We start from the raw sequence: 144,179 nt of genomic DNA, 5'->3' as shown, positions 1-144,179 counted from the left end.
CGTGTCGGGTGGACGTCTATCAAACTACTTCAGCACTTTATGGGTCAGTATGGTTATTACTCTCTCTTCAGTATTATCCTTCTATACAGACTATTGCTGAACATATATTTATACACTATTTTTTCACTGTTCTCTGTCTGTATTTGGTCTGTTCATGTACGCTATACTTTATTCTCTGACTTATGTATACATTGTTAATTACTATTCAGCAGGGGTCTATTTGATGGTCGTCTTTCTGTTAGTGGGTCTGTGGACCTTTTTATATGCTCTATTTTTAGTAGTCTCAATAAAATTTATTTTATATTTGATACAACACCATTGCGTTTTGCATCTCTTTTTCGTTTTTTTGGTCTACAGATCATAAACGATGTTGTAAATTTATTGTAGATTGCTGCATTATCAAATATATATATTTTCATCTTTTGTGACATATATTGATTAAAGTTTATTGTAAAAACAAAATGTGTTTGTGTACTATTACTTTTTTACAAATTTTTTTAACATTATTTTTTTTATTTTACTTTTGCATTCTTTATCCCATAGGGGGATTTTCAATTTTGATTTACATTTTTTAACTATAATGTACTGGCATAAATCGATATGTACTTATAATAACGATACGTATTTATTAGGGCAAACCTATGTACTGTATGTTTGAACAACAGATAATATGGTCAGATAGCCCTGAGGTCTATCAATGGACCCTGTGCTGTCTTTTCATTAAAGTTATGGGCCATAGTCGTGAGTCGTGTCACTGGAATCCCCCTGGATTGGCAATCTGTAAAATGTGTCATTTTGCTGAAGGGTTGATCTGTTACAATCTAGGAGGGCTGCTGTGTCTGCATAATGGGCATCGATTGTTTCTAAGACTGTAGGACAACCATATATGTTACTATGGCTATCCTGCACAGATACAATAGAAACAGAAACAGTAAATTAGCAGTAACATTACCCATGAAGAAGGATCCCCACATAGGTCGGGTCCCAAAGCCTCATATAATAAAGTGCAAATTGTGCATATGAGAACTGGTACGTATGTCACAAAGTGGAAAATGGACATAAAAAACATCCAAGAAAAAGGAGATTATATTTTATGATGAGAGCCAGATCACAAAAAAGATATACGGAGGTATACAGACCAAAGCTATGAGGGGATCCAAACCCCAACACGTGTTTCGCATGTGGCTTCTTCCGGGGGCTATACCAAAGGTCAAAAATGTATGGGTATATAAAGCACAACCCACCAATGAACGACAAAACATACAGCTGGTAATGTAGGTAATAAATTACCTCAAAGTCCTACAAGATTTAATCCCACTGGCAGACTCCTCATAGGTAGCACTATGTAAGGTTAAGAGGGCGTGAGTCTGTGAAGCTGCGTGGCAAGCATCTACGAGGTGCAGCTAGCCATAATCACACAGGTCCCTCCCTCAATGGCGGAGGGGCGGGCGAGTGGGAGCACGGTCAGCTGCCCGGAATGAGCCAATCATAACAGCTGCGTAAGCGCTAGCTGGTGAGACGCGCTGGAACGCAGACGAGATAGCTGCCATCCCCAGACATCCGCCCCATCACGAAGGTGGAGCGAAGGGCAAATGGGGGAGTAGCCAAGACGCTGCGCAAGCGTGCTAGTGTAGAAGGGAAAGGGGATGCAAAATAGATGATAAAATGAACACAAGACCTGAGAACATAAAAAGTCATGTGACAACTAATGAAAAGAACGGAGATGCAAAAAGCATCCCAACACTTAAATATAAAACCTACAAAGTTTAGTGCGGTCAATATTATTCATAAAAGCACATGTACTAATATAAAAAAAAACATCATCATTACAGTATAATTCAACATACTTTATATATAGGAACAAATATAGACATAGTGTATAAACAAGGACATACAATACAATGCAATGTTATATAACATGTCCATTCAGTGCAAAGTACAAGTGTTATAGAAAGCATATTCATAAAGAAAGTGTATAATAAAGTATTAAAAGCAACAATACAGTCAAATATTAGTGTATATTACATCATAAAAATTATATACTGTATTTCCTAATGTCTAATGTCACTTTTGGGACTCTATTTATGAGGTTTTTAAAAATCTATTTATGAGACTCTAGTCCTGCTTTACTAGTTTGTGGAAGTCACTTTGTCAGGGATCATTACTATGTATATTATCTGAAAAATATTATCCTCACACATATGTATATACATTTCAGTTCTTTGTGTAATATACTGATATATATATAACAAGTTCTTTGTTCATGTCGGACACACCTATAAAAGACACCGCCCCCTGGAATGCAAAGAGGAGTGTGCAGAAAAATGTATAGGAAAAGTTACAGCTGGGGGAGCGAATAGAATTTAAGCAAGTCACACATCTATAGGGAGGGGCATGTGTCTTCTCTGTGTGTGTGTGTTTCTTTGTTCTGAATAAAGTTCAGTCCCTCCTGGCTGACATTGAAGCTGTACCTCAGACAATTGTGTGGTGTACTTCTCTCCAGGCATGCCTTCAGCTTTCAATTTACAGAGGTGGTTATTCGGTGTGAAATACGGACCTCACAACTTGAGAGAATGAAATGTCAGACTGCTTATAAGAAATGTTACGTTTCTCACCAGAGAAGTTGTGCCTCTAACCCACAATCGGTTTGGTACTGACTAGACTGGGGTCCAGAGTCTAAGGAAATTTGCCGTTTTTAACCTGTAAACCCAGCATGGGCATATGGATTTCCCTGGTCAGATTCCCAGGTCGCGGTACGCAGAGAGTCAGAAACTTAGCCAGTGGTCGTTAACAGATTAGTAGTCAGAAAATAGCAAGGTTGAGAGAGGACTGTAATCAGGAGTAATGCCAAGAATTGATACCAAGAGTAGAACCACAGGAACTAAGCGACAAATCCAAAGGGCGAGACAAGAGTATAATTCAATAACAAGGCAGAGGTTAAGGTCAAGATCAGAGTCAACTAGAAATAAGAACAATACTCAAAGAAAGGATGTACCTTGATCTGCATGAAAGGCATGGCAGGCTGAAAGCTGTCAAGCCTGTAGTCATTAGCAAGGTGCTGGTTGCCTCGGCAACCTGACGCTGGTGGTATTGGTGAAGAGGAGAACCGTGGTGAAAACAAGCAGGGTCGTGGCTGAAAACGGGACCAAAGGCAAAAGGTGTCTAGTAAAAATGTAAGAAGAAATTGGAGAGAGACACACAAAATGTAGTGCTTGTTTTGTACAATGGTCCAGACATATTTTGTATAAAATTGGGCAAGACACAGAGGTTTATGAGCCAGACACCAGCCAGTATCTGTGCAGACACAGCTATAAAGCGCATTAGAGCAGAGGCGCTGCTAGGTTCTCCTGCAACTGAGGAAAAGATTCTGGTTGGCGCCCACCCCCCGCCCCCCCAACTTTCCCACATCTTCTTCTCTTTCACCATGTTTGCTTTATTTACAAATCAATGAGGTGCAATTTAGACAGTAGCGATGGTTTAGGCTTGGATGGAACTCTGGCAGCAGGCAGACAACAGGTGTGGAGAAACACAGCGGGTGTAGTAGGCGACACAACACGACTCCAACTCAGTGTAGCACAGGAACACGGTAGCACGGGAAACAGGATACAGGTAGCGGGAACTGGACCGCTGGAACTGGAAAACACTCAAGGAACCATTTGCAAGACAGACACAGGTAGATACAAACACGCTCAGGCAATGCAGGGTGATCTGAGAGCAATCAGCTCAATCTCACACATGTGTGAACTCTGGCTCCTTGAGGCTGGACTGAGCTAGTGAGCGCACCCTAGTGGTCACGGCGGAACAGGACGGCCGCATGTGCAGACATCTCTGCAGAGAAGGGCTTCGACAGGATGGGAGGAAAAGTCCAACTTTATATCGAGGAGTTTACAGAGGGCCCTCCAGAACTTTGAGGTGAACTGAAACCCCCGATCAGACACGATATGCGGAGGTAGGCCGTGCAGGCATAATATGTGTTGGATGAAGAGGTTGGCCAGTCAAGAAGCAGAAGGTAGGCTGGTCAGTGGAACAAAATGAGCCATCTTTGAGAATCAGTCCACCACCACCCAGACCATACTGCATCCAGCAGAGGGGGTTGGCTCCGTAACAAAGTCCATTGCAATATGCTGCCAGGGAGAATTGGGCACAGGCAGCAGCATGAGCAGGCCAGCCGGTTTGGAGAGAGCAACTTTGTTTGCTGCGCACACCGTGCAGGAAGAGACAAAGTCCATAATGTCTTTGGGCAGCGTGGGCCACAAGAACTGACGGGCAGTCAGGTCTTGGGTTTTACGGACACCCGCATGACCTGCCAGTTTAGAGCTATGTGCCCAGCGGAGGATTGTTTTCTGTCTGCCAGACGCACAAAAGTCCTCCCTTGAGGGATGTCTCTAACTTGCAGAGGGTTGACAGAGATGATGCAGGATGGGTCAATGATATTTTGTGGAGGCTCAATGGTGTCCTCTGTTTCAAACAACCTGGAAAAGTCATCGGCCTTCACATTCTTGTCAGCAGGGCGATAGTGGAGCTCAAACTGTAACCGGGCAAAGAACAGCGACCACCTGGCTTGACGGGGGTTCAGCCATTGGGCTGTCTGGAGATAGGTGAGGTTCTTGTGGTCAGTGAAAATCAAGATGGGATGAGCAGCGCCCTCTAGTAGGGGTCTCCACTCCTCCAGAGCCAGTTTAATGGCCAGTAACTGACGATCCCCAATTGAGTAATTGCGCTCTGCGGAAGAGAAAAGCTTGGAGTAATAGCCACATACCATTGTCTTGCTGTTGGGACCTCTCTGAAGCAGAAGTGCGTCAGCACCAACAGAGCAGGCATCCACCTCCAACATTAACTGCAGAGAGACATCAGGATAATGGAGGGTTGAGGCTGACGTGAAGGCAATCTTCAAGCTATTGAATGCGGCCTCTGCCTCTGGAGTCCAAACCTTGGCGTTCATGCCTTTCTTGGTGAGGGTAGAGATGCGAGCGGTCAGTGAGAAGTTTCGATAAATGTTGGCGAATCCCAAGAAATGCTTTATGGCCCTTAAGCCTTGCGGGCATGGCCATTCCAGGACAGCTTTTACCTTCTCAGGATCCATCTTGAGACCCTGATCAGAGATAATGTAGCCCAAGAAGGGTAGAGACTTTCTCTAGAACACGCACTTCTCCAGCTTGGCATACAGGCGATTCTCCCTTAATCGCAGCAAAACTTGATGGACATGTCTCTGATGAGTCACTGCATCTGGGGAAAAAAATCAGAATGTCATCGAGATAGACCACAACACAGACATAAAGGAGATCTCGGGAGACGTCATTGACGAACTTTTGGAAGACCGCGGGAGCGTTACACAGACCGAAGGGCATTACCAGGTATTAATAGTGCCTGCTAAACAGGATAAATGGTTATACACCATACCTAATAGAAATCCCAAAATATGCAATCCATATATAGCACGGTGCCGTTTCGGAGAGCAATAATTCAAAAAGAAAAAGAAAAAAATATATTTTCCAAAACATACTAGGCACTCTTTGGGATAAGAATAATTTTGTACAAATTTTTATTAAATTCCATATAAAAATATATTTTTTAAAGATTTTTCATGTATAAATATATCTCTTTCCTCTATTATCCATGATACAAAGAAAATTTATATAGGAAAAGGAAAGGGTTTGAACAAACACATTTGTTTCAAACTAGATGTACATAATTTAAAAATGTCTCCTGGCCAGGATACCAACACAGACTTTTATAACGTTACTTCCATTAATTTATCCCCCTCTAAGCATAATAACATATAATGATAAGATGTCTAAGTAGTGTCAATTCTATGCACAAGCCATAATCAGACCCATATAGGAAATTAGCTATAAGAACCGGTTCTGAAGATTTTTTATTCAGACACCGTTGATCTCAGTTCACACTTGCGTTTTTTTCTTTTTCCTCCTTCTTTTAGAATTATGGTCCGAAACCAACAGGAACAGTTCCACTTATGTGGTAGCAATGCAGATATAAATAAAGAGTTGAATACTCATCTTTATGTTGATCTCGCAACTCAAGGTGGACTCGAAGTTCATTCTTTTCCACTGTGTTACTCTTCCTGGGACAATTGTAGGTTTAAGGCAAATTTTAGAGATATATCAATCGGGTGTTTCACCCCTTCGATCTCTTCAATGGCAGACCACAGTTCCCACATCGGAAAATCTCCTTATATCCGCTACATCCACGGTCAGTGCTTATGTTAAATAGCTTGGATTTTCCTATACTCGGGGGCAGCCGAGATTTCACCCAAAGGTGAACAAATTTTAGCAATGGAGCACACTCCTACAATGGAGAGTCGGTATCGTGCTATGCTGGTATCAACGTTGGATTTTCTGTTCAGACACCAGGTAAGCAAATTTTAGCAATGAAACACACTCCTCATTGGAGAGTCGGTATCCTGTTATGCTGGTATCCACATTCATTACGTGGATACCAGCATAACAGGATACCGACTCTCCAATGAGGAGTGTGTTTCATTGCTAAAATTTGCTTACCTGTTGTCTGAACGGAAAATCCAACGTTGATACCGGCATAGCACGATACCGACTCTCCATTGTAGGAGTGTGCTCCATTGCTAAAATTTGTTCACCTTTGGATGAAATCTCGGCTGCCCCCGAGTATAGGAAGATCCAAGCTATTTAACATAAGCACTGACCGTGGATGTAGCGGATATAAGGAGATTTTCCGATGTGGGAACTGTGGTCTGCCATTGAAGAGATCGAAGGGGTGAAACACCCGATTGATATATCTCTAAAATTTGCCTTAAACCTACAATTGTCCCAGGAAGAGTAACACAGTGGAAAAGAGTGAACTTCGAGTCCACCTTGAGTTGCGAGATCAACATAAAGATGAGTATTCAACTCTTTATTTATATCTGCATTGCTACCACATAAGTGGAACTGTTCCTGTTGGTTTCGGACCATAATTCTAAAAGAAGGAGGAAAAAGAAAAAAACGCACGTGTGAACTGAGATCAACGGTGCCTGAATAAAAAATCTTCAGAACCGGTTCTTATAGCTAATTTCCTATATGGGTCTGATTATGGCTTGTGCATAGAATTGACACTACTTAGACATCTTATCATTATATGTTATTATGCTTAGAGGGGGATAAATTAATGGAAGTAACGTTATAAAAGTCTGTGTTGGTATCCTGGCCAGGAGACATTTTTAAATTATGTACATCTAGTTTGAAACAAATGTGTTTGTTCAAACCCTTTCCTTTTCCTATATAAATTTTCTTTGTATCATGGATAATAGAGGAAAGAGATATATTTATACATGAAAAATCTTTAAAAAATATATTTTTATATGGAATTTAATAAAAATTTGTACAAAATTATTCTTATCCCAAAGAGTGCCTGGTATGTTTTGGAAAATATTTTTTTTTATTTTTCTTTTTGAATTAATAGTGCCTGTCTCGAGTGTTAAATGCCGTCTTCCATTCGTCACCATGGCGAATCCGGATTAGGTTGTAAGCCCCACGCAGGTCTTGTTTAGAGAAAAATTTGACTCCTCGTATGCGATCAAACAGTTCTGAAATTAAAGGCAATCTGTTTTTTACCGTAATCTGGTTGAGACCCCGGTAGTTGATGCAGGGTCGACAAGATCCATCCATCTTCTTGACGAAGAAGAACCCAGCCCCGGCTGGGGAGGAGGTTTTCCGTATGAAACCCCTCTACAAATTCTCCTTAATATAGGTAAACATAGACTGTCTCTGGCAAGGAGAGAGGGTATACCCTTCCACGGGGAAGGGATGTGTCAGGAACCAGTTCAATAGGGCAGTCATATGCCCGGTGTGGGGGCAGCGTCTCCGCCTACCTCTTGCTAAAGACACCCGCAAACTGAGAGTAGTGAGAAGGCAATACTGCCAATGACCGAGAATGGGCCGGATGGATCTGACCCAGGCAACGGTTGAGGAACTCAGAACCCCACTGGAGAACCTCCCCAGAATTCCAGTCCAGAACTGGGGCACAGTAGTCGGAGTCAGAGCTGACCCAGCAGCACCGGATTGACAGCCCTGGGCATGACAAAAAATGAGATGAGCTCGGAATGAAGGGCTCCCACTTGGAGCTTCAGTGGTTCGGTCATGGCTACAATCGGGTCTGGCAGAGGCAGTCCATTCACTGAGGCAACATTCAAAGGCCTCTCCAGAGAGGTTGGGGGCAACTGGACAAGATCCACCAAGTCTCTCCGAATGAAGTTAGCTGTGGATCCAGAGTCCAGATAGGCAGAGACCTGGTGCATTCTCTCGCCGGACACTATGATCACTGGGATGGACAACTTGGAAGAAAGTCCCTCCTCACCCAGAGTTGTCTCTCCAAACAACCCTAGGTTCCGGGGCTTTTGGGGGCACAGGCGCACAAGATGGCCTTCGAAGCAATAATACAGACAGAGTCCCATGGTGCATCTGCGTTGTTTCTCCTGGATAGAGAGTTTGAGATGGTCCATCTTCAAAGACTTCTTAGGTGGAACAGCAGATGAGGGCAGTCGGGGTTGCTGAAATGTGAGAGCCGGACTAGGGAGTCCTCTCTCCCGACGAGCCTCTCGGAACCATTCTCGGATCCTTATGTCAATCCAGGCGGCCAGAAGAATGAGATCGCCCGGGGTAGATGGCAGATCTCGGGCGGAAAGCTCGTCCTTAATCATGGGGGACAGTCCCTGACAAGATGTTGCCACCAAGGCCTCTTTGTTCTATAACAACTCTCCCGCTAGGATGCGGAAGTGAATAGCGTACTCTCCCACAGAAGTGTCTTCCTGGCGAAGGTTCAGCAAGGAGGCGGCTGCTGACGAGACTCGTCCAGGTTCCTCAAATACCATACGAAATGTCCATAGGAACCCCTGGAAATCACGGGTCTCTGGTCCTTGTCATTCCCAGATGGGGTTTCGCCCATGCTAGGGCTCTGCCAGTGGGGAAGGAGACGATGAAAGCGACCCTTGCGCAGTCAGTGGAAAATACTTTGCCATACAGGCTGAAGTGGATCTGGCACTGGTTGAGAAATCCCCTGCTGGTCCTCGCGTCTCCATCATAGTGATATGGAAGTGGCAGAGAAAATCGGGGGTCAGCACTGCCATGAAGTGTAGTTGGAGGATCCGTACTGCGAGGAGGTGTAGTAGGAGGAACAGCAGAGGCAATAGGAGCAGGTGCCGGGAGAACTGCAGCTTGCACATCCAGTTGCTCTGTAATGGAGTTTACTACCTGGAGGGGTTCGTCCTGTCGTAATTGGGAGACTAGCATATCCGACTGCATGGCTTGTGACGTCGTCATGGTCTTGAGTTGGCCAGCGTGGTCCATGGCCTGAGCGTACTGTCACGATCTGTGGGTATGTGGACCCACTGGGCCGTACCACTGTAGTGGTATAGAAGCTAGCCAAACAGTATACAAAGTCAATTCAGACAGTAGCGAAGGTTTAGGCTCGGATGGAACTCTGGCAGATGGTAGACAACAGGTGCGGAGAAACACAGCGGGTGTAGTAGGCGACACAACACCACCCCAACTCAGTATAGCACAGGAACGCGGTAGCACGGGAAACAGGATACAGGTAGCAGGAACGGGTACACTGGAACTGGAAAACACTCAAGGAACCATTTTCAAGACAGACACGGGTAGATACAAACACGCTCAGGCAATGCAGGGAGGGGCACAGCCTTTCTTATAGTCCAGGGTGATCTGGGAGCAATCAGCTCAATCTCACACATGTGTGCGCTCTGGCGCCTTAAGGCTCGACTGATCTCGCGAGCGCACCTTAGTAGTGACTGCGGAACAGGACGGCCGCATGTGCAGACATATCTGGAGAGAAGGGCGCCAACAGGATCGGAGGAGTTCGTGGTCATCGACCACAGACATTACAGATATATTGAGGAATTTCCTCAGAGTCATCAGTTTCAAATGACCGAGACATCACACTTTTGTCTGCAGGATGGAAGTGGAGAAGGAATTGAAACCGGGCTAAAAACAGCGACCATGTGGCTTGGCAAGGATTTAATCGATGTGCTAGACTGTAGGTATGGGTGGTTCTTGTGATCCGTATAAATGATTATAGGATGAATAGTGCCCTGAAGCAAATGTCTCCACTCCTCCATGGCCAACTTGACGGCCAGTAACTTCCAATCCCCGATGGAGTAGTTGCGCTCCGCAGGAGAAAATAGTTTGGAGAAGAAGCCACAAGCCACTGTCTTACCCTTGGAGATTCTTTGAAACAGCAGTGCTCCAGCACCAACAAAAGACGCATCAACCACTAGATAGAACTGTCGAGACGCATCAGGATGGTGAAGGACTGAAGCGGACGTGAAGGCGCTCTTGAGGCTGGTAAATGCTGACTTTGCCTCGGGAGGCCAAATCTTGGCGTCCACCCCCTTCTTAGTGGAAGCAAAGATTGGAGCAATCAGAGACGAGAAGTTTGGGATAAATTTCCGGTAGAGGTTTGTGAATCCCAGAAATTTTTGTATAGCCTGAAGGCCCTGTGGACGTGGCCACCCTAAAACGGACTTCACCTTCTCCGGATCCATCTTGAGTCCACAATCGGAAACAATGTAGCCCAGGAAAGGCTCGAACACTCACTAAACGAGTTTAGCATATAGGGGATTCCCCCTTAACCGCAACAGGACTTGGCGAACATGCCTCCGACGCGTCATCAGATCTGGTGAGAAGATCAGGATGTCGTCCAGCTACACCACCACACAGACATACAGCAGATCATGGAAGATTTCGTTTACGAATCCCTGAAACACAGTAGGAGCGTTACACAGTCCAACGGGCATCACGAGATATTCGTAGTGACTGTCAAGGGTGTTGAATGTGGTCATCCACTCGTCACCTTTGCAGATGCGGATCAAGTTATAAGCTCCGCATAGATCCAGCTTTCTGAAAATCTTGGCCCCACAACTCCTGTCAAAGAGCTCTGAGATTAGCGGCAAGGGGTACTTGTTTTTGACTGTGATTTGGTTCAAACCTCGGTAATCGATATATATGGTCGAAGACATCCATCTTTCTTCTTTACGAAGAAGAATCCAGCTCCCCGCAGAGGAAGAGGATTTCCAGATAAACCCTCTCTAAAGGTTCTCCTTGACATAAGCCGACATGGACTGGGTCTCTGGCAAGGAGAGAGGATAGACTCATCCACGAGGGGGTGAGAAGTCAGGGAGCAGTTCAATAGGACAATCGTAGAAATGATGGAGAGGAAAAGCCTCTGCCTCCTTCTTTCTAAAGATGTCTGCAAAGCTGGCATAATGTGTGGGTAGATCGGATAGTGACTGAGGCAGTGGAGGCAAAACAGGATGAACCTGTGGCAGGCAGCAGTGAAGACACTTGGATCCCCATTGGAGGACCTCTCCGGAAGTCCAGTCGAGAACCGGAGCATGTAGACAAAGCCAAGTCAGGCCCAGTAAAATAGGATTGATTGCTTTGGGCAAGACTAGAAAGGCCTGTTCCAAGTGGAGGTTCCCGACTTTTAGTGTCAGCGGTTCAGTGATGGACAAACGAGGATCCGGCAGTGGTAGTCCATTCACAGCGGTAACAGCCAGTGGTCTATCCAGAGGAACCGTGGCCAAATGGAGACGATCTACTAGATCCGGCTAAATAAAATTTGCAGCCACTCTGGAATACAGATAGACAGAGACGGTGTATGAATTCTCTCCAGAGACAATGGTTACTGGAATGGATAATTTGGGAGAGGATTTGGAATTTGGCATCGTTCCACATAGGGTTGTCACTCCAACCAACCCTAGGTGCTGCAGTTTTCCAGCTTTTGTGGATATTGACGCACAAAATGGCCTTTGTGGCCACATTACAGACACAGCCCTGAAGAGCATCTGCGCTGTTTCTCCTGATCGGACAGCTTGATTCTGTCCACCTGCATAGGCTCTGCAGGTGGAACTGAAGTGGGCTGCAGGGGTCTCTGGAACGTGGGGGGCAGTCTATTGAACCGTCCCTCCCGGCAAACCTCCTGAGCACGTTCCTGGATCCTCATGTCGATCCAGGTCACCAACAGGATAAGGGAATCCAGGTGGAAGGAAGGTCGTGAGCTGCAAGCTCGACCTTTATGTGTGGAGACAGTCCTTGCCAGAAAGTCACCACCAAGACCCCATTATTCCACACCAGCTCTGCCACCAGTGTACGGAAGGAGATGGCTTACTCTCCAACAGTCAATTCCCCTTGCTTGAGGGTCAGCAGTGAGGCAGCGGCAGAAGATGTTCGACCTGGTTCCTCGAACACCATAGGAAAAGTCTCTAGGAACAGCGAACACTTGCAATATGGAACCATTTGCAATATGAACATGGGTAGACGACAACAACAACGCTCAGTCAAGGAGTGGAAAGCTAGAGCCCTTTTTATAGTCCGTGGGTATCTGGGGATAATTAGGTAACTTTTTGCATGTGCGCATACTGGCCCTTTAAGGGTGGGAACGAATGCATGCACGCACCCTAGAGGACACTGCAGAGCAGTACGGCCACGTGTGCTGGCTTCTCCGGGGAGGGAGATGCTGGCAAGAAGTCAGGGGTCTGCGGTCACGGCCATGTAAGGGAAGGAGGCCGTCCGCGACCGCGGCCATTACAGCATGTCAATTGTGGTATCTTATCCAGAAAAAAAAAAGGTATATACGATTATTACGCTCTATGTTGGTATAATGGGAGCCTATGAGAATATTTGACGTATGTGCCGAGAGCTTTCCCGAAGCATGCGTCAAATGTGCAGGGGAAGACGCAGTGTGAAAGGGGCCTTACTGAACACAAAACTGAAGGCTGAAAGAGACACAAACAAGCTTCCTTTACTTCATTGACTGCAAAGGATATGTATTAAAAATAATCCTTATATTTATAATGATGTTAGTTTGTTAAATTACTTTTGAGAATATAACTGGACGGAGTCTAAAAAAAATGGCTGTAATTCCTAAACAGTTAATGCAATATTTTTGTTAAACCACTTAATTAAACCTGAAAGTCTACATTTCATTCACATCTTTAATGCTTTCTTAGAAATCTAGTGTGGTGGTGTACAAAGGCTAAAGTATGAAAATTGTGTCACTGTCCAAATACTTCTGAAGTTCTGGGCCTGTCTACCTATATATATGTTGTGACAATTTAGGGAGCAAGTTTGCTCATGGGATCGCCATCCGCAGGGTAAGATGGTTGGCACACTAGAAAATCTCACTTCAACACAGTGGATTATGTTAGAATCTGTCCGCAACCTGCTTCTTCATACACGGCAAAGCAGTTTTACAACACACTGGGAAATAAACCCCAGGCCGTCCAGTCTCTCTAAATATATAGCTTCTCTAGCTATCAGGGTGAAAAGCCTACTTTGCAACACCTAAAAATAAACCTTTGTTCTTCCCAGACCTACATGCTGGTAATTCCTGCCTTCCCTAGGCTAGGAGTCCTATGTGAGTAGATCACACTTTTCTTAAAGGAACCTCACAACTGGCAGCTATTGAGACTCATCCCTGGAGGCTGGGCTGGACACAGGAGCAGAGTGTTATGGGTAAGTATGAAATTATTTTTTTCCAAGTTGCGATCTTTGCGACGGAATCACAGCTTTTCCGCCACAAAAATCGCAACATCTGCTATTGTAGCGGGTATTACCCTTCCATTGAATTCATTTTGGAAAACCCGCCACAGAAAAGCAGCTACTTTGCAGCAAAAATTGACATGCTGTGGATTAAAAAACCACACCGCAGGTCAATTTATGAATGTTTTTTCATCTGTTTTTTTACACGTGTGGATGAGATTTGTTCAAATCTCATCCACTTAACTGCTACTGTAATGCGCTGCGGATTTTCCGCAATGAAATACGTTTTGGAAAATCCGCAGTAGTCAAGCTACGTGTGAACCTGGCCTAAAACCGCAGATAAACGCAGGTAATTCCACAGGTAAAACCCATTTTATTCTGCATTTTTAGGTGCAGTTTTTACATTTTGATGCGGAAATAGGTGCTGTTTACTGCTGCGGATTTTGGTGCGTTTTTTTTAATAAACTTGGCAGATACAGTGCTGAGGTGGAAACACAATATAAATTGACATGCTGCAGATTTTAAAATACGCACCATTGGTCAATTTAAGTGCGAAAATATTCTGCAATTTCTTGAAATCTCATTTACTTTGCTGGTACTGTATTACGCTGCGGATTTTCCGCAGGAATATGCGCGTGGCAAATCAGCACGTAATACACATACGCGTTTGGCCTCACTCCAGCAAACAAGCCCTTTTTCAGGGTTTTCACATACTAAAGGACACTTTCTCTAACAAAATACCTTCTGCCTATCACTCTGTGACCAAATCCTTCCAAACAGAATTTTTTGCTTGTCAAAGTTATACTAAAACTAAGAGGAACTGTAGGAAAAGCAAATCTGACCAGTTCTTCTTTCTTCTTCCATTTTATAACGTACTATTGTGGGAAGTCCCTGGATGTGATTAATAGCGATTGGTGTTGTATACTGTGTACTTCCTAGAAATATTAACTATGTTACAGAAAGTGAATAATGACACAGACTACAGTGAAATGAATGGCCAAAAGTTGTAGGTGAGTTGGATTGTATGATATCGGTGATATGTGGGTTTTGCCTCTTGTTCTACTTAAGATCTGTGACCATTACCTTAGGAATGCACATATGTTGCTACATTACGGATACAGCTTTCAATTTAGGAATGCTAAGCATACAAGCCCTTCTCATACCCAGATGCTACACAAATAATTACTTGACATAATGTGGTAACTACAGCTTTATTTTAGCATTATCTTAGGGCCTGTTCACATCAGCGTTGTGTTTCCATTGAGGGGTTCCGTCTGAGCTTTCCGTCTGGGAAACCCTCAACAGAAAGCCAAACGGAAACCATAATTTCCGTTTGCATCGTCATTGATCTCAATGGTGACTGATACTTTGCTAATGGTTTCCGTTTGTTTCCATGTTGTACGTTTTCCGTTTTTTCGACGGAATCAATAGCGCAGTATGAACAGGCCTTTAGTAAATTTAAAGGACCATAAAACCTAAAGTATAAAACAATTTTAAGTAAAAATTTTTTACATTGTATGTAAATATTTGATAACAGGGAACACTAGGTGATATATTTATTGCACGGCTAATGTAGATAACATAGACATTATGTTTAGTTTCCTTTTAAACCTTGAATGCTACATGTCTGATATGTCACGTACTGTATCTGGAATATACATGGGTGTAATTGTTAAATGAGGAATAAAAAGTATGTCATGTTTTTTGTAACTAAAGGTGCCTCATATGTTAGAATCAGGAAGGTAGGCACTAAGCAGCTTTCTAATATACACCCCACAATGATTCTTAAAGGGAAGAAAGAAGAAATGCTCTGTAAGAACATATCATGGAGATCTCACCTCAAATGTGTTCTCCAGTGAGCCAAAACTTTTATGATATAGAATAGATTCTGAAATAGGATGTACCCCAAAAAGTTGCACCCCTTCCCAATTCCATCACCATTTCATCATAGTACAAAAGTTAGTATGGTGATTAAATTATAGACAGTTTTACAAGTAAAAAAGAGTAATAGTTTATTTTCAGCTAAGTTTTCATGTGAGAAGTAGCAGGATATTATATAGATCCCGAAACTAGTCATACAGATAGCAATATGTTTATCAATTGTATCTGTATGATATATGTCTAGCTCCAAATAGCAATGTACCTGGTAACACTGATCTCTATATTGTTATACAGGGTGGGCCATTTATATGGATACACCTAAATAAAATAGGAATGATTGGTGATATTAACTTCCTGTTTGTGGCACATTAGTATATGGGAGGGGGGAAACTTTTCAAGCTGGGTGTTGACCATTAGTTTTTTCAATGGGAAGAGGGTCATGTGACACATCAAACTTATCGAGAATTTCACAAGAAAAACAATGGTGTGCTTGGTTTTAACGTTACTTTATTCTTTCATTAGTTATTTACAAGTTTCTGACCACTTATAAAATGTGTTCAAAGTGCTGCCCATTGTGTTGGATTGTCAATGCAACCCTCTTCTCCCACTCTTCACACACTGATAGCAACACCGCAGAAGAAATACTAGCACAGGCTTCCGGTATCCGTAGTTTCAGTTGCTGCACATCTCGTATCTTCACAGCATAGACAATTGCCTGCAGATGACCCCAAAGATAAAAGTCTATGGGGGTCAGATCGGGAGACCTAGGGGGCCATTCAACTGGCCCACGACAACTAATCCACTTTCCAGGAAATTGTTCATCTAGGAATGCGACATATCAATGGCTGTAAACAAAGAGAAGCTTGTAAATAACTCATGAAAGAATAAAGTAACGTTAAAACCAAACACACCATTGTTTTTCTTGTGAAATTCTCGATAAGTTTGATGTGTCACATGACCCTCTTCCCATTGAAAAAACTAAAGTTGGATACAAAATGGCCAACTTCAAAATGGCCGCCATGGTCAACACCCAGCTTGAAAAGTTTCCCCCCTCCCATATACTAATGTGACACAAACAGGAAGTTAATATCACCAACCATTCCCATTTTATTTAGGTGCATCCATATAAATGGCCCACCCTGTACAATGATCTACTGATACCAATGGCATTATTATCAAACACTTTATAAGGACTTCCAGTGTCTCACATGGGCTGTAAGAATTATGCACACACAGGAAGCATTAGGCCTTGCCCACATGTAACGGAATTGCTGCGGAAAAACCTCACCCTTTCCTGCGTTTTTTACTGCAGAAAATGGTGCAACTTTTGCTGGATTTCTCTCAATGCTGGGAGATGGTGACATCTCCTCTGAAAAACACAGCAATTCAGTCCACTTTCCGCAGCAGAAATTGACATGCTGCGGTACGAAAAATACGCGCCGCAGGTCAATTTCGGGTCGGAATTTTTACTCAGTGTGTGGATGAGATTTGTTAAATCTCACCCACTATGCTGCTACTGTATTCTGCTGTGTATTTTCCGTCCGCAGCAATTCAGCTACGTGTGGAAAAGCCCTTACAGTATATTATGTCATCACCTGATAGACAGTGATTACAGAGCATATATATTATTATATACCAGGGAATAGACATTTACATTATCTGCAATGTAAACCCAGGATGTAAGCGCTACAACAACGTTCTGATATAGTCATCGTTGACCTTACCATTCATTTATATTGGAGCTAGAAATGTCAGTGGAACTATAATGCCCTATCATCACCACTCACTAAAGTCCATAGAAGACAACGTGCCGTGGCACCTGATCGATTTTAAGAGACTGTAATGAGACAGATGGGACATAGCGCTCAGTAGAGGGCTGTAGCCCTTTTGTTCTGGCGACCTCTCTGGGTTTCGGCTAATGGACTCATCAATAACATTATCTGACATGTTTTACTGACATGTCTGAAGATGGTTTAAGGGTCCTATATAATTTTTCAATCTCATCAAACATGTCCACAGACACACAGACAATCTTCTAAACTAAACATCCTAATTTGGACCAAGAAGAGATCAGTACCTTGTAACTACATGCTAATACAGGGGTGGACATACCATAGATGCAACCTGTGCAGCTGCACAGGGTCCCTGTAGTTAATGGGGCCCACTGTCACCTTAAAACAGCCTTCTTTTTATTAGATCACATGTAAATGTCTGAGATGATGACGTTTATGGCTAAAAATGTAATGGATTGTTAGAGAGACTTAAGGGGATGATTAACCCCTTGACGCACCATGATGCACCGGTACGTCATGCTGCGGGGGGGGGGGTGAGGTTTGGAGCGCACTCCATATGCCGCGGGAGTCGGCTGTCTTTTATAGCCGACACCCGGGACTAACAGCTGGGAGCAGCGATCGTGCTGTTCCTGGCTGTTTAACCGCTCAAATGCTGCAGTCAATCGCGACCGCAGCATCTGAGACGTTGAAAAGAGGGGGGAGGCCCCCTCCGACTGCTCATCGTCCACCCGCAATGAGATCTGGGGGTAACGATGGTTGTTATGGCAGCCCAGGGGCCTAATGAAGGCCCCACAGGGCTGCCTTCACTCTTCCTCTGTTAAGCCCTGCCTGTGGCAGGGCTTAACAGATGCCTGTAAAAATGACGATATACTGCAATACATTAGTATTGGTATATTGTACCAGGGATCTAACGATCGGTGGTTGAAGTCTCCTGGGGGGGGCTAATAAAATGTGTAAAAAGAAATTATACAAAGTTTTTAGTAGTGCAAAAAAAACAAAAAAAAAACCTTTTCCCATTTTTCCTCTAAAGTAATGTAAAAAATAAAAAAAAGTAAACAAAATTGGTATTGCTGCGTCCGTAGAAGTCTGAACTATTGCAACATAGCATTATTTAACACACACAGTGAACGTCGTAAAAAAAAAATGTAAACCGACAAAATCGCAGTTTTTTGGTCACCTTAGCTCCCAAAATTTGTTTTATAAAAAGTGATCAAAAGTGATCAAAAGTACCAACAAATGGTGCCAATAAAAACTACAGCTCGTCCCACAAAGAAAAAAGCCTCACACCGCTCAATGCACGGAAAAATAAAAAAAAGTTATGGCTCTCAGAATGTGGTGAAACAAAGCAATTTTTTTTTAACAATAAGTTTTTCTTTTTTTTAAAGTAGTAAAATATAAAAAAATCTATATAGATTTGATATCAAATACCGTAATCGTATTGAGCCACAGAATAAAGTTAAGTTGTTGTTTTTACCACACGGTGAAAGACCTAAAAACGTAACAAAATATAATGGAGGAATCGCAGTTTTTTCAAATTTCAGCCCGCAAATAATTTTTTTGCAGCTTCCAAGTACATTATATGGTACTTTAAGTGCTACCAATACAAACTACAACTCCTCCCGCAAAATATAAGCCCACAAAGCACTCTATTGATGGGAAAAAAAAGACGTTATGGCTCTTGGAAGGCGGGAAGCGAAAAACGAAAATCAAAAATCAAAAAATGGCTCGGACCTTAAGGGGTTAATGATGAGATATTGAAGAGCAATGATCCCATATACTCTTCTTGCACAGGGTCCCTCAACTCTATTCAAATTGATCAGGTATCAGACATTTACACCATCTTTAATTTCCATGTATACTTAACATGTAAGTTCTAAACTTGTCTAATAAAGCCATAACTGACCATTTATACTGAAGCTTAAAATGCATTAGAACAATTAAGAAAAACCTCATCATAACCGAATTTATATCAATCACTACTGTATATTCTTAGTCATCAACCACTACATTCCAAACAGTTTCTTTTTCACAAGTCTAGCATGGAAATCACATGATGCTAAAAGGATAACCACAGTACGTCCTTATGACGAAGGAAAGAGAAGAATAGAACTAAGACAAAATACTGCAGAGTTAACATTGGTGGTTGACTTTGTGTCAGTATTTTCATATTTTCTTTGTTGAAAAAATACAGTTTCCGTGATACATCAATTCCCCATTTCGATAATTATACAATATACTGGAAGATGGAAAGTGCCTCACTGGTAATAGAAGAACTTCAGAATGCCATATTAAAATCGGCCAGTAGTCCTATGAAGATCCAGGTCATTCCTAAATTTAGAAGACACTTCATTAACTTTTTCTTAGGAACAGATTATAAATAATTTTCATCAAAATGCAAATAGTTCGTATTCACAGTGTTATTATTCCAATGTAGTGTGCTCATATTAATGACTTTTAAATTGGAATGATCATGACCTATTGAAAAAAAAAAACAATTGTTATGAAATGGCAGAAGAGTTTTGGTCAAGCTCCTTTATATGTGTAACACACTTGTAAATTCCCTACTTGGGTTGATTTATTAAATTTGAAGAATCTTAAAGGGAACCTGTCACCAGCATTTCACTTATTAAACCAGCAATACCTGTTAGTAGTGCGTGAACAATTATTTTTACGTAACCTATAAATATCAATTATTATTAGAAGTAGGCTCTGTACCTGTAATATTCCATTTTTTTAGTGTTCCTGTGCCGTATGTTAATGAGCATAAAAGAGTCATATCTTCCTTCCTCAAACTTTTCTGAGCTTACCCCGCCTCTTTGCTTTTGATTGACAGCTCCTCGTCTCTCCCCAGCACACACAAAATCCCGCGCTTGTGCATCGATGTCCTGTTCTGGTGTGTGCGCACAACGGGACACTATAGCGGCGCATGCGCAGTAACTAGATTTGAGGCCCGGACGAAGCAGGGAAGGGTCTATACATGACGGACGTATGCGCCCTATCTTAGATGAGATTTTGGCATACAGAGCGTGCTAGTTTTCGGCGGTGGGCGGGCATAAGAGGTGGAACGAATGAGAATGCTGGATTATTACCATAAAAGGAGCTAAATGTTTGCAGACCGTTATTTAGGGTCGCAGGAGGAGTTTAGGAGGGGGGATAATGGCAAAAAACCTTTGACAGAAGTGGCCAGCGAGGTTAGGGGACAGTTCAATAGGTGAAATGCTGGTGACAGGTTCCCTTTAAAGGGGTTCTTCGGTGAATTGGTTTACTGGCCAATTATAAGTCAGAGGTCCCCAACCCTTTGTGGCTTATGCACCATTTTTAGATATGACAGATGGTGTTGAGCCACACTAGATATTAAAAGGGAAACCAACCATCTATTAAAGATATGACAAATGTCTCTTACCTCGGTGTTAACTGTCGTTGATATTCTATCGTTTTGACCCAAGTGCCAAGTTTCAGTAATATTATGACGTCCCTTTTTCACTAAGGCACTATAGTATTTAAAGCTGCCATCAACTGGGGAGCCACATGCAAGAGGCCCGAGAGCCACTGGTTCGGGAACACCGTTCTAAGTTAATAGTAGGGTTTAGATTGAGATTCTTCATTTATTAACCAAAGAAGAGAGCAGCTCCTAAGATAGTCTCTTGCTCCGGAGCATTACATGGGGAGTCTGTGCATTACAAAGACAGCTATTGAATTTAATGGGAACTGTATATCGCTTGTTTTTCCATGCAGTGGCGTTGCAAGGGAATTGGACACTCAGTATTTGGTTCCTCCACAATTTACAGCTAAACGGTGGGTGTCTCAGAAGCAAGGTGCTGTGCGATTATCTTATCCCCAAGGGACTTTTCTAACAAATAGGGATGTTGCAAGGTGGGCCCCCATAAATTTATTCTACCTCAGATATCTTAAAATAATATTGACAAAAAACCAAACACAAATATAGTATTATCAATATTTCATTGGAAAAAAATATTTCTTATTAGGGTAAGTTCACATGTTCAGGATTTGCACTAGGAAAATTCACTGGGGATATTAAAGCTAATCCGCTGCAGAAATCTATAGCTAAAACTGAAAATTTCTCAAGTGAATTGACATTGGGATATGCACGCAGATCGGCTCCATTGACGTACAATGGAGCTAATTCACGGCTTTTTAGTCCACAACGTGATCATTATTCTGTGCAGATTTTTTCCCCAAATCATGTGATTGGGGCATAAAATACCAGCGAAATGCTTGTGGAACATGTCAGGATTTAGGTGAGGAATTCACGTCTATATACTACCGACAGAATCCACAACATGTTGACTATTAAAAAATCCACTACAGAAATTAGGATGGAATAATAGATTGAAAAATGTAAATTGAGGATCTGCGTATAGTGGTTTCAAAGTAAGTTGCGGCAAAACTCTCCGGTCATGCAAAAATTGCAGCATTGCCACAACAAAACCCTAAGTCTGGTGTTTTGGGCTGTATTTTTTTGCAGCCAAATGTTAGATAGTTAGATGATAGTAAGGTATATATATATATATATATATATATATATATATATATATATATATATATATACCAAAAAAGACAAAAGAGCAAGTAACAGCACCAGGACTTCAGCGTTGGGGAGATGTTGGTTTATTCACCACCAGGTGGAAGAATGAGCAACGTTTCGGTTCACACCTGAACCTTTCTCAAGCTAATTCAAACAGTGTGCAATACCACATATATATAGGAGGATACACAAAGTATACAGTATACAGTGCAATTATATAATATGCATAAAAAAGTAAATCCATATATAGAATATGTTCATATAATTAGTGAAAACATATATTAAAGTGACCAGTGCATTGATTTCAATACAACATCTCTCAATATAAAATACAGACATGTATATAACACAGGTAATACTATAATTACCCTATCTAATGATATCATATCCTAATGAAGGGGCAGAGGAATCATATCGGAATTTAGTAAAGTACAAGAGGATTTTAAACTTGTAATTGAGAAACTTACATTATCAGCTCTCGGTGAAGCATGGAGCAAGTAATGGCGTCCCCCACTCCGTAATGCGCATGCGCAAGATGGCGGACTGGCGGAAGTGCGTCACATGGAACGCATCCCCGGAACGCAATGCAGCCGCGCATGCGCAGATATCTAATATCGTCACAACGCATATTATAGCAGGACAGAGTAATAATCAACTCCAGGAATAATCCGGCAATGAGTATTTTAATGTAGATATCCTACCACCAATGTATATGTGTAGTTTTATGCCTATATATAATTCTAAGACTCAATATGGAGTCTAGAAAAAGAGGGGGCCACGGACTGTAACATAGGAAGGAGAAGTAGCTGTGTCACAATAGGACGAACAGCAATATATCCTAAACCAAAGGTTAAAGTGGTGAAACACACCCGTCTATGTATTTACATAGGACCTTGTTGATATGAATAATAGAACAAGACATATATAAAGGTGGGGGAGTCATATATAAGGTCAAAATGCCATATAAATTTTTATTCCAAATCTTTCACAGAGAGCATAAATTTATACAAATGTGTAAATAATGAATAATCAATAAACCATAACTAGCCGAAAAAAACGTAGCCTCTGCTCCAATGTTGTACATCCCTTCATATGGATCAGTATCTGTAATAGAAAGAAAAATAGTCAGTGAAAAAATAGATATACATAAAAAAGAAAAGAAAATTATATTACGATTCAAATCTAAAGTTACGTGAATTTTTTTATATTAAAAAAAATAGAATACTGGATAAATTATCCTAAGTATACTAAAGAACAGACTACCTATACTGAGAAAAATGCAGCAGACTCATGGACTATCAAATATGTGGAAAATATGTATAATCCACATTAAGCCCCTTTGGGGCCATAGTTTCAAGAGTGAATATCCACTCAAGTTCTTTTCTTTTGAGTGCCAGTTCTCTATCACCTCCTCGTCTATGTTGGGGAACAGAATCAATAATTTTAAAACGCATTTGGGATACATTATGTTTACAGTCTAAAAAGTGTCTAGATACTGGTAGATCTCTTCTCTTGGTCTTAATATTCGATTTATGATTCCTCATTCTTAGAGTTACTTCAGTTGTAGTCTCCCCCACATAATTTAAACCGCAAGGGCAACTAAGAAGATAGATTGCAAAAGTAGTTTTACAAGTATAGAAACCCTGAATTTTGAACATTTTTCCAGTTTGTGGATGACAGAAACTATCTCCTTTGATCATGTGATTACACATGTTACATCCCAAACAGGGAAAACATCCACGTTTTGAAGGGGCTAGAGTGCTTTGTGTCATTTTAGTTTTTGGTCCAATATCTGCCTTTACCAACCTATGTCTAATGGTTTTACCTTTACGATAAGCTAACAAGGGTGGTTCTTGAAACTCTTTAATAAAGGGAAAGGCCCTGGTCAATAAACGCCATTCTCTTTTCAGAATATTCCCAATTTCAGAACTGGAAGTCGAAAAAGTAGAGACAAATGGTATGCGAATATTATTTTTATGTCTCACTGACTCTCTATGTAATAGTTGTTGTCTATCCATTGAAAATACTTGTTCTTTGTGGATATTAAGCATGTCCACCGGATATCCTCTGCTAATAAATTTATTGCACATTTCGTCAACTCTGTTGGATAGCTGATCCTCATTACTCACAATTCTTCTAACCCTGAGAAGTTGACTAAAAGGCAATGATTTCACCATAGCCCTAGGGTGTCCACTATTATAGTGCAACAGACTATTCCTATCTGTTTTTTTAGAGAATATATCTGTAGATAAAATTCCATCATGTAGATGGATTTTAGTATCCAAAAATTCCACCGAAGAGTGAGAATAGGTCATGGTAAATTTAATCCCCTGGCATATATCATTCAAAAAAATATGAAAATGATGTAATTCCTCCTCTGAGCCGGTCCATGAATGAATTGAAATCCTTTGTTGATGAGGCTTTTTTATTAAGGACCATTGACAAGGACCTCTGTGAATTTTTGAAGGTAAGGCATCCGGTCACTCCGGTGCTTTACCTTCTTCCAAAAATTCATAAGGATCCATTAAAGCCCCCAGGTCGCCCTATTGTTTCGGGGAGTAATTCATTATTTGTTCCAGCAGCGATTTTTATAGACAAAATTTTGAGGCAATTTGCTATGGGGGCTGACTCCTACATCAAGGACACCACTGATTTTCTGGTTCGGATTGGCTCTCTTAGAGTCCCCGATCAGTCTATCCTTGCTACCCTTGATGTGGGAAGTCTCTATACCTCCATAGACCATGCTCTAGGTATTAAAGCTGCTCTACACTATCTGACACGTCTGAAATTTTCAGACAAAAAAATCGAATTTGTTATCAAATTACTTGAATTCATACTCACTAAAAATTACTTTATGGTTGGTGATAAATTTTACCTTCAGAAAAGGGGTACGGCCATGGGGTCAAATATGGCCCCAACTTATGCTAATATTTTTATGCGGCGGATTGAGGAGGACCTCGTCTATGTGTCCCCCCACTTTGGACATGTGTTACGGTGGTGGAGATACATAGACGATGTCTTCCTCATCTGGACCGGCTCAGAGGAGGAATTACATCATTTTCATATTTTTTTGAATGATATATGCCAGGGGATTAAATTTACCATGACCTATTCTCACTCTTCGGTGGAATTTTTGGATACTAAAATCCATCTACATGATGGAATTTTATCTACAGATATATTCTCTAAAAAAACAGATAGGAATAGTCTGTTGCACTATAATAGTGGACACCCTAGGGCTATGGTGAAATCATTGCCTTTTAGTCAACTTCTCAGGGTTAGAAGAATTGTGAGTAATGAGGATCAGCTATCCAACAGAGTTGACGAAATGTGCAATAAATTTATTAGCAGAGGATATCCGGTGGACATGCTTAATATCCACAAAGAACAAGTATTTTCAATGGATAGACAACAACTATTACATAGAGAGTCAGTGAGACATAAAAATAATATTCGCATACCATTTGTCTCTACTTTTTCGACTTCCAGTTCTGAAATTGGGAATATTCTGAAAAGAGAATGGCGTTTATTGACCAGGGCCTTTCCCTTTATTAAAGAGTTTCAAGAACCACCCTTGTTAGCTTATCGTAAAGGTAAAACCATTAGACATAGGTTGGTAAAGGCAGATATTGGACCAAAAACTAAAATGACACAAAGCACTCTAGCCCCTTCAAAACGTGGATGTTTTCCCTGTTTGGGATGTAACATGTGTAATCACATGATCAAAGGAGATAGTTTCTGTCATCCACAAACTGGAAAAATGTTCAAAATTCAGGGTTTCTATACTTGTAAAACTACTTTTGCAATCTATCTTCTTAGTTGCCCTTGCGGTTTAAATTATGTGGGGGAGACTACAACTGAAGTAACTCTAAGAATGAGGAATCATAAATCGAATATTAAGACCAAGAGAAGAGATCTACCAGTATCTAGACACTTTTTAGACTGTAAACATAATGTATCCCAAATGCGTTTTAAAATTATTGATTCTGTTCCCCAACATAGACGAGGAGGTGATAGAGAACTGGCACTCAAAAGAAAAGAACTTGAGTGGATATTCACTCTTGAAACTATGGCCCCAAAGGGGCTTAATGTGGATTATACATATTTTCCACATATTTGATAGTCCATGAGTCTGCTGCATTTTTCTCAGTATAGGTAGTCTGTTCTTTAGTATACTTAGGATAATTTATCCAGTATTCTATTTTTTTTTTAATATAAAAAAATTCACGTAACTTTAGATTTGAATCGTAATATAATTTTCTTTTCTTTTTTATGTATATCTATTTTTTCACTGACTATTTTTCTTTCTATTACAGATACTGATCCATATGAAGGGATGTACAACATTGGAGCAGAGGCTACGTTTTTTTCGGCTAGTTATGGTTTATTGATTATTCATTATTTACACATTTGTATAAATTTATGCTCTCTGTGAAAGATTTGGAATAAAAATTTATATGGCATTTTGACCTTATATATGACTCCCCCACCTTTATATATGTCTTGTTCTATTATTCATATCAACAAGGTCCTATGTAAATACATAGACGGGTGTGTTTCACCACTTTAACCTTTGGTTTAGGATATATTGCTGTTCGTCCTATTGTGACACAGCTACTTCTCCTTCCTATGTTACAGTCCGTGGCCCCCTCTTTTTCTAGACTCCATATTGAGTCTTAGAATTATATATAGGCATAAAACTACACATATACATTGGTGGTAGGATATCTACATTAAAATACTCATTGCCGGATTATTCCTGGAGTTGATTATTACTCTGTCCTGCTATAATATGCGTTGTGACGATATTAGATATCTGCGCATGCGCGGCTGCATTGCGTTCCGGGGATGCGTTCCATGTGACGCACTTCCGCCAGTCCGCCATCTTGCGCATGCGCATTACGGAGTGGGGGACGCCATTACTTGCTCCATGCTTCACCGAGAGCTGATAATGTAAGTTTCTCAATTACAAGTTTAAAATCCTCTTGTACTTTACTAAATTCCGATATGATTCCTCTGCTCCGCCCCTTCATTAGGATATGATATCATTAGATAGGGTAATTATAGTATTACCTGTGTTATATACATGTCTGTATTTTATATTGAGAGATGTTGTATTGAAATCAATGCACTGGTCACTTTAATATATGTTTTCACTAATTATATGAACATATTCTATATATGGATTTACTTTTTTATGCATATTATATAATTGCACTGTATACTGTATACTTTGTGTATCCTCCTATATATATGTGGTATTGCACACTGTTTGAATTAGCTTGAGAAAGGTTCAGGTGTGAACCGAAACGTTGCTCATTCTTCCACCTGGTGGTGAATAAACCAACATCTCCCCAACGCTGAAGTCCTGGTGCTGTTACTTGCTCTTGTAAAGGATCTGCCAGGCACTGCGGGGTTAACTCCCAGAACTAATCAGTCAGCACCTGAGAATACATCCCTGAGACTGACTCCTGCTTCCACCATTCAGGCTGGCAGGCTTAGGAGTGGGAGAGCCTATCGTAACCTGGCCAGACTCAGCTAGCTCCCGCCCTCGGTCTATTTAAGCCTGCACTTCCTGTCCCTCGGTGCTTGTTATTGCTTTTGTTTCCTTCCTTGTGGTTCCTGGCCCAGCTACAGCTCCTGCTATTTTTGATCCTGCTCCATACCGACCCTGGCTTACCGACTACTCTTCTGCTTTTCGTTTTGTACCTCGCACACTCCTGGCTTGACTCGGCTCGTTCACCACTCTGGTTGCTCACGGTGTTGCCGTGGGCAACGGCCCCTTTTCCTTGCTTGTGTTCCTTGTATGTTTGTCGTGTTTGTCGTGCACTTACTGAGCGCAGGGACCGCCGCCCAGTTGTACCCCGTCGCCTAGGGCGGGTTGTTGCAAGTAGGCAGGGACAGAGTGGCGGGTAGATTAGGGCTCACTTGTCCGTCTCCCTACCCCCTGCCGTTACAGAATAACAAGCCCATACCTAGTCTACCCCTGGTCCCTGACACCACTATGGATCCCCGTGAGACCCTAGCTCAGCAAATGCAGGGTCTCTCCCTACAGGTCCAGGCCCTGGCTCAGAGGGTCAACCAGCCTGATGCTACCCTGGTAGTTCCCCGCACCGCACCTCTTGAACCCCACCTCAAGTTGCCCGACCGGTTCTCAGGGGACCGGAGGACTTTTCTCTCCTTTCGGGAGAGTTGTAGGCTTTACTTTCGTTTAAAGCCTCATTCCTCAGGTTCTGAGAGCCAGCGGGTGGGTATAATTATGTCCCGGCTCCAGGAAGGGCCCCAAGAGTGGGCCTTCTCCTTGGCTCCTGACGCCCCTGAACTTTCCTCCGTTGATTGTTTCTTTTCTGCTCTCGGACTTATTTATGACGAGACTGACAGGACTGCCTTTGCCGAGAGTCAGCTGGTGACCTTAAGTCAGGGTAAGAGACCTGTTGAGGAGTATTGCTCTGACTTTCGGAAGTGGTGCGTAGCTTCTCGGTGGAATGACCCTGCCTTAAGGTGCCAGTTTAGGTTGGGTCTGTCGAATGCCCTGAAAGACCTGCTAGTTAGCTATCCCTCTTCTGACTCCCTAGACCAGGTTATGGCTTTAGCGATACGACTTGACCGACGTCTCAGGGAACGACAACGTGAACGTTTATGTGTTTTCTCCTCCGACTCCCCCATGATGCCTCCCGAAGCTCCGTTGCTTCGTTCCTCCCCGAAAGATTCAGAGATACCTATGCAACTCGGGGCCTCCGTGTCCCCCCAACAACGTAGAGAATTCCGCAGGAAGAATGGTCTCTGCTTCTACTGTGGGGACGACAAGCATCAAGTGAACAACTGTCCTAAGCGTAAGGTTGCAGCCAGAGAACTTCCGCGTCTAAGTGATCATCGGGGAGGTCACTTGGGCGCACAGGTATTTCCCGTAAATATGAAACGTACTAAGATCTTGCTTCCCTTTCAGGTCTCTTTTGGTGGTAGGTCTGCTACCGGCAGTGCTTTCGTGGATTCAGGGTCCTCTACTAATATCATGTCTGTGGAATTTGCTATGTCCCTTGCTATGCCTCTTATTGATTTGCCTAAACCTGTCCCGGTAGTGGGTATCGACGCCACTCCTCTTGCTAATTGTAATTTTGGGTTTAATCCACGGTTCTCCTCCGTTTCACCTGGTAGTTCCAACAATCCTGAGGTAGAGGTCGTTCATCGGGAACTGTGCACAGTCTGGGCCCAGGTTCAGAAAAACCTAGAGGTGTCCCAGAGCGTACAAAAAACTCAGGCTGATAAAAAACGTTCTGCTAACCCCCTGTTTATGGTCGGGGATCTGGTGTGGTTGTCGTCTAGGAACTTGCGTCTCAAGGTTCCGTCCAAGAAGTTTGCTCCCCGGTTTATTGGGCCGTATAAGGTCATTGAGGTCCTCAATCCTGTCTCCTTCCGGCTGGAGTTACCCCCGTCTTTTCGGATACACGACGTGTTTCATGCCTCCCTCCTCAAACGCTGCTCCCCGTCCTTGGCTCCCTCGAGGAGACCTCCTGTTCCCATCCTCACCCCGGAGGGGGTGGAATTCGAGGTGGCCAGGATTGTGGACAGCAAGATGGTCCAAGGCTCCCTCCAGTACCTGGTCCATTGGAGAGGATACGGGCCCGAGGAGAGGACTTGGGTACCCGCCCGGGATGTTCACGCTGGGGTATTGGTCAGGAGGTTCCACCTGCGTTTCCCCAGTAAGCCAGGTCCACTTAGAAAGGGTCCGGTGGCCCCTCATAAAAGGGGGGGTACTGTAAAGGATCTGCCAGGCACTGCGGGGTTAACTCCCAGAACTAATCAGTCAGCACCTGAGAATACATCCCTGAGACTGACTCCTGCTTCCACCATTCAGGCTGGCAGGCTTAGGAGTGGGAGAGCCTATCGTAACCTGGCCAGACTCAGCTAGCTCCCGCCCTCGGTCTATTTAAGCCTGCACTTCCTGTCCCTCGGTGCTTGTTATTGCTTTTGTTTCCTTCCTTGTGGTTCCTGGCCCAGCTACAGCTCCTGCTATTTTTGATCCTGCTCCATACCGACCCTGGCTTACCGACTACTCTTCTGCTTTTCGTTTTGTACCTCGCACACTCCTGGCTTGACTCGGCTCGTTCACCACTCTGGTTGCTCACGGTGTTGCCGTGGGCAACGGCCCCTTTTCCTTGCTTGTGTTCCTTGTATGTTTGTCGTGTTTGTCGTGCACTTACTGAGCGCAGGGACCGCCGCCCAGTTGTACCCCGTCGCCGAGGGCGGGTCATTGCAAGTAGGCAGGGACAGAGTGGCGGGTAGATTAGGGCTCACTTGTCCGTCTCCCTACCCCCTGCCGTTACAGCTCTTTTGTCTTTTTTGGTATTCTAATCTAAGGAATTGATTCGTCCTTCCACTGGTAACGTGCACATGGCCTGATGTTCAGTTTGCATTGAGTGCTGTGTTTTCCTCTACTTTATATATATATATATATATATATATATATATATATATATATATATATATAGTAAAATACGAGAAAGCCTTCATTTATAGCGTGTTGGCTTGTAGCGTTTTTTCTAGCATTTTTGGGGTCAGTGGTGTTTTTTTTAAAAAGCAGCATGCTCTAGGTATGGAGTTTTTTCTATAGTTTTTTAAAAACACTATAAAACTCATGTACAAAATATCCCTAAATAAGAAAAGGCGACAACAAAAATCAGTTAAAGCCACTAGAAACATTGGTGTTTTTTACATGCGTTTTAAAATGCTGAAAAAAAAGTGTTTGTGAAGGAGACCTTAATGAGATCTCGGTATACTTCTGGTATTTGCACCTTTTAACATTTAACTTGTCTGACATTCTGCAGAGTACAGTTGCGTAAACGCTGCAAAATCTACACAATAGAATTCTGTGCAGAAATTCCGCAGCATTTTCAGTAGCAGCAAAGTGAAAGAGATTCAGCAAATCTCAGAAACACACTGCGGAAATAAACCGCTGTTCTGGGGTATGACTTTCAATTCTGCATCATGTCAATTAATGCTGCCGGCTGAGTGCGGCGATGCTTCGTGTTTGGTCTATAGGCTTGAAAGGGGAGCAAAAGTCTCACAACAGATTTGTTTTGTTACGTTTTTTACAGCGTTTACGGAGAGGAAACGCAGTAAAAACCCTGGAAATCTATAGGTGCGCATATACTTGGCTATAAGCAATGTTTAACACTAAATCCGCAGGTAAAACTGCTGCAGAAAAACAAAAATTTTTCAGAATTATCTAAATTTTTTGAGGCTTCAATGCAGATTTTCCGTTGCAAAAATGCTGAAATTCTACTGTGTGTGGGAACATACCCTACATGTGTTCACTCCGCTTCTATATGCATCTTTATAAGCTTATTCATTTACCAGTCTTTCAGTTAAAGCTGCAGGTCTCCTTTATTGAGGGAGTCTCTAAGCTCAGCTTCCCTTCTCACATATGGAGTCCCTGTAACCATATGTATTAGGGTGGATTCACACGTAACGTAATTATAACGGAAAAATCCTTTTGTGGATATTTACACTATGTATTCTCAGGAAAAATAACACACACATAGTTTTCCTCACCAACTAAAATGTTGTCATTTGTATTTTTAGGGTAATCCTCAGATATGAACTTAGTGTATAAACATGAATTTATTGAGTTTGAGGCTGTATATAGTAATACCACTGTAAATAAAGAGCACCGTGCAGAGCTCATAACCTAACATTATCTGCACATACATGGCCTTTGGCACCTAGAGCACATACAAATCCTTAAGGCTGGATTCACACACAGCGTTTTGCATCGTTTTTGTGCGTTTTGCGTGGCGTTTTATGCAGCGTTTTTTCGTGCGGCCAGATGTTCCATTAAAAGTCTATAGTAAAATATCAAATGCACTAGATACAAGTGTATTTTGGTTCCTGGCATTTTTGAGGCAATTTCTTGTCAGTGGCGTTATTTTCCAAACGCAGTAGGCTCTGGGTATGGTGTTTTTTCAGGCATTTACCCCATAGGCTTCTCTATAGGACTTTAAAAATGGCCAAAAAAAGTATGTACAAAACCACTTCAAATGAAACACGCCACCAAAAATGCCACTAAAACCACTTAAAAAACACGTTACATTATATTAATACCAGCGTTTTGATAAGCATTTTTTGATGCAGTTTATATTGCCTGAAAAATTGTGTGTGTGAAAGAGGCCTTAAGGAGTATTCCCATCTTAGGCATTTATAGCGCCTCTGGAACCCTCACCCATCATGGTCCTGATAACCTCCGTTTGCTGACGCCATAAATGCATTTTACGCTTGAGTTCATGAGCCGTTAAATGAGGCCATAAAATTTGGTGGCCCTATGTGTTGTGTCTCTTCAAAATGATACATCTTATGAGAATCACTTTAGGCATCATTTACACGAGCGTAATATACGCGCGTGCGACGCGCGTGCTTTTCACACGTGTCGTACGCACCTATATTACTCTATGGGGCAGTGCAGACAGTCCGTGGGTTTTGCGCAGAGTGAGTGCGCTGCGTAAAACTCACGACATGTTCTATATTTCAGCGTTTTTCGCGCATCACGCACCCATTGAAGTCAATGGGTGCGTGAAAACCACGCAGGTCGCACGGAAGCACTTCCGTGCGAACTGCGTGATTCGCGCATCAGCTGTCAAACTCTGAATGTAAACAGAAAAGCACCACGTGCTTTTCTGTTTACAAACATCCAAACGGAGTGTCATAATGATGGCGGCTGCGCGAAAATCACGCAGCCGCGCATCATACACTGATGACACACGCAGCTGTTAAGTGCATTTTGCACACGCAAAACGCCGCGTTCGTGTAAATCAGGCCTTAGTACCAGTGTTCTATTCCCATCTTATATGCTTTAGATTTATATGGTAGTCATTAAAATGCTTGGGTCCCCGGAGGTGCATTTTTGGCAGCCATTTGTGCACATTATATGCGCATGAGATGAACAAAATTCCAGTATTTACATATTGTTTCTTATTTTTCAGATTTGAACAGTATAACAGAAAATGGATGTTAGAATTTCCATGATAATTATTTGGATAATATGGCAATGTTTTCAGTTACATCTGTGCTGCCACATGGACGGTAAGCCTTTAAAAAATGACAACTGATTAAAAATAACTATAAAATGTTGAGTTCCAGACAAAAGAATACAGTAAACATGGTATTACCCATTACAAATCAGAATGTAATGGACATTATGATTCCCCGCTGACCATTGCACATCTGGTAATAATAAAGCCAATCATATACAGTCCAATACTGACCCTATAAGGCCCTGTTCACACAGTGCAGATTTGCTGCAGATATTGCATGTATATTTTTTTTAAGCCAAATTCAGGAACAGAACCTAAACAGAAGAAATATATAAAGAAAGGCCTAAGATCACGGCTAGACGTGGCGGAATTGCTGTGGAATTTCGCTGTGGACAGTCCGCAGTGGAATTCTCCAGCGGCCGTTTTTTACATTTGTTTCAATACATTTTGAGGCAAGTTAGTTCAGACGTTGCAGAAAACTCTGCTGCGGACCATAGGCTGCGGTGCAGAATTTTCCCTCCGCAGCATGCACAGTCTGTTGCGGAGAAGAAGCAGAATTTTACTGCGGATTTCAGCCTTTGCAATGCAAAAACTGAAATCTGTGGCAAGCCCGCTGTGTTTTCTGCAATGTCTGAATTACCTGTCAAATATGCAAATGTTGGTACAGATTCGTTGCTGTGTAAACAAGGCCTTAGGATGCGGCAGATTTGATGATTATGTTTTCTATGACTGAATATTATCTTTATTCATCTGAATTAAAAAAAATAGAAGAAATCCATGCACCTGCTGCAAAATCAACCCCATTCAGAATAAACAGATTTTCAGTTTCAGAAAATTCCTGCAACGAAATCTGCTGCATGTGAAAGCACCCTCAGGCTTCCTTCACACATAGTTTTATTGACTTTTTTTTATTTATTTTTTGCATCAGTATTTTTAATAGTACAGGCATTTTTCATGCGTTTTCTTGAGAAGTTTTTCTGCCCCAGGTTTTTTAATGCTACAAGAAAACGCATTGTAAAGTTTTTTTCTTGTGCGTTTTTTTCTATTAGGCCCCATGCACACGAACGTGATTTTGCGGTCGCAATTCCCTAAAAAATACACGGGAGAATTGCGGCCCCATTCATTTCTATGGGCCCATGCACACGACCGGGGTTTCCACGTTCCGTGCATGGCCCAGGAGCCTTGACCGCAGAGAGAACAGACATGTCTTATTACGGCCGTGTTCTGCGGTCCAGGCTCATAGAAAATAATGGACGCGGCCATGTGCACAGCCTGCGATTTGTGAGTCCTATAGAGAAACCTATAGGTAAAACTACAGAAAAACGCCATACTTAGACCATGAAAAACACAAAAAAAAAAACCACTGAGACAAAAAGGCCAGAAAATGCCACAAATAAAGAGGCATTGTTTGTAGTGTGTTTATATTTCACTGTAGATTTCCGGCTAACATTTGCCGCAGCATTTTTGGGCGGAATAAAAATAAAAAACGCTATGTGCCATCACCCTGAGGGTATGTTCACACGGAGGGTTGTCAGGCATATTCCGGGGCATTTACGCCTCGAAAAAACACCTGAAAAAATGGAAGCAGAACACCTCCAAACATCTGCCCATTGATTTCAATGGGAATTACGGCGTTCTTTTCCGACGGGGCGTTTATTTACGCCTCGTTTTCCAAAAACGGCACGTAAAAAGACGCTTGCGAAAAAGAAGTGCATGGCACTTCTTGGAAAGTTTTTATTAACTCTATAGAAAAACAGCTCCAAAAACGGCCTTAAAAAACGGCGCGAAAATCGCGAGTGGCTAAAAAAACATCTGAAAATCATATTTTCAGAAGTTTTTGATTTTGTGTGTGTACATACCCTAGAAAGTCTAATCTGAAGACCTGATCACAATGGCATTACACAGCTTTCCCATTCCCCAACATATTTAAAAAAAAAACACATCAATCATATCTGTGTAGAAGAGGCATAACAACATAGCGACGGGCACTGTGCCCATAATCACCCCCAGATCGGATTCCCCCAAAAAAATATTTACTAATCGTTCTTGTCTGCAGGGGGCCCTCCACAACAGGCCATACCAGGTTCCGGCAAAGTTTAGCGCTGTGGCACATACAAGGTTCTAAAGCTGCCCATCTTGGCCCAAATGCAGTCACACCCCCTGCTACCATGATCATTACATCACTGCTATCTACTGCGCATGTGCCAATTCTAAACAGTCATAGATATCCAAGAGTGTACTGTGTCTGCATAAGTTGTTTTTTTTCCCTTTTTGATTTTTTTTTCCGTGGAGACCAGTGCAGATATTCAGAATTGCAGCAAAAAAAAACACAAAAGAAAAACTCTCCCTAATGTAAATACACCCTAACTATGAACGAGTCAATAAAACATATATGAATTTTATGGCCATGGATGTAGAAGTGTCTTTAATTTTAGAATGTTTTAGCTATTTCTGTATTTATTTTCTGTTGCTTATGTGCTGCTAAACACACCCAAATATGATTACAAAAGTGTCACAGTGTCTGGAATCTAGACAGTAGTCACGGAACATGGTTATAGGCAATAACTTGCGCACCCTCTTTATTAGCTAGAGTAAATCACAACTATCCGAGCCTTCCGATTTCCTGGCAGCCAATGCACAATGGGCTCTGTACATTTAAAGCTGCCCAATTTGAATATTAGGGTATGTTCACACGGCAGCGTCCGTAACGGCTGAAATTACGGGGATGTTTTCAGGAGAAAACAAACCCGTAATTTCAGCCGTAACGGCATGTGCAGGCGCTTGAACGCCGCGTCCATTACGGACGTAATTGGCGCTGCTTTTCATTGGAGTCAATGAATAACGGCTCCAATTACGCCCCAAGAAGTGACAGGTCACTTCTTTGACGCGGGCATCTATTTACGCGCCGTCTTTTTACAGCGGCGCGTAAATATATGCCTCGTGTGAACAGACAAACGTCAGCCCATTGCTTTCAATGGGCAGATGTTTGTCAACGCTATCGAGGCGCATTTTCGGATGTAATTCGGGGGTTAATACGCCCGAATTACGTCCGTAAATAGGCCGTGTGCACATACCCTCAGGGAAAAGTTATTGGAAGAGAGTGGTATTTGTTGATGAGTTGCTGGTTTCATTGTGGAGCTGCTGATCTTCCGTCTCAGGGGGCTCTAGTACAATGGTGGCATTATCTATTCTCTACTCCAAGTAATAGGTGTGCTGGCCTCCCTTCTTGATTTCTTTTATAAGTTTAGCAGTAACATTAACTAGCAACTTTTGCAAAAGGCCATTGATTTGGCTGCGGAGTCATTTGGGAATGGCAGACAAATACCTTAGGCACATTACCAGAGGTCAGGACTTGCGAGCTGCTGTAGTCCCCCATGGAGGAGTCAATAGTCAAATCAAGAGTAGGCAAGCTTGTTTTGGTGCATGAAGGAGGAATGACAGCCGGGACCTGCTGCCAGCCAATGTTTGGGGGACACAGAGCTTTAAGGGTGATTTCTAGTTCAGAAATTATCAATATGTACGAACACAACCAATTAACCTTTTGTTTGTCACGTTATGATTCATGTGGTGAGTGCCAGCAGGTTTTAGTTCTTTTGAAGCTTGGCTAACGGTTATTCTAATCTGTTACATTTCGATTGATTGTTAAATGTACGTTGTTATTGGTCCAAGTGTAGTTGTTTCTCACGTTCCCTGTTTCTGACTACGCAGCACCTACTTCGATAGTTTTATAGGCTCTATCTATAAGGCCCTGTTCACACAGAGTTTTTTTGCAGGCAGAAAAAATCTGCCTCAGAATTCCTTCAGGAATTTTAAGGCAGATTTTGACCTGCCTGCGCTTTTTTGCTGTGGTTTTCGCACCTTTTTTCGCCTGCGGCCATTGAAGCTAATGCAAGGACCACAGGCATAAAATGCAGTGGAAACCGCTCGGGAACGAGCGCCACAGGTTTTTTTCTGCCTCTCATTGAGTTCAATGCGTGGTCAGAGACAGAACCATGAGTGGAAAAGACATGTCCCCTTTTTTTACGTCTGAAAGCTGCCAGGGGAAAAAACGCCTCTGACTCCCATTGAAATCAATGGGGGGCTATTTCGGCCATTCATTGGCGCTAATTCCGATGCGGTTTCCGCGTCAAAACCAGCGCCAAAAAACTGGCTGCATCTTTTAAAAAGCACAACATTTATTACATGAGTTTGATATTTTCTAAGCACCTAAAATCCAATTGCAAGACAATTATAGTGTAAAAACAGAAAAGGTATTACTAAATCTGCAACATTCTTTCAGAGCTTGAATTTGACTTGAAGGCAAAAGATCTATCATTGAGTATTGGAAACAATGAAGCTTTTTTGACTTGGGACTGTGATGTACCCATGGAAAACTTAAGTGACGTTTCATATGATATTTACTTGAGACTTGAAGATTGGGAATTTTTACACAGTGTAAGTTATTATGCTTTTCTAGTAACTTTTTAATGTGTGACAACTGTAAAACGTTTAGACTTGTTTCTATGACCTGTTCCTATTATCTAGTATAAACTACCATTGGCTTTGTTTTGGTATTTTCTATGTATTTTTTCCCTTCACCTACTTTAGTTTGCTGTCTAAATACTCTCAAATAATTTGTTTGCCTGCTATCTAGCTCCAATATTAAAGTAACACTATGGGCAAAACTGACTGCGTTATGTCTAGTGCAGAGAATGAGGGGACGGTCATGACTCAGGGACTGTGGCAAATTTGGAATCCAGTTGCTGAAAGATTAGGAAGGAGGGTGAAAACAGCAAGAGCTATGAAGTAACAATCCAGGCTCGGAACACAGATCAAGGGCAATAGGTAGTTACATGAGGCAGGGACGTGGTCAGGAAACAGTCCAAGTTTGGTACACAGATAAATGGCAATTGGTAATAACGTGAGGCAGAAAGGAACTAGACCATAAGCAGGAAGCTCAGTTGTTTGGCAAGGGATTAGTCCAAGGGCCAGACTTTTATAGGGAACCAAAAGGGTAAGAGTAATCAGGTAATCAAGCAAGGAATCTCAAGAGGCAAGAATCAAGAGAAGCTAGATAATAGATTCCGCATTTGAGCTGTCCAGCTGCACCAGTGGCTCAACGAGAAGAGCTAGTACCTAGGACACAGGAATTCTCCCTCTTGTATTCTTTGTATCCCTAAGTCATGCACTGTCCCCTCTGGCCCTGCTAAGGATATGTCCACACACAAAATAAAAATCATCTCAAAATATGGAGCTCTTTTCAAGGGAAAACAGCTCCTGATTTTCAGTTGTTTTTTAATCATACTCGCGTTTATCTTGTTGTTTTTGATGCCCTTTTTTTAGCTGTTTTTCTAGAGAGTCTATGAAAAACGGCTCTAAAAAACGTCTCAAGAAGTGACATGCACTTTTTCGCAGGGGTCATTTTACATGCCGTTTTTGGAAAACGAGTCGTAAAAAAACGCCCTGTCGGAACAGAATGCCGTATTTCCCATAGAAATCAATGGGCAGATGTTTGGAGGCGTTCTGCTTCTGATTTTTCAGCCATTTTTCGGGGCGTTTACGGACCGAAAAATGGCTGAAAACACTCCTTGTGAACATACCCTAAGTGTGTCAGCTTTGTCCAGAAAATAACTATTATTGAAAAGTTTACCTTATACCAGAAGTGGAATACTGTGGACACTGGGTATTTTCTTCTCCTGTTACCAGCACTATCCAGTGACTGGTATAGTGCCAAGGGACTGGCGCAGGGCAAATGTGTCACTTTTTTTCAAATTGGGCTCTAGGTCTTCCCCGGATAATTATAGACCAGTAAGTTTAACATCCAAGCGACAGCCAGCAAGGTTTTACTAAGGACAGAAATTGTCAAACCAACCTGATTTGCTTTTATGAAGAGGTGAGTAGAAGTCTAGACAGAGGGTCTGCTGTGGATATAATTCCTACTTTGAATGGTCCCCGGTTACAAGTAGTGTACCCCAGGGTTCCCTGCTGGGACCACTGTTATTAATCTTATTTATTAATGATATAGAAGATGGGATTAATAGAACTGTTTCTATTTTTGCAGATGACACCAAACTATGTAATATAGTTCAGTCTATGGAAGATGTTCGTAAATTACAAGCTGATTTAGACACAGTGTTTGGGCATCCAGTTGGCAAATTAAGTTTAATGTAGAGTAATGCTTCTGGGTACTAACAATCTACATGCATCATATGTCTTAAGCCTTATTCACACGAACGTGTCCATTTTGCGCGCGCAAAAAACGCTGCGTTTTGCACGCGCAAAAGGTCAGTGTGACATCAGCATATGGTGCGTGGCTGCGTGATTTTCGCGCAGCCGGCATCATTATGACACACAGAAAAATCAGCTCCATATTTTCAGATGTTTTTTGCTAAGCGTGTGAACATAGCCTCACAGGCAGATACAGGAATAGCTAAAACTGCATGCACACTTCTGCACAAGAATTTCACTCTCCCGACTAATATGAAAAATGTGAATAAAATGCAGCTACTATATGGAGAGAAGGTAAAAATTCCTCAAAGCATACAATAGGATTTTTTCTCTTCTTCCCTGAGCTGCATTTTATTCCTAATTTTAGTACTTAAAGAGTCTCTGTCACCACATTATAATTGCCCTATATTGTACATGATGTGATTGGCGCTGTAATGTAGATTACAGCAGTGTTTTTTTTATTTAGAAAAACGATCATTTTTGACGGAGTTATGACCTACATTAGCTTTATGCTAATGACTGAGTTTCTCAATGGACAACTGGGCGTGTTTTACTATGACCAAGTGGGCGTTGTACAGAGGAGTGTATGACGCTGACCAATCAGTGACCAATCAGCGTCATACACTTCTCTCCATTCATTTATACAGCACATAGCGATATAGCTATATCGCTATGTGCAGCCACATACACACACTATAACGTTACTGCAGTGTCAGGACAATGAATATACATTACCTCAAGCCAGGACGTGACATGTATTCATTCTCCTGACCACTTCTGTAGCGTCTCTGTGATGCACAGCACAGTGAGATCTCGCTGTGAATGACAGCTTACAGCGTTATAGTGTGTTTATGTGACTGCAAATAGCGATATAGATATATCGCTATCTGCAGTGTAAATTAATGGAGAGAAGTGTATGACGCTGATTGGTCACTGATTGGTCAGCGTCATATACTCCTCTGTACAATATAGGCCACTTATGATGTGGTGACAGAGCCTCTTCAAAGTTTTTTCTGTGACTATACAAAACTACCCTAACAGTAGGAAATGTGCTAAAATAAAAACAAAAAAGCCATACTCGCCTTTTAGAATCCCCGCCACTCCAGTGCCGATGCTCTGGTGGTCCCCGCCAGTCTTTATTTATTGCACCGATGAAGTGCTGCTAAGATGTTTCCATGTATGGCACAAGACCGCAGAGGTCACGTGGATGTACGCACAATCATCACTGCAGGACAAATAGGACCGGCGCAAATGACTGGAGCTATGGCACTGAAGCCTTTTGTGAATTAAACGGTGAGTATTGGTTATTTTTTTTATTTTATCACATTTCCTATTGTCAGTCTACATTTTTTTTAAACTCCTGTAAAATCTGTTTAAAGATTGACGGGGGAAAAGAAATCCCAAAAACAAGTGTCTATGCAACCTTAAGTAGCTCTTCACTGTGTGGATCCTACCGAATAGATACTCCGATTCCTGGAGCATGATATGGAAAAGGTAACTGCAGTCCCACATGAATTATCAGGTTTTGAGTTAAAGTTAAATGCAAATTTCATGTCTTATGTTGTTTTACACATGATTAGCTACTACATGATGTAGGTCTCTCTCTAAGGGTACATTGATATACGGCAGATTCAAAGCAGAAATTTGCAAAATATGAGTGGGTTTGTTTTTAAGGCAAATTTGCTGTATCTAAACACACCCTAAACCGGATAAAGGGTTTTCCCATCTTAGACATTTATGACATTTTCACAGCATATGCAATAAATGCCTAATAGATGCGGGTCCCACCTCTGGGTCCTGGACCTATGTTGCTCAGAGGTGGGACCCATGTCTATCAGATATTTTTGGCATATCCTATATTACATCATGACCACAATGTGCATATGATTAAATATTTCATTTATTCATTCAGAGTCCCACTTGCTGTTTGTTCTGCAGGCTAATGTATGCGGGGAAGAAATAGCCCTGACTCTGCCGAGTGACGCACCCAGTCTAGTCTGTCTCCAGGTGTTGCCACATTTTAAACAAGAAAACTGTCATAATGGTTCCGACATTTGTCTTATTTCAGGTAAGAAGTTGGGACATGCTGTAACTGTATGTGAGTTGTGAAAGAAATCAGTGTATATACACATGTGACACTATGATGTATACAGTTTAAAATCTACTTGTACTGTGTATATGGACTATTCATGCTTTATTGGTAACAACAGTGTGAATGCATACCTTAGGGCTAATGCACACAACCATATTACGACCTCACGCAGTCTTTGAGTTGTATAGGGCAGTAATACAGCACAAATAGAAGCCTATGGGGCCATACTATATCTTCCTATGCCCGTACAGAGCAGTAAGCATTGTGTATGCCTTCAGTATGACCCAAAAAAAAAAAAAATGGGGGAAGGATCTTTTCAATGCCATATTACAGAGGTGCGGTATACTGCAGCACATAAAATGCTTATGGCTCACTAGTATGGAGTTGCTGGGCCTCCGAACAGGCTCTTTGCACATGGCTCTGCCATGTGCCTGGCTCCTTAGAACAAAGCCTCATGCACATAGAAATTCTGTGTGTACTGGCCTGTATTACAGTGACAGCGAATGATACGGATCATAATACAGTCCCTTAGGCACTCCATATGATGCTTGCCTCTGTAAAAAATGCTCCATAATACAGAATGTTTTGGCGAATGGCAATTTGTTTTCCCAATGAATCGCACAGATTTTGTTTGAAAAATACTTTTTTCTGCTTCTGTGTAAAATTGGAAGCACACAGTATACACTATGGGTCTGTCTATTGATGCCGTACTTGAGATTCGTGCAACATGGTTGTAAGATATGGCTATGTGCAGGAGTCCTGAGGGTATGTTCACACTGCTTATTTTCGGCCGTTTTGCGGGCCATAAACAGATGAAGAATGGCGGAAAAATCTGAAGAACGCCTCCAAACAATGTAAAAAATGGTGTTCTGTTCCGACGGGCCGTTTTTTTACGTGGCCGTTTAGAAGAAGACTCTATATCTGTTTTTGGAGCCGTTTTTCATAGACTATACAAAAACAGCTCCAAAAACGTCTGTTAAAAATGCAGCGAAAAACGCGACTTTGAATAAAAAACATGTGAAATTCAGGAGCTGTTTTCCCTTGAAAACAGCTCCGTATTTTCAGACGTTTTTTGTTTTGTGTGTGCACATACCCTAAAGCTCATACAGAACGGAAATTCTGCCAATTTTCCCCTCTGTATTTTCACATGCTGAAAAAAAAATAATTCATGCAGAAATTGACCTACGGTGCAAATTTTTCATCTGCAGCATGTCAATTCCTGCCGCGAAATGAGCACAGATTTAGTGTCGATTTTCCCCATTGATTTTAATAGGGAAGGTAAAATCCACAATCAAATCCTAGTGTTGTGGATTTTGCTGTTGATTAAGGCTATGTTCACACATACAAAAAGAAGTGGCTGAAAATTCCGAGGCTGTTTTCAAGGGAAAATAGCCTCTGATTTCAAGGTGTATTTAAGGCTGGGTTCACACGACCTATTTTCAGACGTAAACGAGGCGTATTATGCCTCGTTTTACGTCTGAAAATAGGGCTACAATACGTCGGCAAACATCTGCCCATTCATTTGAATGGGTTTGCCGACGTATTGTGCCGACGACCTGTAATTTACGCGTCGTCGTTTGACAGCTGTCAAACGACGACGCGTAAATTGACTGCCTCTGCAAAGAAGTGCAGGGCACTTCTTGGCAACGTAATTTGAGCCGTTCTTCATTGAACTCAATGAAGAGCAGCTCAAGATATACGAGCGTCACAGACGCCTCGTATATTACGAGGAGCATTTACGGCTGAAACGACGCAGCTGTTTTCTTCTGAAAACAGGCTGTCATTTCAGCCGTAAATGCCTGCTATCGTGTGAACATACCCTAAAGCTGAAAATGAAGCTATTTTTAACTTGTAGCTTATTTTAAGCCGTTTTTTGTCAATGGAAAATCGGCTCCAAAAACCCCCCAAGAAATGACATGCTACTTCTTTTTCCGAGGCTTCCCTTTACCAGGCGTTTTTTCAAATTCAGCAGTGTAAAAAGACACCTCGTGAACAGCACAGTGTATTTCCCATTGAAATCAATGGGAAACGTTTTGCAGGCATATTTGTATTTTGGAGCGTAGGGGTATGTGCACACGTAGTGACCAAAAACGTCTGAAAATACGGAGCTGTTTTCAAGGGAAAACAGCCCCTGATTTTCAGACGTTTTTTTGAGCAACTCGCGTTATTCGCTACGTTTTTCACGTCCGTTTTTGGATCTGTTTTCATTGGAGTCTATGAGAAAACGGCTCCAAAAACGTCCAAAGAAGTGTCCTGCACTTCTTTGAGGAGGCAGTCATTTTACGTGTCGACGTTTGACAGCTGTGAAACGACGACGTGTAAATTACAGGTCGTCAGCACAGTACGTCGGTAAACCCATTCAAATGAATGGGCAGATGTTTGCCGACGTATTGGAGCCGTATTTTCAGGCGTAAATCGAGGCATAATACGCCTCGTTTACGCCTGAAAATAGGTCGTGTGAACCCAGCCTTAGGGCTCGTCCACACGCAGCGGAAGTGCTGTGTTTTCTCCGTCCGGAATAGCAGATGGAAAAAAAACACAGCAGAATACAGTAGCAGCATAGTGGATGAGATTTAACAAAATCGAAATTGACCTGCGGTGCGTAATTTTCGGACCGCTGCGGAAAGTGGACTGAATTGCTGTTATTTCAGAGGAGATGTCTCCATCTCCTAAGGGGGGATTCACACGAGCGTGATTTGGCAGCGTGTAGGCCGCGTGGTTTTCGCGCGGCACGCAATGCCCTATAGAAGTCTATGGGGCAGTACACACAGTCCGTGTATTTTGCGCAGCGTTTGTTCGCTGCGCAAAATACGCGACAGGTTCAATAACTCTGCGTATTTCACGCATCACGCACCCATTGAAGTCAATGGGTGCGTGAAAACCAGGCAGGTCGCACGGAAGCACTTCCGTGCGAACAGACTGAAACAGCGCACGAGCTGTCAAAAGGATGAATGGAAACAGAAAAGCACCACGTGCTTTTCTGTTTCCAAGCATCCAAACGGAGTGTCTTTGCGAGGAGCGAACCCCGACAACCGAAGCTAACTTCACCGGGTTCGGCCAAACTCGTTTTGGCCGAACCCGGCAAAAAAATTTCCGGTCCGCAACGTCGGGAGACATTCACTGTGCATGGTGCTGAAAGAGTTAAACTGTTTCAGCACCATGGACAGTGACTTGCGATCCCAAAATACATGAACTAGTAAAAAAAAACGAAGTTCTAACTTACCGATTACTCCTGTCTCCTTCCTGCAGTCCGACCTCCAGGGATGACACTTCAGTTCAAGTGACAGCTCCAGCCAATCACAGGCCAAGCACAGGCTGCAGCCAATCACAGGCTGCAGCGGTCACTTGGACTGCCGCGTCATCCAGGGAGGTGGGGCCCGATGTCAAGAGAGGCGCGTCACCAAGGACACGTCACCAAGGCAACGGCAGGGAAGTTCTCGGTAAGTAGGAACTTTATCTTTTTTTTTACAGGTTTTTCGCTGTTGTGTTCGGCATTCACTGTCGAGGGTGCTGAAAGATTTAGCTCTTTCAGCACCTTGGACAGTGACGGGCGTCGACAAGCCTCATCTCTATGATGCCGGCTGCGCGAAAATCACGCAGCCGCGCATCAGACACGCATGACACACGCAGCTGTCAAATGGTTTTTGCGCTCGCAAAACGCCGCGTTGTTTGCGCATGCAAAAACGCAACGTTCGTGTGAATCTGCCCTTAGGGTTATGTTTTTACGGCGTTCACCGGTGCAGCATAAATGATAGGTTAACTTTATTCTGTGGGTCAGTAGGATTACGGCAATACCAAATAAAAAACACTTTAAAAATAAAAAAAACGACCCATCACATTTATTTTGTTTTACATTGACGGAGCGGTGTGAGGCTGTTTTTTTGTGGGACGATATGTGGTTTTTATTGGTACCATTTGGGGATAGATTTAGTTTTTTTATCATTTTCTCGGGAGGCAGGAAAAGCAAAATACAGCACTTTTGTTTTTAAGTTTTCTTTATACAATGTTCACCATATGGGATAAATAACGTGAATATGCTATACTTTGGGTGAATACGGATGCGGCAAACCAAAATATGTGTAATTTTTTTTTATATTTAGCCATAAAAAGGGATTATTATTAATGAGAATTTTGTTTTTACTTTTGATTTTCAAAATACCTTATTCACAATTTATCTGAAATTGTTGTTTTTTTTATCACAGTACGGGACTTTACCATGTAATAGTTTATTACAATACACTAATACTTCTGACCATCAATCTAATAGAAATTCAACGATTGCAGACCTGGGGAACTTTGTTAGGCCCCCAGTTGCCAAACTCACGATCCCTTTGCAGAGGAGGGAGCCACCTACCTTCGTCTGTCTAATTGCTTAGATGCTGCAGTTGCTAATGACCACAGCATCTAAAGGGGTTAAACAGCTAGGATCGGAACTAGCTCTGACCCCAGCCATTGCAGCAGGGATCAGCTGTATGTTACAGCTGACACCCGCTGCTGAAGTCGTGGGCTAAGCACCAGAGTCTATGACATGCGAGCGCTGTAAATGTACGGCAGCAAGAGTTAAGAGACACCCATCCACATGTGCATTTACCACACAGGACGAGAAGTTATAAAGTATATAATTAGATGTTTATTAATTGGTTGTAAGGACTACATTAAATGCTAATCACATTCGCCCACAGCATATTTAATCTTTTCATAATCCATACATTACTTTTTGCGCAAAAGGCACTTAACCGCTCCGTGTGTCATCACATAGGATGTGCGACTGCGTGATTTTCGCGCAGCCGCCATCATTATGACACTCCGTTTGGATGTTTGTAAAGCATGTGGTGCTTTTCTGTTTGCAAACATACTTTTGACTGCTGTTGCAAGAATCAAGTGCGTCCCACGGAAGTGCTTCCGTGTGGTGCGCGTAATTTTCACGCACCCATTGACTTCAATGGGTGCGTGATGCGCGAACAACGCAGAAATATAGGACCTGTCGTGAGTTTTACGCAACGGACTCACGCTGCGCAAAAATCACGGACTGTCTGCACAGCCCCATAGACTTGCATAGGTCCGTGCGAGGTGCGTGAAAATAACGCGCGTTGCACGAACGTATATCACGTTCGTGTAAATCCGCCCTCACTGTGTAATTTAGGGCTTATTCCGACAAACGTTATATACGTCCGTGCAACGCGCGTGATTTTCACGCACCTCGCACGGACCTATATTAGTCTATGGGGCAGTGCAGACTGTCAGTGATTTTTGCGCAGCGTGAGTCCGCTGCGTAAAACTCACTACATGTCTGTTCTTTGTGCGTATTTCGCGCATCACTCACCCATTGAAGTCAATGGGTGTGTGAAAATCATGCGCACCACACGGAAGCACTTCCGTGGGACGCGCGTGATTCGCGCAACACCAGTAAAACTAGCTTTTCTGTTTACAAACATCCAAACGGAGTGTCATAATGATGGCGGCTGCGCGAAAATCACGCAGCCGCGCATCATACGGGGCTGACACACAGAGCTGTTAAGTGCCTTTTGCGCACGCAGAACGCCGCATTTTTTGCGTGCGCAAAACGCACACGCTCGTGTGAATCCGGCCTTACTGTTTCATACCACATACAAGATAAACATGTTAAGGAATAAAGACCTATAGAATACAATAACATACTGTATATCATGTTTCACAGGAAGAAATGAAACAGCAGAAAATATTCAATGCATTGTTTATAACACATCCTCTATGAAATGCACATGGACCTTTGGTAACCACATACCATATAAAACGGAGTACGCACTTTCTTTAAAGTAAGTACAAGAACATTTGCATAAATACTTGTGTGATAAATGTTTCTGTTTTAGCTTATAGAATTTTCTGTTTCTGCTGCAGGCAAGATGCAATAATCCTATACTGCCAGAAATACATAAATGATCTGGAAATGAGGACCGGCAGCTGCACTTTTCAGGATTTAGCCATAGAATATTTTAAGGATGTGACTGTCATTTTAAATAGAACCGGTTCTGAAAATCGTGTGTTAAAAACTTTATTCAAACCTGCAGAGAAAGGTATAGTAAACTGTTGCTTGTCAGATACAACTATCTTTTAAACAGCTCAATCACAGTCCAGCGGGGCCACCATCAGGGCAGTACAGGTGGCTACTTCTGTCAGAGGCAAAAGCCAATAAGGGGCTCAAAACTCAGCTGTGAGCTGCCTGCCACCTACTACCCACCAGCATGGCAACTAAGATGTTACACTTAAAAATAAAAAGAAGCTGTTTAATAGGAAAAAATTGGCAAATCTGGTTCCCAACATGTTACCCTTTTTTTAACATGTGTAAATGAGTAGGCCCAAATTTATATTCTGTTCCTCAAACCATGAACCCACTAAATATATGACATGGACTTGAGAAGCTGTAAAAAGATCATATCATTCCCCTTCATTTCAAAATCAAAGTGTCTATGTGCTTGAGAAGAAACATAGTAGCCTTCCGTGGGTGCCCACCGATTGTAGCACTGTAGCATACAAGATATGGACATAATAGAGAGTTCAGGGTCTTTGACCATTTGCCCATATGGGGCCCAGATATTTCTGATGGCAGCCCTGCACTCTACTTACTGGTACCACGAAGCGTCGATCTACCTATTGACTTATTTGAAAGCCGCAATAACAATTTTTACATGTGGTACCATATAGATAGTTTTAGTAATATTTTCCTAGAACTGTTGCTTTTCTAAAACTGTGACTGTAATCATGTTACAAATTTTGCAGTAATGGTGCAACTCTGTGTAAAAATAACATTAAGGGACTGTTCACATCACCGTTGCCCTTCCATTGAGGCGTTCCGTCTGAGGTTTCTGTCGAGTTAACCCCTCAGCGGAAAGGCAAACAGAAACCTAAGTTTCCGTTTTCCTCATCATTGATATCAATGGTAACGGAAACCTAGCTAATGGTTTCCATCTGTCACCGTTGTGACAGGGTTCCATTGTTCTTGATGGAACCAAGAGCGCAGTCGAGTTCAATGGTGAGAGAAACGGAAGCTGAGGTTTCCGGTCGCCTTTCCGCTCTAGGGTTAAGCCGACGGAAACCTCTGATGGAACCCCTTAGCCGAACACAGACTGATGTGAACACAGCCTTAGGCCTTATTTACACGAGCGTATTTCAAGTCTGTGTTACGCGCGTTAAAACAACGCACGTCACACGGACCTATGCAAGTCAATGGGGCCATTCAGACATTGTGTTTTTCACACAGCGTGTGTGAAACTCACTGCATGTCCTATACTTGTGCGTTTTTTGCACTTCACGCACCCATTGAAGTCAATGGGTGCATGAAAATCACGGAAAGCACACGGACGCACATCCGTGTGCTGTGCGTGATTCACGCAACAGTTGCTCAAGAAATGATCAGAAAAAGAAAACCACCTCCTTCAGTGTATTTTGCTGATTTAAAAAACGCATGACATACGGCTGACATACGCACGCAAATAACGCTGACAAAAACCATACACCGGTCACACGGAACTGCAACGCAGGAAAAACGCTGAGTTTTTTACTCGCGCAAAACGAACACGTTCATATGAATAAGGCCTTAGATGAAAAAACAAGTTTTTGGTTCCTGATTTTTGTGTGTGAAGCTATTGATGGCACAATTAAAAGGGGTTTTCCGTTTTTACGTACATAAAGCTTAAAAACTATGTCCACCTATGCAACCAATTATTTTTTGCTCCAATGCAATTAAAATGAAAACTGCACAAAGCAATTGGAAAAGAATCATGCAGGACAAGAAAAAGTTATTCAACCAATAAAAACCAATAATATATTGTTGCCATTAAAAAGAGATTTCATAAAAAATACAAGAGTAAATAGAAAATGAGGATACATACAGACGAAAAAAGGTGAAGTATGACAACCATGTGTACATGTGGCCACACACTCAAGATGATTTATAGAGGGAGGGACAACTGATTGTCAAGAACATATAAAAATGGATGCAGAATAGCAGTATAGATCGTAATAACCCCCAATATAGGGAAGAGTAAAAAAAATTGCATCCAGGAAGTTGTACCAATAAACTTGCAGTAAGGCTGATAGTGGAAGCCAGATATAAGTCCCACATCAGGGGTCCAACACGCCTGACGCACGTTTCGCAATGAATGCTTTGTCCGGTGGCTTAGCTTAGCACAAATACGGTACCAGAACCAAGCTAGTCCTTCACCAGACAAGTGAATGATCCAAAGTACTGATCCGAAGCAGTCAGAAGCAGAATAAACAATTAAATCTAGTGACACGCAGGTGATGTCTTCTCTGATTGGAGTCATTCTCTTTCCTTTTTTCTTCTTTATCCATCCCAGACTACCATGAAGACTTCTCTCAGCCACGACTTTGTAGAGCCTGTCCCCCACGCTTCATTAGCTCCAACATGGGGGAGGGTCTTTAGGGACAGTGAGGCACCTGATGAGAGGGAGACAGCAGGAACAGGGAGACAACTGGTGGGAGGCAAAAGCAGATACATTGAAGCACCTGATGAGAAGGGGACAACAGGGACAGTGAGGCACCTGGTGGGAGGGGGCAACAGGGACAGTGAGGCACCTGGTGGGAGGGGGCAACAGGGACAGTGAAGCACCTGGTGGGGGGATAGGTGCGACAGTGATGCACCTGGTGAGATGGGATCAGCAGCTACAGGTGTTTTTTTCAAAAACAATAGCATGCTGCGCTACTGTTTCCAGTAATCTCGGCCGGATCTGCAACGGGGGCCCCTGACGGAGCCTCCAATGGAGATGTGAACATAGCCTAATATACTTTCATTTTATAATGTGTTACCAAGAATATTTGATTTGTAAAAATGCCTTTATAACCTAATCCTTATAACCTATATACATTTAATTTTTTTTTCTTTAAAGAAATTCTCAACCCACCAAGAAATTTTACAGTGACATATTCTAGAGGAAATGTTACATTAAGCTGGAAAAGTCCCTATACACAATATCCTGCTTCTGGATCATGCTTTCACTACCAAATGGAAAAGGACAAGGTATCACCCTGAATGTGACATTTGTTCATGGCAGATTTGTAATGTATACTTGCAAGTTAGATGACATCATATTTGCAAACAATATTGGCATAGACAGTGTTGATGTCTATTACAGGCATCCAGGGGCGTAGCTAAAGGCTCATGGGCCCTGATGCAAAAATTCTTACTGCCCCCCCCCCCCCGCAAACTTCTCATGGCCGACGGTCCGCAGCTTTCAGCTGCATCGCTGCAATGCAGCACTAGCAGCCGGGGGCGTCACTAAGGCGTCATTACGGACGTAATTTGGGCGTTTTAGCATTGAATTACGTCTGAAAATGCGTCTCAAAAGCGTTGGCAAACATCTGCCCATTCATTTGAATGGGTCTTACGATGTTCTGTGCCTGCGGCCCGAGTTACTATAGTAACTTTTTATTGATGTGGTGCGGCGGGGCCGTGGGCCCCCTGGCTTCGGGGCCCGGTTGCAATTGCGACCGCTGCGACCCCTATAGCTACGCCAGTGCAGGCATCAACTTATTGTAATGTCCAGCGACACACCTCCCCATGACTATCGCATGAGACCGGTAGTTGATTACAGTTACTAGCACAAATCTAGAGAAAAAAGGATTTTATAGTGCCATAGTTTGTGAGGCCGAAAAAACACATATGTCTATCCAGTTAAGCCTATTATTCTGCAATTTAGAACCAGAGGAAGGCCAATCTTAGCAATCTTAGGGAAAAATACCTTTCATTATGGCAATCAAAATCACTTAACAGGCCATACTTACTCATGAGGGAGGTACTCACACCACCTCCCAACTGGACGCAGACATAACACAATGCTACATAAAGGAGATCACACAGGTGCAATATACTGATGAACACCCACTCACACGACTACTATTCATGAGGGGGGTGGCTGCTTAGTATTATCATTGCATACAAATGTTGCTTTTATAACAATGTCAGTCACATGGGTAGAGCACCATGCTGGCTTACAGCCTATTAGTCACACCCATAATATTATACAAGGCGGGCTGCGCGCACCTTCCAATATACTAACATACCATTCTCCCCAACACTAGACCTGGCTGCATCCTGAAAAGATATCCATGATACACGATAAATATCAATGATAAACATGAGGTATTGGTAATATTTTGGCCAAAATACGTACGCTCGCAACCAGCGTCAAGGGCCCCCATCGTATTTGTGAATCCCTACACTCCTATTACAAAATAAGTCACTGAAAAATAGGCTGTAAGCCAAAATGGTGCACTACATGCACCCATGTGACTGACATTTTTATAAAAGCTACATTTGTGTGCAATGATAATACTAAGCAGCCACCCCCTCATGTATCATGTATATCTTTGTATATCTTTGCCCCCATCTAATGTATATGGGGGCATTCCAACTCTCCCCCGACAGCAGATGTCGGGGTAGAAAAGGGTCGGGCATGTTGAATTTCAACATGCCCGATTATTTTGTTTTCAAATAGATAAGCCAGAGGAGCCTGGCAGCGGCTTTCTCACTTCTCCCTGTTGAAAACACATGCACGCATGTGAATGGGGGGAGTTCGAGGGAAAAGCTGTTGGCTGAATGAGCGTTCGGCCAACAGCTATCTCAAGTGCCACCATCATTTTGAACTGTACTCCACTCATTCCATTTATTACTTCACTGGCCTTTGAACCTGCTTAAGTTCTGCTTTGTCTTTCTTGTACACTGGTGCCGGAAACTGTACATAATATTCCATGTGAGGTCTTACTAGAAATGTCAGAGCTGAATATAGCTATTTAGCAATGACATCATTAATATAACATGTCATAGCGGTGTGGCTTCAACTGTGCACATTTTTGCAGTGATCTTATTGAAAACCTCTGTTGCATTCGTTTTTTAATCCATTACATATACCTAAATAATAAAAAAAAATGGATTGTGATAGATGTTGTGAAAATATATCATTAAATAAATTATAAAGACTTGTGCAAATTGACTTCAATAAAATCTAAAAGTTTCTGTTATGGAAGCCATCATGATACTAGTAAAAAAAAAAAGTGTAGGCACATCTTAAACCTACTTAGCAGGTATTCCAGAAACCTGGTATGTAATGTTTGTCAAATTAATGTGCAATAAATCTGTGTATTTTAGGAGTTTCGCTCTGAAATAAAAAATCCACAATCCATATCAAACCTTGAAAAGGAATGTTTGATCAGAATAAGAGCAAAAGGAGACCACACTTGTGGAATGAGTACAAATTGGGGCCAGTGGAGTGGAGAGATATCATGTGGTAAGCTTACAATGTACAAAACCACACCATAAATAGATTTTCACTGTCTTGCATAGTAAAGATTAGAACGGCTTCACAGTCTAGGAGAAGCTGTAAATTGTTGCTAAAAAACATCATATGCAGTAAATGTACACAGTCTAAAGCCTGGGTGGGCAACCAGTAGATCTGTTTTTATCGAAGTAGTTTGTCACAATAGATCTTGAGAACCTTCTATATTATGACAGTAGATCTTTACTTCAATAAGGTTGGCTACCAAAAGCATAGCCATCAGTCACGTTTGCAATTAAATATTCCCTTATTTTACGGGCATTACATATAACAGGGTTGATTCTAGAGAACTTAAATAGCAGAGCGGACATGTAAAAACCAATGCCCTCCGCATGCACTTGAGCATTTTTTTTCTACTTGATACGTTTTCATGTTTGTTAACCCCTTCACGACTGCCATACGGCTATATACGTTCCAACTGCTGATACCCCGTGCACTAGTCACGTATATAAACGTGGACAGCCTGGAACTGGGTTTAATGAGTGCAGTGCTGCACTCTTATGTCTGCTGGGGCTTTGAGAACCCCGGAATACACCCCCCACTGTAGATAGCGCAAAACCCTCTGTAGATAGTGCCACCTAAGCTCCCTCTAGGATCGGAATCCCGTCCAGCACACTGGCCAAAGATTCCCCTGCTGCCTCTTCATCCCCTGCTGTAGATAGTGCCACCCCCCTGCAGATAGCAACCCCCCACTGTCGATAGCATCGCACCCCCCACTGTAGATAGCTCCACCTAAACTCCCTCTAGAAGCGGAATCCCCGTTGTCAGATCACACTGGCCAGGGATTCCGCTTCTAGAGAGTTCCTGACATTACTGTCCATTTGAACAGTGATGTTAGGGGCCCTCTCTAGCAGAGGAATCCCCGGCCGACACTATTGCCAGGAAGTCCGCTACTGGAGAAGCCCCTGGCGTCACTATCCATATATCGACGGTGACGTCAGGGGCTACTCCTGGAGCGGAATCCCCGCTCTGGCAGGGAATTCCGCTTTTAGCGTTAACCCCTGATGCCACTGTCCAGATATTTGACTAAGACATCAGAGGCTCCCTGCCGGAGCGGATTCCCCAGGCCTACAGGAAGCTACAGTGTCACTATTTACAAGAAGGGGATGCCATTTACGGGGGGGTGGGCTGGTGACACTATCTGCAGGGGCGGATGTTGCTATCTACAGGGGCATGGTGCGATTTGCAGGGGTGGCATTGTCTACATGGGCAATGTGCCATATGGACACTACCTACAGGGGACACTGTGGCGCTATCTACATGGGCACTGTGTGTGGCACTATACAGTGGAAACTGTGGCACTATTACAGTGGGCACTGGCATTATCTCTGTGAGCAATGTGGCACTATTTACAGTGGTATTGCGTCACTATCTACATGGGCAGTGTGGCGTTTTCATGGGGTTGGGACAAAAAATTCCTAAAGATTAAAATTCATCAATTTTTTTTTTAACGTCCATGAAAAACAGATGGAAAATGGCGGTAAAAAACGGTCAGACGGTCGAGAAATGGAATCAAATTTTGAGACACATTGATGCAAATCAGCCAGGAAAACTGACAGTTGATCCGTTGTGAACTGCCCATTTTTTCACTGTCGTGTGTATATAGCTTTATAGCCCTCTTATCTACTGACAGCGATCCAGGGTGACAGAGAGAGAAGGCGGCTAATTGTTACAGAGCTGCACAGTGCGTGTATATATACTACAGATAAATATATATAAAAAAATACAAAAAAGTGTTTTTTTCACATTTTTTTGTGATTTGTCTGCTCATAATAAAAATGAAAAACACGGAATTAAATTAAACTAATATAGAAAATGAAAGCCCCAGAAGTCTTGTAAAAAAAACGAAGCAAAAATAGTTGTGATATTCAAAGTGGTTGCAAAGACATTATCGTTTAAAGAAGTACATATCAGAAATTTTAAATTTTACCTGGACACGGCCATCAATGACCCTTGGTCATGAAAGGGTAAATTTCAGTGACCAAACAATAAAACAAATAATACTGCCTTATGGTTACTAAATAAGACTTATTTCATATCACATGCAAAATATCTTCTCTCCTGTACCCCTTTTTATTCGAACCAACCCCAGTACAAGATATGATCTATTTCTACGTTTGATTAAAAAAGATGCATAGAAGAATAGAAGAATGTCCTAAATTTGGTGCGGCTTTTTACTTCTATACAGTACATAAATAACAATGCCACACAGTTAAGTGAATAACAATAAAATATATCCTCTGCATCAACACTGTCGGATTATAGGTTGAACTTGATAGACTTGTGCCCTTTTTTTAACCTCAACTCTGGTGGTCTAGGGTATTGAAGGGGTCTTAAGACCAGCCGTTTGTGGACCCACTGTGCTACTCCAACGGTGTAGCACACCGAGGGTACAGGCACTGACAGACGATACTTTGGCAGATGGCTGAGGATCAGAAGGCACAGTTCGTAATAGGTATGAAGTCTTAGGGTATGTTCACACAACAACGCAAAATACGTCTGAAATTACGGAGCTGTTTTCAGGAGAATAAAAATAGCTCCTGAATTTCAGAAGTTTTTGCATGTACTCGCGTTTTTTGCGGCGTCTTTTACGGATGTAATTGGAGCGGTTCTTCATTGGAGTCAATGAAAAACTGCTCCAAAAACGTCCCAAGAAGTGTCCTGCACTTTGATGCGGGCGTAATTTTACGTGCCGTCTTTTGACAGCGACCCGTAAAATTACACCGCATCTGCACAGAACATCATAAGACCCATTGCAAGCAACGGACAGATGTTTTCAGACGTATTGGAGCCGTCTTTTCAGACGTAATTCGAGGCATAAAACACCTCCATTACGTCTGAATATAGGTCGTGTGCACATACCCTTAGGCTCTCCTCAGGTAGCTGGATACAGACTGGCAGTGCACAACACCAAGCAGACAGATGGTTGGTAACAGGATACAAGGTAGTAGGATGCAGACTGGCAGTGGGTAGCAGGACGAAAGCTGGTAGAGGATAGCTGGACACAGACTAATAACTGGACATAGGGTGGTAGCGGATAGCTGGATGCAGACTGGTAGTAGATAGCTGAACACAGGGTCGTAGTGAATAGCCAGACACAGACTGGTATTGGATAGCCGTAAACAGGCTGGTAGCGGATAGCCGGATACAGGCTGGTAGCGGATAGCCGGATACAGGCTGGTAGCGGATAGCCGGATACAGGCTGGTAGCGGATAGCCGGATACAGGCTGGTAGCGGATAGCCGGATACAGGCTGGTAGCGGATAGCCGGATACAGGCTGGTAGCGGATAGCCGGATACAGGCTGGTAGCGGATAGCCGGATACAGGCTGGTAGCGGATAGCCGGATACAGGCTGGTAGCGGATAGCCGGATACAGGCTGGTAGCGGATAGCCGGATACAGGCTGGTAGCGGATAGCCGGATACAGGCTGGTAGCGGATAGCCGGATACAGGCTGGTAGCGGATAGCTGGATACAGGCTGGTAGCGGATAGCTGGATACAGGCTGGTAGCGGATAGATAGATAGATAGATAGATAGATAGATAGATAGATAGATAGATAGATAGATAGATAGAGGCTGATAAATAGCATGTGTGGACTGGAATCAGGATGCAAACATGAACCTTTGCAGGGCACAACTAGGTTGCACCAAACTTGCTCAGGCACTAGGTGAACTGAGGAGGTGCCTTATATAGTCCAGGAAAAAATCAGGGATTGGTTTGCGGAATTGTGTATATATTGCGCGCTGGCACTTTAAGAGGCCTTAGAGAGGACACCGCTCTGAGCAAGAGAAGAGGCAGGCAGAAGTGAAGTTTCTGTCCTCAGAAGGTTTCCAGGACCTTTCTTTGGGACCAAAGCCTTTACAATCCACTAAATCAAATGTCATCTTGCAAATTATTTTACAGTCAAGAATGTCCCCAACCTCCAACTCACGTCAACAAAGTTTGTAGTTCACCGGATTTATTATCTTCTTTTAAGACTTCAAATAGACTTGGTAAACGAGGAGTAAAATTGTACGAGGGCACTTTCAGGCGGATGTTTTCTGAAGAAAGCTATACTTTATCTCCAGGTGAATACTGTGAAGGAGATCTCCTCTTATGTGCATATCGCTACATACGAGAAGCAGCTTCAATTATGGCAGATTTCGTTTGCTGCCAGACCTGCAAATAAAATCCCATAGGTGGAATTGACAGCAGGAGTCTCAGAGGAAGCAGGCACAGGAAGAGCTATCCAAGAATGCTGACTGTATACAATGAAGAATGAAGAGGAACCTGTTGATTCTCCATAATAGTTGTTATAGGGGAATTGAGCCCAAAGTAGAAGACTTACGGATTTGTCACATTGGGCAGAAACAAAATGACGAAGAAAATTCTCCAGGATCTGGTTCACCATCTCCACATGACAATATCAAATGGGAGAGACTAGACATGGACCGCACATCCACTGTATACTATGATCAATTGCGGCTAGGCAAAATATTTAAATATGAACGAGAGGTTCTTTGTAACATTTTGATCAAATTGTATTCAAGCCCACTTGCTACTTCACGGCGACCTCTAAAAGTGGGTCCCTACTCTATCGGTTGCACCACCGCGTGGCGGTCACCGCCACCGCAGCACCGCTCCTGCAGAGGGAGCAACCCAGAGGCAGGAATGACCTCATAAGTGTTCCTGCTCCTGCTTGTACTCTCAGTTGGCCACTGGGGGCGCATGGTAAGGTGAGCTCATTCCATCTGTTCACTAGTTGTGCTACTGTGTGGTGGTGTCCGTTACTGTGGTGCTGCACTTGTGGGGGGACGTGGCCCAGAGCCAGAGCCCCCCCAGAGCCCCCCCCCCCCCACTGTAGATAGCTCCACCTAAACTCCCTCTAGAAGCGGAATCCCCGTTGTCAGATCACACTGGCCAGGGATTCCGCTTCTAGAGAGTTCCTGACATTACTGTCCATTTGAACAGTGATGTTAGGGGCCCTCTCTAGCAGAGGAATCCCCGGCCGACACTATTGCCAGGAAGTCCGCTACTGGAGAAGCCCCTGGCGTCACTATCCATATATCGACGGTGACGTCAGGGGCTACTCCTGGAGCGGAATCCCCGCTCTGGCAGGGAATTCCGCTTTTAGCGTTAACCCCTGATGCCACTGTCCAGATATTTGACTAAGACATCAGAGGCTCCCTGCCGGAGCGGATTCCCCAGGCCTACAGGAAGCTACAGTGTCACTATTTACAAGAAGGGGATGCCATTTATGGGGGGGTGGGCTGGTGACACTATCTGCAGGGGCGGATGTTGCTATCTACAGGGGCATGGTGCGATTTGCAGGGGTGGCATTGTCTACATGGGCAATGTGCCATATGGACACTACCTACAGGGGACACTGTGGCGCTATCTACATGGGCACTGTGTGTGGCACTATACAGTGGAAACTGTGGCACTATTACAGTGGGCACTGGCATTATCTCTGTGGGCAATGTGGCACTATTTACAGTGGTATTGCGTCACTATCTACATGGGCAGTGTGGCGTTTTCATGGGGTTGGGACAAAAAATTCCTAAAGATTAAAATTCATCAATTTTTTTTTTAACGTCCATGAAAAACAGATGGAAAATGGCGGTAAAAAACGGTCAGACGGTCAAGAAATGGAATCAAATTTTGAGACACATTGATGCAAATCAGCCAGGAAAACTGACAGTTGATCCGTTGTGAACTGCCCATTTTTTCACTGTCGTGTGTATATAGCTTTATAGCCCTCTTATCTACTGACAGCGATCCAGGGTGACAGAGAGAGAAGGCGGCTAATTGTTACAGAGCTGCACAGTGCGTGTATATATACTACAGATAAATATATATAAAATATACAAAAAAGTGTTTTTTTCACATTTTTTTGTGATTTGTCTGCTCATAATAAAAATGAAAAACACGGAATTAAATTAAACTAATATAGAAAATGAAAGCCCCAGAAGTCTTGTAAAAAAAACGAAGCAAAAATAGTTGTGATATTCAAAGTGGTTGCAAAGACATTATCGTTTAAAGAAGTACATATCAGAAATTTAAAATTTTACCTGGACACGGCCATCAATGACCCTTGGTCATGAAAGGGTAAATTTCAGTGACCAAACAATAAAACAAATAATACTGCCTTATGGTTACTAAATAAGACTTATTTCATATCACATGCAAAATATCTTCTCTCCTGTACCCCTTTTTATTCGAACCAACCCCAGTACAAGATATGATCTATTTCTACGTTTGATTAAAAAAGATGCATAGAAGAATAGAAGAATGTCCTAAATTTGGTGCGGCTTTTTACTTCTATACAGTACATAAATAACAATGCCACACAGTTAAGTGAATAACAATAAAATATATCCTCTGCATCAACACTGTCGGATTATAGGTTGAACTTGATAGACTTGTGCCCTTTTTTTAACCTCAACTCTGGTGGTCTAGGGTATTGAAGGGGTCTTAAGACCAGCCGTTTGTGGACCCACTGTGCTACTCCAACGGTGTAGCACACCGAGGGTACAGGCACTGACAGACGATACTTTGGCAGATGGCTGAGGATCAGAAGGCACAGTTCGTAATAGGTATGAAGTCTTAGGGTATGTTCACACAAAAACGCAAAATACGTCTGAAATTACGGAGCTGTTTTCAGGAGAATAAAAACAGCTCCTGAATTTCAGAAGTTTTTGCATGTAGTTTTTCGCGGCGTCTTTTACGGATGTAATTGGAGCGGTTCTTCATTGGAGTCAATGAAAAACGGCTCCAAAAACGTCCCAAGAAGTGTCCTGCACTTTGACGCGGGCGTAATTTTACGTGCCGTCTTTTGACAGCAACCCGTAAAATTACACCGCGTCTGCACAGAACATCATAAGACCCATTGCAAGCAACGGGCAGATGGTTTCAGACGTATTGGAGCCGTCTTTTCAGACGTAATTCGAGGCGTAAAACACCTCCATTACGTCTGAATATAGGTCGTGTGCACATACCCTTAGGCTCTCCTCAGGTAGCTGGATACAGACTGGCAGTGCACAACACCAAGCAGACAGATGGTTGGTAACAGGATACAAGGTAGTAGGATGCAGACTGGCAGTGGGTAGCAGGACGAAAGCTGGTAGAGGATAGCTGGACACAGACTAATAACTGGACATAGGGTGGTAGCGGATAGCTGGATGCAGACTGGTAGTAGATAGCTGAACACAGGGTCGTAGTGAATAGCCAGACACAGACTGGTATTGGATAGCCGGAAACAGGCTGGCAGCGGATAGCTGGATACAGGCTGGTAGCGGATAGCTGGATACAGGCTGGTAGCGGATAGCTGGATACAGGCTGGTAGCGGATAGCTGGATACAGGCTGGTAGCGGATAGCTGGATACAGGCTGGTAGCGGATAGCTGGATACTGGCTGGTAGCGGATAGCTGGATACAGGCTGGTAGCGGATAGATAGATACAGGCTGATAAATAGCATGTGTGGACTGGAATCAGGATGCAAACATGAACCTTTGCAGGGCACAACTAGGTTGCACCAAACTTGCTCAGGCACTAGGTGAACTGAGGAGGTGCCTTATATAGTCCAGGAAAAAATCAGGGATTGGTTTGCGGAATTGTGTATATCGTGCGCGCTGGCCCTTTAAGAGGCCTTAGAGAGGACACCGCTGTGAGCAAGAGAAGAGGCAGGCAGAAGTGGAGTTGCTGTCCTCAGAAGGTTTCCAGGACCTTTCTTTGGGACCAAAGCCTTTACAATCCACTAAATCAAATGTCATCTTGCAAATTATTTTACAGTCAAGAATGTCCCCAACCTCCAACTCACGTCAACAAAGTTTGTAGTTCACCGGATTTATTATCTTCTTTTAAGACTTCAAATAGACTTGGTAAACGAGGAGTAAAATTGTACGAGGGCACTTTCAGGCGGATGTTTTCTGAAGAAAGCTATACTTTATCTCCAGGTGAATACTGTGAAGGAGATCTCCTCTTATGTGCATATCGCTACATACGAGAAGCAGCTTCAAATATGGCAGATTTCGTTTGCTGCCAGACCTGCAAATAAAATCCCATAGGTGGAATTGACAGCAGGAGTCTCAGAGGAAGCAGGCACAGGAAGAGCTATCCAAGAATGCTGACTGTATACAATGAAGAATGAAGAGGAACCTGTTGATTCTCCATAATAGTTGTTATAGGGGAATTCAGCCCAAAGTAGAAGACTTACGGATTTGTCACATTGGGCAGAAACAAAATGACGAAGAAAATTCTCCAGGATCTGGTTCACCATCTCCACATGACAATATCAAATGGGAGAGACTAGACATGGACCGCACATCCACTGTATACTATGATCAATTGCGGCTAGGCAAAATATTTAAATATGAACGAGAGGTTCTTTGTAACATTTTGATCAAATTGTATGCAAGCCCACTTGCCACTTCACGGCGACCTCTAAAAGTGGGTCCCTACTCTACCGGTTGCACCACCGCGTGGCGGTCACCGCCACCGCAGCACCGCTCCTGCAGAGGGAGCAACCCAGAGGCAGGAATGACCTCATAAGTGTTCCTGCTCCTGCTTGTACTCTCAGTTGGCCACTGGGGGCGCATTGTAAGGTGAGCTCATTCCATCTGTTCACTAGTTGTGCTACTGTGTGGTGGTGTCTGTTACTGTGGTGCTGCACTTGTGGGGGGACGTGGCCCAGAGCCAGAGAGGCTTGGCTTGATGGCATGGGTGCTTTTGGGCCTCTGGGTTGCTCCCTCTGCAGGAGCGGTGCTGCGGTGGCGGTGACCGCCACGCGGTGGTGCAACCGATAGAGTAGGGACCCACTTTTAGAGGTCGCCGTGAAGTGGCAAGTGGGCTTGCATACAATTTGATCAAAATGTTACAAAGAACCTCTCGTTCATATTTAAATAGTTTGCCTAGCCGCAATTGATCATAGTATACAGTGGATGTGCGGTCCATGTCTAGTCTCTCCCATTTGATCTCCACATGACCATTAGACAGGATGGTATGCATTAGAGAAGTCCAGTTTGACATCCAGAAGACCACACAGTGCTCTCCAAAATATTGAAGTGAACTGTCACCGTAGGCTGAGACAATATGGAGAGGCAGGCCATGCAGACAGAATATATGTGTCACGGCGCAGGGTGTGGACCCACTGGGCTGTACCGCATGGCGGAATAGCAGCTGGTCAAACAGGTACAATACAAAGTCTATAGTCCAGGAAGGGTACCTGAGGCAATGTAGACAGTAGCAGTGATTCAGGCTGAAGATAAGGCTCCGGCAGTAGACAGACACCCGGCAGGATGTGACGCAGTAGAGGCAGCGGAAGACACATCTCAACTTCAACTCTAGATGGCAGAGGCACGGGATACAGGGTACAGGCAGCAGGAACGGGTAACACTGGGTACTGGAAAACACTAGGAGACCATTTGCAAGACAAACTTCAGGTACACAACAACGCTCAGGCGAAGATCAAGAGGGCAGAGCCCTTTTTATAGTCCAGCAGCATTCTGGACTGATTGCAGACTTCCTGCAATTATGCGCACACTGGCCCTTTAAGGCCATGAACGCACGGGCGCGCGCGCCCTGCGGCAGACAGTCACAGAACCAGGAAGTGAGTGCCGGCGTCTCTCAGGTGGGAGATGCCGCCGAGCACTCACACGTCCATGGCCGCGGCCGTCAGAGGGTAAGTCAGAACGACGGGCCGCGGCCATAGATGTTACAATATGTTTCACAAAGAGACTGGCAAGACAAGGAGCAGAAGGAGGACTGTTGTAGTTGTTAATGGATGACGCATTCACCAAGAAGTAAAAAAGTCATTTTAACTTTATTTTGCATGTCAATACGAATACGGCAACACCAAATTACAAAATAAAAACAATATGTTAAAAAGAAAATTGTGTGGCCATTTTCAGGGACCCAGAACTTTTTTATTTATCAGTCGATGAGGCTGTGTGAGTTGCAGTTTTTATTGGTACCATTTTGGGGTACATATGATTTTTTTGATCACTATTTATAAAAATAAAAATTAAGGTAAGGTAATCAAAAAACAGCAATTTTGGCAGGTTTTCTTTTTACCGCGTTTACCATGGGGGTTAAATATTGTTATATTGTAATAGTTCAAACTTTTACAGAGGCCAATTGTGTTCCTTTTTTATTATTTACATTCCCTTAGGGGAAAAATGGCAAAAGGTTTTTGCTTTTACTTTTAATATATTTTTTTCTTATGTTCCCCCCAAAAAATTTTTAATAACATTTTTATATACCAAGATATTACACCTTGGAGCGCCCTCTTATGACTTAGATGCTGCCCTCACTAATGGCCGTGGCATCTAAGTGGAAAAACGGCTGGTATGTGAGTAATCTTCGATTCCGTTCGTTAGCGTGAGTTGTCTGCTGTAATACACAACTCACACCTGGAGTTTATGGAGCAGGCTACGACCCACCCGAAGTATGATGTACATGTACATTAAATGTCGGTAAGGGGTTAAACTTCTGCTCATCCTGGGCTTAGGCTTTCAGTGGGTGGCCCATCTCAGTGATTAACAACTATCTTTGTATGGACACTTATAAAATCACTACGGGTATAAGAGTACGACCGCCCACTGGACTCCTAAGCCCAGAATGAGCAGAGGTTTAAATGAACAAATTACAAGTTATACTGAATCTTTTGCCACAAAAATACATATCAATCTGCCCAGTTCCTCCTGCTCTATAACATGTAGCCCGCAGATTAGACTGCATTTTCAGGTTCTCTTTAATCAGATGCAGCATATTTTCGTGACAGATCTGCTTTGACAGTATGTACATATTCATACCGTGTCACTAAATTGGTACTAAACTTACATAAATGAAGCAGTGTAGTTAAAAAACACTTATTATATAGTATGAATAATTATTCCTTCGTTAATGACAATTACTTTTTTATTTTTTATTTAGATGCACCCCAAGAACCATCTGACAAATCTGAACTTGCAGTTCTGATCATCTTAGTAGGGCTTTCTTGTTTTATAAGCTTGCTTATAATCATAATAGGCGTTCAGTACAAAAGGTAAGATTTAATGTATAAAAATGGAATAAGTAAATGTTGGAGAAAATGTAAAGTTATTAAAAATAATAGAAAATAAGAAGGCAACACTTCATTAAATTAGAAGGTAATTGTAAAAGCTTGTTCAAATCCATGGGAGTAACTCCAGGCATAGTAGCTGCGACAGGGTCCTGGGTTCCCACCGAGGTGCAGGAATGGCACTACTCCAGAGAAGTGTTACACTGCCGTAAATTTAAGAAGGCACACAAATATAAGAAACTGTAAAATATCTTATTACAGAGCAATGCCTCTTTCTGGGGTGATGTATGGAGCTGGCTTAAAGATGATCTGTCACCACATTATAAGTGCCCTATCTCCTATATAAGGAGATCGGCGCTATAATGTAGGTGACAGTAATGCTTTTTATTTAAAAAAACGATCTATTTTTACCACTTTATTAGCGATTTTAGATTTATGCTAATGAGTTGCTTAAGTGGGCGTTTTTTTTTACATTAGACCAAGTGGACGTTGTACAGAGGACTGTATGACGCTGACCAATCAGCATCATGCACTCCTCTCCATTCATTTACACAGCGCATAGGGATCCTGTTAGATCGCTATCTGCGGTCTTATACTTACACTTTAACGATACTGAAGTGTTTAGACAGTGAATAGACATTCCACAGAATGTCTATTCACAATCTCTGCACTTCGTTACCCTGTCTGTGGTAGTTACAGCAGAGGACGCGTGATCTCGCTGTCAATGACAGGTTACAACGAGATCACGCCTCCTCTGCTGTAACTACCATAGAAACAGTAACGAAGTGCAGAGATTGTGAATAGACATCCCGTGGAATGTCTAAACACTTCAGTATTGTTAATGTGTATGTATAAGACAGCACATAAGGATCTAGCAGGAGTAAATGAATGGAGAGGAGTGCATGATGCTGATGGGTGGGGAACCCATCGATCAGACAATTATCACCTATCCTGTGGATAGGTGATAATTGTCGTTTCTGGGAATACCCTTTTAATAATTTACACACACAACCACATTCATGCAACTTTGCATCAAACAGTAATTATAAGAGAAAATTGTATGAGAATTCAACTTCGCGACTGTTATGCATTCTCAAGCGGACCCCTTATGCAAACAAAATGTACTCTTCAAAAAAACTGTAAGATATGAGGAGTTTATACATACTAAATATATTCACAGGCGAGTGAGTTAAAGAAACGCCAAACCCACTAAAGTTCACCAAGCTATTTTTGCATGCAAATAAAATTAGGTATATTTTCTTCCATCCCCCTATACAAACACTAAGGTCCGCGATTACAGGCACGGACGGCCGCTTACATTTTCGGCCCATGCTCCCATACAAAGTATGGGAGCACGGCCCGTAAAAAGCAAAAGAATGGACATGTTCCATAATTTGCGGTACCCTTCTACGGCCCGGACACCTTCCCGCAAGTATATGGGAAGGTATCCGTGGTCAATAGAAGTGAATGGATCCGTAAGTGCGGACCGTAACTACGGTACGCAATTACGGACGATTTTTCGTGTGCATGGGGCCTTAGGCTGCATTTCCACATAGTGGCCGAAGTGCGTTTTTTTTGTTTGCGATTTTAAAAACCGTTTGGAAAAACCACTCCATTTTGCTGCGATTCTGCAAAAATTGCTGAAAAAAAAAAACACAAATTGACTGCACAGCGTAATCCTAATCAATAATAGCAAATCCCTGAACTTGATCTAATGCGTTTTTTATTTTCTAATACCAAACGTCAATGGATGAAAAAATATTTTCTGTCTGATGGAAATCTTTTCCATTCTTCGGAGATATATTAGACATTCTTATCTAGTTATCGAGTAATAATAGTGTTTAGCAGATTTTATACTAAAGATCAAGTACGGATTTATGTTTGTGTGTGGTGCAAGTGACCTATTTGACGCTGCGATTTGGACGCTGGTAAACTCCCGGGTCGTGGAGTCAAACTGACTAATTAAGCACATACGGGTGAATAGACTATGTACGGTTGATCTTCTTACTCCTTTTCTGGAAAAAAAAAAAGACCGTGGGTGATAACATGAACAGATTATGTTACCCCCTCCCTCTGGGCCATCTACAGCCATAGAGGGACAGTAGGAGGATCAGAGATCACATTCTTCTCCTCTCCCTGTAGGTTGCCTGAAGATCCCCCACTGGTCCCACTCTCCTCCTCCTCCATGGGCTGAAGGAGAGCTGCTTTTCAATTAAACGCCAAACCTCTGGAGTATTGTTGTGTACTGCAGTCATACCATCCTAATAGCAATTATATATACAAATGTTAAAGGATAGATAGGGCCGTTAATTTTTATTTAACTTGCAGTGTAGTATAATAGTGTTTAAATATGATACAATAAAAGTTAAATCTTATAATTTCTATAGTGAGTTGGAAAACAGGCACCACCATATCTAGGAAAGTCATGTACATTTCACCATTTTTTAAATAATTCTGTCATGACTAAAATAGTGCACAAAATGGGCAGGGTAAAAAGTTGCGTCAATTTCTTAAAAATTGGTACATCACACCAGTCATGAGATGTTATAAGGGAGAAAAGTGTCCTGAGCTGGGCCAAAGTTATTATGCTGTATATGACATTTTGATAAATTCAGCGCAATTTGTGTCATGTCTGCCAAATAGTAAATGCATTTCATTATCATTCCTGCGATGCTATGGATAAATGTTCCCCAATGTTTCCTATTGGACTGCAACAGTTGCCAAATTGTAGGTTATACAAATTCTGTGTGTAGCTAAAGCCTAAATCCACAAACCTTGAGAATCAATGTAATAATAATAGTAAAAATATTTGATTTTTTTGTTCTTTTAGGATATCCAAATTATTATTTCCTCGTATTCCACAGCCAAAAAACTTTTTTGATGAAACACAAGATTACAAAACAAATACAGTAAGTAATAGTAATTATGACTAGTGCACAAATACATTTTAATAAAATGTCTTTGGTACATACACTTCTTTTCAGCGTTAGGGTATGTTCACACGCAGAGTCGTGATTTTCGCAGCATTTTTTACGGCCGTTTTTGGAGCTTTTTTCAATAGAGTCTATGGAAAACGGCCCCAAAAACGTCCACAGAAGTGTCCTGCACCTCTTTTTCGCAGCCGTTTTTTTACACGTAAATAAACGCCGCGAAAAATGCTCCATGGGAACAGAACGCCGTTTTCCCATTGAAATCAATGGGCAGATGTTTGGAGGCGATTCTGCTTCAGATTTTTCAGCCGCTTTTTGGGCGTTTGCGGCCCGAAAAACGGCCGAAAATAGGCCATGTGAACATACCCTAATGCTTTTCAGAAGCAGTGGCTTTTAAGCAGCAACTTCATATACATCGTGGCATTACTGCAACATTACTTCTTATATAGAAACTGTTGGGAGACCCAATGCCACAGTAAAGTACTTAGGCTTAGGTACAAGGAGCAAACTTTCCATTATCATCTTTCAGCCCAGATCAACCACAAGCACATACCTTCATAAATAAAGAGATCCTAACCCTTGTCCTGTGTATCAGTCTTTGGTAAATTCTCCCAGATACTATATTTTTAGATAATTGATCAATATACTCATTTTAGAGTTTCCATATGTCAGATCATATTATTTTCATTCTCTTTATGCAAAATCAACTGAAATTTAGACTTTGTGCCTCACTGGGGACCCAGGGACCGATGTGAGTGGATACATCCTATGTAAAGAATTGCATATGTTAGCGCTATATAGAAAACCAGGAAATAAATGGATGTGGTTACTTATTTCTTTCTATTAAGACCATTTGGAGTGGATTGACTGGTCCTAAAGGAACACAAAAACTAGAAATGTAAAATAAAATTAAACAGAAGATAAACTTGCCCTCACTTTGTCGGCGGAGGAGGAGGAGGGGGAAAATAGCTGTTCTCCTGGGTTCCAAATAGGGGAATTCTTTCACTATTTCTCATAGTTTTGATCGACATATGAGACAAAATAGGGAATTTCTGTTTTTTCTTTTTTTCTTGGTGTATTTACTATGTTTAGTGTTCACCAGGGAGATCTTTTCCCTCAAAGTAAACAATGTGATTTTTTCTCTATCTAGCCATTTTCACATTATTTACAGAGCGAAAATTTTGTAATGAAAATTAGATTATACGAAATAATACTAAAGTACACTTGGATTTTTTTCTTACATGACTGTTTTTTTTTTCAGACGATTCATTTACTGTAGGCAAAGGGTTAAACGAGGTTGATGCCAATTGCCTCATTAGTAGAAAAATTCCTCCCTAACAAATATGCAAATCCCTGGATCAACATCCCATTCCAAAGTAAACAATATATATTATTTTTTTTTACACGTGTGTAATCCTTAAATCCATTATAAAACTAAAACATTAAGGCCTTTTTACACTGGGCGATTATCGGGCAGACAAGCGTTCATAGAACGCTCGTTCACGATAATTGCCCTGTGTAAACAGGACAGCGATCAGCAGGTCTCGTTGATCGGCGCTCGCGGCAACGGCCGAATATCGGCCCTTTAGTCTTCAGGAGAATAATGCCTGAAAAAGGAAACAATGGAACAAGGCTAAGGGTATGTGCACACGCACTAATTACGTCCGTAATTGACGGACGTATTTCGGCCGCAGGTACCGGACCGAACACAGTGCAGGGAGCCGGGCTCCTAGCATTATACTTATGTACGATGCTAGGAGTCCCTGCCTCGCTGCAGGACAACTGTCCCGTACTGAAAACATGATTACAGTATGGGACAGTTGTCCTGCAGCGAGGCAGGGACTCCTAGCATTGTACATAACTATGATGCTAGGAGCCCGGCTCCCTGCACTGTGTTCGGTCCGAGACTTGCGGCCGAAATACGTCCGTCAATTACGGACGTAATTAGTGTGTGTGCACATACCATAATTGTTTGACTATCCCCATGTTAAAGAGCACATTCTATAAATGGATTATACGGAGTAAGAATTTAGAGTAAATATGTGTTGTTTGCGGAACGTTTGTGATTGCCCACATTTCCAAGGATATGAAATTACAATGTCAAAACCACAATTAGAAATGCAAAGTGGAGAAGAAAATGTTCATTGACGTTTACTTCTGTCATTGTATAGGAATCAAGGCATTAACGTTTTTGTTGAAAGAAAATGCAAAAATTTTTTTTAGACTAAATAGTACAGTATGCTAACATTTTTAATAGAGTAAGCATTGGTTGCTCTATTGGTTCAACAATGTTTCAATATGGCTAACACAGTATTAAGGGCAAAACTGTGGATGATACACCGTTACGGGGTCATCTGTATGTGACGCACCGTTACGGGGTCGTCTGTATGTGACGCACCGTTACGGGGTCGTCTGTATGTGACGCACGGTTACGCGGACGTCTGTGGGTGACGCACGGTTACGTCTGTGGGTGACACATGGGGACGTCTGTGGGTGACGCACGGTTACGGGGACGTCTGTGGGTGACGCACGGTTACGCGGACGTCTGTGGGTGACGCGGACGTCTGTGGGTGACGCACGGTTACGCGTACGTCTGTGGGTGACGCGCGGTTACGCGGACGTCTGTGGGTGACGCGCGGTTACGCGGACGTCTGTGGGTGACGCACGGTTACGGGGACGTCTGTGGGTGAGGCACGGTTACGGGGACGTCTGTGGGTGAGGCACGGTTACGGGGACGTCTGTGGGTGACGCACGGTTACGGGGACGTCTGTGGGTGACGCAGGTTACGGGGACGTCTGTGGGTGACGCACGGTTACGCGGACGTCTGTGGGTGACGCACGGTTACGCGGACGTCTGTGGGTGACGCACGGTTACGGGGACGTCTGTGGGTGACGCACGGTTACGGGGACGTCTGTGGGTGACGCACGGTTACGGGGACGTCTGTGGGTGACGCACGGTTACGGGGACGTCTGTGGGTGACGCACGGTTACGGGGACGTCTGTGGGTGACGCACGGTTACGGGGACGTCTGTGGGTGACGCACGGTTACGGGGACGTCTGTGGGTGACGCACGGTTACGGGGACGTCTGTGGGTGACGCACGGTTACGGGGACGTCTGTGGGTGACGCACGGTTACGGGGACGTCTGTGGGTGACGCACGGTTACGGGGACGTCTGTGGGTGACGTACGGTTACGCGGACGTCTGTGGGTGACGCACGGTTACGCGGACGTCTGTGGGTGACTATTATGGGGGACATCTACAAATGTCATTTTTGGGGAGAGGGTATTTGTACATTACTACACTGGTCAATAACAGGAAGTAGCAATATGTTGTCCTGTAATGGCTGCTCCCTATTGTTATGCAGACAATCATGCCAATGACAGACGGTTGTAGGGTACAACAGAGGATTGTGTTTTTTTTATTATATTTTTATAGACCGAGAGGAGCCCATCTCTGCCTCTATGTGGTACAATCCAAGCTCCTGTGTTGTCCTGATGACAGGAACAGGGAAGTGGCTGTCAGAAGAGACGTTAACAGACCTCAGCAGCTACTGCAGAGCGAGCTTTCTGACCGATCTCTCTCTCAGACACACACACACTAGGGCCAGTTTCACAGAATTAGGAGTACCTGAAAGAAAAACCCACACCAACATAAGGAAAACATACAAACTCTATACAGACGTTACCCTTGGTATATTCTAAACCATGACCAATGAGACGCAATACTGTGATTCATGTACCGCATTTCTCCTGTAGCCGCCCCACTCCTTGTTTGGAAGGGTGCGTGATGTAACCAATGGGCAGGGGATGTAGATGTGAGTATATTGCAAAGATCATTATTTTTAGATTTAAAGGGGTTTTCCCATCAGGGACATTTACGACATAGCCACAGGATATGTCACAAATGTCAGATAGATGCGGGTCCCACCCATCTCAAGAACGGGGTGCCCTAAACCCCGTTCTACCACTTTGTGTTGCAGCTGAAGCGTGTTTTCCAACCATGCAGAAGAAAACTGTGTAGCTCGCTGATTCTGTAAGTCCCATAAAACTGAATGGTAGTTACAGAAAGCGAGGTAGCTCAGCGAGCCGGAAATTGCACGCTTCAGCCGCAACACAGAACGGGGTTTAGGGGGCCCCGTTCTACAAATAGGTGCGAGTCCCAGAGGTGGGACCCGCATCTATCTGACATTTAGGACATATCCTGTGGATATGTCATAAGTGTCCCTGATGGGAAAACCCCTTTAATGCCCCAGAATGCCAATAAAATCACTGGAAATTTTTATCAGCATATTATGCAATGATTTTGATAATTCCCATTTTGAAAAATTTGCTGCATTTTCGGTCACTCTTGCTGTCTCACAAATGCATCCTACCAAAGTACTCATAAATCTCCCCCCTCGTGTTTAGGTCCGTCAGAATATGTATTAACGGTGTGATCATTTATTGTGACATACTTACCTTATTACATCTTATATCACTCTCATCTAAGATCTGCATTTCATGGCTGTTCAATAACATTTTCAAGAGAATTAGCTACAGGCTCAGCCTGAGAACTATATGTTGAAAGAATGTTAAGTTCTGCTCTTCATTTACTAAGAATTGTATGTTGAAAAGGACAAGATTGGGAATATAACCCCAATATTATCACTGGTCAGAAAGTAAGACACATCTATAAACATTTTCAATAAAGATTTTTTTATGTTTATGGTCCACTCCATATTTTATATTACATGTAGGGTAGGATTAACCAAAAAGCACAGTAGGCCTGTGCCTATAGGTGGACCTGGTGGAAGGGTTCATGCTGAGGGGAAAATGTGTATATGACTACACGGAGTAATGTGTATTTATATGGAAGTTTATGTATATATTGATGTCCTTACTGAAATTCAAAAGCCTCTAAGATTACTTGGCTACCATTGCTTAAAAATATATAAATGCGAGATTTAGATTTTTAATGCATACATCTAATTTAAGCCGGACTAATAAATATATATATATTTTTTTTTTATTGTAAACGGATTTCAATCTATTTTATTCCTGCTGTCAAAAACACTGGAACCCAAACAGAATTGAAATCATTGCCAATGTGAACAGAGCCTAAGGTGATCTCTGTACTACATAATGGTAATGTGCATTGTTGCTTATTGATCATAAGGAAGTTTGTATCAAATACCTTTTTGTGTCAAATACTGGAAAATTGTTTCTTTTCTGTATTTTATAATAATGTAAATAAAAGAATTTAAATGCTCAATTGTATATTCTTACAGATATAAATTGTTCTACATATTGTATATTGGACATTGAGATGTTTGGAGACTTGAGTGTTATGATCACTTGGGCACTGAGGACAATAATTGATATGGCAAACTTGTATTTTCTGCTCGGTTAAAGTAAAACTCTTCATTCTACCACCATTATGGCAGAATTTCTGCATACCATGTTATTGAGTTTCATGTACAAACAGCCTAGACTCCCCCTAGTGGTGACTATGTACACGTGGAGTAATTTGTAGGCAGGCAAAAAACCAGACACGTAATCTGTATAAAAAACACACACAGGCTATATCCAACTTTGCAAGCATTTTATTTCCCCAATGTAGCCGAAATAAAAAATGAAGGCAAAAACCCTTAATATTTTTCATTTTATTTTTTTTAACATTTTGGGTTTACAGCTCCTACGCAGACCTATGTTTCTCCATGGTTACAGATGACATACAAACCCTGTGTAGTCTGATCCTGCAGTCATACTCCCCTCCATCTGTCCTCTACTTCTTGCTCTCACAGCTAATGTACATTAGCATGAAATAGGGCACCAATGAAAGGAAAGTGTAATTGTAGGATCAGACTACACAGGGCTTGTTTGTCTGGAACCAAAAAGAGACACACACATAGGACAGCTGCATAGGAGCTGAAAAAAAACAAAACAATAGGATCTTTTTTTTTAATGAGGACTATTTGCAAAGTTTGCTTTTTATTTAAGATGCATTAAATCAATATACAAATGTATGCAAAGGTGGACATAGCCTACAAGCCATTTCTATCTAAGTTTTGGCTTAATGTTTCAGGTGGTTGTCTTACATTTTCTGAACAGTGCAGTTCTCCTGCATACTGCAGCAGGTTTTTTTGCATGTATACTTTTGAGCCCAAACCAGGAAATTGGAAAGATGCAGTCATCTTTCTTCTGAAACCATTCTAGTCTGACAAAACCCTTGTAACATGGTGTGTTTTCAGCAGACAGTATCCAATCATCATTATTCAATAGCTGAAGGGATCTGTCAGCAAATCCCACCTTTTATCAGTAAAGCCCACTATTCCATTGCAGTCATGCTTAAGTGTGTGGAGTATATAATGGCACCAGGTTAAGGAACGGACTGGCCAAATAAATATCCCAAAGGGAGCTCAAACTATGGAAAAATCCCCGGCACGTTATTCCTTCATTAAACTTAACATATGACTTTACATATTTAAACAGGAAGCGTTTAACCCAAATCCAGCTTTCAGTAAACTTGTGTAGCCACTTCATGGCCGAGTGGTTTTAGCTCCTAGTTCTTAATATCAAAACTTACAGTTGACTTAAACAGCACTAGCTGGGTGGAAATTTGATAGGTCATAATCTACTGGATTGCATTGCTGTATGCTTTATTTTTTTGCACCTTTTTGCTATGAAATAGTGGACACTCCAATCATAAAATGTCTAAACCTGCTCCTAAAGGCTGGGCCACATTCACAAGCAGGTTTTTTATTGTTCCAATGTATCTAAAATAAAAAAAGCAATCTACCGTCTTGTATCTACAGCTTCTATGCAGACCTGTGTGTCTCCACGGTAACTGACTGCAAACCCAGTGTATTCTAGTCTGGTCGTGCATTCATACTTCCTTTTATCAATTCCATAAATCGTACTAATATCTTCAATAGTAGAACAAACGTCGCAGCACTCACTGATTTTTGCAAATCATTTCTTTATTCAGCGATCATGTCAGTAAGATGTCGAAAAAGCCTACGGCCCTTTCGTGTGATCCCACGCTTTGTCAAGGTCCTGGTGTCACTTCCTCCACTGCCCCTTTTATATACAACATACATCTAGTGCAAAAATTATTTCACTGGGCATTATTTCTCGGTTACTTACCGTATTTTTCGGACTATAGTACACACCCTTAAATTGTAGCATGAGAGGAGAAAAAAAAAAAGTTTTGCCTTTAACTCTACATTTCCTGGGTAATATTGAGACAATAAGGTACCACAGTGCCCCAATACAATGCCAGCCACAGAAATACAAGATATTGGCAGCTATACTGCTCTCACCCTCCCCTGAACTCACCACACAGAAGTTTGGAGTGGCAGGGGTTAATGGTGTTGAATCTGAGGGGGCGTGGCTAGAAGGTCCTTGTAGATCAGTACCTGCACAGATTTAGGGTATGTTCACACGTGCACGTCCGTTACGGCTGAAATTACGGAGCTGTTTTCAGGAGAAAACAGCTCCTGAATTTCCGACATAATGGCATGTGCAGGCGTTTTTCGCTGCGTCCATTACGGACGTAATTGGAGCTGTTTTTCTATGGAGTCAATGGAAACCGGCTCCAATTACGTCCCAAGAAGTGACAGGCACTTCTTTGACACGGGCGTATTTTTACGCGCAGTCTTTTGACAGCGGCATGTAAAAAAAATGACCGTCGGCACAGTACATCGTAAAACCCATTCAAATGAATGGGCAGATGTTTGCCGACGCTTTCAAGCAGTATTTTTGGCCGTAATTCCAGCAAAAAACGCCTGAATTACGTCCGTAAATAGTGCGTGTGAACATACCCTTACTGTGCTGTGTGTACTAACATCTGAGCTCTTTGCTGACTGATCATTGAGATGACTTCATACACCGGCAGCTGTTTGCCTTCAGGAGATAAGACGCAGCAGAAGATTACAGCACAGATCGGAAGTCTAAAAACGGTCTTAATAGTCCAGAAAAATACGGTAAATAATTTGACAGCAAAAATAAACCCCAATTATCTTTTTACAGCTAAAATTGCATCTAGTAAATTTCCTGTTCTCTTAATTTGTACACTACTAAATCCATGAGTTTCTAGAAGCTTCTTGTACTCGGTGGCACTTCTCTGCTTTCCGTCACTCATATTTAGAGACTGTAGAAGACCTCTGGTTTCCTTTTTATCTTCATCTAGGACAATTTCTGCAATAAGCAAGGCACTCCTACCTGCAGAAAGCCAAACAGAAGTCATGTAAAATGGTCAAAAGTCATGATCCTTTTATTGTACAGCTACTGCCCGTGTGTCTTTACCTGGACAGCACGCTTCAGAGACCTTCTTCAAAAGGTGATTTAATTCTTCTTCAGGCAAATTATGCAAAATTCTTGAGAGGATGTATAGGTTCGCCTCCGGAAGCGTGTCTTCCATAAAGTTACCTATAGACACGTTACAAAAAGATTAAATGTAAGCTAGGTGGTAGGTGCAAACTCTTCTAGGCTTTAGTAACTATTACAAGCAATAGGTCATATGCGCACACAATTGTCTAAACACTTCTGGAAACATCAGGGACGGTAACATCAACCTCTCATTGATCAAAAAAAACAACCCTGTGTTTTTAAAAGACAGATGCCTTTCCAGCACCTCCAGATTTTAAGGACGGACTACAAGTTCATCAGTTTACTCGAAGGTATAATAGTGGGGTGGGTGGTCTATAAACTCCAACCAGTTACTAATCCATCACTAGAGGGAGCTTAGTGCATACGGTCTTATTATGGAGTTCAATGTATAGAACAGTATGCAATAAGTTCCCTCTAACGGCGGCTGAAGGCAGACAAAATAGATATGGAGCTAAAAGAAAGTGTTCAAGGGTGGACATTCACTGTAAGGGTATGTTCACACGGCTTATTTTCGGTCGTTTTTCGGGCCGTAAATTCGGAAGCAGAACGCCTCCAAAACATCTGCCTATTGATTTCAATGGGAAAAACGGTGCTCTGTTCCAACGGGGCATTTTTTCATAAAAACGCCGCAAAGAATCGCGAGTCTGCATAAAAAAAACGGCTGAAAATCAGGAGCTGTTCTCCCTTGAAAACAGCTCCGTATTTTCAGACGTTTTTTTAGTAAGCGTGTGCACATACCCGAATTGTTTTCATGACTAATGACTGATCACAGAAAAGGTTGTGGTCATGTAATATTCCAAGAAAACGTTTACAATATATTACAGAATCTTACCCTCTCTACCCCTGCAAGTCTTCATAGCAACCAAGTTAAATAACCCTCCCCCCGCACTGTGCAGACATTATTAAAGTTTATAGTGTGAAACAATCTCTGCTATAAATGACCAAAGATCTCTATGTTCATCAGGGATGTGTCGTACAGACCAGAGTTGCTCCTTCATTTTTGCTGGGTGGAATGGTCCAAAAGCGTGACATGAAAATGCACCTATTCTTTTGAATTGGACAGCTGAGTAGCAGTACCGGTCAGTAGCTCTCATCCAATCATTGTTGCTGAGAGCACGCTCTGGTTGGTAGGCTGCACCCACTGCCTTGACCCTTTATGGGCATCGTAAAGATAGGATCATTCTAAAAAAAGACTCTCTCATGACATTTGAGGGCACGTAGACATTGTCAGGATATGCTCAAGGCTGCAGCGGATTTCTGCCATCCGCGTGTGGATTCGCTTGATTGAAGTTCAATAGAGAGAAGCAGCAACTTTTCAGCAGAGAATCCGCGTTAATAATCAACATGCTGCGGATTTAGAAATCCGTTCAGATTTTTTTGTGGAGCATGTGAATGGGTCATAAGTTACCCCATTCACATGTTTTGCCGTCGGAATGCGTGCATATTCTGTCTGGTTTTAGGAGTGAAATTTGCATAGGTATTACAGTGTATCGTGCCAGCGATCAAACAGTCAAGTCCCTTACCAAAAAAAGGCTGTGGCGGCAAGGGCTTACAGTAAATTGAACTATATTACATATACTCAAGTGTAAAATAATTCATTGGTCCTTTAAAATGGTCATGACATGTACCCCCCCCCGCCTCCCATGTATTAATTGCATAAATAAAAAAAGTCATAACTTCCGGTACCACAATATGACATCAGACCTCCTAACCTTCTTCTGGGTAGAAGACGTGACTAACTGTATAAGCGCGCGCTGAAAAACTACAAATCCTGACATTCGCTTATTTGCTTTCCTCCCTCTAATCATCCTGATATTGTGGGATATTTGCACTAGCGGTCACATGAATTGTGACATGTTTACACAAGGGAGAGGGGCGGCAGCTCTCAGTGACGTGTGGCTAAGTCACATCACCAAATCGGAAAACACGACACGGCTTCCAGGACCATGCGACTCATCATTCAATTGGTAAACTATCATCGTAGGACACCCTAAATTCACTGGTGTCATATCCCACACTGTTCCTTTTAGATCTCCTAGTATTTTAATATTCGCAATCGTTGTTTTGTATGTCCTAATAAACTATTTGTATTTTTTCATTACTCTTGTGGCTTTTTGGTTCTAATAAGTTTGCTCAGTATATGTGAAGCTTGCCTGTCATACATAGTAGAGGTGCATAAAATACCTTATAGTGGCACCTAACCCGTTACTTAACCGGTTGAGTCTTTGTATTTAAAAATTGGAGAATGTGTTGCATTTGGAAAATAAAAAAGTATTTTAGCAAGTTAATTTTACACTTCACAAACCATGATTAAATGGCCACTCGCTTTTGGAACAACTTGAAGTCTGAAATCACAGTATATTTGATCCTGAACAAATCTGCAAATCACTTTGATTAAAACTTTTTACATTTTCCACTTGAAAAAACTGTTTGAAATCCCTACCACTAGGGGACACCCTTCTTTGCAATTTGCTGTCCACTCAATGTTGCTAAGGCAACCCCATCTTTAGCAGAAAGGATGCAGAGACGGAATGCAGGCTCGCTGTGAGAGACTGGGGCCAGAGGGAAGGGGGCTCACTTCAAATAGCCATATCTCGGGCTGTGGACCACCTAGAACAGTGGTTGCTGTGGTATATGAAAGATGAGATTCTTATCGGAGAGATCACAGTAAGGGTATGTTCACACGAGGTCATTACGTCAGTAATTGACGGACGTATTTCGGCCGCAAGTCCAGGATTGAACACAGTGCAGGGAGCCGGGCTCCTAGCATCATAGTTATGTACGACGCTAGGAGTCCCTGCCTCGCTGCAGGACAACTGTCCCATACTGTAATCGTGTTTTCAGTACGAGACAGTTGTCCGGCAGAGAGGCAGGGACTCCTAGCGTCATACATAACTATGATGCTAGGAGCCCGGCTCCCTGCAGTGTGTTCGGTCCGGTACTTGCGGCCGAAATACGTCCGTCAATTACGGACGTAATGACCTCATGTGAACATACCCTTAAAGACACAGTTGGAAATGGAAACTGTATATAGCTTTAGTATACAGCTTCCATTCCCGATTGTGTTTTGAACTGGTGATATCTCCGGTTCTGCCTCAGCTTTCATATGCCATCAGAATCGCAGTTCTAGGTGGTCCACAGCTCGTGATATTTGAAGTGCCCCCCACCAGCGATTAGTGAGGCATTAGTCTGTAGCAATGTGTTACTGACAGATTTGTAAGTTTGGTCCATGCCCCAGCCTCAAAGAGGAACACAAGTTTGTGCGCAGCAAGAACAGGGCAAAATGCGACGGAATAAACAATGATACAGCGCTCCCAAGGAGGCCTCTGTATTACTGAACTCATCAAAACTCAGGTACCCTTTAAGCAATGATTAAAGGAAAAAAATGAGGACACACACTATGACGCATATTGTTTAGTTGTTCCTCTCCATTCTTGAGAAGTAGAAAACAGAGGAATATAGAATGGCTGATTTCTGCAACTTCCTTTTTCTGAATAGTTCCTTTTTTCTTCAAACCACAGATGCTTTGTGTAGAGATACTGCACCTAACATCCCACATCCACGTGACACTACGCACGGAACAGTAGAGCTTTACTTTGTACGTGCTCAGCAGAAATACGACCATTTCAGGATTGATTTTAAATGCTTTTGGAAAACTTTAAATTCCTAAATGAACATATAAATGTCACAGTGCAGCACGCCGGTCCAAAGGAAACATCTAGGCCTTCGTGACAGAGAAATTTAGACACGGACGCACTGACTAACACCTCATAAAGAACACATACATAATGGTACGCTTACACGGCGGAATTCCCCGCAAAATTCTGCCTTCCTGTCACTTTCATAGAAGCCGGACGTTTCAGTTTCAAATTTTTCTAAAAAAAAAAAAAAAATCTGCTAAAACGAAGCGTCCTGCCCAATCTTCGTGCAGTTTCTGCCCGAACCTCCCATTGAAATGAATGGAAAAAGGGATCTTCCTGCTGAAAGCAGGAATAATTTTGCAACGGTTCTTGAAGGCGGGACCTGCCAAGCAAAATCCATCGTGTGAACGGACCCTTTATGGAAATGTAGATATGTTTCCGTGCTATTATAGGTTATGTTCACTCTTTGTTTTTAGAATTTTAGTGGTGTGTTAAAAGTGTCCATAGGATATAATTGGGCCAAGCGTATGCCAAAAGAGTCCTTTTGGAATACATTTGGGTTTTATTTATTAGCATACTCTTTTTTTCTTTCTTCCTAGTATAGAGAATGCTTGACACAGTTGTTTTTCTCTCCACAGTAACTAGACACTAATATTTTGCCCAGAACCTCTATTAAGAGCCTTAGTTCACTATTCTAAAGACCAGTTGGAAAGTAAGACAAGAGCGCTCATTGGAATGTGTGATAAAGCCTTCTTGAAAACGACTACGCCCCAGGCTTTAGGAAATGGACTTGGAAAACTACGGTTCCAAATAGATACAGACTAAAATAGTGCTATTAATGCTTTCTTTCCAAATGGGTGCAATCCAGTAAAAACACCTCAAATTTCCCGAGCATTGTTATTGCAAGTTCCGTGCCATTGTTCTACAGGTGACTGCATCACATTGTAAATACTCCAGAACTCTATCACCTTCATCAACACCAGACTTCAGGTAAAGGTCCTATTACACGGGCCAAATATAGGCCGTGAAAACTAGCACCGATCAACGAGACTGCACGTTGATTGGCGCTAGTTTGTGCCTTTCACAAGGAGCAATGATTGGTTATGTACGGGGCGAGTGATAGTTACTACGATCGTTCGTCCCCATACATTTCCATCATGTCGGCAGCACATCTCCCTGCTTACACAAGATGTGCTGGCGACAACGATAATATTTATTGCTGCATAAACTAGCAAAATCAGCCGACGAACGAGAGCTTGCTCATTCATCGGTTGATCGTTGCCCTGTTTTCACAGGGTAATGATTGGAAATGAGCATTCATTGGTCCGTGTAAAAGGGCTTAAAGTGATACGTTGGTCAGCAGTGGAGCAGCGCACGATCGTTCTATTGTGTACCAAGTAATGCTGGTATACTAAATAAGTTAGACAATGGCTCTTCGATCAGTCATGTCCGTAATAAAGATAAACTGTAAAACAACATTGTAATAACCTGCTGTGGTAAATAATACCTGACGTAAATGTCACACGACTGGAATCCAATCTCTCAGGCTGGAACTGGGAAGTATGTAGAACAACTTCAGGAAGGTCAAAAACATTGACTTTCATGTCTGGGTATGTCCAGACTAGTTCATGAGCAAGGGCACCAGTGCAACCTTAACAAATAAATAGAAAGGAACAAAAAACAGAATTAATACTTAGAAATAAACAGCACTTCTGCCATTCTGAAACTGGACAGCTGGCAGCATACCCTGAGGAGCGCCACGCTGGCAGCACACCCTGAGGAGCGCCACGTTGGCAGCATACCCTGAGGAGCGCCACGTTGGCAGCATACCCTGAGGAGCGCCACGCTGGCAGCTCCTCTTTAATCTGCATTACCGACAGTGGCCTCGAGTTGGGGGGCTGTGACTGTTGGTTTAGCTCTTTATGGTCATCTTATAAGGGACCATGTTTACAGCCTCAATGTTTCATGACAATGGACTATGGTACACTAAAGAGTACCTGAGCTTGTAGGTCACATTTCCTTTTCACTCGAACAACAATATAAGATACAAATAATGGAAGCCAGCTAGCAGGCCTATATTCATGAAATGGGAGACAACATGGAAAGAACAGATGTAGAACATATTCCATACCTCCTAAATCACAAGCGGAACTGTACTTAGAAAGGTCAAATGCCATTACGATATCTCTTGCTGTGATTTTAAGCACACAGTGCATCACCCTCATGAAGCGCTCCTTGACTTCAGGCCCCTTGAGGAAAGCAAGATTAAACGGCATATCATTAAAATAGCATTGTACTAAGTAAAACAAATAGAGCAATATGAAAACGGCAAAGGCTGTTTTCAGATCATTTACCGTGCAGGTCATTACTTTTGTGAAGGTTCTTCTTAAAAAGGTTGTCTCACAATAACCAACCAAGAGTATGGCCTCTCATAGTTAGGATATGTTCACACTGAGTTTTTGCAGGCAGTAAACTCTGCCTGGAAAAATCAGCTCCGTTTTTTTATTTAAAGTGGTTTTGCACCACACGCGTTTTTTTTAACCTATTTTTTTCAAACAGACAAAAGGGAATCATCGCGAGTGTTTTTAGCCAAATACCGCTTTAAAAAAAAAAAACGGGTTTATTTCCGTCCCCCATTGATTTCAATTGGGTTTTTGAGGCGGAAACCACCTCAAGATAGGGCATATCGCTTCTATTTCCTGTGGGGAAAAAAAAACGCCTCCACCTCCTATTGAAATCAAATGGGAAACAGAGTTTTTTGCATGCAGAAAATTCGGTCTCAAAATTCCGTCTGGAATTTTGATCTGCCTGCACGCCACTTGCAGCGTTTTTCACCCGCGGCCATTGAGCGCTGCGGGCAAAAATGCAGCGAAAAACGCTTTCTCTGCCTCCCATTGATGTTAATGGGAGGTCAGAGACATAAACGCTCAAAAGATAGGGCATGTAGCTTCTTTTTCCCACGAGCCGGTTTTACCGCTCGCGGGAAAAACGCCTCTGCCTCCAATTTAAATCAATAGGAGGCGTTTCCTGACTTTTTGTGGCACGTTTTCTACATTAAAAAAAACTGTGTGAACAGGGCCTTACTCTCCGTTTTGGCTCACAGAGGGAGGTCCCAAGTAAGGCACCTCCAATCTATCAAATCCAATAAGGCATATAGAAAAGGGTTGTCATGAGCACAGTCCATTTTTACCTTCCTGTCCAAATTCTTTATTTTGTTGGCCAGTGTGAGAAATTCACCAGTAACCACTTTGTACCCTCCTTGTCATTACAGATACATTGTAACTGCTAAAATAGCACGCCAAATCAGGATCATAGATCGCAGCTTAATGCTCCTCTAAGTAACATTGTATGGATCAAAATCACCACCCACATAAATGTACATTCTTAGTAGTTTAACGACAAGTGACGGATATATCCGGAAAGTTCCAGCATCATGACGGATATATCAGTTACTCGGGTCTCTTAGATACTGCCACTGTACCCACGAGATCAGCAGCATGAGCACGGCTGTTATAAACAGCCAGGCTCCTGCCGCAACTAGCCTCTTAGATGCCGGGGTCAATAGCAACCGCTGCATCTAATGTGTTTGACAGAGGGAGGGATCTTCCTCTGTCACCCCTGTAATGCGATCACAGGGTGCGGATAGGTTTCCATGGAAACCTGGGGCCTAACAAAGGCCTGCCATCAGTAACCGCCTATCAGGTCATGCCAAAGGCAGTTTTACACTGACAGGCAATAATGTTTGGTATACCGAAGCATTATGTCTGTGACCAGAAAATCGCAAAATGAAGTCCCCTAGTGTGGACTTAGAATTTTTTTTTTTTAAAAAACAGTTAAAGTTTATAAAATAAATAGATTAGTCAAAATAAATTGAAACCACTTTTTTTTTCCATGAAATGTGGTTTTATTTAGCAAAAGTATTAAGTTCCGTGTACCCCAAAATAGTACCAATGAAAACTACACTTTGTCCCACAAAAAACAAGTCCACATATGGCTACATCGAAGGAAAAATGAAAAAGTTATGGCTCCTGGAATGCGGCGATGCAAAAACAAGTAATTTTTAAAAAATAACTTTTAATTTGCAAACATAGGAAAAGATAAAACATTAAAAAAAAAAAAATTATATGACTCTTGGAATGAGACAGCAAAAAATAATCCTCGGTCATTAAGGCCAAAAAAGCCCTGGTCGTTAAGTAATAGTAGAGGAGTCATTCATACAACTGTCATGAAAAAGCTGATCAGCACAGCAAGCAGGAAGTGTTGTCTGTGAGACACAGAAGCAGAGATACTGCCGGCATATGGCTGTAATTCTTATACACAAATGCCGGCATGCAGAAACACTAGAGGAGTTCCTCTGAGGCCTATTCGAGCTGGGGTCAGGGTGGCTCTTCGCTTTAGATGAACACCGGCATCCATGGAAAGCAATGGATACCTATTGCTTGTGAATATGCTGTAATATACCAACATATAGGTTCACCCACACATAACTGGGCACCCGCAGTCAGCTTTGTGCTGTGGAACCTGCAAACCAAAATATGGTGGAGTTAGGGCCAGTTCACACAGTTTTCTTTACATGTTTTTTGGCGCGGAAACCGCTTTTGGAAACGCGCCAAAAAACTGCCGAAAATGCCTCCCATTTATTTCAATGGGAGGCGGAGGCGGTTTTTTACCCGCTAGCGGAAAAACCGTCTCGCGGGAAAAAGCGGCATGCCCTATCTTTGGACGTTTACGTCTCTGACCTCCCATCGACATCAATGGGAGGTAGAGAAAGCGTATTTTGCAGCGTTGTTGCCAGACAGAATTTTGAGGTAGAACTTTCTGCCTGCAAAAAAATCAGTGTGAACATACCTTAGGCTTTCATACAGATTGTTTTTTTATTTTTTATTTACTTGTGTGTCAAATCTTACAATTTTTCCAAAAATATAGAATTGCTGAAAGTTACTGCATGTCCACTATAAACAAACACAATCAGGAGAGTTTCCTGCAGCATTCATGTGCAGAAGTGAAGAAGTAGCAGCTTACTCGCATCCAAGTGTGGCTGAAAAGCCAACAACAGCTTTCAACATATTAGAATATTTAGTCATATTTAGGTTTCCTGCAAAAATGTTAATAATGGAAAATACAGCAACACATTTGTCTGTTGGCAGATTTGATTTCTAAGGTTTCCCCAATTCAAATTGAACAACGTTAAACTTGTACAACGTATCTGTCCCAAATGCTACATTTATGATGTCTTTGCACCACTTTTTCTGACACGCTTTTACATCGGGTTAACAAAAAGTGGGTGCAGTTTGCAGAGTTTGTCCTCAAGATTAGAAGTGTGCACCGCATTCCTCAAACTTTGTGAAAGTATATGTCATATTCTTCAATGAGTGACGCACCACTAGCACAATCTTAGTACTTGTCCACAGCAAAGCAACCCTTGACAAAAAGTTATTGATCCTCAAATATGGAGGTCACTGAAGTATGTAGTGAAGCAGCAATTGTAGAGAAGAATTGATCCAGCGCTGATGGTAAGTTAAAAGGGAAACCGATGTCCCAAGTTTATTGAAGGAAGAATAAAATAGAAGGGAGACGCAGTCCCAAGGTGTGAGTAGTCAGGACTTGAACCTGAGCCTACGCGTTTCGAACGCAGTCTGCGTTCTTAGTCATGGCAAATAAGTTAAAGACCGTGTGTCTGAGGTATCCTTATATGCTGATCAATCAGCTGAGAAGGCCAATATGCAAATGCTGGTAATTGGTAGATACCAAGAATTAAGGAGTGGCTAAATAGTATGAATGGATGCGAACCAAAACTAGTTCAAAACCTAACCATCATATGTATATAAAAAAATATACGATATAGATGTGATATAATAAATGTAATAAAAAAGATAACGAATATAAATGTAACAGTAACGTTAATGATAAGAGGTGGTGAACCCGTATATCATAAATGAATGCATATAAAAGAAACTGAGACACACGGCCTTGTCGGTACTTATACATACATGAAAAGCAAACATGACATGTTGACAAATCGAAACATTGAAAAGTGTGAGAAAATATAAAGAGATTAAAAAAGAAATGAAGAAAGATCAGAAATGCTGCAGTATTATAGAATATTCATGATCTGTAATAGTTCAAAACACTTGTGATAATGGTTGTTCAAGAAATCTATCAAAATACAACAAATGCACATTGTATTAGGTAAATTAATTATTGTAAATGGAAACGAGTAGCTCCAAAATATAAACCCAAAAATGCATCAGATGACCTGTCGGTATTACAGAGAAACATCTCTGTGGCCAAACAAACCGCAGCGGATAAATAGTTGATGAAAAAAAGACGCATTAACACAGCTCGGTGAGTGTGAATATGGTCTAATATAGTATGCAAAACTAGCTATATGTGCTGATGGAAAGAGCATAGAATTGAATTCATTAAGGCCCGCTGATAGTTACTAATGGTAATAGACAGAACAGCAGAGTGGGAGAATGAAAAAATATATATGAGCATGCATGGAAGAGGACATATGGTGAATTGCGATCGTATATCTTAATTGCGTTTTATAGCTAATCGATGCAAGTCACATTGTCATGAGACAATGTAAAAATAGCTAATTACATGCCTGAAAAACCAAACTAGTGAATAAACAATAATTGTATATATAACCATAACAGAAAATCCTGTGCAAATGTTAATATTATGCATAAACTAATGTTGAGACATTAATTTAGATTGAATAAAACCGACTAATGGCTGGTAATAATACTGTTATCATGAGAAAACCTGAGCTAATGTCTTAGATTATAAATCTAAGATCCCGAAAATAAACTATAAATACATTTGCAAAATATAATGTACGATCTTATAATGCCATTGAATGCATATTGAACTGGTTCAAATTTGACTGACAATTATTGTTATAAATCTGAAAAGTTAATTTAAGCTTTGAATTGTGATGGTAAATATGGTGATGGTTCAATAATAATACGTATAAATAAGATGAGTTTTCTAATGAAGAAACAAAAACAATTAAAACTAATAATAAATGGATAATAATAACAATAAATGAAAAAATAAAAAAATGTCAAAAGTAACAGTGAAGAATATGTATGAGATCTTGATCCCTATGGAAAAGCATACAATCAATATAGTGGCATAGGTACATAATGACGATGACCTGATATGGTCAGTTGATATATAGCTAATTGGATTGACCCTGGTACATATGACAAATTGCAAGTATATAATTTCCTTGTATATGGGAACTTGGTGTAAAATGGCACGATAGAAACAGGACTAAAGTGAATGCCATTCAGGACAGGTTTTTATGAGGTGTATGTACTTGTTGACATAAGCAATCAGTAGTGGATTCTATAATCTGATTTATATGAATTTCAATATTTTAATAATGAAACATGAGATCCTTCCTGAGGTTAAGTCCTTTGGGGAAGCGAGTCTCCAGGCTATAAATCCAAAAGGCCTCCCTGGTAAGTAAGCGCTGTTTTAAATCACCCCCTCTTTTTGTACCCCTTACTTTTTCAATGGCATATGTGGAGAAAGAGCTAACATTTCTATTGTGGCAAGTCACAAAATGCCTGGCTGCATTGGAAATATTGACGATAGATGCATTACGTATATAACTAAGGTGTTCCAATATGCGAATTTTAAATTTCCTGGTAGTGCAGCCGACATATTTGAGATTGCATGTTGTGCATTCAATAATATACACTACATGGTCACTATTGCAGTTCATGTATGTGTTAATTGTAAAAGTAGTGGTTTCTGAAGAATTAGAGTATTGTTTATTAACTTTGGCAAAAGTGCAAACTTTGCAGGGATTAATCCCACACCTATAGAATCCTTTATAAGTTAGCCATGTAGGTTTGGGGTTATTGGTTGGCAGTAATGATGGAGACAATATGTTGCCCAAGGTTTGTGCCCTGCGAGATACTATTCTGCATCCATTTTTTAAAAGGTTCTCTAATATTGGATCGTCATACAGTAAGGGGATGTATTTCAACACCATGTTTTTGATGGTGTTGAACTGCTTACTGTATTGCAATACAAGAGTTGGAATGTTTTGGCTTTGGGTTGGAATAATTTGAGTATTATCCTTTGATATAAGGGAATCTCTGTTTTTGGTTGCGACTATGTTTTTGGCCCTTGATAGGGTCCAGTCCTTATAGCCTCTTGCTTTCAACCTGTTGCAGATAGTAGACTCTTCTTTGATATAACTCATGTGGGAGCTACAATTACGTTTGGCACGTGTGAGTTCACCGATGGGAATGGCAGAAACCGTGTGCATGGGATGGCAGCTTAGTGCATGCAGTATGGTGTTTCCTGATATTGGTTTGCAGTAAATGTTGGACTGAATTATGTCACCAATTCTACATGAAAAACTTAGGTCTAGAAAGTTGATGCACGTGGAGTTAAAATGAAAAGTAAATTTGAGATTGGATCCATTATTGTTGATGAAGGTCATGAACAGCGGTATGACAGATACATCTCCCTCCCAAATTAGTAGGAGGTCATCAATGTATCTGCCATACCAATGTATGTGGTCAAGAAAAGGGTTGGTTGGAGAATAAATGTAATGTTCCTCCCACCATGCCATGGTGAGATTGGCAATGGAGGGGGAGAATTTGGCCCCCATAGAAACACCACATTTTTGTAAATAAAATTGATTTGTAAAACTAAAATAGTTATGCGTCATGAGATACTGTGTAATTTGTATTAGAAATGATTGCATATTAGGGTCGTATCCACTGTATTTATGTAGGTGATGCCTAAGGGCCTCTAGAGCAACATCTCTAGGGATGCTGGTATAGAGGGCAACAACGTCACAGGTAAGCCAGGTGAAATCACATTGCCAAATCTTCTTGTGGAATGCCTGTAGGACATCCTTGGTGTCTTTGAGGTATCCCGGAACTCTGATGACTAAAGGCTGGAGAAAAGTATCTAACCATTCGGAAATCTTTTCTGTAAGAGAGCCTATACCCGAGACAATGGGTCGCATGGGGGGGGGGATTTAAACCCTTGTGTGTTTTAGGAAGTGCATGAAGGATGGGTACTATCGGGTGTTCCACTGACAGATATTTAAGTTCTTTAGTTGTGAAAATGCCCAGGTTTAAACCTTTGTCTAATATCTGTTTTAAAGTGTTGTGAAACATGTCAGTTGGATTTTCTTGTAGTTTGGTGTACGTATGTTCGTCATTTAACAATAACATGATTTGGTTGATATACATATCCTTATCTAGCACGGTGACACTACCTCCCTTATCAGCCATGCGAATGACTATGTCCTGGTTGTCGTGTAAGGATTTAATAGCTTGTTTGTCAAGTAATGTGAGGTTATGTGAAGGGATGTCATATTTAACTGCTTCTTGAATCTTGAACAGCTCACGTTCTACAATTTGCTGGAAAATGTCCATAGACTCTGTACGGGAATGAATAGGGTAGAATCCCGGGTTCTTGGTTTCAAATTTGGATACAGAAAGAGGAGATGGGTTGATGTAATGTCCAGCTAAATCCTCCAGATGTAAGAGTGTGGTTTGTTCCTGAAACGATAATTTCTGATATACATTGACTGGTGAAACTGTTGTCAGTGTTTCTGATGAGGAGATAGATGAAGGCTCTTGTGAGGTTGAAAAGTGTCTCTTAACGGTAAGGTTGCGTACAAACTTATTAATATCAAGCAAAGTGTAGAATGGATCAAAATTAGAATTAGGTACAAAATTAAGTCCTAGTGAAAGAACATGAATCTGAGCTTGAGTTAATGACACTGATGAAAGATTAACAACATCAAGAGTTTTTAGTATCTCTGGTTCCTCAGTCTGCGGGGCAATATTATGTCGGCTGGATTGATGCTTTCGGCCCCCCCTCCTCCTCCGTTTTTTGAAACATCTCGAGTGCGTTTGAAGTTGGATCTAGATTGTTGGTTGTATCTAGACATATCCGTGTCTGATTCTCCTTCTGCCCCATCCGTAGTTTCAGGTTCAGTGGAGCTGAAACTGACTCTATGGGAGTTGAGGGAACGGTTGTGTGGAGACCGTCTATTCCTCAGAATTGATTTGGTCTTGAATCTGTTGTAATTGGAACGATGCCACGTATAGACTTCATTGTTATTGTAATCCTGGGTATCTCTATGGAACTTTGATTTTTTGGTTTCAGCAATTGATTTCTCCAATTGCTCCAGGTGATCTTCCGTGCGTTTTTGTAGCAGGGCGAAGTCTGGTGAGCTGGAAAATGAATTTATCTCATCCCTAATTTTGCTAATGTCCTTTTGTAGTTCCACTAGTTTGATATTCTCTTGCTTGGTAATAAGCCGCATGAGATTGAGTGAACAATCTGTCAAGATGTTGTTCCATTCCTTTGAAAAATCATCCGAATAATTATGTGTAGGCATTTTTCTTAATCTCAGACCCCGAGGGATCATGTTTTTTGTGATGTAATTCTGCAGTGTGGTAAGATCCCACCACACTTTGGTTTCAGTGACTGATAATTTTTCCAATTCCTTGAATCTATGGTGTAGAGATGAATTGGAATAGGACAAATCAGCGTGATTTGAGTCTCCAAAAACCATTGCTGCCATTTCGGCTCTTGACCGCTGAGGTGTTTGGGAAAACGACATGGTGGTATTGCTGGTATCGTAATATGATGGTAACCGATACCAATGGATTGTAGGATAGATTCTTGATATAATAGATACAGAGTGGATATGAAACTATTCTTCAAAACTTGTTTAAAAACAAAATCACATAAAAAACATGACAAGAGCAACACAATCGTGAATTGCAAAGTATGTATGCCTTGGGAGTATAAACCGTTGCACAGACTGAAATGGCGTCATGAGGCAAGAAAAAGAATTAATGATCCTCAAAACAGTTCTGAGTGCCAGATCAGAATAACGTAATGAACACTGAAGTCAATAGTAAGGGATGCCAGATATTATGCATTTGGTATTCAGCATATGTCGCAGATAAGATATGGCTCCCAGTGAAATAAACGTTGAAATGATAACTGTGCAAACTATCAGCCGGTGTGCACGGAGGCTGAGCCGTAATATAGAATATGGAAAAGGGAGAGAACCTCCAGCTCACCAGTATGCGTCTCCTGACAGCGTCAATCGGATCCCCGCGACGGCCCGCGGTGTAAAACAGCAATTGTAGAGAAGAATTGATCCAGCGCTGATGGTAAGTTAAAAGGGAAACCGAAGTCCCAAGTTTATTGAAGGAAGAATAAAATAGAAGGGAGACGCAGTCCCAAGGTGTGAGTAGTCAGGACTTGAACCTGAGCCTACGCGTTTCGAACGCAGTCTGCGTTCTTAGTCATGGCAAATAAGTTAAAGACCGTGTGTCTGAGGTATCCTTATATGCTGATCAATCAGCTGAGAAGGCCAATATGCAAATGCTGGTAATTGGTAGATACCAAGAATTAAGGAGTGGCTAAATAGTATGAATGGATGCGAACCAAAACTAGTTCAAAACCTAACCATCATATGTATATAAAAAAATATACGATATGATAAAATATACGATATAGATAATCTTTCATCAGTGTCATTAACTCAAGCTCAGATTCATGTTCTTTCACTAGGACTTAATTTTGTACCTAATTCTAATTTTGATCCATTCTACACTTTGCTTGATATTAATAAGTTTGTACGCAACCTTACCGTTAAGAGACACTTTTCAACCTCACAAGAGCCTTCATCTATCTCCTCATCAGAAACACTGACAACAGTTTCACCAGTCAATGTATATCAGAAATTATCGTTTCAGGAACAAACCACACTCTTACATCTGGAGGATTTAGCTGGACATTACATCAACCCATCTCCTCTTTCTGTATCCAAATTTGAAACCAAGAACCCGGGATTCTACCCTATTCATTCCCGTACAGAGTCTATGGACATTTTCCAGCAAATTGTAGAACGTGAGCTGTTCAAGATTCAAGAAGCAGTTAAATATGACATCCCTTCACATAACCTCACATTACTTGACAAACAAGCTATTAAATCCTTACACGACAACCAGGACATAGTCATTCGCATGGCTGATAAGGGAGGTAGTGTCACCGTGCTAGATAAGGATATGTATATCAACCAAATCATGTTATTGTTAAATGACGAACATACGTACACCAAACTACAAGAAAATCCAACTGACATGTTTCACAACACTTTAAAACAGATATTAGACAAAGGTTTAAACCTGGGCATTTTCACAACTAAAGAACTTAAATATCTGTCAGTGGAACACCCGATAGTACCCATCCTTCATGCACTTCCTAAAACACACAAGGGTTTAAATCCCCCCCCCCATGCGACCCATTGTCTCGGGTATAGGCTCTCTTACAGAAAAGATTTCCGAATGGTTAGATACTTTTCTCCAGCCTTTAGTCATCAGAGTTCCGGGATACCTCAAAGACACCAAGGATGTCCTACAGGCATTCCACAAGAAGATTTGGCAATGTGATTTCACCTGGCTTACCTGTGACGTTGTTGCCCTCTATACCAGCATCCCTAGAGATGTTGCTCTAGAGGCCCTTAGGCATCACCTACATAAATACAGTGGATACGACCCTAATATGCAATCATTTCTAATACAAATTACACAGTATCTCATGACGCATAACTATTTTAGTTTTACAAATCAATTTTATTTACAAAAATGTGGTGTTTCTATGGGGGCCAAATTCTCCCCCTCCATTGCCAATCTCACCATGGCATGGTGGGAGGAACATTACATTTATTCTCCAACCAACCCTTTTCTTGACCACATACATTGGTATGGCAGATACATTGATGACCTCCTACTAATTTGGGAGGGAGATGTATCTGTCATACCGCTGTTCATGACCTTCATCAACAATAATGGATCCAATCTCAAATTTACTTTTCATTTTAACTCCACGTGCATCAACTTTCTAGACCTAAGTTTTTCATGTAGAATTGGTGACATAATTCAGTCCAACATTTACTGCAAACCAATATCAGGAAACACCATACTGCATGCACTAAGCTGCCATCCCATGCACACGGTTTCTGCCATTCCCATCGGTGAACTCACACGTGCCAAACGTAATTGTAGCTCCCACATGAGTTATATCAAAGAAGAGTCTACTATCTGCAACAGGTTGAAAGCAAGAGGCTATAAGGACTGGACCCTATCAAGGGCCAAAAACATAGTCGCAACCAAAAACAGAGATTCCCTTATATCAAAGGATAATACTCAAATTATTCCAACCCAAAGCCAAAACATTCCAACTCTTGTATTGCAATACAGTAAGCAGTTCAACACCATCAAAAACATGGTGTTGAAATACATCCCCTTACTGTATGACGATCCAATATTAGAGAACCTTTTAAAAAATGGATGCAGAATAGTATCTCGCAGGGCACAAACCTTGGGCAACATATTGTCTCCATCATTACTGCCAACCAATAACCCCAAACCTACATGGCTAACTTATAAAGGATTCTATAGGTGTGGGATTAATCCCTGCAAAGTTTGCACTTTTGCCAAAGTTAATAAACAATACTCTAATTCTTCAGAAACCACTACTTTTACAATTAACACATACATGAACTGCAATAGTGACCATGTAGTGTATATTATTGAATGCACAACATGCAATCTCAAATATGTCGGCTGCACTACCAGGAAATTTAAAATTCGCATATTGGAACACCTTAGTTATATACGTAATGCATCTATCGTCAATATTTCCAATGCAGCCAGGCATTTTGTGACTTGCCACAATAGAAATGTTAGCTCTTTCTCCACATATGCCATTGAAAAAGTAAGGGGTACAAAAAGAGGGGGTGATTTAAAACAGCGCTTACTTACCAGGGAGGCCTTTTGGATTTATAGCCTGGAGACTCGCTTCCCCAAAGGACTTAACCTCAGGAAGGATCTCATGTTTCATTATTAAAATATTGAAATTCATATAAATCAGATTATAGAATCCACTACTGATTGCTTATGTCAACAAGTACATACACCTCATAAAAACCTGTCCTGAATGGCATTCACTTTAGTCCTGTTTCTATCGTGCCATTTTACACCAAGTTCCCATATACAAGGAAATTATATACTTGCAATTTGTCATATGTACCAGGGTCAATCCAATTAGCTATATATCAACTGACCATATCAGGTCATCGTCATTATGTACCTATGCCACTATATTGATTGTATGCTTTTCCATAGGGATCAAGATCTCATACATATTCTTCACTGTTACTTTTGACATTTTTTTATTTTTTCATTTATTGTTATTATTATCCATTTATTATTAGTTTTAATTGTTTTTGTTTCTTCATTAGAAAACTCATCTTATTTATACGTATTATTATTGAACCATCACCATATTTACCATCACAATTCAAAGCTTAAATTAACTTTTCAGATTTATAACAATAATTGTCAGTCAAATTTGAACCAGTTCAATATGCATTCAATGGCATTATAAGATCGTACATTATATTTTGCAAATGTATTTATAGTTTATTTTCGGGATCTTAGATTTATAATCTAAGACATTAGCTCAGGTTTTCTCATGATAACAGTATTATTACCAGCCATTAGTCGGTTTTATTCAATCTAAATTAATGTCTCAACATTAGTTTATGCATAATATTAACATTTGCACAGGATTTTCTGTTATGGTTATATATACAATTATTGTTTATTCACTAGTTTGGTTTTTCAGGCATGTAATTAGCTATTTTTACATTGTCTCATGACAATGTGACTTGCATCGATTAGCTATAAAACGCAATTAAGATATACGATCGCAATTCACCATATGTCCTCTTCCATGCATGCTCATATATATTTTTTCATTCTCCCACTCTGCTGTTCTGTCTATTACCATTAGTAACTATCAGCGGGCCTTAATGAATTCAATTCTATGCTCTTTCCATCAGCACATATAGCTAGTTTTGCATACTATATTAGACCATATTCACACTCACCGAGCTGTGTTAATGCGTCTTTTTTTCATCAACTATTTATCCGCTGCGGTTTGTTTGGCCACAGAGATGTTTCTCTGTAATACCGACAGGTCATCTGATGCATTTTTGGGTTTATATTTTGGAGCTACTCGTTTCCATTTACAATAATTAATTTACCTAATACAATGTGCATTTGTTGTATTTTGATAGATTTCTTGAACAACCATTATCACAAGTGTTTTGAACTATTACAGATCATGAATATTCTATAATACTGCAGCATTTCTGATCTTTCTTCATTTCTTTTTTAATCTCTTTATATTTTCTCACACTTTTCAATGTTTCGATTTGTCAACATGTCATGTTTGCTTTTCATGTATGTATAAGTACCGACAAGGCCGTGTGTCTCAGTTTCTTTTATATGCATTCATTTATGATATACGGGTTCACCACCTCTTATCATTAACGTTACTGTTACATTTATATTCGTTATCTTTTTTATTACATTTATTATATCACATCTATATCGTATATTTTTTTATATACATATGATGGTTAGGTTTTGAACTAGTTTTGGTTCGCATCCATTCATACTATTTAGCCACTCCTTAATTCTTGGTATCTACCAATTACCAGCATTTGCATATTGGCCTTCTCAGCTGATTGATCAGCATATAAGGATACCTCAGACACACGGTCTTTAACTTATTTGCCATGACTAAGAACGCAGACTGCGTTCGAAACGCGTAGGCTCAGGTTCAAGTCCTGACTACTCACACCTTGGGACTGCGTCTCCCTTCTATTTTATTCTTCCTTCAATAAACTTGGGACTTCGGTTTCCCTTTTAACTTACCATCAGCGCTGGATCAATTCTTCTCTACAATTGCTGTTTTACACCGCGGGCCGTCGCGGGGATCCGATTGACGCTGTCAGGAGACGCATACTGGTGAGCTGGAGGTTCTCTCCCTTTTCCATGTAGTGAAGCAGCTATGGAAGGCCATAAAGTGAACTCATTTTTTTTTTTTTAAATGATTTTAAATGTTATTTTATATAACAACTAAAGATGGTGCAATTACCAGAGTAACTAAATGTGTGTTACTATTAATATTTGCCAAGTCCATTTTCTCCTAAAATAGCTTTCTCTTGTGAAGCAGAATACAGTAACTTTCCAGCAACAGCCAATTTGAAAGAAAGAATCCTAGAGCGCACTCTAGTGGCACAAAATTGTGGTGCAATGAAACTATAAATCTGCACATTACGCCGAGTTTACGTGCTTCAGATTTCACTTTGTTTGTATCAAGTTTGCCGGAAAATAGCAATAATCTCTGCATTTAAACAGTGATAAATATCTTGTTACCTGGCCTGCAATTGGATAGTAAATTGCAAACCAGCAGCAGCAGAAAGAAAAGAATAAAACTGCCAATGTGGTATTTGATTTCCTTCTTTCCCCTCTATTTGTTTCAAATGTAAAAGACTAATAACAGTGGATCAAAAAGTTTGCACCCCCAAGATTATCCAGTTAGGCAAGTGCTATTAATTTCCAGCTATTAAAAACAGTGGATGGAAGCGTATTACGGGAAACTTCAGTATTTTAATTCTGCTACGGCGGTAGCAGTTTTACCTGTTCCCATTGCAGCAATACCCGGACCGGGAGATGGCCGAGCTCAGAAACAAGACCCGGGCTGAATCCTTAAAACCATACTGGAACCAAAAGAGCAAAAGGCTGGAAATTCCAATGTCTTTTTCTAATACTCCATTTTCTGCATGTTGAACCGGGCAGCGGAGTCACAAACACACGACTATTGTATGAATTGGAAGAGTAAGGACACGCTATTAGGGATACAGGGGATGTCAGAGCCTAGGGAAAAGTAAATGAGGAAACTACACTCCTTAACATTGTAATACCAAGGACATATCGTAAGGTTATGCAAATCGAGGAAGTAGCAGGTGTCACCAAGATCTGCAAATGATCACGTTTTCAAGCACCGAGCACCAATCTGTGGCACGTGGGAGGGCCATAAAAGCCAAATAGAAAGCATCGTTTTTTAGCCACATGAAACTTCAAAAATCAGAACAAGTGGTGTGGGATGATTGGGCGATGCCTCCCGTTCGATGTGCCAGTTAGCGCCACTTTCAAAAAAATGACTATTGGCCCCGATACCCCTGAAGACGCTACATTGTAGCGAAACATGTCGGGCGGGCTTCTACCTCAATTTTAATACTTGTCCTGCTGACTCTTTAGAATTTAACTGTGGGTTGAGTGTTACGTTCTGCAGCCGTTAGCACTTCACTCCTCAAAGACTTATTCCTATATCTTGCACTAAGCTGATCGTAGTCAGCAATGGACTTTAACTTTTACATTTTATGTAGTCTGTCTTTGTTGCAAATGTAATAAATACTTTATTATTTTCATTTGATAGTTGGGAAACAGGGCCTCTTTGCCGGTAGGCAAAATTTTTTTGAATTTAACTAATACGCCCACCAACTATTGGGGTCCTTCCCCTTTGTGCTTATCGAGTTATCGCCACTTGTCACAAACTGAGAGGGACAGAATCTTTGAACGGAAAGATCTTATTTTATCACTTTGGCAGATCGCTATGTGCCTAGGCCAAGAGGTCAGCACTGTTCAATGTTGCGTGTCCCGGAGGTTGGGAGAACAACAATGAACGGGAATGACAGAAAGAAGTGTGCGGAGGCGAACCTCTGCACGGACGGATCGTCTGTTTGTAAGAACAGCACGTAGTGATCCATTCTGTACTGCAAGTGAACTTGGACGTCACATGCCAAGCCTAGGGGGGGGCAACCAGTGACAAGACAAACCATCAGAAAGCGTTTGCATGACATTGGGCTACGAGATAGTCATCCAGCCACAGGTGTTCCATTGAGCACACGCCATCGCTCTTAAAGACTATCATGGTGCACAGCAAGACAGCAATAGAGTCTGGAATGACGGTCTATCCTCTTCATTGACGAGTCCCACTTTAGTCGCAGACGCAATGATAACCGGAAATTGGTCTGGCGACCACGTGGGCAACGGCATAAAGAGGCCTTCACAAGGTAACGTCATACCGGTCCTACTCCCAGGTTTATGTTGTGGGGTGGCATAATGTACAGTAGCCGGACCCCTCTAGTCTTCATTTCAGGTACACTAAGAGCTCGGTGTTACATTGATTTGATCGTGTAACCAATGGTACGGCCATTTCTCCAAAGTGTCCCAGAAGCCGTTTTTCGACAGGACAGCGCCAGGCCGCATGTTGCTTGTGCTACTGTGAGCAGCCTGCGTGGCATAAACGTGCTACAATGGCCTGCAGCGTCTCCAGACTTGTTTCCCATCGAGCACAGCTGGGATGTCATTGGTCGGCAATTGCAAAGGAAGCTGCAAGTAGCCAACCTTGATGATTTGTGTGCCCAAGTGCATTCAGCGTGGCATAACATTCCTTAGACAACCATTAATAACCTCATTAATAGCATGCCAAGGCGTGCAAGTGATTGTATTTCTGCGGGTGGCCATACCCGCTTAACATTTTATGAGGTACTGTTCTTCAGTGGCACAACATATTGTGCACTAAAATGGCATATCACTGTAACATTGCAATTTTCACTTTGCAAAATCTGCTGCGCATTAACCCCCTTTGCGCACCATGACTTAACAGCACGTCATGGTGCTGGGGTGATGTATGGAGCGGGCTCACGTGCTGTTACAAAAGCCTGTAAAAATGACAATATACTGCTATACATTAGTATTGGAGTGTATTGGACTAGCGATCTAATGATCGCTGGTTCAAATCCCCTAGGGGGACTAATATAATGTGTAATAAAAAATAAAAAAAGTTAGATAAATTTATTAGTAGTAGAAAAAAAAAAGTTGAAAAATAAATTATTTTTTTTTTACAAAATTGGTATTGCTGCATCCGGAAAAGTCAGAACTATTACAATATACCATTATTTAACTCGCCTGGTCAACGCCTTAAAAAATAAGGCATTTAAACCGCCAAAATCGCTGTTTCTTGGTCACCTTAGCTCTAAAAAACAAATTTAAGAAAAAGTGATCAAAAAATTGTACCAATAAAAACTACAGTTCGTCCCGCAAAAAATAAGCCCTCATACCACTGAAATCAACCAAAAAATAAATACTTTTTTCTTTGTAAAACTATTAAAATCTAAGAAAAAACAATATAATTTTGGTATCACTGTAATCGTATAGAGCCGCAGAATAAAGCCAAGCTGTCATTTTTACTGCACGGCGAAGTTTAAATGGTGTCAATACAAATTGCAACTACTCCCGCAATAAGCGCTCACACCACTCTATTGACGTAAAAAAGAAAACATTTTTATTGCTTTGGGAAGGCGTGTAGATCAGTTCTAAAAGGGTAAATTAGTTTCTAATGAAAAAAAACTATTTATGACCACATGTGGGGTATTGTTGTACTTGGGAGAAATTGCTTTACAAATGTTGGTCATTTTTTCTCCTTTATCCCTCGTGAAAATGAAAAAAATATTCAACATTTCAGTGGGAAAAATTTTTGATATTCATTTTCACGGCCTAATTCTAATAAATTCTGCAAGAGACCTGTAGAGTCCAAATGCTCAATATTCCCATAGATAGAGTCCTTAAGTGTGTAGTTTCCCTAATGGGGTGAATTTTGGGAGGGTTCAACTGTTTTGGTCTCTCAGGAGCTTTGCAAATGTGACATGGCACCCGAAAACCACCTCCGCAAAATCTGCGCTCCAAAATCCAAATGGCGCTCCTTCCCTTCCGAGCCCTGCCATGGGTCCAAACAGCAGTTTATTACCACATATTGGGTGTTGCCATAATTGGTAGAAATTGCTTTACAAATGTTGGGGTGCTTTTCTTCTTTATTACTTGAAAAAAAAAAAACTAAACATTTCTATGTTTTAGAAAAAAAAAAATATTTAGATTTTCATTTTCACCGACTAACTCCAATAAATTTAGCAAAAAATAAAATAAAAAAACTATGGGGTCAAAATGCTCACTATACCCCTAGATAAATTCCTTGAGTGGTGTAGTTTCAAAATGGGGTCACTTTTAGGGGGGTTTCCACTGTTTTGGCACCACAAGACCTCTTCCAACCTGACATGGTGCCTAAAATATATTCTAATAAAAAGGAGGCCCAAAAATCATGTAGGTGCTTCTTTGCTTCTGAGGCCAGTGTTTCAGTCCTTAAGCGCTCTAGGACCACACGTGGGATATATTTTTAAAAACGACAGAATCTGGGAAATTAATATGGAGTTGCATTTCTTGGTTGAAACGCTCTGTGCTACAAAAAAAAAAAAAAAAATGTATTTCATATACTTTTTCTCAAAAGGGGGAGTTCAAGAGAACGTAGTCATTAGCCCCAATACCACTGATGTCGGGGGGGGGGGGGGGGCCTCCTTCAATTTTAGATCGATGCAATTGTAGACAGTGAGGGTAACGGCCAGATACTTTTATCAGTTAGCTATCTTTATATACTACTGAATAGTAGCCATCTCTCTGCCTATGCTCTTCTTATGGCCACTACCACAGCGATATTTGGCCATAACACTGAGCACCCATGCGGTCTAGTGGCATCGTAGTTTTATCCTCATACAGTACGTGGTTTGTCTTTTTGGTTAATTTAATAAAGATTAGTACTAAATCAGAATGAAAAATTAGGATCTTGTATTTGTTAGTTGGGAGAAACGAGCTTGATTTGCCTTTTGGCAATGTTTTGTAAATAAAATTTGATTGTTTGCCCGCCAACTAATTGGGTCTTCCAGTCTGCTAGTTTAGATCCCAGATTAGCTACACTTTTTTTTCTCTCTATCAAATAAGGAGACACCGATAAATAACACGTTATTCCTTGAAACAACCGTTATGGTGGATCCGTGGAGACTGCAAAATGCAGTTTAAAGACAATACTTCTTTATCTACAGAGTTTATGGGACATCCTCAAAAATCTACTACGTCTTTGTTACTGGTAATATATTGTACAAGGTACATAAGGCTTTTATAACTAATATCATATCAGACCATTACCTAGTTTGAAGATCATTCAACAACCCTACTTATACGAACGGAGGTTTTTGATGGAACTTCACATACTTTCCTAGATAGACAATATTTATTTAAAAGAAATGCTTATGGGAGAATGGGACATTTTTTTAGGAACTAACACACAGCAAACGGATAAAATGTCGCTATGGGAAACCGCAAAAGCATTTTTTAGAGGACAAATAATTTTTTATGTTGCAGCAATAAGAAAAAAACACAATTTAACAAGTTAATATCTATAGCTTACTGAGTATTAAATGATTTTTATATTATTTGATGTAAAGAGCATCTCTGATACATAATAACATAAGTATGGTTGAATCTAAGGAACTATTAGAATATTCAGGGAAACTGTTGGTCAACTTAGTAGGTCACAGAGGATGCCCGGAAACATTATCACTTAAAGACGCCAGGGAGGAAATAAAGGGGTATTCCTATAGCGGACATTTATGGCATATCTGGGACCCACACCTATTTCTAGGACAGGCCACCCTTACCCCTGTCCTATCTTCACTGTTCTCCAGCCACTGAGTTATGAGGTGGCCGGGTTTTCTGGAAACAACCGAGCGTGCTTTGCTACACCGTTCCGGAACTCCCATCGAAGTGAATAGGAGTTAAGAGAACAGCGTAGCACAGCGAGCCCTGGCGTTTCCATGGCAATCAAGTTCCAAAAACAGTGTAGCTCGCTATGCTACGCTGCTTCCATAACTCGTTATGCTATGCGGTTTCCATTACTTTCACTTCTATGGGAGTTACGAAAACAGCATAGTACAGAGATCGTGAATTTCCATGATTCCTGGCTACCTTTCCACTAATTCTATGACTGGATGCGGTGACCAGCGCATGAGGCGGGACTGGCTCGTGGAAAGTGCAGGTCAGAGATGGGACACACATATATCAGATATTTATGGCATATCCTGTCGATAAATCATAAATGTCAGAGATAGTAAAAACACAAGATATTTATTGATTTTTAGTAAAAAAAAAAAAAAAGTATGGTAAACCTACAATAGACATCTCTAGTCGTAGCATATTTGGACAGGCTAATATTACCATCGATAAAAGGAATATGAAAACCACGTAATCTTTTTTTTAATGTAAAAAGATCCAAAATGATGTTCTGATTAATATAGGTCTACAGCTTAATCCCCTGAATAGACACAGCTAAATAATATAATTGTAGCTGGCTGCAACAACCACTAGGAGCATAGACGCTTACTGCATACGGTTAATGCATTAAACTCAATAACACAGTATGCAGTAAGCTCATATACGCAGCCAAAATTGTATTTCAATTTTGAGCTCTGAATGGAATTTGGAGCTCTGCATGTAACGAAACGCTATAAAGATATATATTAGAAGTTGATCAGAAAAAAAGCCCCAAAAAAATGCAGACATGTATCACTATCTGTGGGCATGTCCACTAGTTCAATCAGTAAAGCACAACCTTTACTCTGGGTTGGGCAATTTTCAGTGACCTACCAGATACTGACACCTACATAACCCAGCTGCTATAGCAACTCATATTCTGCATCTCTACGGTCACACGCCAAATTATTCTGCAAACTTTGTTTGGGCCCAGACATCCCCCTAATATGTCTATTTTTGAAAATAGAAAACTTTTTTGTTGGGAATGGACTGAGAAGACGCCTCAGATTCGGGAAATGTTTCGACACTTGGTGACCCATCGTTCTGCTTGAACGTCCGCATTAAATCAAGATACGTAAATGCTTCCGCTTTACTACTTGGTACCCGGAGCAAACCAAAGCAGGTAGAAATCCTATTTAGTCCAAGAACTACACCTTGAGGCCCCATGCACACGACCGTGCCCGCAATCACGGCCCGCGATTGCGGGCACGGCCGGCCGCTGACTGACAGCCGCATTTTCGGGCCGTGCTCCCATACAAAGTATGGGAGCACGGCCCGCAAAATGCGAAAGAACGGACATGTTCCATAATTCCCGGAACATTTCCACGGCACGGACACCCTTCCGTAGTGCTACGGAAAGGTGTCAGTGTTCAATGAAAGTGAATTGCTCCGTTTTTGCGGACCGTAATTGCGGTCCGCAAAAACTAAGGTTTTTTACGGTCGTGTGCATGGGGCCTGAATGTATGTTCCTTAACACACCCACTTCTCGATCTTAACCCATTGTGGTAGCTTCAGTCTACACATCCTCACCCCCTGCACCAGTCCTGCCTCCCTTTTACGGACACAAGTACATTTTCCAGTAAGTGGTGGCAAGCGATACTTTAGGAAGTATTGCCCCTCAGCAGCAGCTACCACCATGTAGTTAAATCTGCCTCATGATCTCCCAGCTTGCTTTACTGTAACATACTGTAACTATAAGGGTATGTGCACACGATAACTGCATTTACGTCTGAAATTACAGAGCTGTTTTCAGGAGAAAACAGCTCATGAATTTCAGACGTTTTTGCATGTACTGGCTTTTTTCGCCGCGTCTTTTACGGACATAATTTGGAGCGGTTATTCATTGAAGTTAATGAAAAACGGCTCCAATTACGTCCCAAGAATTGTCCTGCACTTCTTTGACGAGGCTGTTATTTTACGCGCCGTCTTTTGACAGCAACGCGTAAAATGACATGTCGTCGGCACAGTACATCGTAAGAGCCATTGAAAGTAATGGGCAGATCTTTGCTGACGTATTGGAGGCGTTTTTTCAGACATAATTTGAGGTTGAGGTGTAAACACCTCCAATACGTCTGAAAACAGGTCGTGTGAACCCAGCCTTACTTGATTAAAAGATTTCTATGGCCACCATACGCTTAATCTTAGGAAACCATGGAAGGGAACGGTCAACCTCCACATCACTGTCGCTACAAAAGTAGAATATTCACTTATGTTCTCCTCCCAGTTTGTTGTGATTAAACATATTTTGTTAAAAAGTTTTCAATAAAAACAACATGCTCTAAAATAAAAAAAATTGATCAGCACAGAATGTTGGACATAAAAACAGCATGCTGTTAAAAGGTGGGCATTTTATTTAAGGTAAAATAATGTGGTTTCTAAAGACTTTTCAACTAAATAGTCTAATACATTAAAAAATATATATATATATATATATATCTTACGTTTATGTGGTCACATGATTTCTTAGTGACTGTATGATGTTGGCCTCTTCCTTCTACTATTGCAGAATCCAGATGTGTAAAATGGGACCATAAATGGTCATTGGAGTAAATGATATATTCATGGATTGAAAATGCAGCATCTGAGACCAGGTATGTATTGGCTAATTCAGTGTTACTGTAAACTAAACAAAAAAAGGAAAATTATATACACATAAATTTGGTGCAGTGGCAGAATTTTATAGACACAAACCCAAATATTCAGTGCTATGTAAGACCGAGAGGTTCATATCAACAACACCATGATAACAATCACGGAGTTGGACAATGCTTCGCTACATGGAAGATGTTCCTCCTGAGTTGAAGGCTGTCCTTGATGAAAACAAAAAGTTTACCTACATCTTTCACACACAAAAAAGGAGTAATCCATCCACAAAAAAGGAATTCGATTCCAGAGTTTGTTAGACAAAAAAAACAAAAAAAAAAAAACAACAACTTTCCATTGGGATGTTTTTGGTTCTCTCTTATGGGATGTTTTTGGTTCTCTCTTATGGTAGTGGTTCTCATTTGGGGTGAATGGGATTGTCACCTTATATGGAGAGTGCACTTTTTTTCCCTTTGTTATATGAATGACTAAATGATCTATACATAATGTAGAACTTTACATGGTAAAGGGAAAACGGTTATAAATGAGCTGAAAGGCATTCTGTGCTTTGTAGTAAATAAGGATAAAATAAGAAAGCATCCCTTCTACTCTTACCCCCTAATATTTACTGTGTTAATGGGGTTATCTTACTAAGACAAACCCTTTCCATAAGTTCTATTAGGGCACATGGGTATCATAAAGGCTTTGAGCCAGAGTGGAGAGCTGTTAACGTACAGCTCTTGCGGTCGCGGAACTGTCCCTTCCATGCATCTGAATAACCGTCATGTAATACTACACTTCCCTGCAGGGGAAATGACTTGCTAGCCGACGCTTCCCTGGCAATACCAGCTGAGTGCTGGTGGGTACTGATCGACTGATCACCGAGGGTCTAACTTTAATTGCAAAACATGTGATCTGTAGGTATACTGAGAACGTATAAATATGTCTAGGCAAGGCGATGACGCAGCAGCGATGCCACAAAAGACACTGCTCATGCTGACCTCTGCACGGATGACCCTACACCCACTCAGCTGAGAGAAGCAATGAATCACATAACTTCATGCAAATCCAGAGTTGGGACCATTTGTGACCCAGTATAGATAAGCAGGAATTCCACTAGGTTGCAGCATATAGACATGTATATTTTTTTATGTTTGTTTTTTTATTGCATTGCATATTTTCTAAGCTCTATCCTGAACATTTTTGATTTGATAAAATATGCTCAGAATTTAGTTTATGTTTGCATTCAAAAAAAGACAGGAGAGGCTGGAAAGCGAGCTGACCATGAGCCTGGCTGTCTGTATTGACATTGGACCGCATTGAGCTGCTTGCAATCTAATGTAATACATGCAAGCTGCAGAAGCAAAAACGGTTCAAAATTTTCAATTCAAAACCATTTTTATTTTTTTCACATAAAACATGCAATGAAATAAATAAATGTCCATAGCCTTTAAAGGGAATGCGTCACGAATTAGTTATTTTATTTTTTTTAAGTACGTTACTTATTTCTATTAGATTTTTTAAGCTTTTTTTGCAGTATGTTTTTTTATTCCACAAGGTGGGAAGTATTAAAAATAATAATTTGACATGTTTCGTACGTTGGCCACCAGAGGGAGCACTTCCAAGAATTACAGCAAGGTGAATCAGGCAAAGCGGCTGGACTTACAGCTGCTGTAAATATGGGAGGGAGACTCACTCCCCATTTTTGTCTACAAGCCAGGAAAAGGTGTCGGTGTCTTCAAATTGCTAAGCATTGTCCATCTCCCATTTTGGGAGTGCTTTTACAATGGCAGCTGGCAGAAGCTACAGAACACAACAAAAGGCTAAGAATGATGGAAGTCAAGAGGGAAGACCCTGTGGTGAATGACTTCTGCGTGTTAATTGCGGCCGCAAAATACACATTCGTGTGCATGAGGCCTTAGGGTGTATTCACACAGTGCGGTGTTGCAGTGTTTTCGCCATGCAGCCAAAAAACGCAGTGAAAGAAATTGTGGTAAAAACGCATGCGCAATTCGATGTGGTTTTCGGCCGCATGGGGAAAAACGTGGCAAAACCACACTGCTCACACAGAGATTTTTGCAGGCAGAAAAAAAAAAAAACGTGCCTCAGAATTCCTTTAGGAATTTTGAAGCAGATTTTAAAACTGCCTGCTGCACTATTTTTCCACTGTTTTCACCCGCGGCCATTGAAGCTAATGCAAGAACCACGGGCAAAACAGCCACGAACAACGCCTCCAAAAAGATTTTAATGGTAGGTCAGGAAGCGGGAGCCGCTAGAAAGGAAACGCTGCTTTTTTTCCCCCCGCAAGCGGTCAAAAGCCACCCGGGAACAAAAACGCCTCTGCCTCCCATTGAAGTCAATGCAGGGAGATTAAATCTGTTTTTTTATATACTTTATTAGCGTCTTAGTAATGGCAGATGTCTGTTTGACGACGTCCATTGCTAAGGCGGGGCTTAGTGTTAGGCCCCATGCACACGACAGTATTTTTCATCAGTAATTACGGACCAATTCATTTCTATTGGCCACGGACACCTTTCAGTATTTTTACTGATGGGTGTCAGTGCTGAAAATATTCTAGAACCTGTCCTATTCTGGTCAGTAATTATGGCAAGGACTCTCCCATAGAAGTCTATGGGAGCTTCCATAAATACGGACGGCTACTGATGTGCATCCGTATTTACAGAAGGATTGCTAGACAACACGTTGATGACATAATTTGCAACCTCCCTCTTTTTTGTACAGATCCGTATATACGGATGAAATACGGATGCCTACTGATCCGTATTTACAGAGAGTATTTCGGAATAGATGAAAATACGGTCATGTGCATGGGGCCTTAGCCGGTAAAAAGGCTAGCACTAACACCCCATTATTACCCCGGTGCCCACCGCCACCAAGGATATCGGGAAGAGTTGGGTACGATCCAGTACCAGACCATCTTTAGTGATGGTCGGGTACTGGGGCAGCCGCAGGCCCTTCCCACCCTGGTAATGCTAGGCTGCAGCGGCTTTATTGTATCTGGGTGGTTATAAAAATGGGGAGGACCCCACGTCGTATTTTTAACATGGGGTCCCCCCCATTTTCATAGCCAGTCAGATACAATAAAACAGCCGCAACCTAGCATTACCAGCGCTTGTGTGTCGCTAAACCTTCATAGCCGCCAATCAGCTGTTTTGGAGGAACAGCGTCGAGCACCGCTGCTCTGTCGCTCCTTGCTCCTACTATGAATGACTACACAGGTAGACGGCAGAAGCACAGGATATAACAAACGCCTCCCATTCGTTACGGCCTATGCCCTGTCACTGCCTTATTTCATCTGTGTATGTGCCGTGAAGAGACACATACACAGATGAAATAAAACATGGCAGCCCTCAGAAGAGTAAAAAAGTGTTACTAAAAAAATAAAAAAAAATAAAAAACATTTTGTGTGGAAAAAAATGAAAAGTACATTTATTTATTCATTAAAAAAAACAAACAAACATGACTCCTTTCCTTTAAAGCTCAAAGGTCTTCATTAAATAACAGGTTAAAGAACTTACATGCACACATTAAAAAGCAAAACAGTCTGTTATTATGGCTATTTTTCCATCAAGGTCCCTTTCAGACAGCATTTGATCACAGATTCATTAAAAACACCTACATAGCAGCAAAGTGTCCCTGAAAATTATATATTAGCAACATTGTTATGCCACAAAGAGGCAGACAGAGTCACAGCTGCTCTCTGCTACAACTATGCTCTCATCCTTGTAAAAGGAATTCACTTCCGACTCCAAAAAACATGAAACAGTGGCGATTACCCCCTTAATTATTCAATGTAAGGACCAGTTCAAAGGAGAACAACTGAAAGCGCTGCTTTCGTTGCACCATGTACACCAATGGTGGCCGACGGAACCCATTGACTTTAGCTCCAACGTGGTTCCATAGGTCTAACGGTTAACGCCACCCCCAGACGAAGGCATTTGCCGAAACGCACGTCGGGTGTGGGCGTCCCTCCTATGTGAGACCATGACTTTTGGTATGTATTTACGCCTTACATTTGTCAGTTTGATATGATTCAGCCCCTTGCAGCACATAACCACTAGCTCCTCCATTGATGTGTATTTGGAATATTTACTATACATCTTTATTTATTATCGCATTTATTGATTACCATTTCACATCTAGCAACTATTCGATGCATTTTGTATATGGCTTGGCTGTTTCTCTTGGACTTTTTGATATACATTTGTCTGTATCCTGCTCTCTCTCTATATATATATATATATACATGTTTATTATATTCATTCACTTATTTGGTCTAGCATAGGTTGACGCTTTCTCATTATGTGACTCATCTTTTTATTCGGTTATGTCTATGTGTAATAAAATGTATATATTTTTATATTTCAACATTTTGTGCTGAAGTTGATCATTTTTCCACTCTGTAGTGTTCTTCTAGCTGTGTATTTGATCAACGCACCAAGTTCTACTTGGTTATTACTACGGATTTTTCATGGTGTTATCAACCTAGACTGACATATTGTATTAATACCTTGATGTTATATACTGCACTATCACTATTGAATTAAATCCTTCCGTGGGTATTCTTTTGGTTTTCGTGGTTTTACCAGAAATAGCGCAGCTCTTGAAGGAGCCTCCAACGTAAATGTGAACAGGCCCTAAAAAGCAACATTATCTTCCCCCAATTTACTAATATTTGTCTATAGCTATTAAAACGGTGCACTATCTAGGGATCTAGATTTAATAAATTCCCCTTGTCTGACAGCAACCAGACATCAAAAATTATACTGTAAGCTCAGCTGGAGGGGAACTTGTTTGAAGTTTAGCAATATTCTTGTGAAAATCAATTGCACACAGGAATGCTACCATATCCTGATAGATTTCTAGCTCTCATTTTAAGGTCTTCAGGACTATAACATTACATCGAAATAAATTACCACTAAGATTCACCTTGATGAGTTTTCTCCAACAGGCCAAGGGCAACACAAGCATCAAGAAGCCTTTCAGTTCCATGTACAGAAGCATTAATCTTTTCTGCAATTTCCATGGCCTTCAGCACACCTTTATCTTTCAACTTATCAAAGACCTTCAGTTTAGATGCTGCAAACAATGTCTGTAAACAGAAGACAAGTAGAGGAAATCAGAGCGCTCGACATTTATCTCAGCTGTGCATCTGGACAAGGTTTCGGTTGCCCATTAGGATTTAAAAAATACATTTTGCTACAAGATACAATACTACGTATTATCATCCTCCCTAAATGTATACATGTATCATTTTAAAAATACACAAGCACTTCAGAGCTGCAGCTCGGCTTTCATCACCGGGGCAAAGAGTTCATTTTGTAACCGCAGTCCTGTAAATGAATGACAGCAACACATAAATAGTACTGCCATATCGCAGACATAAAATAAATACCCCATTGATTTAGACCCCCAGATCAGACCCCCTAAATATATTCTTTCCCCGTATATTAATATAAGCTCCCATACCAGGTACCTTTATTAATATCAGACCCCAGACGAGACCCCCCCCCCCTATATTAAATTCAGACGCCAGAGCCTTTAACCTAAAGAAGCACTCTGGAAGAAAAGTTTTCCCTCGTTTTCCACGTGTGTAATGTACATTAGGTCTTCTTAGTGAGCGCCTTATTGAGCTTATTATCAGTTCCATTCCGGTTCTCCGTTGTACCATGTGACTTTCCAAATCACACAGGCTCTTATGTGTAGACTGAAAATCAGTCTCTCTATGCATTACTATTAGTCTCTCATTAAGCGTCTCCTAGGAATGTAAAGTGAGACCGACTTCTCTCCACACATAAGAGCCTGTGTGATTCGGAGAGCCAGAGTCAGTCACGTGGTATGATGGAGGAAAAGAATAGACTTGATAATTCACAAATAAAGCGATCGGTAGGAATATTACGGCACTACTATTGACCTTATAAACATTACAAATGTAGGAAACGATACGTTTTTCTCTAAGTGCTTCTGTAATTCAGACCCCAGATCAAACAAAAAAAGTATTCAGACCCTAGACAAGACTATATACTAACCCTCCCAGCACACACACACACACACACACACACACACACATTATTTATACACACACACACACACACACACACACACACACACACAGGCTAACTGGGCACTTTCCCCCGAATGCAGATATGGATGGAGACCCCAGGGCAAGTGCCCAGTTAGCCTCCATCCAGCTATGCCCCTGAGCACTTTGTATAAACTTTTTTTTATTTGGGCACCTGTTAATGGGTATCTGTAACTTGTCTTAAAGGGGTATTTCCATCTTAGGCACTAATGGCATATCCACATAAATGTCTTAAATTGGAATCCGATAGATGCGAATCCCAGCTGTGGAACCTACACCTATCTTGAGAATGGGGGGTCCCCGACCCCACCCAGGGGGACTGCCGCTACATTCAGGCTGTGATTCCGTGGAGAGATAGCCTGGAGTCCGGAAACAGTTAAAGAGGCTCTGTCACCAGATTTTGCAACCCCTATCTGCTATTGCAGCAGATAGGCGCTGCAATGTAGATTACAGTAACGTTTTTAGTTTTAAAAAACGAGCATTTTTGGCCAAGTTATGACCAATTTTGTAATTATGCAAATGAGGCTTGCAAAAGTCCAAGTGGGCGTGTATTAGGTGCGTACATCGGGGCGTTTTTAATACTTTTACTAGCAGGGCGCTCTGAAGAGAAGTATCATCCACTTCTCTTCAGAACGCCCAGCTTCTGACAGTGCAGATCTGTGACGTCACTCACAGGTCCTGCATCGTGACGGCCACATCGGCACCAGAGGCTACAGTTGATTCTGCAGCAGCATCAGCGTTTGCAGGTAAGTCGATCTTACCTGCAAACGCCGATGCTGCTGCAGAATCAACTGTAGCCTCTGCTGCCGATGTGGCCGTCACGATGCAGGACCTGTGAGTGACGTCACAGATCTGCACTGTCAGAAGCTGGGCGTTCTGAAGAGAAGTGGATGATACTTCTCTTCAGAGCGCCCTGCTAGTAAAAGTATTAAAAACGCCCCGATGTACGCACCTAATACACGCCCACTTGGACTTTTGCAAGCCTCATTTGCATAATTACAAAAATGGTCATAACTTGGCCAAAAATGCTCGTTTTTTAAAAATAAAAACGTTACTGTAATCTACATTGCAGCGCCTATCTGCTGCAATAGCAGATAGGGGTTGAAAAATCTGGTGACAGAGCCTCTTTAAGCTCACTGTGCTACGCGGTTTCCATAACTTCCATAGAAAGGACTGGAAGATACAGAAAAGCATAGCATAGCATAGGAAGCTACACGGTTTCCCTTACTCCCAAGCTCTGGAAACAGCGTAGCTCACCGCTACACGGTTTGTAAATTAGTTACGTCAGCAGCGTAGCACAGCGAGCTCAGCGGTTTCCGTACTCCCGGCCATCTTTCCAACGAGTCTCACTCTGGATGCGGCGGCCAGTGACCGCCTCACAAGGTGAGAACAAGGAGACACCTGTTCTCAAGATAGATGCGGTCCCAGCTCTGGGACCTGCACCTATCAGATATTTATGGCAGACATGGTGAGGTGTCCTCTGTGGTTCTGGACGTCAAAAAAAATATACGTGAAAAGGCATCAACACAAACAAGCACTACTATAATAACAATCAAAAAAACTGTTATTCTTTTAGTCTTTTTTTTTATATTTGAAAAACATGCAGCATACGTTTCTTCTGTATGTCAATAGATACAAAGCTACATATCTTGCGGAAATGCTACATTTTTAACACATTGATTTAAATGAGGAAAACCAGAGTTTGCTTACAGTTTTACGCCTTTCTCATTTGAGGTTCTCACACCACTACTTCTTGAAAATGCTTTTATTAGAACCCTATAGATACTTACCTGGTGATATCTCCTCCTGGCACAGGACAGTAAAGTAGGTTTTCTGAGGGAAACATTTCATGCGTCATACCAAAACATGTGAACAGGGTCTAACGGGGAGTTGTACTTGTCTGCTGAAAAAGGAACCAGCTTGTTTGTATCACCAGCCTCTCCACCTGCTTTTCCGATGGGGTTTATGAATTCTACATATGATCAGTTGTAATGACTCTTTAAACTGTACGGACTTACCAGCAGGTCTCTGTGTAGCCATATAAATATAATACCCTACAGACACACATGTATATGATATTTAACAAGTGAGATCCTCCTTTTTTTATCATTGCCTTACATACAGTTGGCTGCTGCTGGTCACATGACACATTTCACCATGGACATGGCCAAATTCCAAACTTCCTTTTCACTTCAAAATAACATCACTATAAATACAAGATCCTGTTTAAGTGATCAACGGACTGGACACTAAACTACAGGATCACGGACAGTGCTCTCATGACTTATCAATAAGGGCCTGTTCACATCAGCGTTGGCTTTCCGTTCCGGGGTTCCGTCAGAGTTTTTCGTCGGGTGAACCCTGCAACGGAAAGTCAAACTGAAACCACAGTTTCCGTTTCCGTCATTATTGATATCAATGGTGACAGAAACATTGCTAATGGTTTCCGTTCGTCACCATTCGTTTGTTTTAACGATGGAATCAATAGCGGAGTCAACTGCGCTATTGATTCCGCCTGAAAAACGGAAACCTGCCGGAATGGTGACGAACGGAAACCATTAGCAATGTTTCCGTCTCCACTGATATCAATGGTGACAAACAGAAGCTGTGGCTTCAATTTGACTTTCCGTTGCAGGGTTCACCCGACGGAAACAAAGCCAAAACTGATGTGAACAGGCCCTAAATTAACACAATGATGTCAAGTCAATAGAAAAGAATGCTGGGCAAGAGCACGTATGTTTCACTGTTACAAACATAAGAAGTGAGCGATCTAAGATCATTATCTGTGGCCTTCAATCTGTAGCTCTCCAGTTGTTCTGAAACTAACTCTCAGCAAGCTTCTTTTTTTTTTTACTCCAAATGCCTTTTGAAATTTGCGGTAAAAATCACATTACCTTTGATGCTTTAAAGCCATCAAGGAGGTCAGATATTTTTGATAGTTGTTGAGCACAGTGTTTAGGCCTTTCTTCAATCCCATTCGCAAGCCCTGGAGTGCAGGACACAGAGGATCCAGAACTGCTAGCGTTACCAACACGATCTTGAACTCCTTTCTTAGCCTTACACGTTTTGCTAAGAGGGGTGCAATCTTCTTCCACATCACTGAGGTTCTCGAAACTCTCCACATAAGGGATGGAATCATGCTTCACTCGGTGTATGGCTTGTTTCGGTGGTGGGTGGTAGATCTCTGCCAATTTTTTGCAAAAGTGATTCAAGGGAAATCCAACAACATTTAGGAAATCACCATGTACACTTTCTACCAGCATTCCTCCAAGAGACTGAATGCCATAGCCGCCAGCTTTGTCCCTGCAGTATTAAAACATTATTTTAATTCAAAATCACTCTTCACAACTCTATGGGTTTTTGGGTTTTCTCCATTTTCATATGCATTTAACCCCCCCTCCCCCCCCTATAAAAATAAATAAATAGGAAACATGTTGTTATAGATGGCATTGAATTGGGATTTTATTTGCCACGGCTGTCTTTGTGATGACTGAAATATTTGATTGCAGTAAAAGATAGCATGCTTCTCCCTGCACCTCACAAAAGTGGTTTTCGCCATTTAAATGAGAAAAATTAAAGTAAACCAATGTCATCCGTTATATCCATATTGTTTGCATCAGATGTTACGCTAACTTTTAAAAAAAGGAATGAAAACTGATGACAATATCCATTTTTTACAGCGGATGTATAAAAACTAATGACAAAACGGATGTTGACATTTAACCCCTCAGTGACCAGCCTATTTTAGGCTTTCATGACCAAGCTATTTTTTTTTATTTTTCCATTGTCGCATTTAAAAGAACTAGAACTTATTTCTTTTTGCGTCGACATAGCTGTACGAGAACTTTTCTTTTGCAGGATTAGTTGTATTTTTAACTGGTTCCCGACCGCTGGCTGTATTTTTACGGCCAGCGGTCAGGGTCCTTAAAACCCGAGCCATAGACTTTCTACGGCTCGGGGTTTTAACTTGCTGCCCGCGCGATCGGGCAGCTGAATGTCGGGTCTCCGGCTGTCAGTGACTGCCGGGGACCCTGAGGAGAGGATAGAAGCAGCTTTCGCTGCTTCTGTCTTCTCCGATGTCTTTTTACGCAGCGCTCAATGAACGCTGTGTATAGGAAGAGAGACAGCAGCAGCAACGCTGTCTCTATTCCTCCCGGTGATCATGTGACTGGTCACATGATCGCCGGGTGCCGTTACTGACAGACTGCTGCTGGGTCTTACTAGACCCAGCACAGCCCTATTAGTGACAATCGTCACTATGAGAGGGCTGATTTCCCCTGTAACTGGGGCTGATGTGCAGCCCCAGTTACAGTGGAAAAGATGGTGTAAAAGAAAGAAAAAAAATATATAAAAGTTCCCCAAAGATCTTTTTTGACCTTTGAGTTACAGACCATAGTAATAAAAAAATAATAAAGTGCAAAAAAAAATTAAATAAATACACATAAAATACCCACCCCAAAAAAACCCGTTCCCCCCCCCCCCGCCAATCATTGTTGTAACGCTAGCGCTGACCCAATTACCCTAATATAGACATGTAATATATTAACATTTACGGTAGACAATGACGATCACAAATAAAAGGTCTATTTTAGGGTAAAACTATGTTAGTACCAAAAACAAAATAGCTGAAACGTAAAAAAGCTTATTTTTTTTACTATTATTTTCAAACTTTATGAATAAAAATTCTAAAATAGCAAAAAAGGTGTGTATAAAAACGATAAAAAGTGAAACCTGCATTGTCTATGGAAAAAACGTCGCAAAAATTACGTCGTTAGCCCAACAAATAAAAAAGTTATAGCCATTTAACGAACACGTGCTAAAAATGGCTAAACGGTGTCTGATCCTGAAGGCGCAAAATAGCCCGGTCCTGAACTGGTTAATGGCACCATTTTGGAGTACATAGAATTAGTTGATTAACTTTTCTAAACTTTTCTTTTTGGTGGAGAATTGAAAAACAAACAGCAATTCCGCTATTGTTGTATGCATTTTACATTTACGCCGTTCACGTGCAGTGCAAACACGTTACCTTTATTCTATGGGTCGGTACGATTACGACGATACCACATATGTAGAGGTTTTATGTTTTACTACTTTTGCACAATAAAAACACTTGAACTACAATTATTTGATTTTTGCATCGTCGCTTTCCAAGTGCCGTAACTTTTAGGCCTCATGCACACGACCATAGCCGTGTGCACGGCCGTGATTTTCGGGTCGGCCGGCTGGGGACTGTCAGCAGACTGTCAGCCGCAGGCCGCCCGCAAATCGTGGGACATGCACATGGCCGCGGCCATTGTTTTCAATGAGCCCGGACCGCAGAAGACGGCCGTAATAAGACATGCCCGTTCTTTCTGCGGTCCGGGCTCCCGGGCCGTGCATGGACCGCAAAAACTACGGTCGTGTGCACGGCCCCATAGAAAAGAATGGGGCCGCAATTCTCCCGTGGATTTTCGGGGGAATTGCGGCCGCAAAAACACGGTCGTGTGCATGAAGCCTTAGATTTTTCGGTCAAAATAGAGATATGTGGGCTTGTTTTTTGGGGGACAAAACATAGTTTTCATTGGTACTTTTTCGGGATTCATGGGACTTATTGATTAACTTTTACTATTACTTTTTTGGGGGACAATGGAAGAAAATAGCAAATAATTTTTTACACTTTTACTAAAGAAAATACACTTACTTTTTAATGGAAAAATATTTTTTTTTAACGGTAATCTTTATTAATAATTTTTATTTAACATTTATTACTTATTTTTTCAGTCCCACTAGGGGACTTCACATTGCGATCTTTTGATCGCAGATCTAATGCTTTGGTATATTTAGTATACCAGTGAATTACTGCCGGTCAGTGTAAAACTGAGCCAAGCCAAGCCCGGGGGCCTTAAAGAGGCCCTGTCACCAGATTATCAAATCCCTATCTCCTATTGAATGTGATCGGTACTGCAATGTAGATAACCGCAAAGTTTTTTGTTTTTTTTTAAATGAGCAATTTTATATTTATGCAAATGAGATTTTCAATGGACAACTGGCCGTGTTTTCTCGTTTTACCAACTGGGCGTGTATTGTGTTTTTACCAATTGGGCGTTGTGAATAGAAGTGTATGACGCTGACAAATCAGCGTCATGCACTTCTCATCGTTCCCACCCAGCTTCTTTCACTGCAGACACACAGCGTGACGTCACCCACAGGTCCTTCAACCTTGTCGTCGGACAAATAAGATACATCGGCTCCAGGCATCCGAGGGGGTAATATGCTCGTCTCTAGGGAGTTTGCTATGCTTACCTGCACATGGTGATGCTGCTGCAGATTCAACTGTACCCTCTGACGCCTGGAGCCGATGTGTCTTCTCTCTTCCGACGCCAAGGTTGAAGGACCTGTGGGTGGACCTCATCGTTCCCACCCAGCTTCTTTCACTGCAGACACAGCGTGACGTCACCCACAGGTCCTTCAACCTTGGCGTCGGACGAGAGAAAAGACACAACGGCTCCAGGCGTCAGAGGGTACAGTTTAATCTGCAGCAGCATCACCATGTGCAGCTAAGCATAGTAAACTCCCTAGAGACGAGCATATTACCCCCTCGGATGCCTGGAGCCGATGTATCTTATTTGTCCGACGACAAGGTTGAAGGACCTGTGGGTGACGTCACGCTGTGTGTCTGCAGTGAAAGAAGCTGGGTGGGAACGATGAGAAGTGCATGACGCTGATTTGTCAGCGTCATACACTTCTATTCACAACGCCCAATTGGTAAAAACACAATACACGCCCAGTTGGTAAAACGAGAAAACACGCCCAGTTGTCCATTGAAAAGCTCATTTGCATAAATATAAAATTGCTCATAACTTATCATTTTTCAAAAAAAAAAAAAAACTTTGCTGTTATCTACATTGCAGCACCGATCACATTCAATAGGAGATAGGGATTTGATAATCTGGTGACAGAGCCTCTTTAATTAGGCCCCTGGCTGTCAGGACACCCCATCGGAGGCCCGCGATTGCATTTGCAGGCAGACAATGGGTGGAAGAGGGAGCTCCCTCCCACTGTAAATAAATTAAATGCCACGGTCGCTATTGACCGCAGCATTTAACTTTATTCAGTCGGTCCGATTAAGGGGATACATAATTTGTGTGTTTTTTTCCTACGTTTTAGTAGTATTGCTTAATAAAAGAAGGTTTGTCCATGCTCTTTTCTGAATCAACATACTACATCTTTTCCACTGCACCAAGTCAGACTTACATTGGTTCTCCGCTGTCAATATACTCCCATAGTAGATCCTCTGACAGGTCTGCAAATTTAACTTTAGTTTCTTCGTAAAAATCAATAATATCGGTTTCCAGATGGTTATCTGAAATATTAACAAGCAACAGATGACTAGGTAACAGAAAAAAAGTGAATTTTTTCATATACATTTATATATTTGAGATAAGCTAATTTATTCTACGCAAATCAAATTAGTTACAAATTTCCAAAAAGTTTAGGATTTTAGCAAATTTAAAACTTTTGGGATTCGTCCCGCATAAAATCACTCAAAATGGTGGCTGTTATTTTAGATAATCAGAAAAAGACTGAAAGGTAGGATCACATAATTGAGTGGCGGCCTGGTGACTTCCCCATAATTCCTTGAAGGCAGCCCTCCCTCTAGCATAGCCAATCATGAGGGGTATACAGTGTGAGTCACTGATGACTCAGCGAATTACATATGAAATCACAGCTATTATAAAAACAGCCCAACCAGGAAATGCTGCTGCTTTGAGGGGACATAGATAGGAGAGGACATCAGACAGACAGTGAGAGATCGTAAAACACAGATAGTAGATAAGTATCAATGTGTGACGCGAGGAGAAGAGATCGCTAGATTTACAATAATTTGAAAGATTTTAAATATAGGAGTCAGTGTATTTACACCGGCACAGGCAGCCATTGCTGTTCGCAAGTGCTGCTGCAGCTATACAATTCATTCTTACATTAAATTTGTAAAATCACCAACATTCATTACATCATTTACAAATCTTCTTCAATATTCATCCTGGTGCGGATAGCATGCTGCGGTCTGCGGATACCGACGTGAGATCAATCATTGTTTTGCATATATCCAATAGTGGCACCAAAAATTGTCATATTGTTCTGAGTCAAGCAGTTACACAGCGCTGTTATAAATCAGTCTCTGTCCAAGTAAAAATGTAAATTTTTTTAAACCAATTTTAAATTGAAACCCTGGTGCTTAAAGCGTGCCGTTGCCTGCGGATACACAGTTTTGCATAAATCAAACTGCTAATAGTGCCCCCCAAATGATACATTATGTTCTGCGTCCAACTTAGCCAACAATAACAGCAGCAACAATACAGTGCACTTTTAGTAGATAGACTGTGGAACCTCTGTGGTCAAAATAACCAGCGCATGCTCAGTGGTGTCTCATTTAAAAATAAAATGCCTGGTAAAAGATAGAGTTGCAATGGACGGGGTAATGTAAGAGGAAATACCCGTGCTATGTCATCTGCCAGTAAGAATGTGTGTGGCCGTAGCGCAGGTAGCAGCAGCAGCAATATTGTTGATACCAGCCATCCGGCCAAGTAGTCGCAGGCCACAGTTGTCTGTTGCCTCCGGTAGGCATACTATTGCGGAGGAAGCAGATCACATTGTGGACTGGATGGCTTATTCATCTCAGTCACTGCAGGATGATATTACCTCTGACATCATAACTTTGAGCCATTGTTCAGCGCATTCCTCCTGCTCTTCCTTTCCAGTTTATTTGCGGCCCAAAATAAGCAATTATTTTTGGTCATCTCTATCCTCACTCACCCCTAGTGGGGCACCTTCTTTTCTCCTAAGAGACAGCACCCTGGGTGGTAAGGAGGATATTCAAGACAGTGTCCCCATTGATAAGTTGCAATAGCAAAGTCAGCGTTTGGTCGGGCAGAGGTGAAGGACATGACTGAAATTCATAGCGGTGTTGATGGTGGTAGTAGTGGCACTTGTAGCCATGGTGGTGGTAAGAACACTGATAGCTGTGGTCATAGTGGCACTCGGGTCACTGTTAGGGACCCGCACGGGCGATATGGCATGCAGGAGGAAGTGGTGGATGGAGAGGGGCTAGAACTTTAGAAGGAAATTGAAGTTTATGGGGACATAAAGTTTTCACAGGCAGATCTAAGGGTCTGTTCCCATCTGCGTTGGAGGTGACGTTAGGGGCCTCAGTCGCAGATCCGTCAAAAATTACCGGAAACAATAGTGCTGCGCTATTGTTTCCGGTAAATGGACGGACACTCCGACGGAACCCATTGAAGTCAATGGGTTCCATCGGCTGCCGGCGGTGTCCACGTTGCAAGGGAACGGTTGGATCTGGCATTCTCTTGTTCTGCTCCTCTCACTGAGCAGAGCAACGGAACAAGACAAAGTAGGCGCGAACAGCCCCTAAGGGACGAGGCTAACACTCATTGTGGAAGACATGATGGCAATGATGAGGGTCCTGGCCATGACCAGCCATGCAAGTGCAGAGTGGAGAACGAAACAACTGGTTCCTAGGACATGCTGGCGAGAATGGCAAGATGCATGCCTGGTATTGTCAAGCATATAGTTATCATCAAGCAAATGGGTGGCTTTTATAGAGCCATGCTTTTACATCCTCGCTGTAAAAAACAAAAAATAGGGGAATTTTTTCCGGCTTTCTGCAGCTTTCACCGAGCAGATGGCTGCCGACCGCATGTCTTATCAGGAGGCCTCTCTCCGCTGAGTCGCCGCTCCACCGCCTCTGCCAGCACTACCGATACAAGTAGCAGAAGCTGTGGCACCAGCCGATAGTTTGCTGAACATGATGGAACAGTTTTTTCCTCTGCCGCACATTAGCAAACGGATACGCACCTTCTGAACAACTGGGTTCTGTAGTGTCTGCACCGTGCCCTTTCTCCGGTAGATACCCTGAGCCCTGGCCCATGGACTTCTGGGTCAACAGATTGGACCAGTGGCAGGAACTGGCCCACTATGCCATCACTGTACTGTCTTGTCCACCCTCCAGTATACTGTCAGAGAGGGTTTTCAGTGCGGCAGGAGGCGCAGTCACACCAAAGCGGGCAAAATTGTCCTCCACAAGTGTGGAAAATATTACATTTGTGAAAATGAAACAGGCATGGATCCGTGAGGTTCTTCTCACACCTACGCCTGATCCCAATAAATAGATATGCCATTTCGGACTAGCTGTTTATGCCCAGCCCAATGATGCCACTGCCTGCCTGCGGCAGTGGCATTATTGGCATACCCTGCACATGGTAAACATAAACCTGAAACTGCTCCCAAACCTGAAAAGCTTTTGATGACTTTTGTAGAAAGCCATTGCTTTTTCACTTTCCAGGACAATCAGGCACCTTTTCACTGGCACATGTATTGGTGGTGGTGGAAGCAATGCATAGTATATGATATAAACACAAAACCTACTGCTACTCCCAAAAAAAAGGGATAATTTTTGGACCGCTTCTTAAAAAGCCATTGCTTCTTCCGATACCACCATGTGTGTTTTAAATAGCATAAAAAAACACTAACAGTACTGAGGGTTTTTAAACAGGCTGTTTGTTACGTACCGGTTAGCATCAGTCTACCCATAGCCATATATGTTGCCGTCACTTTGGAATTACTAATGCGGTCTTGGGGTTACATAGCTTGAGAGGGGTTGGATACAGTCCTAGAAGAACTCAGTTTGTCATACACGACTTTTCAGGGCAATCGAGGCACTTTCGATTTGCACCGAATTTATTCTGATCGAATCTGACCTCCGAGTTAATAGACATGAGCGAATTTCCCAAAATTAGTTTTGGGTCCGACTATTATTTATGAACATGCCAGTACCAAAGTTTTTCCAGCAGAACATTGCACAAGGCATTACACAGTCTTCGCCAGCTTGCCTGATGTAAAAGAAAACATGATTCATCATACCAGGCCACCTTCTTTTATTGCCCCATGGTCCAGTTCTGATGCTCATGTGCCCAATGTAGGCTCTTTCAGCAGTGGAAAGGGGTGAGCGTCGGCAATCTGGCCTGTCTGCGGCTGCGCAGCCCCAAACTCAGCAAGTTGCAATGCACTGTATTTTCGGTCACTTAGCCGGTCGCTGTGTGTTCTATCATAGCCAGAATTAACTTTTCCAAAAATTTGTGCTACAGTAGCTCTTCTATGGAATTTGATTTCAAAGGCTAGCCTTCGCTGTCATGTGCATCAATGAGCCTCGGGCGCTCATGACCCTGTTGCTGGTTCACTGGTTATCATTCCTTTAAAGTGTAGCTAAACGTTTGACAAACTTCTGACTTGTCATAGTGACAGGTCAGAAGTTTGGATTGGTGGGGGTCCGAGCACTGAGACCCCCACCAATCGCTAGAACGAAGCAGCTGAAGCGTTCGTGTGAGCGCTCAGCTGCTTCGTTCTAGTGATTGGTGGGGGTCCCCGGGATCGGACCCCCAACAATACAAACTTCTGACATGTCACTAGGACATGTCAGAAGTTTGTCAAACGTTTAGCTACACTTTAACCACTTTTTGTACGTACTATGAACTGCAAACCAGTGAACACCCCACAAGATGCTCTGACCAAGTCGTCAAGTCATCACAATTTGGTGAGGTCCTTATGCTAGACCATTTTTCCTGCTTCCAACACATCAACTTCAATAACTTGCTGTTCACTTGCTGCCCAATATATCCCAACCCTTGACAGGTGTGATAATAACCTGTCAGTAGTATGAGGCCTTATTCACAGGAATGTGTTATACGTCCGTGCTATGCACGGACCTATGTTAATGAATGGGGCCGTTCAGACTGTCAGTGAATTTCACACAGCGTATGTGCGCTGCCTGAAACTCCTGACCGGTCCTATATTTTCCCGTGTTTCGCGCTGCACGCACCCATTGAAGTCAATGGGTGCGTGCAAATCGCGCTCGGAAGCACTTCTGGGTGCCGCGTGTGATTCGCGCAACAGCAGTAAAATAAATGAATGAATGAAAACAGAAAAGCACTACGTGCTTTTCTGTTTGCAAATATAAAAACAGTGTCATAATGATGCCGGCTGCGCAAAAATCACGCAGCCGCGCACCATATACTGATGACACACGGACCTTTTACGCGATCAAAGCGGATATGTCCGTGTGAATAAGACCTAAGGCTGGGTTCACACGTCGTGGAAAATGCATTTTTTACCACGAACTGCTGCAAAACTGCTCTATTTTAGTGCGATTTTCATCACAACTTGAGAACTCAGCCCTAGTATTATGGCTGAATGACGTATATGGATACTTTTTATTAGGACCCCCTGTACACCTGCATTAATACAAATATCTAATCAGCCAATAAGCACGTTGCAGAAAGTTAACGCAAAAAAGCTGCAGACATGGTCAATGTCAGGAAGAATTGAGGCTATTTTACAGTGGTTTTTCACCTGTGAGGCTGTTCAAAAACCCGATCAAAACCTGCACGTGTACGAAGTCAAAACCATAAGTGGATTCATATAAAAGCAGAAGTGGAATCTGTCCTTTATACCTGCTCTACCTTTAAGATCCACACCTGATTTTGGCTTCACAGGCTGCATTAAAAACCTGAATGAAAACTGCTCGTCTACTAGCACCTTACTGGGGCTGCTAAAAGGCCCAATATTCTCATATTCAGAACTCATCTAGTTCTAATAAGACCCAGCAGCTCTTAAATAAAAAATGTACTAATAAAGAATAAATATGTTGGCCTCTCTTTGGCTGGGTTCACACAGAGTTTTTTGCAGGCGGAAAATCTGCCTCAAAATTCCGTTTGGAATTTTGAGGCAGATTTTGCTCTGCCTGCAGTCTGATTTTTTTGAGGAGTTTTTCGCCCGTGGCCATTGAGCGCCGCGGGCAAAAAACTCTGTGAAATACACTTTCTCTGCCTCCCATTGATGTCAATAGGAGGTCAGAGGCGTAAGATAGGGCATGTCCCTTCTTTGACCCGCGAGACGGTTTTTCCACTCGCGGGAAAAAAAACACCTTCGCCTCGCATTGAAATCAATGGGAGGCATTTTCGGACGTTTTTTGGCGTGTTTTCTGCGTAAAAAAAACTAGATGTGAACTCCCCCTTTAAGAGACTAATAACTAAAAAACACATTTGAAAAACACATTTTTACCGCTGTTTTGCAAGCGGGTATTGACGGAGCTGTTTTTACTAGTGAAAAATGTATTTACAGGTGTCACCTGTAAATACCGTGTGGCCAATCACCCCATTGCAAAACCGCATCAATTCGTGTTATAACACACACATTTTTTTCAAATGAGTTTTCTTTCCAGCCATTATAACCCCCCAAAAAAATGCAAAAAATAACCGCAGCATGTGAACCCAGAAATGGTTTATGAAAACCCTTATAAGCTTTTGCTTGGCGTTATTCAAGGGGAGTCTTCATTGTTTACTTCCAGAGGATAACATTCTGTCCTGGTCATGTGATGGTGCACGGCTCATCACAGCTAAGGTAGGTATCATAGCGGTGTCTTGTAACAAGCTGTGCACCTGTGTGTCCATTATAGGACCATGGACACATTTTTATACACTAGAAGAAAACAATGAAGGTTCACTTTGAATTACAACAAGCAGAGAACTTGACAAATAATTGATAAATAAAGTATATCGGAGACTTTCATTACACAAGGAGTACGCGTTATTTGCTGAACCTGTAATGTCCCTTTAATAATCTTTCCCTTTAAGGTACATATAACAGACTGGTTGGTGATGCGGTGTCACAATAACAGGAATGTTCAGATTAGGATACAATGAAATAATGTTTGTTTATTCTGCCTTTAGAAGGCCCTCTTCACATTGCGTTTTAGCCTTCCATACATGGACAGTGACATCAGCAGCTTCCTCAAAACTGGTGTCCCCTGGCAAAATTGCTGTGCAGGCAGCTTCAGCGACATAACGGCTTATATATGGACAGTTATGTCACTGGAGCTCCTCGACGTATACGTCGAACGTACACCTGTGATGGATGCCTAACAGTGCCATCTGTCACCCATAGGCTCCCATATTTAGAGACAAATAAAAGTATTACTAAGCACAAAATGTTTTTTCTGCTATCCTTCGTACTCTTTCGACGAACACTATCAATGTAGTTCATAATCGTGTTTAAAAGCCAAATAGAATCTGAACACAAATATAAAAAATACCTTCTTGACTTCTGCAATGCACAATTGCAACTCCTGTAAATACACTATGTTCTTTGCCACTCAACCTATGAGATATTGAAGAAAGAATTCTTAGTGTTACCTTTGGCACACCATTCATAAAGCGTACAAAAGATTGACAAAATACAGTGAGCGATTGTAATACATTTTAATACAAAATCCAAAGCAAAATCAGCCATTTACTAAAAAAGAACCAACCTTGATAGCATATTATAAGCGTCTTGTTTGTCAAAAGGCTTTTCAAGAATGGCGTCTTCCAGAGTCTGTAAAAAGAGCCCAACACCGTTATAATATACCACATAAATGTATAAAACTGAATGGAATTGATGTGAAGATTTACAACAAAGGCATTATTGTCATGTAATCGAATGGTCACATCGGTATTTTAATATAACTGATATGCAGAAAGACTTGGGTATAAAGGCACTGTAAAATACAATACACTTCCTCCCTGTGAAAGAAGCGAGGCAGGCAGAGGAAATGATTTAAATTAAGGGTGGAATTCAGTTATAGTACGTCAACATAACGAACGTTCCTACTACATAAAACCTGTTTAATCTACAGTATAAGGCCTCATGCACACAGCCGTGCCCGTGATCACGGCCCGGCCGGCCGCAGATGGCCACGGGCCGCATTTTCTGGATGTGCTCTCATACAAAGTATGGGAACACGGCCCGTAAAATCCGAAAAGTAGGGCATGCTCCATAATTCCCGGCACAGTTCTATGGCACGGAGACCGTTCCGTAGCGATACTGAAAAGGTGTCCGCGGCCAATATAACTAAACAGGTCAGTAATTGCGGACCGTATTGCGGTCCGCAATTATGGAGATTTTTTACGGTCGTGTGAATGGGGCCCAACACTGACAAATACCGAATACGGCCTAAAGGGCAGAGTTTTTTTGTTTTTTTTAAATTGTCTAGAATATCGTTAGAACTTTTTTTGTTTTAAGTGCATACTGCCATTAAAATGAGCAAGACTGCAAATGTCATGTATGAACCCGACTGTTTGCAAAATGGCTTAATTTTTTTTTTTAAATGCACTGGATTGCAAGAGTGTGTTACAAAGACAACAGGTTTTTTTATCCCCGTTTTTGTTTATCAGCCATATCAGCTCTCACGGGGCTAATATCTTAAGGTCCTCTTACACGGCCCATCTTGGGCCATGTAAACGAGCGCTGATCAACGTGACAGCTCGGTGATCAGCACTCGTTTGCTCCTTTCAGAAGTAGCTAGTATGGGGACGAGCGCTCGTTACTTTGATCGCTCATCCTCATACATTATCATGTCAGCAGCGTGTCCCTGTTTACACAGGGAGATGCGCTGCCGGAAACGAGAATATAGAAAATTTTACTTTTTTTAAAACGATACGATCAGCAGATGAACGAACGTTTGCTCATTCATTTGCTGATCGCTGCCTTGTTTACACAGGGCAATTATGGGGAACAAGCATTCTATGAACGATCGTTTGCCCAATAATTAGCCAATGTAAAAGGGCCTTTAGGGTCAGTTCACACGTTGCGTAAATAATGTGCTTTTTCCTAAACGGAATTAGTTGCGGAAAACCCACAGCAAATAAAGTGGATAAGATAAAACAAATCTCATCCACATGCTGCGTAATCACTGAGCGGAAAAAAAGCGCTCAGAAATGGACTTGTGGTGCGGAATTTCAGTCCACAGTATGTCAATTGTATTTGCGTAAACGCTGCTTATTTGTTGCGGGATTTCCCCATTGAGTTCAATGGGAGGTAAATCCTGTAACAAATTGCAGTTGTTGCGTTTTTTGCGGCGGGGTTCGCAGCGATCCCGTTGCAAAAAACACAACTCAGACAAAAACAAAAACTCATACTTGCCCAGAAGTCTGTGTTCCTCCCACCAGCGCGACCTCCTGGGATGACGTTTCATCCCATGTGACTGCTGCAGCCAATCACACGCTGTAGCGGTGGACATATGGGATGACATCATCCCAGGAGGCCGGCCTGGATAACGTCAGAAGGTTGCAGCAGTCTCCTGGGATGAAACGGGATCCCAGGAGGCCAGCCTGCTAGCCAGCCGGTCAATGCAGCAGTAAAAGCATGCAGCGTATCTGCCCTGTGCGGCCCCAGCAGACATTCCGGGCGAAAAACCGCACCACTGTTTGGTGAGCTTTTTCGCCCGGAATTCCCTGCGTAGTCGACTACGCTATTGATTCCGTCAAAACGACCTTTGGTTTCCATTTGTGTCAGTCTGGGTCCCGACAGAAAGCTCAGACGGAACGTCGGAACAAGACCCTGGCGCAGATGTGAACGAAGCCTAAGACAGGGAATTTTATAGTAAACTGATACCTAAATTTTTTTTTCTTTGTGCAGATCACTATAAATCCTCTAAGAAATAAATACATGTTAATTATATTAAAGTTTCTACTTACCACTATGGTGTCTGCTCCAATTACTATATCAGGAGTCTTTAGGTGCTTCTAAAGACAAGAGCAAAAAATCTGTTAAAGGGGTTTTCCCACGAGAGACATTTTTGACCTATTCATCATAAATTTCAGATAGACGTGGGTCACACCTCTGGGACCCGCACCTATCTCCAGAAGAGGGCCACCTAAACCCCGTTCAGCCGCTATGCGCTGCGGCTGAATGAGGCGAATTCTGACCATGAAAAAGGTTATATGGTCGTGAGTTACTTAAACAGAGTAACCCGCTGAGCTACGCTGTATCCGTAACCCCAATAGTAGTGAATGCCAGTTACAGAAGCAGCGTAGCATGCATATCCTGTGGATGTCAAAAACATCTCTCGTGGGAAAACCCCTTTAAGTTCTCAATTTTGAAGTTAAACTTTAGAAAAGCAGCATAACTGTCCCTACTGACCATTTCAAAAGTGAAGCTGTACAAATTTTGTATAAGAAATAAAGGTCTACCCCTTATTACAGTCTACCATCTTAGCTTGGCATCAGATGAGGAAAATATATAAAGCCGTCTCCACACATTTCAGTAGTTTTACCTTTTCTAGGTAACACACATTTCCTGAGAGGTAAACCAGCACCTTGGGATGCCCTCAAGCACAAGTGTTTAGGAATCACCCATTACATACCTTCTAGATTTCTATTGCAATTGACACTTGAATGGTATATATTTAATATACTTTTATAGTGATAGTGATAGTCTTAGTAATGTAGAGTAACCTTCTTTATATTTGGGGCAGTGCCTCGAATAAAAGTATTCGTCATTGGGCAAACCCAGTAACGGTTTTCTTCTCTCTCATCTATACTATAGTAGAATATCGCTTTTTATATAGATTGGCCTAATACCTTGCTACAAGAAGAAAAATGTACTAAACGTTACTTTACCACATGGAAGAGAATTATTGAAATTCTTCCATTACAGGTTGGTCATTACTTACAGTTTTAAATACACAGCTTGGCATTCTTTGGAGCTTTCGCATTGGCTGAACACCCATTTCCTATTATCCTGAGAAGTCCTTTGCTTTGAAGCAGGTAGCGAGAGTGCATTTTGGGGGGGGGGGGGGGGGTTCTTTAATGTTTTGTACCTAATGTATGATGACTGCATTTATTTTTTACTGTGATTTATACATAGGCATTGTCTTGCATTATTTGTACTACTTATTAAAGAGTAAAAAAAAAAACAACAAACTTGGTATTCATTTATGGCATATTCATAGCAACCAGTGACCTGTGCTCAGGCTTAGGTTCACCCATCAGGTTTGGCCACTACATTCAACATATACACTGGAGATATTCTATTAATGTATGTGTCCAACGTATAGACTGCTGATTGCTATATGAGTGTCCTTTTGACATGACATTTGCCAACTTACCTTTGCATTAGGCTATGTTTACATCTGCTATTAAGCCTCAATGCAACAGTCAATGGCAGCCATATGCAACTACACAAACAATTTATGCGGTCCGGCAGCACATATAGAGCTGAGAACCTAACTTAAAGTGAATCTCCCCCTTTTATCATCATGTCATTTTTAGGTCACAGATTCTATGCGGAATATTTTCTTCATAGAAGTCAGGGAGCCAAATGCCTTGCATGGACATAGATTTAAAAGATAACACGCAGCCACCACTAGGGTGAGATACGAAGCTTACTGCGTACTGTGTTATTATGGAGTTCATTAGTATGAAGTAAGCGCTCATTCTCCTTCTAGTGATGGCTGCAGTCAGTCAGTATGTTCACATTAAAAATTATCTTCCGAGGATTTAGTGCTCTGTCAGAAAAATGCAGCTGGGAACGCTATAAAAAAAATATATAAAAACAAAAATTACGTTTTACCTTTTTAGAAAAAACAAAAAAAAAAAAGAACCCTACAACTAATGATGGCTGAAAAAAGAAAGAGAGTTTCTGCATTGTAGTCTATGAGAGTTACGTAAGGAACCAACCCCCCCATTAAGGCTATGTTCACACGCTTAGCAAAAAATAGCTCCTGATTTTCAGCCATTTTTTAAGCAACTCGCGTTTCTTATGGCCGTTTTTCTATAGAGTCAATGAAAAACGGCTCCAAAAACGGTTTAAGAAGAGACTTTTTTGCGGCCGTTTTTTTACGCGTATAAAAACGCTCCGTCGGAACAGAATGGCATTTTTCCCATTGAAATCAATGGGCAGATGTTCTGGAGGCGTTCTGCTTCCGATTTTTCGATACTCTAAAGCAGAAACCTGACTGGTTCTTATGGGCAACTCGTCCACTTGATTTCACACATTTCCTCCGTTTCTATCCTCTTTTGCATTCCAATTGTGATCTAAACAAATCTAACTAATAAACTAGAAAATACATAAAAAGTAAAAAAAAAATAAAAAATGGCGTAATATCTAACCACATGCATTCTCCTGGCGACTTCCAGGGCCTTTTGTTTAGCGGTTTCAACAGCATATTCATATGGTGCAGAAAACAAGGATTTGTCAAGGGTTTCTTTGAACCAAGATGGAACCACTTCAAAACGAAAGCCCTGTAATTTTAAATCAAAAATATTAAATATTTTAAGACACATGCTTTATGTCATCGGCCCCAAGCTTTTAAACCAAGAGTCAAAATTAACAGGATGGACATAAGCCACGTTACATGTAAAGAAAAAACATTGTTAAAATGTATGGATATGACTGAAATATAAAATACATGATACATTTACGAACATTTTAGAACTAATACCAAATGAAACAAATAAAGTTGCAATATGCAATATTGTGTACTGGAGCAAAATCCAGCTTTACAATACTTGCTGTAGTGCCAATTGATTCTGAACCAGGAGAGATACTGGAAATCGCCCCCCTCCCCTCCCAATAACGACATACACGCAGGTCCAAATGAGGGACAGGAGTACATTCTCTCCTGCACAGGTTATGTGTGCGCATTAGGTCCACGACCAGTTTACGCATAAATTAGCATATCAGCCGCCGACATGAATGGGATTAAGACAGAGGACTTGAGGCAGCTACAAACATGAAATAAATGGAGTTGGATTGGGGTCGGGTAGGGTGGTATTGCAGGTATGGCAGCAGATTAACATTTCTGGGAACATAACAGGTCCTCTAAGATTCAGATCACACACAGCATAAATATTATGCTGTTAAACCGGAGCGTGTTACATGCAGATTGTACTGTGTATGTAAAGCCTTATGTGCAGAGTGAATGCAGGTGATGAACAGAGCATTGTGACATGTCAGAAGCTTTGATCGGTGGGGTCCGAGCATTGAGACCCCTACCGATCACTAAAACAAAGCAACAGAAGTGCTCGGGTGAGTGCTGTGCCGCTTCGTTTCTGATTGGAACCTAAAGACCGCTCCGAGAAAAGCCAAAGAAAGTCTAGGAGTCTGTACACAGCCTGCTGAGCTTTCCGAGGAAAGCCGATCACAAACGAAGAGCCACAGCATTCACCCAAGCGCTTCTGCCACTTTGTTTTAGTGATCGGTGGGGGTCTCGGTGTTTAGACTCCCACCGATCAAAACTTCTGATATGTCACTATGAAATGTCAAAAGTTTTTAAAAGGCTAGACTTTAAGGATCTATACAGAGCACCTTAGAAACGTGGCCACATATTGGTTCTGTGCATGAGCGTATACTTCGTGCCAAGAATGGGATCATATCTTGCCCTGAGAGATTAGGGAAGCATTATTGGTAGTTGTTCTTGATCTCTCAGGACAAGATTCGATCATGTCCTTAATACTAAATATATGGCCCATGCTCAGATTGATAATATGGCCATATGCATGAAACGTTAGTAGAATAATTTTAGACAATTTCAAAGAACTCTCAATAAAAAAAACAAAAAAACGTATTACTTTTTTTTTATTGTTAGACAATAAAAAAAAAAAAGTGGGGCATCGTATGAGAATGGTCCAGTGCTGGGTGTACATATATAACATTCTTACCACATTGGAGAGTATATCTTGCCTCCGAGGAGATGCGCTGGCCAGTACAACCCTCTTCCCTGCTAGTTTTGAAATGACTGGATTTAGCAGCATTTTTCTTCCATAAACAAAGAACTTTAACCCCTAAATAAAATAACATTGAATTAAGTACAAATGTGCAAGACATAACTTATTATGAAAAGTCACTGCAAATTTAAAAATAAATCTATTATTTACACTTAGACAGAATAAACTGCAGATTTTGTTTACATTTTTTTTCTTTTTCTGCAAATTCTTGCTTATGCCAAATATATACCCAATATATACCTCCCTTTCTCTGGCCTGCAGCATCGCTGCAGCAGGTTACAAGGAGTTAACCACCCCCCTTGATCTATGAGCTGTAGCGGTAGTCATCTCCAAAAATGCAGAATTTTAAAGTTGTCCAGTTTTTTGGGAATCTAAGCTTCTTAGGCTATGTTCACAACTGCGTCAGGGCTCCGTTCCGATGGAGATTTGCGTCGGAACGGAGCCCTGACGCAGACGTGAACAAAGCCTTACAGGCTATGGACACCTTCGCAGACTCTTTTTCTATTATTATTGCTATGTATATTATAAAAAAGTTAAAAAAAAAAAAAAGTTTACAATCGGTTTTAATAAAAACGTTTTCACTGTATTGATTATAACTGCTAGATGCCATTCAGTACTCCGTGCCACAGACCAGCTTATTGTCGGCTTATCTCCAGCCTCTCTCTGCTCTCCTGAAAACTATTCTAAGGCTTCGTTCACATCCGCGCTAGGGCTCCGTTCCGACGTGGTTTCCGTTTCTGTCAGTTGTGCAAGGTAGTCGACTACGCTATTGATTTCATCTAAACGACGGAACCCTTGCACAACTGACACAAACAGAAACCATTTGCACCAGATCCATCACCATTGAAATCAATGGTGATGGAAACGGAAACTTATGGTTTCCGTTTGTGTCTGTCAGGTCTCCGTTCTGACGGGAAGCTCCGACAGAACGTAGCCCTACCGCAGATGTGAACGAAGCCTTAGCTGACATATTATTTGATTAATGTGTCTTTATTTGTAAAAAGGTCATCTTGAGGCTTTTTTACATGGGCATATTCTGCCTGGCAAACGAGCACCGATCGACAATACAGCATGTTGATCAGCGCTCATTTGCTCCACTTAAACGGAGCAATGATTGGAACGTATGGAAACAAAACATCATGAATACGATGACTCGTCCCCATACATTTGTATCATTTTCAGCAGCACATCCCCTGTTCACACAAGAAGCTGTGCTGACAACAAGTGACCATTTTTCGGGCCTTTAGAATAGCCATCAGGAGAGCAAAGAGAGAGGCTAGAGAATGAGATGTTCTGCTGGAATAAGCACTGAATAGTATCTAGCAGCTTGTATTTTATTGTAAGACATATAAGCTGCAGAAGATAAACCGTGAAACATTTTTAATTCCCCAAAAATGTTTACATGTTTATTCTTTATAAAATACATACAATGCAATAATAATAATAAAAAAAAATGTCTGCAAAGGTGTCCATAGCCTATGTAGACTTTGGACATCTTTGACATGGGAATTTTTTATATATATATAGTTGTAACCTTGCACTAAGTTTCAGGCTGCAAGCGATAGCTTGCCTGGTCCTTTAACCCCTTAGTGACCAGCCCATTTTAGGCCTTAATGACCAAGCTATTTTATTCGTTTTTCTATAGTCTCATTCAAAGAGCTATAACGTTCTTATTTTTTCGTCTACATAGCTGTATGAGGACTTGTTTTTTGCGGGATTAGTTGTGCTTTTTAATGGCACCATTTTTGGGTACATATAATTTTTATATTAACTTTTATTAACCTTTTTGGGGGGGGGGGATTATAAAAAAAAACCTGAAATTCCGCCATTGTTCTATGCGTTTTTAAATTGACGCCGTTCACTGTGCGATGTAAATAACATGTTACCTTTATTCTATGGGTCGGTACGATTACGGCGATACCACATATGTGGAGGTTTTTTTATGTTTTACGACTTTTGCACAATAAAAACACTTTTGAACTAAAATTATTTGCTTTTGCATCGTCGCTTTCCAAGAGCCGTAATTTTTTTATTTTTCCATCAATGTAGTGATTTTTTGGGCTTGTTTTCTGCGGGACAAGACGTAGTTTTGAATGGTACTGTTTTAGGGTGCATGGGACTTATTGATTCATTTTTATTATGACTTTTTTGGGGGGCAATGGAAAAAAATTGCAATTTCGCCATGGTTTTTTGCGTTTTTTTTTTACGGTGTTCACTTTGCGGTTTAAATTACATATTCACTTTATTAATGGAGTCATTACGGTCGCGGCGATACCACATGTGTACTTTTTTTATTTTTTTACACTTTTACTAAATAAAACCACTTTTTATGGAAAAAAATGGATTTATTTTTTTACTGTACTTTTTATTAATAAGATTTATTTCACTTTGATGACTGATTTTATTAGTCCCACTAGGGGACTTTACTGTGCGATATTCCGATCGCTGCTATAATGCTCTGGTACACTTCGTATACCAGAGCATTATTGCCTGTCAGTGTAAATCTGACAGGCAATCTGTTAGGACGTGCCTCCGGCGCGTCCTAACAGGAATATGTCCAGGGCAGACCTGGGGGCTTTTTTCAAGCCCCCGGCTGCCATGACACCCCATCAGAGACCCGCGATTTCATTCGCGGGCCGCCGATGGGTGACAGAGGGAGCGCACTCCCTCTGTAAACAAACAAAGCTAAATGCCGCGGTCGCTATTGACGGCGGCATTTAACGGGTTAAACGGCCGCGATCGAAGTAAACTTCGATCGCGGGCGTTGGAGCAGGAGCTCAGCTGTCATCAGACAGCAGAGCCCCGGCTCCTGCCTGCACGGGAGACCCGTGCAGGACTTAGACTAGGCTGACGTGAAAAGGCGTCAGCCTAGCCTAAAGCCCATTAGTGACCGACGTAAAAAGGCGTATTAGTGGTCACTAAGGGGTTAATATCCTGGACTGAGGTGAACAGATAAATGCAGGTTAAAGGACATGCCCGTTCTATAGTTTCGAAATCTAGATTAGACTTTGATCAGACTTTAGAAAATGTGATGCATGGCCAGAAACAAAAGGCATTTTCAGCCTGAAAAGTATTATCTAACTGCAATCCAAACATGTAAATATTAACCACTGCAATAGGTAGACATCATTGTACAATCATTGCGGAAACATTTCTTAGTTCCTTATCAAATATGCAAAAACTGCAATTTACATAGTAGCCAGATAAGTCATGTATAAGGCCCCATGCACACAACCATATTTTTCATCCGTAATCACGGACCCATTCATTTCTATTGGCCTCAGACACCTTTCCATATTTTTACTGATGGGTGTCCGTGCTGAAAAAAATTATAGAACCTGTCCTATTCTTGTCCGTAATTACGACATGGACTCTCCCATAGAAGCCTATAGGCGCTTCCGAAAATACGGAGCTACGGATGTGCGTCCGTAGTTACGGAAGCATTGCTGGGCAACATGTTGGTGACATCATTTGTAGGCTCCCTCTGTTTTTTTTTTACGAATCCGTATATATGGATCAAATACGGATGCATTACGGACCCCCAACAACAAAACAATCCTGTAGACATTACAGCATCCTGAAAGATAATCTGTCACCAGGAGATACCCTCAGGACATCTTAGGGTATGTTCACACGGCCTATTTTCTGCTGTTTTTTCTGGCCGTAGAATGTGAAGCAGAACGCCTCCAAACATCTGCCCTTTGATTTCAATGTGAAAAACGGCGTTCTGTTCAGATGAGCCGTTTTGAAAATCGGACGTGTAAAAAAACGGCCACGATAAAGAAACGTAGGTCACTTCTTGGGACGTTTTTCATTGACTTTATGGAAAACAGCTCCAAAAACGGCCGCTAAAAACGCTGCGAAAATCGTTAATCGTTTTTGAGTTCGTGTGTGAACATAGTCTTATAGAAAATAAAGTCATTGGGTCGTAGCGAACCCCTGAGGTCCTATTCAGGACACTTCTAAAAAGCTCAACCTGTATATTACTTGAGTCTGCTTGACCAACCAGATTGCTGCACAGTAAAACGTTATGGATGTGATACACATCAACAATACAGCGCCATAGCCTGCAATGGGTCCAAACTGTACCCCCGGTTTTAGACACAGGCATACAATTTCATGGATTCATACAGAACGGCTGAGAAGAAGATTGTGGCATTATTTTCCCCTCGAAGCATTTTCTTCTAGAGGAGAATTTGGTGCCTCAATGTCTACAGGTCTGTCGGGCTCTATTCACAATGCAGTATCGCTATATATGACAAACGTGTTCATCGGGCCCCATTGACCTGACGTATGAGAAAAAAAAAGGAGGGTCCAATTGGCATACATAGGGCGATATAACGTTATTGCGTAGAGAAGTGGACTATGCTACTCAATACAGAGGAACCCTGCAAGAAACATTTACGTGTTTTATAATGGGAGTCAACGGGCAAAGTATGTCAATGTATAACAAGCATCAGAGGCATACGTTAGGAATATTCCCCGATCTATACTGGAAACGCAGCGGGAATGTGTGAATAGATCCCAATAATAGAACCACAGGGTCTCCACATGGCATCGTACATGACCCGCCAGGGCGAGGGGGCAGCACTGGATCCCTATAAATGAAGCAGAGGTGCAGTCACTCCAACACACCGGACCACAGATTTCACATGAAAAGCAGCAGAAAAATGGCGCAATGTGCATCCTATTTATGAAACACTTGGGCTACGGTTATAGCCCTGCGTGAGCTCTGTATGACAGAAATGGGGGGGGGGGGGAATAGAGGTAGTGAACTAAAACAAGTCACAAATGACGCAACTAATTTTTGACGCACTAGAACCATTTCAGATTTGAAAATACTGAGGTAAACGTATTGGTTCTACAACTTCACAGTCCACCGCAATGCGCAGTCTCTTAACATATGACGCACATAGTACAGTACAATATGGCATTTCATACGAGTCAGAAAATCTATAGGGTAAAGGCCCCATGCACACGTGTAATTACGGCTTATTTCTATTGACTTCTCTGGCACTTCACACAACTTCAATTGCACAAACCCTACATTATGCGTAATGAGCCAGACTCCAGTCACTGACTAGAAGTTCCGTTTATTTACATTAATAAACAATATTCATCTATTAGCGTCAGTGCCGCTACACATCAGCCTGCGTGCACAGGTGACGTCACTGCCCCGCCATGTTACAGCACACCATACGATAGAGGCACGTTACTTACTACAACTGTCCCCGGCGCTCCGGTCTGTACTGGCTCCTTACCATCGCCTGGAAGGACCTTGATGACATCACGGTCACATGACCGCCATGTTCGTGTATCATGTGACAGCCCTCTGGCGAAGCTCCTGATATGGAGCAGGATGTTCAAACGAAAAAAAAGGTGGAAGAGAAGTTGTCATTAGTATGTTGTATGAATAATGTGAGCTGTACGTGGAGGCGGCCATATTGTATCTATGTATAAGGCGCTGTGTGTGGGGAAACGTGTCTCTGATGTATGACGTGTGTGTGGGGGATAAATATAGTGCACTGAGCCACGGAAATAGAGCAACTAAAATGTAGACTATCCCTGGAGAGGACCCTTGATAGGAAGACTACGTGATTATGGAGAGAGGTAATTTTTCCTTTATAAATTCACTTTATATAAAATAACAAAACAGACCACCAGGGGGCGTAGGAAGGTTATTTCTCCTGTATCCAATCAGGCTACCAGGGGGCATACAGTCCCTTCCTTCCATATAAATGTACCGTACTTGTTTATATCATCCATATCCAAGGAGACCACCAGGGGGCATAAAGGACCTGGTTTATATAATCTACACCAGGGGTCTCAAACTCGGCCGGGTAAGTGGGCCACATATAGGAAAAATGGGAAGTTGACGGTCTGCATTACTTTCAAATTTGATACAATACAAAATTATTGTTAATCAATTAGTTATTTGATCTACTATAACACTATATTACTAGAAAACTAATACTACATTACTATAATAATACCGAGAGGTTTAAAATTTGTGAGTTTTTTCCACGTGCTTATTTCAACAATCCAGTTTTCCAGTTTAAGTGCCGCTAAATGCAGTCTGGCGGATCAGTTGGCAGCGTTTGGCAGACACACATGTCAAGATTGGGCAGCCCCTTTTTAGATAGTGCCATAGTGCCCTCTGTAGATAATGCCACAGTGCCCTCTGTAGATAATGCCACAGTGCCCTCTGTAGATAATGCAACACACCCCTGATAATGCCACAGTGTCCTCTGCAGATACTGCCACACACCCACTTGTAGATAATGCCACACACCCACTTGTAGATAATGCCACAGTGCCTTCTGTAGATGCTGCCACAGTACCCTCTGTAGATGCTGCCACAGTACCCTCTGTAGATGCTGCCACAGTACCCTCTGTAGATAATGCCACAGTACCCTCTGTAGATAATGCCACAGTGCCCTCTGTAGATAATGCAACACACCCCTGATAATGCCACAGTGTCCTCTGCAGATACTGCCACACACCCACTTGTAGATAATGCCACACACCCACTTGTAGATAATGCCACAGTGCCTTCTGTAGATGCTGCCACAGTACCCTCTGTAGATGCTGCCACAGTACCCTCTGTAGATGCTGCCACAGTACCCTCTGTAGATGCTGCCACAGTACCCTCTGTAGATAATGCCACAGTGCCCTCTGTAGATAATGCAACACACCCCTGATAATGCCAGTGTCCTCTGCAGATACTGCCACACCCCCACTTGTAGATAATGCCACACACCCACTTGTAGATAATGCCACAGTGCCTTCTGTAGATGCTGCCACAGTACCCTCTGTAGATGCTGCCACAGTACCCTCTGTAGATGCTGCCACAGTACCCTCTGTAGATAATGCCACAGTGCTCTCTGTAGATAATGCAACACACCCCTGATAATGCCACAGTGTCCTCTGCAGATACTGCCACACACCCACTTGTAGATAATACCACACACCCACTTGTAGATTCTGCCACAGTGCCCTCCACAGATGCTGCCACAGTGCCCTCCGCAGATGCTGCCACAGTGCCCTCCGCAGATGCTGCCACAGTGCCCTCCGCAGATGCTGCCACAGTGCCCTCCGCAGATGCTGCCACAGTGCCCTCCGCAGATAATGCCACACACACCCCAAGTAGATAGTGCCATTGTGGCTCCCTCTAGGTGTGGAATCCCCAGCCAGAGCGTTGCTGACTGGGAATTCCTCTGCTGTTGGAGCCCCTGACGTCACTCTCCATACACTGTGACGTCAGGGGATCCTCCTGGACGGGAATGTGATATCAGGTGCAACCCCAGAGATGGAGTCCCGGGCAGAGCACTAGTAGGCTCTTCCTGGGACTCCAGCTGTGCTCCTGACATCACTGGGACTCCTGCTCTGGGGAAGCCCCTGACATCACTGTCGATGTATGGACAGCGATGTCAGTGGATTCCCCAGAGTCCTGGAGCAGAGCCGATACTAGCGCTCTGCATGGGACTCCAGCTCTGGGGAAGCCCCAGACATCGCTGTCAATATGAGGACAGCGATGTCAGGGAATTCCACAGAGTCTCGGAGCAGAGTCTGTACTAGCGGCTCTGTGTGCCGTGGGCCGCAGATGACTGCCCCAGGGGCCGCAAACGGGCCGCTTGCTTGAGACCCCTGATCTACACTGAACCAGACCACAAAAGGTCCCTCTCTTGCATTGCAAGTTGCTCACTCACTCAGAATAGGATACTTACAATTTGTTTGTACAGTATGGACCAGCCCTTCTACATGGTGAGAACTAGTTACAACCCAAACACCATCATCTGCAATCCCTGATTCACTAAGGCCACCAAATGATTCGAGTTCCTCTGTAGGAGTTGAGGACTTCTGAATCATGGTTCCAACAACTTCCTTAGGCCTCCTGCACACTTCATTTTCACGACCGTTTTTGACGGGTCCGTGAGCCCGTTTTAGCGGGCGTGTGATTTCCGTGTTTCCGAGCGCCGAGCATGGTACTGTCCAGGGTGCTGAAAGAGCAGGGTTGTTCAGCGCTAGTCACTGTACAGGGTGCTGAAAGAGTTAATGGGCTGCACTGATCGGCGGTAACTCTTTTAGCACCCTGGACAGTGACTAGCGCTGAAGAATGACAATGCTCGGCGCCCGCAAAATACAATTTATGAAATAAAAAAATTAGTTCACATTTACCCAGAACTCCCTGCGTTTTCCTCCTGTCTGGCTTCCTGGGATGACATTTCATCCCGTGTAACCGCTGCAGCCAATCACAGGCTGTAGTGGCGGTCACGCAAGTCTGGATGACGTCAGAAGGCCGGCCTCCAGGGATGATGCTTCATCCCACGTGACCGCCTCTGCAGCCAATCACAGGCTGCCGCGTCATACAGGAAGGTTGGACTGGAGGAAGAAGAGGGACTCGTCACCAAGACAACGACCGGGTACGTATGAAATGCTTTTTATTTTATTTTTAATCAGCAGCCTCTTCTCTCTATCAGTGATTGATAGAGACAAGTGGCTGCCGATTAGTGTAATGAATCTGTAATGTACTTCTGCCCGTCACACACGGACGGCACACGGATGCCTTCCGTGTGCCTTCAGTTTTTTTGACGGCCCCATTGACTTGCATGGGCCTCACGGTCACGGAATCTCGGACTAAAATAGGACATGCTCTACTTTTGATTGGAACGGAGCAACGGGACCGTCAAAAAAACTGAAGCGTGCATGGCCCCATTGAAATGAATGGGTCAGGGTGCTAGCCATCAGAAAAACGGCAAGCACCCTGAAGAAAAAGACTGAAGTGTGCACTTAGCCTTAGGCCTCCCACACACGAGCGTGTTCGGTCCATGATATACGGACCTTATGTTGCAGTATTTCCTGGACCGAACACAGTGTAGGGAGATGGGCTCCTAGCTTCACAGTTATCTATGACGCTAGGTGTCCCTGCCTCCCCGCAGGACTACTGTCCCGTACTGTAATCATGTTTTCAGTACGAGAGAAGATCCGCGGGGAGGCAGTGACTCACAGCGTCATACATAGCTATGATGCTAGGAGCCCGGCTCCCTGCACTGTGTTCGGTCCGGGAAATGCGTCCGACATGCGGTCCGTATATCATGGACCGAACACGCTCCTGTGAATCCGGCCTTACAGTGGAGACCATGATGTGTATTGGGATGTTCTGCAGCTGAAAGGTGTATTATGAGGTTCTTCAGCAGCTGTGGATAACAATGATTATCTCATGACAATGGGACATGTCAAGTGGTGGGATCAGATCAGGGAGTAAGGAAGAATCCCCAGATGGGAAGATGGATTTTTTTGGCAAGCTTAGCCACTGGTAATCCTAATTTTGGCACTGTGTCCCACCGGGAAACATATTGAGGGGTCAACTCTATAGATATATCTGAATCTCGATCCTGGATCAAACCTCTTTGGGGGTTTGGACCATTCCTTTTGTAAACACTCAGTAAGGAGAGAATGGGAAACCCTTGTATTTAGCTATAGGGAAATAGAATAATTTGTCCTTTTTGGCTTTCTCTTTTGGATCTTCATCAGACTCCAGGGTGGCCTTTACAGATTTAAAGAGACTCTGTCACCACATTATAAGTGCCCTGTCTCCTACATAAGGATATCGGTGCTATAATGTAGTATAATGTATAATGTATACAGTATAATGTATAATGTAGTGTAGTAATGCTTATAATTTAAAAAAACGATCTGATGGTCTGTGGGTTCTCTTGCTATGTTACATACCTTATCCTCTCTCAGATGCGGTGTGTGGACACCAGTTCATTTAGCTGTATAGGGGTTCGGAGGCCGGAGTCGTGGTGCCCACTGTCCTGCATGCATTGTCTGTATTGCTTATTTTGTAATGCTCTGTGTCCTGATATCCATGTATCTTGTTAATAATATTACCTTCTCTTCTGCTGGTACAGAAGAACGCGGTGCATTGTGTTCGGAAGTGTTCTATGCATAATACTTTTATTTTCTCTCTATTTTGTTCTCTTTTGGTTTTCTCTTGCTATATATGTAACATGGTTGCGTATATTTTCTGTTGTGATGTATAATGTTTTTGATAAAAATCTAAATAAAAGAATGTTTAAAAAAAAACGATCTGTTTTCACCACTTTATTAGCGATTTTAGATTTATGCTAATGAGTTGCTTAATGCCCAAGTGGGCGTGTTTTTACTTTAGACCAAGTGGGCGTGTTTTTACGTTAGGCTAAGTGGGCGTTGTACAGATGAGTGTATGACGCTGACCAATCAGCGTCATGTACTCCTCTCCATTCATTTACTCAGCACATAGGGATCCTGTTAGATCCTTATGTGCTGTCTTATGCTAACACATTATCAATACTGAAGTGTTTAGACAGCGAATAGACATTCCACGGGATGTCTATTCACAATCTCTGCACTTCGTTACTGTCTCTATGGTAGTTACAGCAGAGGAAGCGTCATCTCGTTGTAACCTGTCATTTACCGCGTAATCTCGCGGGATTACGCTTGCTCTGCTGTAACTACCACAGACAGAGTAACGAAGTGCAGAGATTGTGAATAGACATCCCGTGAAATGTCTATTCACTGTCTAAACACTTCAGTATTGTTAATGTGTTAGTATAAGACAGCACATAAGGATCTAAAAGGATCCATATGTGCTGAGTAAATGAATGGAGAGGAGTGCATGATACTGATTGGTCAGCGTCATACAGTCCTCTGTACAACGCCCACTTGGTCTAAAGTAAAAACACGCCCACTTGGGCATTAAGCAACTCATTAGCATAAATCAAAAAACGCTAATAAAGTGAAAACAGATCATTTTTTTTAATAAAAAGCGTTACTGTCACCTACATTATAGCGCCAATATCCTTATGTAGGAGATAGGGCACTTATAATGTGGTGACAGAGCCTCTTTAAAGAGGCTCTGTCACCAGATTTTGCAGCCCCTATCTGCTATTGCAGCAGATAGGCGCTGCAATGTAGATTACAGTAACGTTTTTATTTTTAAAAAACGAGCATTTTTGGCCAAGTTATGACCATTTTTGTAGTTATGCAAATGAGGCTTGCAAAAGTCCAAGTGGGTGTGTTTAAAAGTAAAAGTCCAAGTGGGCGTGTATTATGTGCGTACATCGGGGCGTTTTTAATACTTTTACTAGCTGGGCACTCTGAAGAGAAGTATCATCCGCTTCTCTTCTGAACGCCCAGCTTCTGCCAGATCACGCTGTGACGTCACTCACAGGTCCTGCATCGTGTCGGACGAGCGAGGACACATCGGCACCAGAGGCTTCAGTTAATTCTGCAGCAGCATCAACGTTTGCAGGTAAGTCGAAGTAGCTACTTACCTGCTAACGCTGATGCTGCTGCAGAATCATCTGTAGCCTCTGGTGCCGATGTGTCCTCGCTCGTCTGACACGATGCAGGACCTGTGAGTGACGTCACAGCGTGATCTGCCAGAAGCTGGGCGTTCTGAAGAGAAGTGGATGATACTTCTCATCAGAACGCCCAGCTAGTAAAAGTAGTAAAAACGCCCCGATGTACGCACATAATACACGCCCACTTGGACTTTTACTTTTAAACACACCCACTTGGACTTTTGCAAGCCTCATTTGCATAGCTACAAAAATGGTCATTACTTGGCCAAAAATGCTCGTTTTTTAAAAATAAAAACGTTACTGTAATCTACATTGCAGCGCCTATCTGCTGCAATAGCAGATAGGGGTTGCAAAATCTGGTGACAGAGCCTCTTTAAGGAGACGAGATACATTCTCTTTTTCTTAAGCAGATATAAATCCTCTGGATCATCAGACTCTTCATCTGTAGAGATATATTCCTCATCATCAGATATAGGTGACTCTGAAGCAGAGGAGGAAGGAGAGACAATCTTAGAGGTGGATTGTCTATTGGAGTGACCATGATTTTTCTTCTTATGAGAAGATTTCATCTCTTTGAAGGTACCAGATAATTGTTTAAATGAAGTAATGAATGACCTGGCTTCTGACCTCTGGGGGTCGTCTTCCTCCATCTCAATACACCGTGAACATACATTAGTTCCAGCATCATCATAAAGCGGCTGGCTGCATTTTATACATAATCTTTGTTTAAACTTTCCTTTCCTTTTGCCACTTTCAAGTCTAGAAGACGACATCTAGTGGAGAAAAGAGGAAATGCGGTTTTAGAAACAGCAGGAGTTTTACTTAGATTCAGATTAACTCTACAGTATAACAGTATTAACTCTATAATAACTCTAATCAAACCTCCTCACAGCCGAAGGAGTGAGGGAATACTATGAAAACTGAGCCACAGTCTGCTTAACCCCTGATGGTACAAACATTAGAGAAAGCAACTGCTACAAACACTGCACAGTATTAAGGAATGACAGATAGCTGGAGCAGCTCTGCTGCATAACTGACCACAGCTGACATGAAGCAGAGGTATGGTCGACAAGTCCTAACCGAGCAACCAGCTGGTGAGAAGGACATATACTTACATTGCACACCAAAACGTTCTACTGCCTGGCAATGACGCTCAGCGCCACAGGTTCAAACAGCCCTTCCAGGCGTAAGAATCGCGAGACCTTCACAAGTCTCACGCATGCGCAGTTTGCTTACCTGACAGACTGCACATGCGCCACACAGCTGCCATTATCTTTCCGAGCGCAGTGCCCATGCATTCACTGACGGCATAAGAGAGGATCAGCAGATGGGCCACAGGCATGTTATGTTGGTGTGCATGGATTGTAGATGCATCACGCGATCTCATCCAAGTGTATAACACATAGCCATCAATACATTCCAGGCTACAACCCCGACAGGGGCAACCGTATTCAGGCGCTTCGGGGTGAGTGACCAGACACGCCCATGGTATACATCCCGGAAATATGAAGACTCAGAGGAGTCTTACCTGTGCTCTTCTTCATACCTAAAGAGATAAAACAAAACTTTGTGCTGGGTGTTGCTGTGCCTCTTTATAGGCGGGGCACAGGCTAACTACACATTATTGCTTATTAACCTGTCTCTTCTAATTGTATCCAGGGAGTAAAATATCCCAATGGTTCGCTGCCGGTGGACGATCATGAAATAATGTATTCTTAGTTCTTTTAGTTGATCTGTGGGAAGCAGGAAAAATGGGTAAGCGTAAGGATCTGAGCGACTTTGACAAGGGCCAAATTGTGATGCTATAGCCATAGAACGTTCATTGTGTCCATACTGACCACTGTCCCCCCCCGCCGACAGAACTAGACCATAGAGCAATCGAAGAAGGCCTGGTCTGAAGAATCATGACATCTTTTACATCATGTAACCAGCCGGTAGTATAAACATATGTCTCACAGGGATAATCAGTACTAAGGCTAGCTCACCAGCAAGTGCGGATTTAAACCTCCCCAATGTCGAAATAGAAACTCCACCTTACATTTGAAAAGAACACAGAGAATAAGGAGTCATGTACTATTTACATATAGTTGCCCAAAGGCATAGAAAAATAAATATTTTATTAGACAATACAAAGTACATTTAGTTTAAAATGCAGACTACAAATCAGACAACTGTAATCCAGTTGCACAAGAGGAAAATAGGGACACACTGGTATTGAGCAAAAAAAAGGGGGAAAAAACTCTAGAGAAGAGGCTATGTAGCCTGCTCTAAGGCAGCAGTCAGATGATAGTATAAGACGCAAATCAAAGTGTGAACAAGTTAACATCATATGGTGAATCGTAAGACAATTGCAGTAAATCTCATAATGATTTTAGTATTTACTTATTGGAATATGTCCTGACACATAATTTCTTTGTCTTTAAGGGTATGTTCACACGGCCAAATTTCAGACGTATACGAGGCGTATTATGCCTCGTTTTACGTCTGAAAATAGGGCTATAATACGTCGGCAAACATCTGCCCATTCATTTGAATGGGTTTGCCGACGTACTGTGCAGACGACCTGTTATTTACGCGTCGTCGTTTGACAGCTGTCAAACGACGACGCGTAAAAATACAGCCTCATCAAAAGAAGTGCAGGACACTTCTTTGGACGTTTTTGGAGCTGTTTTCTCATAGACTCCAATGAAAACAGCTCCAAAAACGGACGTAAAAAACGCCGCGAAAACGGCGTGAAAACGCTGTGAAAAATGCGAGTTGGTAAAAAAAACTCTGAAAAGCAGGGTCTGTTTTCCCTTGAAAACAGCTCTGGATTTTCAGACGTTTTTGTTGACTACGTGTGAACATACCCTTAGGATGTATTTTATTTACAAAAACAGGGCACTGCCATGGGGGCGGTGTGTGCCCCGTCGTATGCAAACCTGTTTCTCGGTCTCTGGGAGAGGCAGGTTTTCCATGGTGACGGTGCTCACGCCGTCGACCATGTGCAGTGCTGGATGAGATATATCGATGATGTTTTGTTTATTTGGCAGGGGACTGAGACTCAGCTCACACAGTTCATGCAATGTCTAAATACTAACGATTTGAACATAAAATTAACCTATGTTTTTGATAAACATCGGGTTGATTTTTTGGACGTTAGCATTGAGGTGGATAATATGAGATGTCTTCAGACTGATGTTTTCAGGAAGAAAACATCGGTCAACTCTTTACTTCATGCCACATCTGCCCACAGCCAGTCCACGATTAGGGCCGTCCCTGTTGGTCAGTTCCTAAGAATGAGGCGTGTTTGCTCATCAAACGTAAATTTTGAAAAACAATCTAGGGATCTGGAAGAGAGATTTTTGGACAGGGGGTACAGCCACAGAAGTATTAAGAGGGGATATAGACGGGCAAAACTTACAAACCGCAATTCAATTCTGCACCCACCAAAAGTAAGTAGCAACAAAAAAAGTGATGAAAACAATATCCGATATATCACTACATACAATAACCAGTGGCACGTGATGAGATCCATTCTGGAAAAACACTGG

At 42.0% G+C, this 144,179-nt stretch overlaps 2 protein-coding genes across 6 annotated transcripts; one reads left to right on the top strand and one right to left on the bottom strand.

The window, feature by feature from the left end:
- Window positions 1-32,746: 32,746 nt before the first annotated feature.
- Window positions 32,747-72,885, top strand: LOC142741874 (interleukin-5 receptor subunit alpha-like). The gene is made up of 10 exons (XM_075851199.1): window positions 32,747-32,825; window positions 37,056-37,210; window positions 40,922-41,051; window positions 46,753-46,870; window positions 46,953-47,128; window positions 49,961-50,091; window positions 52,219-52,357; window positions 63,317-63,428; window positions 66,274-66,352; window positions 72,844-72,885. The coding sequence occupies exons 1-10, from the start codon at window positions 32,747-32,749 to the stop codon at window positions 72,883-72,885; spliced, it is 1,161 nt and encodes a 386-aa protein (XP_075707314.1).
- Window positions 72,886-73,313: 428 nt separating this feature from the next.
- Window positions 73,314-134,694, bottom strand: ASMTL (acetylserotonin O-methyltransferase like). Of its 5 annotated transcripts, none has more exons than XM_075854001.1 (14): window positions 134,519-134,694; window positions 129,233-129,355; window positions 127,682-127,813; window positions 125,267-125,314; window positions 123,061-123,125; window positions 122,845-122,909; window positions 115,932-116,040; window positions 111,593-112,001; window positions 107,546-107,708; window positions 102,454-102,635; window positions 80,515-80,632; window positions 79,891-80,034; window positions 74,659-74,781; window positions 73,314-74,574 (listed from the first exon to the last, which is right to left on the bottom strand). In XM_075854001.1, exons 2-14 carry the CDS (start codon window positions 129,323-129,325, stop codon window positions 74,369-74,371), a joined length of 1,857 nt encoding a protein of 618 aa, XP_075710116.1. In that variant the 5' UTR covers window positions 129,326-129,355; window positions 134,519-134,694; the 3' UTR covers window positions 73,314-74,368. The 5 variants fall into 5 exon arrangements, with proteins under 5 accessions (XP_075710116.1, XP_075710115.1, XP_075710118.1 ...); XM_075854000.1 differs by having other exon boundaries at window positions 134,560-134,578; XM_075854003.1 differs by lacking the exon at window positions 134,519-134,694 and adding an exon at window positions 134,400-134,449.
- Between the last annotated feature and the right edge of the window lie 9,485 nt (window positions 134,695-144,179).

The sequence above is a fragment of the Rhinoderma darwinii genome, chromosome 2 (assembly GCF_050947455.1).
Source record: "Rhinoderma darwinii isolate aRhiDar2 chromosome 2, aRhiDar2.hap1, whole genome shotgun sequence".
NCBI classification, from domain to species: domain Eukaryota; kingdom Metazoa; phylum Chordata; class Amphibia; order Anura; family Rhinodermatidae; genus Rhinoderma; species Rhinoderma darwinii.
Note: the sequence above shows the minus strand (reverse complement) of the source record. Positions and strands in the feature narration are given on the sequence as shown.

Bases quoted from the DNA above. Each gene is read 5' to 3' on its own strand.
- ASMTL (XM_075853999.1), bottom strand. From the start codon at position 133,856: ATGCCATGTGGAGACCCTGTGGTTCTATTATTGGGATCTATTCACACA. The intron at 125,315-127,681 runs GTTAGATATTAC...TCTTGTCTTTAG, and splicing joins TCGCCAGGAGAATGCATGTG to AAGCACCTAAAGACTCCTGA. The intron at 102,636-107,545 runs GTGAATCTTAGT...TTTTTTGTTTAG, and splicing joins GTTGGAGAAAACTCATCAAG to TTTACAGTAACACTGAATTA.
- LOC142741874 (XM_075851199.1), top strand. From the start codon at position 32,747: ATGGATGTTAGAATTTCCATGATAATTATTTGGATAATATGGCAATGT. The intron at 41,052-46,752 runs GTAAGAAGTTGG...CATGTTTCACAG, and splicing joins CGACATTTGTCTTATTTCAG to GAAGAAATGAAACAGCAGAA. The intron at 47,129-49,960 runs GTATAGTAAACT...TTTTCTTTAAAG, and splicing joins ATTCAAACCTGCAGAGAAAG to AAATTCTCAACCCACCAAGA.